The sequence below is a fragment of the Pezoporus wallicus genome, unplaced genomic scaffold (assembly GCF_028554395.1).
Source record: "Pezoporus wallicus isolate ANWC-B61680 ecotype Strahan unplaced genomic scaffold, APGP_CSIRO_Pwel_v1 contig_11493, whole genome shotgun sequence".
NCBI classification, from domain to species: Eukaryota; Metazoa; Chordata; class Aves; order Psittaciformes; family Psittacidae; genus Pezoporus; species Pezoporus wallicus.
In genome coordinates this window covers 117,400-239,932 of record NW_026635895.1, presented here as the reverse complement: position 1 = coordinate 239,932, position 122,533 = coordinate 117,400, and the positions used below count along the sequence as shown (strand labels likewise).

The 122,533-nt window shown below is 48.9% G+C and overlaps 4 protein-coding genes across 8 annotated transcripts; 1 reads left to right on the top strand and 3 right to left on the bottom strand.

Annotated features, from left to right (window-relative positions):
* The first annotated feature begins 1,387 nt into the window (after positions 1–1,387).
* On the top strand, positions 1,388–8,613 carry LOC130593395 (uncharacterized). The gene is made up of 7 exons (XM_057398474.1): positions 1,388–1,499; positions 1,957–2,028; positions 2,261–2,392; positions 4,636–4,688; positions 5,269–5,352; positions 5,588–5,680; positions 7,337–8,613. Exons 2-7 carry the CDS (start codon positions 1,959–1,961, stop codon positions 7,385–7,387), a joined length of 483 nt encoding a protein of 160 aa, XP_057254457.1. The 5' UTR covers positions 1,388–1,499; positions 1,957–1,958; the 3' UTR covers positions 7,388–8,613.
* Positions 8,614–17,555: 8,942 nt separating this feature from the next.
* RD3 (RD3 regulator of GUCY2D) lies at positions 17,556–71,293 on the bottom strand. 5 transcript variants are annotated; one of them, XM_057398470.1, is made up of 4 exons: positions 35,658–35,825; positions 26,300–26,609; positions 18,454–18,767; positions 17,556–17,810 (listed from the first exon to the last, which is right to left on the bottom strand). In XM_057398470.1, exons 2-3 carry the CDS (start codon positions 26,593–26,595, stop codon positions 18,470–18,472), a joined length of 594 nt encoding a protein of 197 aa, XP_057254453.1. In that variant the 5' UTR covers positions 26,596–26,609; positions 35,658–35,825; the 3' UTR covers positions 17,556–17,810; positions 18,454–18,469. The 5 variants fall into 5 exon arrangements, with proteins under 5 accessions (XP_057254453.1, XP_057254456.1, XP_057254454.1 ...); XM_057398473.1 differs by lacking the exons at positions 17,556–17,810; positions 35,658–35,825 and adding an exon at positions 71,228–71,293 and having other exon boundaries at positions 18,250–18,767; XM_057398471.1 differs by lacking the exons at positions 17,556–17,810; positions 35,658–35,825 and adding an exon at positions 36,209–36,231 and having other exon boundaries at positions 18,250–18,767.
* Positions 71,294–85,928: 14,635 nt separating this feature from the next.
* SLC30A1 (solute carrier family 30 member 1) lies at positions 85,929–92,803 on the bottom strand. The gene is made up of 2 exons (XM_057398468.1): positions 92,140–92,803; positions 85,929–88,644 (listed from the first exon to the last, which is right to left on the bottom strand). Exons 1-2 carry the CDS (start codon positions 92,768–92,770, stop codon positions 87,734–87,736), a joined length of 1,542 nt encoding a protein of 513 aa, XP_057254451.1. The 5' UTR covers positions 92,771–92,803; the 3' UTR covers positions 85,929–87,733.
* Positions 92,804–111,871: 19,068 nt separating this feature from the next.
* Positions 111,872–119,932, bottom strand: NEK2 (NIMA related kinase 2). The gene is made up of 9 exons (XM_057398467.1): positions 119,828–119,932; positions 119,507–119,724; positions 117,726–117,963; positions 117,081–117,163; positions 116,710–116,836; positions 115,711–115,930; positions 114,679–114,733; positions 114,525–114,595; positions 111,872–112,155 (listed from the first exon to the last, which is right to left on the bottom strand). The coding sequence occupies exons 1-9, from the start codon at positions 119,921–119,923 to the stop codon at positions 111,932–111,934; spliced, it is 1,332 nt and encodes a 443-aa protein (XP_057254450.1). The 5' UTR covers positions 119,924–119,932; the 3' UTR covers positions 111,872–111,931.
* Positions 119,933–122,533: the final 2,601 nt, after the last annotated feature.

Sequence of the window (122,533 nt, the reverse complement as noted above, 5' to 3'; positions counted from 1 at the left end):
GATACCACCTGCAGAAGCGTTAGAGCTATTTAAATGTTTATGAAGAGTTTGGAGCATGAAAAGAGCTATGTAGTATTATAGCTCTTTATTATAGAGTAGGGGATGGCATAGTGATGTGGGTAAGTGTTAAGTGTGTTCGTGGATAGGTTTTGGAAGCATGTTTAGTTTTAGCCGGTCCGTACCGCAATCCCTCCTCTACCCACTGCTGGGTTTAGAGGTTTTTGCCACGGATATTCCTTTTCCAGTTCTGAAGCACAAACTCTTCATCCCGGGTGATGGCAACAGCCCGGAACACTGCCTGTTTTATACAGAGTTAGCTGAGGAAACAGGCTTTTTTAAAGCCAGCCTTCTTCAAATTTGTTCTTTGTACTACAGCAATTGAGAGATTTATGTTAAAATTTTCAGTGGTTTTGGGTTTTTTTTTTACTACTTGTAAACCAAAGTTTAAGTTTCATCCCATTGCTAACAAGGAAACCAGTGTTGTGTGGCATGGATTGTCGGGAAAGGTTTTGATGTCGCATGAAAAACACCAACAAACTTCCCAATCCTATTGTACTGGGTGAGTGCCCAAGAGAGCGGCGGGTATTTCTGCATCACACACAGCATGTTTCTAATGTATTTATGGACACTTTGTGGTTGTTTGGTTCTCTTGCTACAATCCAGGCGTTTTTCTACCAAATGTCATCACTGTGCACATAAACTACCATGAGAATAAAGGATTTTACCATCCTGCTGGAGTGCTTGTGGCATATATTCCTTCTCATAGGAGAGAATCACAGGGTTGGCCTTTATCAAGTCCAACCTTTACCCCAGGACTCAACACAAACCTCATAAATGAAAAGCACCAAACAGATGAAGAATGCTATTGCTTAACTCAAACCAGACAACAGAAGGCGGTTAGTATGGACCAATATCACACTCTTGCCATCTCATGTCCCTTTTCCCCATGCTTTTGGAGGGATTTAAGCAGGCTTTTTAGAGGGATGTGGAATACTGGATATTTGTTTACAGTCAATGGACGCTGCTTTAGATTAGGAACCCATGCACTTCACAGAGATTTTCGTTTACACTTGAAAACACCATAAAGCAGCACGCAGACGTTCAGTGCATTCTAAGCTAAGCTAAGCTAGATCAGATCCATGAGGTCCGAGATTCCCCGGGATCAAAAGGAGATGTTATCTCCGTTGGGAGCAGGTCTGGGTTTGTGCCAGCGGCGGGGCGGGCCGGGCCGGGCAGGGCGGGCCCGCGTCAACCCCAACGCCCGCTCGGGCGCACTGCGCTCGGCCTCACACCCCGGGAGGAGGCCGGGCCGGCAGCGCTGTGCCGCAGCCCCCGGGGACCGGCCAGCGGGGCAAGGCCGCGGGCAGAGCCGCCGGGGAGCGCTGAGCCCGGGGCAGGAACCGGCCCGCAGGCCCCGGCCCACCGCCCGCACGGGCAGGAAGCGGCGCCGGGCCGCCACAGCGCTTCCGGGGCGGCAGGGGGGCCTGGGCCGGTCCTCGGTACGGGCGGCGAGAGCCGGCTCCGTCCCGGGGTGAATCGGGCACGGAGGCCCCGTGAGGCCCCGCTGGGCTCGGCCGCGGGGAGCAGGTGGGAGCCGGTGCGGCCCGGGTGCGGTGCGGCCCGGCCGGCGGGGCTGGCGTGGGGCGGGCGGGACGCGGGCCCCGGGCCCTCGGGCTTCCTCCTCCCTCGGTGGGACCCTGCGAGGCACCGGTAACGGCAAGCGCGGGTGCTGCGGTGTTGTACCTGCACCTGGGGCACGGTCACTGATGGCACTAACCTGGCGTGGCCGCCGGTCCCCGGGGGACAGGGCGAGAGCTCGGACGTGGCGCGGCCGCGGTGGGCGGTGGTGGTGGTGGGGCTGCCCTGAAGGGGCGCGCGGGTTTCCAGTGCGTGCCCCCTGCGCCGCCGCTCATACGGCGATGGCGATGGTGTTCGCTGTGCTGATGTCCGTCATAGGTATGGGTGACAGCGAGGATGAAAAGAGTAGAGCGCGCTGTGCAACGTCAGAAGAAGGGCTGAAAGGCCGAGGTAGGCGCTGCTGATCTGTTCCCGTGCTCTGCTGTTACGTGTGTTAGCCCGTGTATCAGTCACTCTGCTTGACCCCATACTGAACACTGTCACTTGCTGATAAGGGAATAGACCATGGCACGCTGGAAGAGGGGAACAAAACCCCCTGAAATAGGGGCTCATCCTGTTTAAGTTCTGTGAAGAGTCACATAGTTCCTGGGATGCTTGTCACTGTTGCTTCTGTTATCCTAAGGAAAAGAAAAAAGGAAACGAAAGCGCAGTAGAAGCAGATCATCGTCCATTTCATCCACATCGGCTTCTAGCACTACATCCGCTTCTTCCTCCTCATCACGCTCATCATCGAGGTCATCTTCAAGTAGCAGAGGTAAGCTACCTCCCTGCGTACACACCGTGTTCACCAGCGTTGACAGCGCTCCTGGAAACGTTTAAAAGCTTATTTCAAGTGTGGCTAAAGCACCACAAAACAACAATGTGGAATACCAGTGCTGCGTGTCCAGGGGGCTTCTCTCATAACCCTTTCCTATTGCTGTGTCCTAGGTCCTTCTTCACACACCCTCTGCCATGTTCCCGTGTTAACTTCAGAGTAGAAACTGTCATTCAGAGAACTGTTCCCTTGTAGCAGTGTGCCGTATAGGTTTAAAACGGTGTTTGTTACGCTTTCAAAACACGGATCTCTTTCTGCTTCACCCATGTTTCTGGGCCAGAGTTGGGGTTTTTGCTGCAGTCTTACTGTGGTCTTAACATTCCAAGTGTTTCACTTTGAGGACTCGTGTGAGCTTTGTTAATACCAGTGACCAAGTTCAGTGGGAACACACATGCAGGATTAAGATTTTCCATGGTAAGCTGCTGCTTGCATAGAGAACCTGGGGTAAACACTATCTGGGAGTAAGTGCAGGTTTTTTCTATGCCTATAACTTGGGACACGTTACTGACTGTATCAGGCCTGTGTTGCTTTGATGTTCTGTCTCAAGATACTTGGTATCACTGGAGGTAAAGTGTCCAAATTGCCATTTTTTAGTAAAATTTGTCAGGTTAAACACTGAAAAGTATTTTATCCTTTTTCCTGTGAGCAGGAAGAGCTCTGTATGAGCTAGAGTTCTCCTGATGGACAGGCTAACATCAAGTTGGCAGGACCTCATATTTGTGATGTATGTGTTTAACAAAGACTTAGTTCTGCTTCTCTTGAAGCAGATTTACATCTGCATGGAAATAGTACTTGTTCTCCTACTTCAGGGGCTTGGTTCAGTGTGTCTGACATAAAGAAATCCTGAAAATATTCAAATCTATGAGCTTGCACATTGGAGGGAGGTGTTCTCTTCTGGAATGATTTTTATCCCATGTGATACCCTCTAAAACTTGTAAACATGATGACAGTGTCCTATCAGCCGCTGGCTGAACGTGCTTGCCGTGCTCCCTGCTTCAGTTTGTGGAGAGATGTCAAGGCACGTGTATCTAAGGCGAAAAAGTCAGTCAGAATTAGGCTCCAGTTGTCAGTGCACGTGCTCAGAGGTTTGCTAAAACTGCAGCTAAAAATTGCCTCTGTGTTGCCATTCACAGGGGAGAGCAGATGATCTAGGAAAAAAAGGCCCTACAAGGGCGTGTTTAAACAATTCTGTTTACTCCATCTAGACAGAAAAAGACGTGAGGTAACTGAGCTAAGACAGGTGGGTGGAGGTAGTTGCCACTACCCCTCAGACAGGAGACATGCAGGTAAATCACTGCTAAAACTGGGGAGGTAGGGTGGACCCAGTATGGAAGAAGATGGAGCTGTTGGAGAGGCTGGATGGGGAGGGATGGCAACTGAAAATGAGTGAACAGGGGGAAGAGACGGCTTTGCTTAGCCTAAGAAGTCAACAGGTCAGTGCAGAAGTCTAGTGTTTGTGGTCATGAGAACCGTGGCCAGGATGGTGGGTGATAAAAACTGACTCTGGAGGAGATGTGGGCAAAGGGGTAAAACTTGGGCAAGTGTCTGTTCACTACAGTGCACTGATTTTCGGAGCCTGGAAGGAAACCCAGTGTTCTTGAGCCCCTTTCTTGATGTTGGCAAACATCTGTAAAAGCCCTCTGGCCAGGTATACCATCCATCCCATGGAGGCACGTTGTCCAGTCCGTTGTTACCAAGAGACTGAACATGGAGATAGAATTACTTTAATAATTGTTTCTTCTGATATACTTGTGCTGCATTTATTATTAGAAGGCCAGAAGAAGATTGCTTGGGCAGCCTTACGTGATTTTTGAGTCTGGCTGTGCTCTGGGGTATTCCTATAACGTTCTCTTCTGTTTGGTATTCGTTGTAAAGAAGCTGCAGAGCTGACAGCACGGAGGCAGTCTGTTGGGAGACTAGGAAGCTGTTTCACACTCTCTGTAGATCAAGTAATCACAGAGTAGATCAGGTGTTTTCAGTTTCCATGTTAGACCAGTAAGTGGCAGTAAGTTGATGTCTTGCTTTTCCCAGGGTTAGTTTCAGGCAGTGTTAATATATATATGTATATAGCTGAATAAGAGCATTTCCTTCTCGGCTTTTGCATTTCTGTATGCTTTAGCTGTAAAACCAAATGCCTTTTTCAGAATGCTAAACTTACAGGGGTTTCTTTTGTTTAATTTTAGATTCTCCTAAGTCTAAATCAAAGAAAAAGAAAAAAGAAAAACACAACAAAAAGGTAAATGCTGTCAGAGAGAAGTAAGTCATTAACCAACAGAAAATAGTTCCTTTTTTGATAACAGGTGGCTATGGAAATCTGAGTCATCCTTTTAGGGTTACAGGAGGTAAACTGATAGGTTCACATGTAGTTGGCTGTGTACTAAGGGAGATATAATATAAAGGTTCTTTTGCCAATCATTGCTGGTCCAGCTAGAGTTTAGAGAGTCTCTGAAGAAAAGAGGAGTGGGGAATCTTAATGACATTACAGAATTTGTCAGAAGAAACAAGTTATAGTCAGTGAGAGAGTAGTAGATTCTTGCTGATGTAGTTTTTCATTTTATTAGGGCCTTCTGTTCAGTGATTTTGTGTATTTGGGTTAAATTGAAGGAGACAGAACATGGGATCAGACTCTCAAGATCCTGATGGCTGCTAACACTGCTGCATTACTTTCTGTGTACTTCAGCTAGTAGCTGTTTAGCAGTGGAAAGGGCAAGCAGTAGTGGCTGTCTTGCTGGGGTGTTGAGAGCTACTTGTGGATATCCTTTCTTTATTGCCCTTCTAAGTCTGTCAGCGTAAGAGTATATGTCTCATACTTGTAGAAAAGGAAAAAAGATAGCAAAATGAAGAAAAAGAAAGAAAAGAAGAAGAAGAAAGAGAAAACAGGACCTGTCCAGCTTTCCAAGGTATGCTCCTATGAGTCTGAAGTCCCATTATATTTCTCATCTAAACACTTAATCTGTCCTGTCATAAAAATCTTTATAACACCACCAGTCTTGCCACTGACAGATAGAAACCTCCCTCTATTGTCTGGGACAGTGAGGAAGTATAAAAGAATCTTGTCCGTAATTTTGTTTGAGATTTGCAACATTACAGAATAAAGCAAAGCTGAGGTCTTTTTGATGTGTGATCTCATTGTAGTTCTTTAAAAACAAAAAGAAGAATGAAAACTACAGCATGATAACTGGAAAGAAAATTAAGATGAGAATAAAGAAGACTAAGAAGGATCTAGAGGTAAGAGCTAAAATAGTCTATAAATCCCTAAGGGAAAATACTGTATCTTTTAATACTAGCTTTCTAATACTAGTCTTTTGTTGAAGCGTCGCTCTTAGCTAGGAGTTGTAAATTGTGTGTAACTCTTAATGTGGCTACGATGCCATCTGAGGAATTCTAATTGTTCTTTTGGCAGGTTTTGTGTTATGAGTGGGCTTGGAATACTGAGGCATGAGTAGATAAACCGAAGGATGCTTGTGCAGGTTCTTAGAATTGCAGTCTGTAATGGTTAGCTGATTCGTGGCTCTCTCTGTTGATTTAATTTACTCCAGTTTTCATTTTCCTCATCTTCATCCAGTCCTTTGTGGTGGTAATTGCTGCTTTACTGTTTTTTTCTAATATATGGGAGATTAGCCATTATTCAGAGAAGAATTGGACAACAGTAGTGTTAGGACCACGTGCTCCTGTGTTGTCTCGGAGCAATCAGATGATTTTGCTGAAGTACTCTGGAAAATAGATATCATGAATATAATTCTGTGCTATTGAGGTGTTTGGACTCAGCACTTACATAATGTGCTTGCTCTTTTCATCAGTTTCCACACCTTAGTGCGATCTGCAGTGAGGTTCAGGTACTAGTCAGTATGTGTGAAAAGTGTTATTTTGCTGAGATACCTGTTTTGGCAGGTTCTGATTCATAGTATCCCAAACTGGTTTGGGTTGGAAAGGCCCTTGAGATCACCCAGTTCCAAACCCCTGCCACGGGCAGGGACCCCTTCCACTAGAGCAGCTTGCTCCAAGCCCCTGTGTCCAACCTGGCCTTGAACACTGCCAGGGATGGAGCATTTTCTATAGCTGTCAAAGCAGACCTGAGTATTCCCAGTTAAATTTGATCAAAAAGACACTCTCTTCCTTCTGTGGCACTGAAGTTTGTGTTAAATGATGCTGAGTGCTTGCCAGCTTTATCCTAGTAACCTGCTTCTTATGGTATTTGATATCAAATATTTGTTGTTGGTCCTTTTTTGTTTGGTGCCCGTGGCCATGAACATGCTGAACTGAATGACATCCATTCTTCACTGTGTTTTGAGATTCAGTAGTTGTTTTGTAAATTGTGCCTAAATCCGCTGGAAACAAGTGTTTTCACTGTTTGGGCCATCTGTTATATAAAGAAAGATCCTAAATTCGTGGTTCCATTTCTGTTATGCTGCAAGCTGCTGTTTATGCATAGGAAACAAGAAGTGCTTCCCAAAGCACAAGACCTGCTGTGTGTACAGTGAACATTGCCGCAGACACCAGAGAATTGCATCGGTTCTGCTGGCAAGCTCCCTCCTGAGCAAGCTCTGAGCTACATGATGACAACCCAGTGAGGCCTCCAGAGGGAGACAGTTAGAAAATGTATCATGAAATAGTGACAGTGACAGCTTGTCTCCTGTAGCATCTCTCTTGAGCACCCACTGCTTTGCACTTCTCCAGGCACACGCAGCAATGTGGTAGCTACTCATCCCCAGCTCTATGAATGTGGTAGTGTCTGCTGTGCAGTATGCTGAGAGGTGAAAGCCCCATAGAAAGCAGGGTTGAGCTGCCTGAGACGTGAAAGCCCCACAGCAAGCAGCATTATGCTGCCTTGCTCCACTGGGTACAGGTCTGTTAAACCACTGCCTCTGCCTTTCTGCTCTACAGAGGGACCGGAACCGTGCACAGCTCCTTGAATTCCTGAACTCTGCCTTGTAATGGGAAGAGTGCTGAGCCAGGACTTGTAACTATACCAAGCCAACGATCTTCATGCCTAGCGAAACACTAAAGGGAAACTCAGGGAAAAGGACATCAAGTTTGACAAGAGTGGACTCTCCTGCTGAGAAGACAATCGGGATGTCCTTTGTTTAGTGGTGAAAAGTAACTGATGACTTGCTAATGAAGATCGATGTCCTCCTTTTGAGATCCTAAGGTAATAGCTAGGCTGTGGTGTTTTAGAAGAGCCTAAGAGTGCGGCGTTGATGATAGATGACACACTGATATCTAGTGATGTAATTTCTATCCAAAGTGCATGCAGAACATACTCTTAATTTCAAGTATCTTCATGTTTCTAGTAGTTTAAGCAAAGCAGTGTATTAGCAAATGTCTGAAAGCCGAGGCATTTCTGTATGTTTGTGTTTTCCAGTGGTGCTTTTACTTGTCCTGAAGAGCAAACTGACCTTTGTAAATAGAACATGTTTCTACATAAATGAGTTTTTGGCAGTTCATTCACTGATAGATTATTTTCTTTCAGAATCTGAGCTAGGATCTTTCTCTGGACGGGTTCTTGCTCTCTCTCACTAGAAAGTGTAACGGTAAAATAGAGCAATAATGATAGCTGAATGATTTTTACTGTGAAATAGAAGCAGGAAAGGCCTCTGATTTTGTCTTATCTGGATCAGCTCCTCAAAGGCAGCTCGCAGTAGTTAGTTTACCCCCCACATCTGGAGCTGCATTTCCTAGACTTAAAACCTCTGGAATTCCGGCCTTCTTTTCTGATCCCAGGGGCTGTGTATCACATCTTCCTCCGTGTGAAGTGCAGCAGGACACACATCCACATGTCTTAGCCTAATGGGAAGAGAAAGAGCTGTAGGAATGATGCCAAGGCAGGCGGTGACAGTGACCCTCCTGGTATATGCTGGGAGATAAGCCAGGTCTGGATGTGCAGCTGGACCCCAGCATAACCTCTGTGTGTGTGTGTGTGTGTGATTGTTTGCTCAGTGCTTGCTCACTTCCAGGCTCTTGGCTTGTGATCACGCAGCAGGCCCCTGTGTACATAACCCTGAGGTGGGAATTCCACTTGAATCCCTTGGGTAGCAAGTGCTCCTTGGGAACCACAATTTAGGAATGCCTGATAAAAGGAGCTGGGGTGCTTGACTTCGACAGGAGCATCGGGTGTACAGTGGTCACTGTGGGAGTTCATTAAAGAGCAAACCAATGCAAAACTGTGTGTCTGCCCTGGTGTTTTAAGTAAATCTTGAAGATCTGCACCATTCCTCAAGGGATCATTTTAGGACTGTTTTGGTGTGTGAAACCTGAGGCTGCTGGAATCCTGTCTTCTCCCTGGGTTGCGTTTGGTTGTTTAGGGGTACTTTTGTGCAATTGTTGCAGAGATACAGCTCTTTAGGGACTAAGGCCCTGATCCAGAAAGGCAAGTTTTATCAACATAAACCGTGAAAACAAGGTAAGAATTAGACTTTCCTTGACCTGTAACCTGGTGCTGGAAGCTGTTTTGGAAGCACTGTTCTGAAATGTCAGTAGGGTCAAAAAACAAAGAAAAAACCAATCCTCTTCCTTTTTTTTTTTCCTGGGGATTAAGCTTTGATTTACGCTGCTTTGGTATCTTCTAGCTGGGAATGCCAAAGCATCTTGCCCTGATAAGCAGCTTTTATCTCTGGGTTTCTCTTTATAAGGTTAATCCTGAACGCACTCTTACAAAACACTAGCATCCTTGCCATTCCTTAGGCTGTACTTTGTGTAAAGATAGTATCCTTTCCTGAAAATAAGGGGGGGGGGGGGGGGGGGGGGGGGTGGGGGGTAGACGTTTGAAAGGTGGAAAATAAACAGGAATGGGAAACTCAGAGATTGCACTTGTAAAGGATGGCGTTGCCTGGAAGGTCCGCACTTAATTGAAGTAATCTGGTTCTTGCTGTCTTATTTGAGATGAGTTAAGGTGGTCAAAACTCACTCACTGTTCCATTCTAGTATGGAAAAGGTGAAGGACCTTGAGTAATGCAATGTGGCCTGTTCCTCTTGTAGGGTTTCGGTAGTTGTGAACTCTGGACAAAGATGAGTCAGACCACTTTTTCTTTAAAGAGGCAAACAGAAAGCTTTTTTTCTGTTTCAGGGGACACTAATCTTTTCCTGTTCACTTTTGACATGTTGGATGTGCTTTGATGCTTTAACGTATTTCTGTGCATTTACTTCTGAGCTACCATTGCTTTTAGAAAGCCAAGCTGCTTAAGCTCTGTGGCAGTGATTAGGTTTTATTCTCTCCTGCCCAGTCAGTTCCAAGTGCTGTCAGGAACTTCTCTGCCTTTATAAACCTCCTTTTCTTCCCTACCCATCTCCACGTAGATTCTCAGGTTGCTGAAGAGCTCATGTTGCATCCTTCGCTCCCCATCTTTCCCAAGCACTGAGATCACGTGCATCTTCTTGGGACTGAGTATCTTTGAGGCTGCTGTTTGGAGGTGGCCAACAGATTCCAGCCTCCCTATAGTGAGCATGGGCCCATAGAGCCAGAATAAGTGTCCGTGCCAGAAGGAAGGTCATTTTGTTCACCTTTTTGCTAAGGCATAGCTTCCTAATACTTCTTCAGATTACTGCTGTGGCAGCTGAACCAAAGACTGAACCAGACGTGAAGGTTGTGACAGTAAGGGGAGAGGTGGAGAGGAACGTGATGAAATAAAGATGGGGAGACTTGCATGAGGGAGCTGCGAAGCGGCGTGGGATGTCAGCCTGATGTGCAAATGGCTGATGGAGAACCTTGCTCTCAGGTCTCTGAATAGTGCATATTGTGGGGGAAGATGAAGGCTGGAATGATAGAGTAATAGAAAAGGTTGAGGTAGGGATGGAGGGAGTCTGCTGCTGTTCTGACATGGAGTGGGGCAAAGGGCAGGTGATAAGGAAGAGGCTGCAGAAGCCTACCTGGCTGGACAAGTTGAGATTCTTGCTAAAATGCTCATGAGTAGAAGTCTTTCAGGTGTCAAAGACTTCCTTGTGTGTGTGTGACAGGCTCCCCTATCACACCCACTTCCTGTGTCCCTGCACCATTTTGGGAATCGTACAGAACTCAACTGAACTTCTTTTAACAACAGAAATTCCAGAAACAGGAGTCCCTGGGGTGGGAAGGAGGGGAGGGATACGTTCCCTGAGCTGCTGCTCCCATGGCCATCATCCATGGCACCATTCGTCCCAAGTATTCCACCCCATTTGTGTGACAAACAGCAGAGTGGGTAAGACACGATCCCTTGGGGTTTGTGCCAGCTGCTCTTTAGGCTCTTGCTACCATGCTAGTCCTGCCTCCCACTTGTGTGCTGTAGTTAGGCAGGCAGAAATCTAGCATAAAGGACTCTGTGGTTTTCACTGGTCCCATGATAGGGATTGCTTATTTGGACCTCCTGGATCTAGTAAGTGTCATGAAGCAGGAAGGGAACTTTCTCTGCAATTGATCCAAGTGGTACCTGAAAGTTACCAGAAGAGGATGGAGCACAGTTAGAGAACTTTCTTTTCTTATGCAGGGAAAACGGGCAAAAATCCCAAAGGTGAAGGGATGGTTGATGCAAGTAATGACGTGATTCAGCCAGTTCTCATGGGCAGTTCTTTATTACTCATTTCCTTTACGATTCGCCTGAGCTTGACTCCTTTGCCGGTGCAGAGATGTGCAAGAGATCAAGATGGGAAAATAAGCATAGATGCTTTGGAAGTACTTGCCTCTGCTGAGCCAAGATGCTGGACCCGCAGTGCTGAGCAGGGCCTGCGATTCTGATCCCCGTTCAAGAGCGTTCTGCTGTTGCGCATTTGATGCCCTTGGATGTTTCACGCTGCAGGGATATGTGAGCTTCCCAGTCCTCCTCTGCTTCGGGGAGAACCGAGCGAGCTCTTGGTTCAGGGGGAAAGCAGGGCTCAGGGAGCCTGGAGGAACTTGCCCTGGGTTTCACCTGCTGAGCCTGTCCTGTTGAGGTGCGGGTGGGGGCCTTGACCGCTGGATGGAGCTCTGATCCGCTTTGTAGGACGCGTTAAATGCGCGGCTTACGCCTGGTCTGTGCTGCGCGTGTTTAGGAACAGGTTTCCAACGTTCTTCTTGCTCAGCTCTCAAGGGTGGGAGCTCCAGTGTCCAGGGTTTGGGCACTCTATGAAATGGCTGGGTTGAAGTGGTGGTGGGTTCTTCTGAAGGTCCGGGGCGTATTGGACAGTCCTCCAGTCTGCATCTTGGTTGTATTTGACGCTATAAGGTGATTAGCTTTCAAGGAGCTGCTGCTTAAAATCATTGGCAGTAGGCATTGGCAGCCTTCTAGTTCCATCTCTGGACAAATCGGATCACCACAATCACTAGCCAGTGTGGAGATGATGGTTTATTTGGCTGGTGACAACAGGTATTTTTTGTCCTGCCTGTTAACTTTCAGTCTTACATTGTGATTCATGAGGAGTGTGGAACAGGCAGTGTTTTCTGAGGGAAGGAGGCGTGTTTTGAGCCTTTCCAAGCAGTGTGAAGAACACCATTAATATCCAGACCACTGACCACAGAGGCACAGCGTTTAAGTTGTGTTCGCTTGGCTCTCCCCACGGGAGCTGTTCCCTGGGTGACAGTGGTGTGGGAGAAAGGGAGCATGAGTGAGGAATATGTGCTTGTTAGAAAGCTGCTGCGAGGCTCCTGACTAATGGGTGCTGGGAATGCTGCCGGCAGGAGGCATTGCTGTCCAGCTGGAGCAGCTTGGAAATGGAGTTCTTTTTAACCTGTGGACACTGGCTTTGCACTTTCTTATTTAGAAACCTATAATTGGCCTGCAAAGATCTAATTATGTGTTTTTTATGGGGGACATTTATTAGTGCTGCCCTTTGAATTTAATCCAGGCTTTGTTAATTCCTTGCTCTTGGCTGTGCTGTGGACAGACAATAGTCTCTCCTGTTGGTGCTTGTGTGCCAAAAGCAAAAGGAAGCCTTTAACCTCTAAGCAGTGGAATGCAACAGGAGCAAGTTGCTGAGAGCCAGCAGGACCTGGAAGGACCAGGGGTTCTTGCACCATCCCTCCCTGGGGCTGCTGAGTTCTTCAGAAGCTGCACCCTGCTCTTCTCCATCTCTTAAGCGCCAGTGCCAGAATATAGAAAAGATAACCATACCTGAGGAGTATTTCACTGTCACTGCTTCATACCATATCTGGTTATTTAAAGAAGTCTTCAGAGTAAACTTAAGAGCAATCTGTTGCCTTGGGCAACCTGACATTGCAGAGAATAGGGTTGGAAAAGGCACTGCACATGGACTGTGACCTGGTGAAGGCCTCCAAGAATACAGCATTGAGATCACTAACCATGTGTAACAGTAATTATGTTCTGAGAGCAGGTACTCTGATGTAGAAACCACCCATGCTCTCTCCCACGCTTCTGCAGTACCTGTACTGGGTCAGACTGGATTGCTTTGGTAGATACAAAATGTAATTGTCACTGAAATATGGAGGTGAGATGCTATAATCTGGTTATCTAGCCAAGATCCTGGGACTTTATGAAGTGTACAGTATACACAGATAACCCTAAGTCGCCACATAATCCACTGTGCTTCTTGTAGCCCTTTTCCTCATCTTTCCATCATGTTGAGTAAGATCTCATCCTGCTTTTCCCCTTAGTTTGAGTATCTTTGTGTAGCAACTGCACAGGAAATACGTGCTAGTCACTGGGAGACATGGGCTCGAGACGCAGCTCTCGGGGCCAGCACAGGGTCTTTCTGATGTGAGCCAGCTTGAAACGTGGCTTGCCTGGGGACAAGACACACAGGGAACAGGAGGTCCCTTGTGCTGACAGCCCACGGCACGGGCAGCAGTATCAGGGAAAGGCAGGCGCAAGGTCATGATGTCTGCCCTGCACAGGCCTAATAACCCTTCCTTTATTGCAGGGTGCAACCGAAAAGGTTTGACTCATGCACTCCAGTGCTTGTCAGGATGCTTTTTAGGCTAAACTAAAATGCAGTGTTCCTTTATCAGGGAGGGGCAGCAGGACTATCAGAATAGCCATCGAGTCAAGCCTTAGCCGTCTGTGGTTTTCCTCCTAGGACAGGCCTGCAGCAAAGTTTTGGGAAGGAGTGTAAGCAACAACACAGAGATTTGGTTGTCCACAGCTTCTGCCAAGGAGTGGCTTAAGTCCTGTGCTGTAGGTTGCATCCTGACCACTGTGTTTACTAACCCTCTGAACTCAGAGTCCTCTTCCCAAACCTCTCGTCTGTCTGACCTGCACACTGTGCTGAGCAATGCAATCCATTACTCCAGCAATACTTTGTGTGGGGAAAAAAATACTTCCTTTCGTTTAACATGTGCGTGCTTTGCATGCTGGATGCTTAGCAGGGAGCCACCTGGGGCCATTGCTAGTATTAAGGTGTTCTAATACCCAGCATCAGGTAAAGAATCAACAGGAGTGACTCGAAAGTCACTTAGAGCTTCTCATTTCATGGGAATAGTAAGGTGTGCTTGGAAGCATGGTGGTGAAGACCGATGCAAGGTTGTATCTGTGAGCAGCTTAGCTTCAGAGAATTTCAGACCTTTGCAGTTGTTTAATCCTGATCATTTCTCACCTTAAATCTTGGCATCTGTTGGCAGAGGCAGCAAGGCAGAAGGTAAGTGGCTGCATCTATGGCCTGTAGAGAGAGGATGCAGCTTTTTGTTTAGTTCAAGTGCCTTTACTGTCCTTGCTTTCCTCCTTTGCTATGTGCACAGTGCACAACAGCAGGGCAGTGGAACAGCAGCGTTGGGCTAGATGTGGACAGATTGTATTTCAAATTCTCAATTAAAAACAAGTCCAAAACCATGGGTTCTGGTCCACAGCTTTGCTTTAATTCTCCGAGGGTCCATGATGGAATGTATAAACAGTGCAATCTCAGCAGACCGGTACTGCCCGTGGCACTCCAGTTCTCCATGGCGTCACAGCTCTCTGAACTACATGGGATACAGGTGAGGAGCCTCACCTCACCTTTGGTATCACACCAGTGGCTTGCAAATATATATCCACATATGTATGTATGTCACAGCTCTCTGAACTACATGGGATACGGGTGAGGAGCCTCACCTCCTGCACACCTCTGTCACAGCCTCTGGGTCAGGCTTGTCCATAGAAGCCACAGAAGCAGGGGTGCAGTCTCTCTCAGGTGAGTAGTGACTCCGAGGAGCCTTAGCCCCTTGAAGCTGAGCACTGCAGCCGAGCTGCTCTGGACTTGTTGCCATTACTTGTTAGAATGTGTAGTAAGCCTAGGATGGCTTTTTTCCTGGGTCTAACAATGTCCTTTGGATAGTGGAATGCTTCAGCAGTTGGGCTGATACTGAAATCCTTACTCAGTTTTGAGAGAACGGCTGAGGATGTAGAATCATAGAATAGTTAGGGTGGGAAAGGACCTTAAGATCGTCTCGTTCCAACAGTCATTCTTGTTACCAATGTTGTGCTGCTATTTCACTTCTTATTCTTTTTAAAGAATTAAGGTGCTGGACTCGCGCTCAGGAGGGGCTCAGAACTGATCAGAGAGGCTCATCAGAGCTGTGTAGAAATGTTTTGGGCTTTAGGTTTCTTTTCCTGCACTAGCAAGTAGTGCCGCCCAGGAGGAGCTGGACAGTTGTCAGTGCGGACACTACACGTTTCATGAGGGTTTCTTTCAGGCCAGCATTAGTCCAGCTGTGTGGCTTGTGAGTCAGCTGCAGTGGATCATCTGGGTTAGCTTCATCCAAAAGCAACCTTGTTTTCCTGCTGTGCCTGCTCACTGCCGTGGACCGTAGCACAGTAGGTGGGGACAGGCAGGAGATGCATGCTCCTGTTTGAACTAAAATGCTAATTTAGCCACACAAAGGCAAGGCAAACAAGAGTTGAGAGCTGTTGCTGACTGCTGTGACCAAAGGATCATCTATGGTTCAGTCTACAGCATTTCTAAGAAGAAGGAGCACCACAAGCCCACTGCAGTAGTCGTGCATCCTAACCCCCTCCCCGGCTCTGCTTCACACCTCCTGGTGCACATGCAGCGCGGGTCACTCGGTCTCCAAGCAGTGAGCTTACAGGCAAACATGGCACTACTTCTATACCTTTAAGAGTACTAGATAGCACTTAGTGAGAACAGAAACCTCATAGTTTGGTATCTGAATATCCCTTTATCATCAGATGTTACCGTGAGCCCAGTGTAACTTGCAGAAGAGAGGTACAGGGAGAATGATGCTGTTTAGAAGCTTGGATTACATTTTATTGAGGAAATAGGAATGATAGGTAAGTTGAGGCAGAACAGCTGTGGCAGGCACTGCTGCAGCCTGGCCTCTCACATCCACGGCTTTGACCAAAGGTCAGAGTTGTCTCCCTTTGCTGGCTGTTAAAGGACAATGGTACCTGCTAGCTGGAGGTGGTTAATGAAGGACACAGTATGATCTCAGGCTGCTATGACAGTGTGAACACGCTTCAGGTGATTTCCCTTGGCTTTGTACATTGGTGAAGGGAAGTCAGTTACTCCTGATTCTCCTTAAGAAAGAGTGAGTACGTTACAGACACTGTTCTGTAACAAAGAGCTCGGTGTCAGTGTGTCAGAATGTCCTGTTTCTCCCAGCAGTCCATCAAATATTGCATCAATACTGAAGGTGTCAAAAGCGAGTGCAAATAAAATTACCACAGAGCTGTAGCCTGAAATTCATTAACTCACCTCAGCCTTTGGTATCACACCAGTGGCTTGCAAATATATATCCACATATGTATGTATGTATGTATATATATAAAAATTACTAACCTTTTCTCAAACAAGAATTCTTCTGCAAATTCTGGCAATCTCTTGCTAGAGATCCCCCATCTTTTAGACAACTAAGGCTATGCTATGTCAGGGCTTTGTTTTAACTTCATACACACAACCACATTACTTCACAAGGACATACAGTTGAAAACCACTAAGCTGATTGTCGGAAGGCCATAAACTCTCCCTCACCGACCTAGAGGTGTAATAGCCCATCGCAAACTGGATGCTGTATTTGGAAGCCCTGAGGTTTTGATTTAAAGTGAGCTTCTGCTTTCTGTCCCCAGGAGGGTTGCTGACAGCAGTGTTTCACCAAGCGACTAGAAACTACAGCCTGGTGCTGGTAAGAAATCCTTGTCTTCAATTTTAGATACCCCAGAGGGGAGAGAGGAAGAGCCAGAATCCCACAGTCCTAGAGATCGCTTAAGGGTTTGATCTTGATCTTGGTTTTTATGCTGCCCTCCCCATCTCTGGAGGAACGTGCACATTTCTAGTACTGGAATTCTTCCCAGAGTTGGCAGAGCTTCAGAGGCTTTTATCTTGGCTGTAGTACCCACACGTTTCTGCAGAGATCCCCGGGGAAAAGAGTTGGAAACAGACAAAAGAACAAGAAAGCTCCAAGGTCCTCCAGGAGGCTCTACCCCACTGGCATGATTCTCCAAAAGCCACTCATACAGGGAAACCCCTATCTTCCTTCCCCATCTCCCGCCGGTCACCATGAAGCGTCCCAGCCCTTGGCTTCTCCATAGGACCCATGGCTTTCACTGTGTGCTATTCTCTTTCCTTTGCTGGTGAGAGCTCTCCCTACGCATGCTGAGTTAGGGCCCTAGAAACTTGTCCTCAGCTGCATTTTGCTGTTTCTGCAGGGTCCCAGCAGAACCACGCTGCCCTACAGGCTACTCCCTTCGCACTAAAGGTTCCCAGACTGGTTGGTGTTGGAAGGGCCCTCTGGAGCTCCTGCAGTCCAACCCCTGCCAAGGCAGGGCCACCCAGAGCAGGGCACACAGGAACGTGTCCAGGCGGGGTTGGGATGGCTCCAGAGAGGGAGACTCCCTCGGGCACAACCCCCCCCGGCAGCCTGTGCCAGTGCTCTGCCACCCTCACGTAAAGAAGCTCTTCCTCGTGTTGAGGTGACTCTTGTTGTGGTTCAGTTTATGGCCATTGCTCCTCGTCCTGTCGCTGGGCACCATTGAAAAGAGTCTGCCACCGTGCTCCTGGCACCACCTTTGAGATGCTGACCTGCATTGATGGGATCCTCTCTTTTCTAGGTTCTTTTGTTATAGGATCAACCCTCTGGCCACCGGCCTGTGATACCGAAAAGCTCTCCTCTGAGCCCCCATGAGGGAAGACAGAGAACAAACCTTCATCTACCAGAGCCCTTCAGTCACTCACAGCAGGAAGTTGTTAAAATGATCTCAACCATTTCAGCTGATCTCAACTATTTCAGCTGTACAAAGAGCCTCTGTGCGTGGATGCTACACTTTAGTACTCTTTTAGGCTTAGCCATAAACATTAATTTCAGCCCACTGCCTTATTACTGGGATGTGGCGTGGAGCACTTACCTCAGCAACACAGAACACTGAGGACCAAGAGCAGCATTTGACACAGCTGATGTATCCGCCTGTATATCTACACAGCAGGTTGTTACCTTTCTATCTACTCTGCAGGCGCGAGGTTCAGGGGGTTCTGCCTGCACAAAAGAGAAAATACCCAAGAAACCTGAGCATGCATAAACTCGTTGCTGTGCAGTAATATTGGTCTTTCATCTCAAAAAGCTTGGGGTCTGTTTCTACCCAGGTTGGATTGTGAGTTGTCAGCAAAAAGCTGATCAAGAGCAGTGCTGAGGTTACCTGTGAAGTTTCCCGTAGCACTGGGGAAGGCTATTAGTCGGAAAAGGAAGTTCAGTTCCAAATCAGATAGTAGCTTTAACTGACAGGCCTGATCCTGCAAGCCTTACTCATGTAAGTGGCTGTCTTGCTTTCAGCAAGATTGGTCCAGCCAGCAGCTCTCACTAGCTCGTGCCAAAAGCTTTTCTAGATAACTACATCCAGGCTGGGGGGGGGAGGGAGAAGGCAGACATCGCAAAATAATTCATTTTCCACAAGAAAGCAGCCATAAAAAGAGGACAGTCAGTGAGCCTTGCCCGTAAGGTTACTGATTAGCTACTAAATTAAAGGAAAGGCTAGCATGTTTGGTCATGAATTGTGTCACACACCGCGGGCATGAGCAGCAGTTACTATGGACACAGCTTCCAAGAGAAGAGACAGGCAGGGAGAAGGAACAAACAGTAGAGCTAGAAAAGAGTTAACTGGGATTGTGAAAGATCTAAAAACCTTATTCAACATCGAGTCAGTAATCCTTGGCATTCCGAAACTCTGGCATGCTCCAAACCCTCCTGGTGGGCTGGGTGCCCCGTTCCACATCCTCAGAGATGGTCTTGATGTCACTGATGAACGGGGAAATCCTGGACCGGGATTTGAATGTTGTTAAGGAGAGGCTGGTTTTGTTCTTTGTGTTCCATTGCCTGGCAAGCTTCTTGGCCTCTTCCTCTTCTTTGATCTTCTCAGCAGCTTCCTGCAGGGCAGAGCGGAAGAGCCGGGATACTTCCTGCACTTCTGGTTCATATTCAGCAATGAGTTGCCGGAATCTGCAAGCACAGTCAAGGCACAGCTTTGATTAAAACCATCAAATGACACATCGCTGCCAAGTCACTGTGCTAGGCTGGGAACTTGGCGCTCCTGCAGAATGGGACTCCCTGGAACTAGAGGGAACAACAACAGGGAGGGGCCATGAAGATCTGCTCAAGGTTTCTAGAATCACAGAGAATGTAAGGAAGCAATGATTCACTGTTTCTCATAAGGACAAGAAATAATAGGGAGCAGCAAACAAAGCTAGAAGGTGGCAAGTTCGAAACAGAAGGAAGTGCTCTTTTCACACACCACCTATTAAATCAGAACTCGGTGCTATCAATAGCTTAAGAAACAAAATGATTAAGCAAGTTTGTGGAAAATGTCCCCATTACTGCTGATTAAACGTGATTATCCAAATGCAAATCCTTGCTCAAGTCACCCCTGAACTGCTGCTTACCAGAAGCTGGGATAAACCAGGGAAAGTCGCACTAGACTTCCCTCGTTTCCAATTCTCATTCCCCAGTGGCCGTGAGACAAACAAAATTCCTGTAAATCTCTTCTTTGTTATATGTTTGGTTGTCTCCCAGTATTCAGTGAAGTGACATTTCATCTTCCTATGGATTTCTGCAAGGGAATGGACCAGCTCAGCTTGACTGGCAGCATGATGCTGTATCTAAGTGGACAAGTGTGAATTACTCCAGTGCTTTCTCAGGAAAGAGCTCAAAATGATTGTTGTTTAGTAAGCTAGCTTAATGCCAGGGAAGTGAAGAATTGCCCCTGTTTATTTTGCAGGTGAGGAAGGGGAGATGCAGAGCAGGATAGTGTTCTTGAAGTCACTGAGTGGGCTGCTGGCTGGGCCAGGAGGAGAACGTACCATTCCTGACACCTTGTTGGGTAATGAGGTCCTCAGCCTGGAGAGTGTGGGATCCACTCCCTAGCACTCACACACTGGGCATATAGATATTCTAGTTGTTCCATAGTAGCATGCATGTATGACAGATGGTAATATGGCTACTCCTGTAATAATCAGTTCTTAACATTAAAATTGTATCTCCAGGTAGACACAGAGCTGAAATAATACTTTGCTAAAATACAGTTATTTGTACTTAATGGAAGCTAAATGGCCTGTAAGCGTTTTGATATCTTTTCTCCAACAGAACTGAATGAGGATGGAGAACAGTAGGATTGCATTTAAATAAGCCTAATATAGCAGAAGCTCATAGAACAAGATCTTGCCTATTGGTTTCTTTAAAAGCCTTAGGAACATAACAAGGAGTTTAGTGCATTATGGAACTGCACTGCTTAATGGTGTATCAAAGGGAACCCACGATAATAAGGACAAAAGAAAACCAGAGATAAACCAAAAAGCCTCTTTGTACATTTATGCCTTTTGACTCTCCCTGTGGAGGCCTGGTATTGGACATACATCTTAACAGCATGCTGTATCCCAGGTGTTTCAGTGTGCTTCTCTCACAGCACGTGTTGGCAGCTACGTGTACAGCAGTGGGGACACCGCTACTGCATGCTGGTGGAAATCTGTTCCAGCAGAAGCTGCAGGCCCTTGCAGGGTCAAGCTAGAGGCGTTTGATGCAAATCCCACCAGTCACCAAGATGTCCCTTAACCATTTCAGTTGCTGAATTCCTAACCCACCCCCTCCAAAAAAACCCAACCCTAAATGTGGACCACTGGGATGCAAACAGCCTCTGAGGCACCGTAGTTCACACTGGTATGGAAGCCCGTGCACAATACTGCCAAAGTGAGTTGTGCAGAGCCACTAAGTGCAAGAGACTTGGTCTTGCTGAGTGTTACAACACTAAGAGGGATTTGCTGCACGTGGCAAACATCCTTTCTGCTTTCTGGGGAGGCGCTGCAGTTGTGATTTCAAAGAGACAAAAATACAGTTTCCACAATAAATATACTTCTCCCTTTACTCTGTAGAGAAGCACAGACAGATGAGTCTATTGAAACCCAGGTCTTCACAACATTATAATTCTACCGAGAAAAGCACCTTCAAAGGGTTTTTACTGCAGAGGTGAACTGAATGAGTCATTCCATTATTTTATCTGCATGCGTATTTTAAAGAGAGCTGCTGTCACGTTGTGTCTATAGCTATCAGTACATCTTTTGTATTGGCAATTGTTGCACCCAAGAGGCCTCATCGCTGCCTCCAGTTTTAGAGGCTGGGTGGCATGCTGCTGGCCTGTGGCCCCAGAGCAGGTAGCACCATGTGTCAGGCTATAACTGGACCACTGAGTGCCTCTGGGAACAAGAGGGAAAACGGGTGGTATGATGACAAATTTATCCCCTGAGCACAGAACTCTAATACTAATGCCCTGTGTTGCTAATAATACTCCCAATCAAACTAGCTGAAATAGTTCTCTAAAATCAGCTTTCCGCCTTTGTAGCTCTCTGCCTGTTTGCATTCTCCTTAGCTAGGGCAGCAAGAATTGGTTTTGCTGTTAAGATTTACCTCTGGCTTTTCAGGACCAACACAAGAACTACTTCAGATGGATCTGAGCAGGTCTAAGAGACAAAGAGAAGGTGAACCAACAGACTGTCTGCCAGTCACCCAAAGAAAAGCCACACTCATTCAGATGGAGAAGGGAAAAGGGGCCCTTTCCTCCCACCCAACAGGATGAACTAGCTTCACCCCTTTATTAATGCCCACCTAACTTCAGTACCAGCATGTTTGTGTAAGGAGCAGCCCCTGCATGAAGTCCAATAGGTGTGCATGCCACAGTTATTTCTCAGCAGAAAAGATGGACAGGTTCTGAGGGGGTGAGGTCTAGCTAAACCAGTCTGTGTGTCAGGAAATAGCTAGCTCGCTGTAGCCACCTACGCAGCATTGAAGCCATCCTTCCCAGTTACCAATGAAAACCAGTTGATGTACTGGATGATCAAGCAATCTGCTCTCTGCACAAAACACGCAAGGGATAAAAACGGTACAAACCACTGGAATCAAGGAATATGGGCTTGTATCCTGGGAAACAAACTCCATGCAAAGCTGCTCAATGGAATTCAGCAGAAAAAAATTGCACAAGGCTCACCTACCTTCTAGCACAGGTTAACACCCTTACACTTTTGCATGGAATAGTTCCAGGCTAAGCAACTGCACATCCATATCCAGAAATCCCTCGACATGGTTTCCTTATTCATCAGAAAAGTGTACCTATGTTATCCCTGAAACAAGTGATCACACTACTGGTAGCCAATCTCTAACATTATGCAAGTCTCACAGTCTTAGAAGTGACCATCAACAAAACTCACCTTGAACCAGCAAAGCAGCCTGGAGAGCATGTATACACACACACACACACACACACGAGGGATGAGCACATTCCCTGCTCCAGGCTGTGTTCCATTCACAGCTCAGACAAATTTGTTCTTTACACTGTGAGCCTTCCATCTCCTTGTACAGCCAGTAGAACTGAGGAATCGGACAGCACTTGGCTCTTGCTGGCACTGCTTTGTAAAGCACTGTCACCTGCCCATGTTACTCTGTAGGTCCCCAGTTCAGTAGGTTTCCTAAGTACAGCCTGAACTTTAAAGACCTCTTAAATCCAATGGAAGTCCGTGGACTTAAACAGTGTGCTCATAGTTCAGCGTACTCCCGAGTGCCTGTCTGAACTGGGAGCTCTAAGTAGATTTAGTCACTCAAAGAAAACATGGGCTGCTTAGTGCTAATAATTAGCTGCTGACTCCTGAATCTATATTTTGAGCAGGGATTCTGGCTATATTGTAAAGCAATGCGGAGCTTTGCTAGGGAAGGCTGCTTGACCCCCACAGGACCATGGCATTCACTAACTCGTATCACCTCAAACTTAAGCTCATGATAGTGAATCAGCCCGTGTCTGGTTTTAGGCATTTGTCTTACATTCAAGCATGGGAAGTCCACTTCAGCTATACACAGTCCTTAGGATATTACAGTCCTTGGCCTGCAGTATTAATAACATCTAGGATCACCAAAATGCAGGTTTGCATTTCCATATTAGGCTTTTATTGTTTCACTTTTGCTGAAACTGAAAGAAATGAAACCGCTCTGATGGGAGCTTAAGCTGAGTAAGGATGGTGAAACCCTAGTGTTCTGTATCAGCCAGCTACTAGTTACTTGCTCAGTTTAACCATGGCAGGTAGCAAGGGCCTCACCAAAAATCACCGACACTTCCTTCAAATGGCTCCAGGATTCCATTTGAAATCTAGTCTGTGATCTCCAACCCAGTGACCTACAGCTAAGTTACACCTGAATGCAACAGCTTCATTTGTATGGGGTGAATCAGAGTCTCCAGGTAGCTGATGGTACCCTTCCAGAATTTCAGGTGACTCACAGAGAAGTTTCTATTGGCCTGAAATACAAACCCAGGCAAACTGCATCTGAAGGAAAATCCCTCCCGTTTCAGAAGTGCTCCTTTCCAGCCTTGTCCACATCTAAAAGAGCACACTTGGAGAAACTCTGCTTCTCAGCAGATGTGACTGCCGCCACAGAAAAGGACAGTTTGGATGAGCATTTGGAAGAGCTTTGGAGAATGAAGTCACATCTCTGACAACTCAGACCCAAGTGTTTTGTTCTGGTTTTGACTCTGAGCTCCGAATCTCCCAGAGAAGGAGACTTCGTGTGACACAAACGAAACAAACACTGCAGCCTTACAAGGTGCATGCCGTTTGTGTGATTCAAGTATTACACACATGTCGAGTACATCAGAAAGGACTTCACCTCTGAAGGTGTCCAAGCTGGAAGGGAAAGGATCCAGCTTAGTGTTTCAGCCAGAACCAAGGGCTTCGGTAAGGTACACGCTCTGCATTTGAACTTCCAAATGCAAGCTCATAGATCTTTTCAGTGGGAGATTTTCTTACAGTGGCTACGTATTAGAAAGTCACAGAGGATTCAAGAGGAAACACCAGCAGTGCAGCAATCTGGTGGTTAAAGTACTACCCTGCAAATGTGGCCATTTCAGCTGAATTCCTGTTATACTGCTCTTGGGCAGTTGGGGGGAAATTACTAAAATCTCCATGTTATCTCACTGCCTGAGAGGAAATTTAGCGAGTTCTGGCTGTCTTTTAGTTACACTGTGTGCTCCCTCTTTCTGCTGTGCATTTTCAGCCCCTAGCATGGCAAGCCTCATCCTTTTTAATTGGTTCCATAACAGTAATGAAGATTTCTGAACCACAGGGCTCTGGGCAAGAAGGTAGAAAAGAAGAAGGGTCAACTGCTCACATTTCCAACACAAGACAAAGGGATTGTCAAATACAACTAGTCCATACTAGTTTAAGACAAGCAAAATACAGTTTTCTCCAGAAGAGCTGTAGTTCAGGTGTGGAACTCTGCCTCGGGGTGCCACAAATGCTAACCTTTACATGTGTTCAGAACCAAGAAAAGCAAACCCCACGACTTAGGCAAACTACTGAAAGAAAAAGCCACAGAGGGCAATTATGGACAGAAGGGCCACTTCTGGCTCCAAAAGTCTCCAAGGCCCAGTAAGCTGGAGGCGAAATACAAGATACTGTGATTGGCCACACTGTTGTATTTGCTTGCCCTGTTCTTTTCTCTTGTCCTTACGCTGATGCTACTGGCACTATCTCGCAAACAGACAGCACATCAGATCAAACAGACCTTTGACCCAATCCAGTTCTGCTCTTACTGTGGCTATGGCATGCCCTTCTCAATCAGGGAACTGAACCAACAAACGTTATGCAAGTCTCATTTATTTAATGTGGCTCTGCTAACCATAGTATGGAACAAAAAAACCATGCCACTTCTTGACTCATACTGTAATACAATTCATGATAGCCTATAATAGCAATTTCTAAGAGGATTTTAGGAGGATGGTTTTATCCTTCTTCAATCATGCCCACGTAGAGCTCACCAATGTTGCACCGGGTATGTTTCTCTACCGCCAGCAGCACGCCGAATCCTGAGCAAGCACTAGAAGCAGCACTGAAAACACACATCTTTGCATGAACAAAGCAGGAGCAAGCTGTAGATGGCTCAGCTTAATCCTCTTTTCTGAAGGAGCTGACAAAGCCTCCCAGCTCCAGCGGCTGAAGCCTGCTCTCATGGAAATAACCTGTTTTCCAGACAGCCCTTGCTCCGTGGCCCTGGGGAGGGTGAAAATAACTCTGAACCCCAAGGGCTTTGAAGTGGCTTGTTTACAGCATAGCTTGGAGTTAGACAAATGTAAGGCAGGTGCTGTTTCCAGCAAACTTCCACTGGGAAGAACCTGGCCACTGAATGAGCCCAGATTTCCGATTCTGCCACAATGACAGCCTCTGCAAGAGCCAAAGCCCTGTGCCAGCTTGCCTCCAAGGTTCAGCCCCAGAGCAGATGAGGGCTAGAGAGGTAAGACAAAGCACCAGCTCCTTCCAGCCCTCTGCCAGTTGTAATTCAGGAGCTGTAGATTCATTTGTTCGAGAGAAAAACGGGTGCCATCACATGCAGTGAGTGACTGACTGCAGGGTGTTGGGAATCCCTTTGTATATGGCCTGCCAGGACTGTTTTATTTCTAATCCCAGCTGAAGAATATGTTGGAAGAGGGGAAGTGGATTATACAGCCCCATTTCACATCTTGGCTTTGGCTAAGGTGCACTGCACTGTGCTCAGCGAGAAGATTTAACTTGGAACACCTCTCCCAGAGGAAGAGAGTCACCTCTTTTCCCCCAGCTTGGGTGCTGGAGCAGGCTTAGAGCTATTTCTGAAGACATTTTCACTGAAGGTTACTCAGCTGGCCAGCAGCAAACCTAGATCCAGCACTTGACAGGCTCAACAGCAAGTCCAACAGGCTGTTATCTGTCTGTACAGTGCAGGAGGCAGAAGTACCATGTAGCTGTTCCAGCCAACAGCATGCCCCACCTGCCTCCTGCTCCACACGAAGGGTGTGGAGGGAGGGAGAAGCATGCAATCCCTACTTTCTGTGGGAGTACCCGGCTCACAGGCTAACAACCACAATAGCACCTTTTGGCTAGTCTGGACACTGGGGACAAATGCCTCAATAGACCTGCTGGACAGCTTAAACCAAGGAAGGAAGGTTCCAGTGAGAGTACATAAACACCAAAGCAGGTTGTTCGGAGGCTGCGGAATCTCCACCCTCAGAGATATTCAACAACAGACAGCACAAGGCCCTGAGTAACCTGATCTAACTCTGAAGCTGGCCCTACTTTGAGTAGGAAGTTGAAGTGTGTATCTCCAGAAGTCCCTTTAAACCTCAGTTATTCTGTGGATTCTAAAGACTGAAGCAGAAGCCATCACAATACTGGAATGGTAACTGTTCATCCGGCAAGACAAAGCTTCTCTGGCTGCTCAGGAGCATAAAGTACTCAAGCCAATCTCAGAGGGAAATGGCATTCAGTAACTTTATGGAGGGAATGGTACCACATTAAACTACCTTAAAACATTAGGTTTCTCTTCTTCCACAGAGACCCTGTCCCAGCATGACTTAAAATACAAGATGCCAAGGTTTGGTTCTGTTGATTCAAACCACTCTTCCTCCCCGCTCACATATCAGGAAGAGCAGATGGGGGAAGGAAAGGTCTGTATGAGCACATCTTTTACTGTACCTGAGTATGACAGGCCCACAGTAGGACGGGTGGATTTTGGTACACATATCCTCCAGCTGCAGGCGCTCTCCTGGGCTGATATCATAGCTCTGCTTTGGATAGCTGACCAGCCAGCCGTAGTCCACCCCGGTCTTGATCTTGCGATACTCATTCTCCCGCTCTCGCTGCTGCTTCTCTGCCTGCTTGGTCTGCCAGCTCAGCTCCATCATGAGCGTCTCCACCACCATCTCCGTGGGGCTCCTCTGGGAAATGCGGCTTGGGGGCTCGTTCCACCGGAACCAGGAGGCCAGTGACATAGTGCTCTGCGTGTCTTCATGCAGAGGGGGTTGAGGGCAGGCAAAGAGAGAAAAAGAACAGTACCATCATCACCAACCTCAGCCAAGAACCCTCTCCCCTGCATGTCCCCCTGAGTCCGTTGTTTGCCTAACACTGCTACTGGGTTAGCCAGTTAGGACTAACAGGTGCTGAGCACCTTGAGAGATCTCTCCTGCCGTGGCCAACCTGTGCAGAGGGTGATGCAAAGCGGGGAGAGACAGTTCCCTTGAACTGCCCATCACCGCATCATTGAAGTGACAGCCACAGTTCTATGTCTGGAGTTAAGGAATAAGGATACCTTGCTCCCTCCAGGTCAGGATGGGAAGCATTCTCCTGCCCACGTGGAAGAGCTAGAGCTAAGGTTTGCCTGTCTGAATCCTCATGGGAGAGCATGACCTTGCAGCAGCTCTATATGAAAACCTCAACACATGGAGTCCAACTGTTGCTGGGAGCCACATTCTAGCCAGCAGGAGATCCTTAGGGACAAGGGCAGGAGAGGTGACCTGGTGTGGTGGGTTGGCCCTGGCTGGACCAACCAGAGCACCAAAGCTGCTCTGTCACTGCCCTCCTCAGCCAAACGGGGGAGAGCAAATACACCAGAAGGCTCGTGGGTCGAGACAAGGACAGGGAGAGACACTCACCAGTTACCAGCACAGGCAGAACAGACCCCACTGGGGGACATTGAATTGTTACCAATCAAACCACAGCAGGGTGATGAGAAATGAATCAAATCTTACAACACCTTCCCCCCCTCCAGCCTGAGTCCCCCGCAGGGTCACAGCTCCTGCAGCAAACCTGCTCCAGTGTGGGCTTCCCATGGGGTCACAGCTTCCTGTGGGCATCCCCCTGCTCTGGCATAAGGTCTTTCATGGGCTTCAGGTAGAAACCTGCTCCCTCATTAACCTCCATGGGCTGTGGGGCACAGCTGCCTCCCCATAGGCTGCACCATGGGCTGCAATGGAGTCTCTGCTCTGGAGCATCTCCTGCCTCCTTCTTCTCCGACTCTGGTGCCTGCAGAGCTGTTTCCCTCCCATGTTCTCACTCCTCTCTCTGGCTGCAGCTTCTCCCAGGAGCCATCCCTGTAGCCTCCCCGCTACCACAACCTTGCCACACAAACCCAATCCACCGGGTAGGTTTGCTGCTGCTGTAATGTACGTGGTAAAGCTCACCTGTACTTCAGTAGTCCTGGCAGAAGCAATAGATACAGTAACTACAAGGCCAGGCAGAGCTTTACTCATTACTTAGCAAATGTGCTGTTGCAAGCAGGAAAGGCTGCAGCACCTTCTGGAAACCAAAGTTGAATTATTAGCCATGTGAGAAGAGCATTACCACCAGTGTCAAGGGAACTGAGGCTGGGCTGACAGGGAAGGAGCCACATATCAAGGTTCAAATTGTTATTACTTCTAAGTGAGAGGTTTCTGCTGCTGGGAACATGGAGAAGGCAAAACAAACTGCACCGATCAGCTCAGCAAAAGATGGATTTAACCCTCCACCTGGCCAGTCCCTTCTTGGAGTCATTTCAAGAGGACAATGCATGGAACAAAGTTATTAACTATTGTATTTGTATTTAAACACAATGGAATCCAAAGCAGGCACTAGGGACGTGAGCAGGAGCAAAACAGCATCTGTTTCTTCACACAGCACACTTACGTGCCTTGCTGCTCCCTTCCTTTAGCCCCCAGGGAGAAGGGGTGGCACAAATAAGCGTTGCAGCTGGGATTACCAGAAAGCTACTCTGGGCAGCAGCCCAAGCAGGACATGGAGTTAACATGAAGGTAATGACTGAAGAGCCTCGTTCTGCAGGGCCAGAGCAAATCCTCAGTGATGAGGCACAGACACAAAGAGAGACATGAAAGGGAGAAAAAGAGGCTTTTGATTTAAGCTGCTGTACTGGGGCCTAGAGCCTTTAGTGACAATGCAGATCACCAAAAGCTCATAACTACCCAGTACTCCCATTACTGCTGAGAGCCATAAGCTTCCAGACTCCCTAGAACAGCAGTGGTCCATAGGATTCTGCCTTCATTGCCTGGAAAACCATCACCATCTGCACGAGGTCTGAAGGACGCTTCAGTTGCTTTCATGCCTTTAGCACTTGCCATAACGTAGCCTTGTTCTCTTTCAAAAATGTTCATGTAATGTAAATATGTCACAGCATTTCAGTAGGGAAAATGCTCCAAACCCATGGCTAGTCTGTACAGTGCCCAGGTATGAAATTATCCCAGGATCTAATGCTTAATCTTTTCTAGAACCAACAAGTTTGCCAGACTGCACCAAAGGACTCTTGTCTCTAATCCTCTATCCTACGTCTCCCAGCAAGCAACACCAGTTTCTCCAGGAGCAACAGCTTCCAGAGGACACAGATCTAGCCAGCTAGGTGTGCAAGGCCACAGACACTCTTTTGAAACTGCACAAACAATAGCACCTTTGCTGCTTTATAGTGCTTACATGTGAGAGATTGCTGTAGTGACCGCTCTTGCCCTGGAGTATCACCTATGATTATCCTTATGATAGCAGCCACAGTCAGCAACTGCTGGAAGTAACCTTGCTCCTCTCTCATTTCTGTGCTCAGCAGGAGGAGGAGCAGCAGCTCCTTTCATTTGCTTTCATGGCCAGGGTGAGTCCAGCTAACATTGCTCTGCCTGCCTGCTGCTGCAATACCTGCCCAAGACACGTGAATGAGCTCAGGTTGGAACTGATGTGCTGAAAGCTTCAACTCCGTAATCCCACCATCCTCACATGTACCTGGATCCTGCTACATGGTAGCCTCCATTCACCATCACACACTATTTAGGATGAAGATCCTTAAAACTTAAGGCCCATTCCTTCATCCTACCACTTATGTATCACATAGGTAAGCCCTACTAGCAACATAACAGACCACGAGCGGTTGTAAATGATTTGAAAGTCTCCTGTTTCTTTTCAGCTTATGTGACAACAGCAATTTTTCATAAGTTTTACAGACACCTGACCAATTCATGTATCATTATTGTTCCCATTTGTGCCTTCATCCGATGAAGGTGAGCGTGCCCTTCTGTATTTCACCAGCGAAAGGTTAGCTTGCTCTGTGCTTATTCTGGCTATGACCTGATCTCACACTGGCGTAACTCTGCTGATCTCAGTGTGTCAGGGGGAAATCAGTGTAACTGTGAACCTGAGGAATGCCCTTCTAGCTAGTCCAAGCTCAGCAGCTCGTTTGTTCATTAGAAGAGGAGCAAGAGGGGAATTTAGTGGTCAGAACTGGGAAAGAGAGCAAGGAGACCTGGGCTCTAATTTGACCTGCCCTGGCTTTCACATGGTCCTCAGCTGTTCCTACTGCCTTTATGTTTTATGTCACAGGACTCTCCCAGAGGAAGTAGTTCTGCAGGAGGAGAAGCCTTTTACCTAGCACTGGTACTGCAGAGATTAATCAGCTAGGAAAGTGCTTTGGATAACTTTCTCTGAGCAAGGCTGCTGAATCTGAGCTCTGCTCTGTCCCAGAGCTTTCATAAAGCACTGGTAAAAGGCAGTTTTGCTTTTCATATGGGAACATGGACACCCCTGACTCTGAATGGGGCTTCCACTTGTCTCTCATACATCACTTGAAAAATCTGCTTCCCCGAGAGAAGAGTACAAAGTCAGAAAAGCACCTTACCTGCAGTGGAAATGGCCTGGTCTCAAATGAAGACAAATCCCATGCAAGCATTACATGCTCACTGGCAGCTTGTGCTGGCTGCTCCTAAGGGAGTCTTGTTTGTATGAGATTGTTTCCTTCCCCATCTCTCATCCATCATCTCCTCCTTTTGAGAGCTGGAAACTGGCCATCTCTATTTAGCAGGCTTGACAAGCCACCACTCTTCCCACTGCTGGTCTTTGCAGCCTGCAGAAGATCCTGTGGGCTCCATTAATTGTGGCTGCTGGTTTTAATTGAAAGCTCACATGCAAGCTAATCATTAAATGGCTCAGAACGGCTTTCCTAGTAGGAAAGGCTCAAAGGGCTGTTGGCAGGACGTGGGCAACTGGAGGAAGGCAAAAGTTTCAGCCTGGCATTTCTTCAGGGGAAAAGGCCAAATTCACACTCTGCAAGCATTCACTTTACAATTCTTGAAAGAAAGACATTGCCCCAGCTGAGTACAGACCTTTATGTTGCACAGTGAGCCCATTTTCTGGTTCCTTGGAAGAGGCTATCCTGGGAGCTGACAGAATCCAGCTGAGGAACTGCTCTGATGCCACCCAACCAAAACCTCAGAGTGGTTTACACACGTTCCGCTCCAGAAACTGATCTGGGTTTCAAGACTTCTTCCTCCCTCACCCTAGCCCTTTGCCCAGAAGATAAAGCTTCCCCTCCCTCCATTGACTGCAAGTGTGACCAGCCACCTCACAGTGCTTTAAGCACACATTTACCTCAGCTGTGTTGAAGTCTTGGAGTACCTTGCTTCCTCTCCCACAGCCTTGGAGGGCTTGCTTCAGTGCCTAGTGACTGCCAATAAGTCCCTCTAGAGTTTTGCATGTGAAAGGTTCCGGTTAGCTTTAGTTGTAAAGAAGCTTTTTGCCTTTCTTCAAATCTCATTTCTGTTCTCCATGTTGTCAGCAATTCCTCAGGTCTCCTCCTCACGTACTTTACAGCTCTTTCTGTTCTCTTCTCGTGGCAGGTTCTGTACAATATCACCTTGTCTCCTACTTTTTCACCTTCTCCCATATTTCCCCATATGATTTCCATTTCTTGCTCCAGAGAATGCACCAAAGAATCAGAATAAGTATGGGAGTTCACATGTCTTGGTTTTCACCTGCCTAGAACAGGATTTCAGCCTTTTCTAGCCCTTCTATTAACAAAGACAGTCTGTTTCTGTAGCCTGCTCTTTGGGTGTTCTTTGGCCATCTGCAGGCTGTTCATATAACCTGACAGACATCAGTCTTCTTCAGGCTCTTGCAGTGTGGATCACCACTTGCTAGACTTGCTGGAGCTGGGCTGCTTTCTGGTAAACCCTAAAGTCAAGCAGCAGGACCCTTTTGCTTTGTAAAGGATGAACATCTAATCCAAATGATGAACAGCCTAATCCAAAGTCCAGTGATGTCAATGGAAATGCTGTCACTCAGCTGGCTATGGACAGAGTCCCAGGAAATCCACTGTCATCCAGGCAAGGCATACCAACAAACCACTGGGCTGAGGAGCTGGGAAATGCCTTCCCTCCCTTCTTATGGGTGGTAGTTCCTTAGTGCCAGGGCTCAGAGAGACAGAACTACTTTTTCCACGCACACCAGATGAGAGAGTAACAAACAAGGAAGGCTATTTCTAAGGGAAGTGGGACAGGCTCCATCCCCAAACTGTGTTCATAACAGTACTCATTAAAAGAGACATGCAGTCACAGGGAAAACAGAGGCTATCAAATTGAAGAACATATTAAACATTTTTTCTTCTTCTTTTTCATCTCTCATTAACCAGAAAAGCTCAGCATCCTTTGGATAGCAAAGGATACCCAGTATCTCCCAAGACTGCACCTCATTGGTAGATTAGAGCCAGTTTGGCTACCCCCATCCCTGAATTGTGTGTGTGCTCACTGGTGCAGCATTTAACCAGCTTCTCCCGCAGACCGTAGCCATGGCTATGCTGCTTGCTGGGCCTGCACGGACTGGCACTGAGTGGCAACAACGTCACAGGTCAACCCCAATGTGATTTCTTCTGTAATAAAGACATTTTGATTCTGTTCCGAACAAAGAATCTTAGCAAATTCTAATTCAAGAAACTGCTGCCAACACTTTGTCAGTTTTATTAATATACGCCATCATAGCTTTGTAAAATGATCCCTGTTCTCTGTTCCCCACTGCTTTTTTGCAGAGTTCTTTATCTTCTCCATACAGAAGTTTTTACCTTACTAGGGTCCAAAGAACCCTACTTCCTATCTGTCTGGAATCTCTTATTTAGTGACATGGAAGGCCGTGGTGTTTACACATTGCCACACAACTGTAATCTTACTGGAAATTATTATAACCTCAGCCAGAGAACCCACATCTATCTCCCAAAGTTGCTACGAGGCAATTAATGCTGAAAAAGCAGTAGCTAAAGCTTTTCAATCAAGAAACTTAGAAGCAATGCATATAGAATGATGCTAATACAGCAGCATTCCTCATGCTGACCTGCAGAATACAGAGAGAGAACTGCTGGGGACACTCAGAGGTGTGCTTACGGACCACAGCAGGGAACCTGTGTTTTGCTTTATGAGTGTACCAATTGCCTTGCTGTGATGGACACAAGCTATTTCTGGACCAAAACAAAAAAAGTCACAGCTAAAGTGCATTGAAGGACATGGCCCTGTCACCAGCAGCAAGGAGTTCTGAATAACAGAAGCACAGGGGATCGAGCCAACGTTTTAAATGGGACATTATTTACTGTCAAGTCTTCCTGGCTGCAGGTGTTGAGGACAGCAAAAATAGCCTCACAGCAGTGTCTAGGGGTGAGCTGACGTGACAGGGCACTGTGGCACTCAGCAGGCCACAGCGTGCCAGGTAATGCCTGTCTGCCCCTGGCAGGGCAGGGCTCACGGTCTGAGCAGCCTGCTGCAGGCTGACAGCTCCTGCTGCTGCCTAAGTCTGCTTCTGAATGACAAGTGCTCTCAGAAACGTGTGAGAGCCATGCTGCCGTTCAGCATACAGTCTGATTTCTGCATTAGTGTTCTTTTTTTTCTCCAGCAGACTGCATTCTCTGTGTTATAGAAATGGGCTGGGGCATTGCCAAGGAGAGTTACAAGTCATTTAAGCCATTTGTGAATGTGCATGACTAAAAATCACTGTTAGCTAGCGTAACAGGACAGTCAGAGTGTACTACAAGGCGCTGCAACACAAAAGAGAAACAAAAGTGGTACCATTTCTACGAGAGAAAGCTTGAAAGCCCTTCTATGGTACACATGGGTATGTCACTTTTTCTACAGCTAGTACCCCTCAAAAGATTTTTTTGTAATGAAACTGTTTAAAATGGAGAACACACACAAAAATATTGCTCTCACCTCCCCAGCATCTGTTTAAATTGTAATACATCCCTAGAGCTTCAATCTTTTAGAGAACAGGTCTCTCTGCTGCATTTTACATCTGCCCTTTGATTGCAAGAGGGGTAAAGAAGCAAGAGTTCAGCATGAACTGGGCTCCAAACTCCTGTATGAATGAGAAAGGTATTTTTCAGTGGCTAGCCAAAATACGGGGAGAAAAGGTAGCTGATCTAACAGGTACCGCTTCACGATCTACCATAGAACTGCACTAATATAAACCCGATTTGCCTCACCAAAGTAAGTAAAAGAGCTGTGTTGATTAACTGCAGATGAAAATCCAGTCCACAGATCTTAAAGAAAAAGGGGTGGAAGAGCCTAGAGCTCTACTAGTGACTGGGGCTCTCTACAGAGGATAATCTTTGTGTTATCTGCAGAAGCAAAAGGGTGGGTGTTACTCAAATCTGCTTATGAAGCAGAGTAGCATCTTACAGTTTGTCTACTTAGGAGAGCAAATGAGTTCCATCTGCTGAGAAACAGGACTACGTTCATGCCAAATTCCCACTCATGCTCTAAACAGTATTTTCTAATAGCAACCATAAAAAGCACTCCATGAAATACAACCTGTACTGGACTGTTACCTACACCTGATGAAGGGAGGAAGTTGAAACGTGCTGATCTGCTCTGTTTGCCTGCCTTGTTAGTAAAACACCTACGTTTTGCTCAGCTCTTGCTGTGCTGGATCAAACACACCTTCAATTCTGTATCTTTCTTTGATCCCTGCAGACTACAAAGCCAGGTTTCCAGTCAGGACAGAGAGACCTAAAATATTCTTCACCATTCATTCAGCCATGGAGATGAGAGTTCAGAAGATAGCACAGATAAATAGGGTTCCTGTTACTAAAACGACTTAAACCATAGGAAAAACACATAAATAAATAAATAACCCCCTGTATTGCTGCATAAAGCAATAGCAACAATAGCATCCAACGGAAGGCTCCACAAAAGGCTTTCAGAATTAAAACTCAGATCCCCAGCTCCTTTCTCTTATTCTACTGTCACTGTAGCTATACAGTGTTATTAAAAGAGCAGTCATGTCACAAACTAGAGTTTCTAACACTGTCATTCACTGCAGATACTTACACCTACAGGATTACTTAAAGTAAGAGCTTGAAACTCAGACCCAAAAGCCTATTTCACCTGTTCTCAGGCCCACTGAAGTTTTGGGGGTTTTATTCACATGTAGTGGCATAGACCAGGCAAAGTGCTGTGAAAATGGGTGTGCATTCGCCACCCAGACTGAGGACTGATTCTTCTGTGAGAGCAGGAGTAACTCACAGCATCATAAGGTGAGAATGCATTTTAATGGATGCCTGTACATTCCTATTCAGTACTGAAGCTTGGTTACGGTATCTATCAGAAAGAATGTTGACCGGAGATCCCCAAACTCTCACTGCGTCTCAATTCACTGCGCAGCTATTAGCGTGAGCTCCCCCTTACTGGAGAACACTAAGACCAGTGTTAAAGTCTGGTGACAGGAGTTACTTAAAAATACACATGGCTTTAAAATTAGCACCCAAAAGAATGCCAAGGTAACAGCTCGAAAACTTGAGCCTCTCTTCATAGGGATCACACACAGCACAGGGAGCAACCGGCAGAGCTCTGGGAAAGCTCACCCTTTTCTTGTCTGAGCCACCTACGGCCCATCCACAGAGAAGCACAAGCAATGAAGAGCGCTCTCGTGGAACAGATTTTAACTAGTGTGTTAGCAGCAAGTGATGTACAGGGTGTAGCGGGCTCTCAGTTACACTGCCGTCACTCCGCAGCTATCTGACTGGCCTTAGCGGCTGGGGTTACTAAACATCGGGGTTCCACACAGAAGACACGTAGTAGGGCAGCTGTTTAATCTGAGAGATCTCAAACACGAGCGGGATAAGTTTAAAGCAGCATAAACCACGCTTTCCTCCCCGGCTGCCCACTCTTTCTGTACCCGGTGCTCAGCCATGCAGGCAGCCGTGCCCGAGCCCAGCCTGGGACTGGAGCTGGGGCACCCCAGCCCCTTCCCTGCCCACCCACCCACCCCGCCTCACCTCGGGCAGCGGTGCTCCTGTGCGGGCAGAGGGAGCCGGGCTCGGCCAAGAAAGGAGGACAGGGCTTGAAGTGAAGCCCTCTAGAGTGGCCCCGCCAGCTTAAATCCACACTGGGGTAGGGATTAGCCCCGGTGACGAGGGATAACAGCTGTGTTTACAGCAGTGCTTTGGAGCTATTAGGGCTTGGTGCGCTACCTCTACAAGGCACCCGTCAAAAGCAACGCGCTTCGGGACCCGGGCAGAGCTCGGTGCCGGTTTAAAAAGTCCCTCCAAACCCTGAGAACTTTGTGGGGTTTCTATGGGCAGCTCAGCCGCTTCTGTGAAGAACCGGGCGGAATTCACACAGAAAACCGCACTTCAGGAAGCGGCCCCGGCTCGGTCCCTCAGCCGCCCCATCCCAGCGCCTCACGGCTCCGGGCCGCGCCGGAGCCGCTCTGCTCGGGCAGCGACACCCGCAAACGCGGGCCCTCCGCGCCCCGCTCGGCACCACCTCCGTCCCGCCGGGCTCCCGTCCCGCCCTCCCGCCGCCGGCAGCCTCCCCTCCTCCTTACCGCGCTCACCCGCTCCCGTCCCTCCGCCGGAGTTGAGCGGAGCCGCCGCCGGCTCCCGGCGGGCTGAGGCGCGGCCGCGCTCCCCCGCCGGCGGTTGCTGTTGCCATGGCGACTACGCTGAGGCGGTTTGACCCAGGGGCGGCGCGCGCCCGGCCCCGGCGGGGGCCTGCTCTGCGCGTTAAATGTGCAGTGATGAATAACGGAGCGGGGGAACGGCGGGGTCGTTGGGGAGCCGCTGGGGATGGAAGGGACCTTGAAGCGCATCCAGCTCCAGCCCCTGCCACGGGCAGGGACACCTCACACCGGAGCAGCTTGCTCCAAGCCCCTGTGTCCAGCCTGGCCCTGAACGCTGCCAGGGATGGGGCAGCCACAGCTTCTCTGGGCACCCTGTGCCAGCGCCTCAGCACCCTCACAGGGAAGAGCTTCTGCCTTATCTCCAACCTGAACTTGCCCTGTTTCAGTCTGAACCCATCACCCCCTGTCCTATGGCTGCAGTCCCTGATGAAGAGTCCCTCTCCAGCATCCTTGTAGCCCCCTTCAGACACTGGAAGCTGCTCTGAGGTCTCCACGCAGCTTCTCTTCTCCAGGCTGGACAGCCCCAACTTTCCCAGCCTGTCTCCTTACGGGAGGCGCTGCAGCCCCTGAGCATCCTCATGGCCTCCTCTGCACCTGCTCCAACAGCTCCGTGTCCTTCCTATGGTCAGGACACCAGCACTGTGCACAGCGCTGCAAGTGGGCTCTCAGCAGAGCAGAGCAGAGCAGAGCAGAGGGGCAGGATCACCTCCTTTGACCTGCTGGTCTCTGTGCCGGTGAAGCAGCCCAGCACACGGGTGGTTTCCGGGCTGCGAGTGCACGCTGGCTCATCTTCAGATTGTCATCAACCGGTCGCTCTCATTTATTCATCACCACGTCTTCCAGCAGCAGCTAGAGCAGTCCAAAGGGCTTCCATCATGGGTCACAGGTTTCATTGGGTTTAGAGGGATGAGGAATGAGGAGGGGTTGGCGTGGGAGCTAGAAGGGAATGAGGGAGGTGTAGAGGAGAAGGCTAAGGATGGGGTTTTGTGTCGTTGGGAAGGCGAAGGACGTGCAGTGTCAGAGGGAACAGCTCCATCTGTGAAACAAGCACGTTACAAGAACAGTCCTGTGCACTGGGATCTGAAAGAGATGTGTGTGGATCTGGAAAACCATGAGGAGTGGCTGTGCTCATGAAAAGGTCGGTGAGGAGAGCTGTATGTAGTGAGAGGTCAGTGAGGTGAAAAAGAGTGAAAACTGGCCTGGAGACCATGCAGGTCTGTACAGTACATGTATAAATCAGAACAGAGCAGCTCCAACATTGCGGGCTAAAAGATTCCCAGCGCAGTCTAAATTAAAATGTATGAGGACTTCTTTTCCTTTTGTCTAGTTTATTATTAGATCAAATAACAAAACCAGACTAACAAAGAGATTAGAAGCATTTTCTGCTCTAATTATCTGTGGAGGATTACGTGTCTGTCCCCAGCTCCAGCCCAGCCCAGCCCTGCACGCCACCCAGTCTGCAGAGGTTTATAACATTCTGGCTGTGCTCTGCTCAACACGGGATGGTTGAGTTTTAATTAAAAGCCATCTTAAATGGCTAAAGACCTTTACATTTTCACCCATTAAAACTTCTTTCAACAGTCATCAACTCTGACTAATGCAGAACAAACCCCATCTTGAAAATACATAGGGACCAGGCGGATCAGGTGTTGTATTTTCAGTGTGGTGAATGCATGGGAAACTCCTGCCATGAATTCGAGAGAGTGGTGACTGGGGAATATCTTCAGGAGCATTTCTTTGCAGATATATAAGCCTCACAATGAAAAAAGTCATTTATCTCTCCTATACCTTATTAAGCATTGAAACCAAGGATTCTCCTGCTGTTGTACTGATAGGACTTACCTGATCAGCCAGCGTTCAAACCAACAGTTGCTTAGTGCTCTGGTAAGGCAGACAGGGTAAAGCTTTATTCCATGTTATGTTTTCCAGGACAATTCCATAATTATCGAGTTTCACCATTATCATTTGTAGTGCTGTCCGTTCGGGACCGCTGTTTTGTGTGATTTATCGGATGCTGCCCTCACTCACCTGGAGCACCCCAAGCTGCAGGCCCCTGTGATGGGAGCTGTACAGCCTTCACGTTTCCATCACTGATAAAAGTCAAGCATAATGTGGTAGGGTTATATCTGGCCTGCTGGGTTTTGGCTAAGTTGGTGAAGCATACCAATGAATATAATGGGGCTCACAGAGGGAACATTGCCTTTTTCATAGGCTTAAAACCCAGCTTAGAAAAGTGCCACTTTCAGAGCTATTTGTCATATTTTTGCAGTGCTTGTTTTCGCTCAGCAAAGCAGTTTATCACTGACTGGGGAGGTCTTCTTCCTGCTGTTGACTTCCAATCCAGTCAGCCCACCCACACAGGAGTGCACTATAAGCAGAAAAGAGAAAGTTCATTCAGCCTCTAGCAGCAGTCCCAGCCTTTTTGTGGCTGAGGCTCCTTTGGGAAAACTGGCAGTGTTACCCAGGCTTTCCTAGTGAATGTCTCTTTCTTTTCCTCCTCACTGTGGGGCTGCCCCTTTCTCCCTCCACTCGGTTGCGGGCATGGGGGTGTGCCCAGCAAGGCTTGGGTTTGATACTTCAGCTGCTGTAGGGTGTCCCCTCACCCCAGAGGTATCAGACTGCCATCAGGGACCACAATCCAGAAGGGCAAAAAAATCAACTCAGAAAACAGTATCCTGGGTCAGTAAAAGAGGCAGACACTTGGATACTGTGTCCCAGGGCACAGCTGGATGAAGAACACGCTATACAGGTCTTGCTCAGGAAAACCTCTTGGATAGGACTATTGCAGACAGAGTTGTATTTCATCAAGGACTTTTGTCTTAGATAAACATACCATAATGTCATTGCAAAGATAGTTCTTGCTATAGTGAAAAGCATTTCTCCTGTACAAGCTCCTGAGTGAGAGGCCCGCTGCTGTATCTGAGTAGGCTCTGATGTTCGCTTTTTGCTCTTCTCTCATTTAGGAGGAGATGACAGTTGCTATGGTTGACTAAAGCCTAGAGATACTGAAGCCATTGAAAACAGAATCACAGCGTGCTGCACCGCCAGGAGTGGAAAAAGGTCACTTAAAATTAGTATTAACTAAAGGAAGACATTTAAGGCAAGAAAATCAAGCAGAAGCAATCACTTCAGACAATAGATTTGCATAATGGACAAGTATTTATTGTGAATGAGCCCCCAAGCTAAACATTTCAAAGGACACCAGCAAAGCAATAGGAAACGTTTGCTTCACTGTAGGGAGGTGGAATGAGATACTGTTAGGAGCACTATGCCCCTAACCTCGATGGCACTAGGAAGTGACAACCAACACATTTCGTCTTTGCTGCATGCATTGCCCACTCAGTGCAGCCAGCTTTAACTGCTTATTCCATCTGATGTACTGTGATCAGCGAAGAGAGACTGGATCTACACTGCTCCTTGTGTACTACAGAACCCTGTTGCAGTGACTGTAGTTAGCTACAGCCCTCAAAACCACTGATAGTCGTTCACGGAGACTACCCAGAACACAATTACTGAATAACCTTCCAGCCATGATGCAGCCCCTTCTCCCTGAAACATCCTTTAAGCTGGGGATTCAGAGCTGACAGAACCACTGATGCTTTTGCCTCTGCGCATCTGAAGAAGGCAGCGCCAGAAAACCTAATACACAGGTGTTAAAAGGTTGTTCCTTCCTTCTTGCCTTTGTGCTCACCATCATAAAGAAGCGTATAGCAGAGGTGTGGTGGTCTGTTTAATTGTGGATTAACTTCAGTGAGCAACCCAACAAATATTAATTCTGTATTTTTAGCGCTGTGAGTGAAAATGATGAAGTGTCATGAAATATTCAGCCAAAAACCAGATGTAGAAAGGCAAGCTGAGCAGCAAAAATTACAACGCAGATGGTCGTGATAAATTAATTGAAGACACTTAGGCTGCAAGGGGGGAGATGCAAAAAAAAACCTGCCATAGAGCCTATAAGTAGACAGATGTCAAAAATATCTGTGATTATGCACTTAATTGCACTCTCTGTGATTGCTTGATTCCTAATGTGCACTATTAACACACAGTAATCTCCAAAGGGTATTGTCAAGGTCGTTGGCTTTTAAAATGACCACATCTCAAAGGCTGTCACAGTCCCTAATACCACCTTTTCACAGGGGTAGTATGTTTTTCAGCCAGAATTTTCATTATGTGACAAAAATTGCTTTAGTACTAGAGATGGAAATGCTTTCGCACCATATTTAAAGGGGTTTTGCCTCTGTCTTACCCGAATACGCGTTGTTAAACTGATGCGAATGGAACTGACAGCAATTCACAGATTTTCATTAGTCCCAGGACGCTTTGAATTGTTTGTTTTCTTGCATCCAAAAGTGAATTTTGCACTGTCCAAAATTCAGCGCAACAGGAATTTTGCCATTAAATTCAGCAGGAGCAAGACTTCGTCCATACACTGAGTTTGCTCCAGAATCCACAGGCGATTTGAGCTGATTTACAGGGGAATTAAAAACAAAAAGTGGTTGGGAGAAGGAAGATGATAGTGCTGTATTTCTTTTAATACAAACGTAGAACATAGAGGGAATCCAATTGTTGCTCCACGCAGTGTATAACCTAATTATATCACTGAAACTTTATGGGATGTCTTGTGCAAGAAATACTAGCTTTATCAGACACAACCCTTCAGGAGACATCAGCAGGAAGACAGAAGCCAAGTATACCTATGGAACTGCTTTGGGGATATGAGACTGGAGGACACAACAACAGGGAGGCAAGAACTGAAACCTCAGACAAGTCCCAGTGGGATCACACTGTTTGTGTAGTGCCTCCCAAAGAACGTTGTGCCAGCTCTTCCCACTCTGAGGCAGACAGAGCTCTGGAGCATGCCTGTATCCTCAATGGGTCTAACAGATGCTTCTTTTAAACGCAGGGTCCAAAATGTCCCTGTCACTACATCCTCAGGCCTGAAAGACTACGTGCTGCAGCTAGGGAAGTAGGATCACCCTTTTTCTATTGCTAACAACTGCTTAAGAATAAAGGTGTCTGAAATGATGGTGTTTCACAGGGAGGGCACCCTGTGGATGTTTGAATCAAGCGCACATTCCCTGGGGTATCACTTATAGCCACGGATCTTTCCTGGGTCAACCACATAGCACATGGAAAACACTAGTACCTAAGTAGGTTTCAACCCAGCGTTTGGGCTGCTCCTGACACTGCTCCACCAGCCTTCCAAGCACTCAAATACTGGCCATGAGCATCAAATGCCTTTTGGCACAGCTAGAAACAAAAGGTGGCATACCGCAACCCTCACACGGGCTTGGCCCTGGAGAAGTCTTTCTTTTCAGGGAGGCTGCTCCCTGCTTAGCCCATGCTTTCTACACTTAGAATCATAGAGTCATGGAACAGTTCGCATATAAAGCCAGAAGAGCCCAGAAGAGTGTTGCGGGGGCAAGGGGAGATTCTAGTTGCTGCTTGTGGGTCACAAGCAAGCCATTAAAGTAGGATCACAAGGGTGGGGAACTGAGGAATTCCGGCATGGGTTTGTTTTTTCAGTTCTTATAAAACTTGTTCTCTTTAAAATGTGGATTCTTCAGGTATATCTTAAATGCCTTGAACATAACTCCTTCAGTTAAACGCCCGTTTTCCAGCAGATATGTAGCATTACCCACCCACAGACCTGTATTTCTTTCAGCGTGGGAGATCAACATTTGAAACTCTAATCCCACAAATGCTGAGATTTATTCTAAATCTAGAGCCTGTGATTTATTTATTAATTTGAAGTTGCATTTAAATTCAACTCAACAATTGCTCTTTCCTTACAGCCAGCCCCAGGCCACCCCATTCATCCATTACCCAGCATTATGCTGAGACCATCAGCAACCGAAGACAGTACATGCCGCAGGGGGGCTTCACTGGGGAAGGTGTTGAATGCAGTGATTTAGCAACAGCACATGTTTTTAGTCTCTTAAGCAGACGATGATCTATGGAAGCAGATGCAACTAGTAAATTGTATTCACAACACGTAGAGAGTCAGCTCAATCGGTCCTGAGCCTCTGTGCCCACAGCTGAGTTGTAGTATCTCACTGCGGCACGGTCCTGCACAGCACTGGAAGGTAAAACTCCATACCTGCGGTGTGGAGCAGCAAATAAACGCAAGAGAACGTGCAGAGGGTGCTGGGCAGCAGCTATCAAGATGTATTTGAAATAACTCAGGCTCAGCCTAGCTGAGATCTTCTAATTTGATGCTTATCTGCCAGTCCACCCCGCAGGATGACAGAAATGCTCTGGAGCCTGCCAGTAAAATGTTCTACATCATAACTCAAAATACTAATTATTTGACAAGCTAGTGCTCATTTTCTTATCAGGTTTCTGTTGTGATTATAAATGGTTAAGCAAGCTGTATAGTAGGAGACGTAATCTGCTGTAATACTCCGTGGTCTGATGCACGCACCTAGATTGGAGTGTTACTTAAGCTTTAATCCCCCAGAAAACAGTGATTACCCACAGGGACAAATGGAGGGCTGTTTATAGTATAGTTGCCAGACAACAGTGCACCATTTAAAGTCTGTTTGTCCAAAGATTAAGGCATTTCCGAGGCTAACAACTTTTCCAACGACCTGCTTATGAAAAGTGGAATTTAAAACATGCAGATTTTCAAGAGGGAAGAGAGGAACATCATTATTTATTGGCAGTTTCGGTGACATGGGGAAACAGTGAGTGTGGGGCAGAATGGAGAGAAAGAGGCCTAGAGGGCTTAGTCTGCAGAGAAGCAACAAAGGAACAGCAAGGTGGGGACTGTGCACAGGTACTTGCCACCCCTCTGCACACCCAAGGTCTGCATTTCCTCAGCGTTTCTATAGTAGTGCCACTACTTTGATGCTCTAAAGCCGTTCATTGGCCCCCTCACAGAGAACAACCAAAAAGAGCAAAAAATGACAATGTGCACCATTAAATCCGTCTTTTCCCCCCTTTTCCTCTCCTGCGAGTGTTACAGTGACTACCCTTGCTCCTTTTGGCAAGGCAGGGTGTGTGAATGGTGCAGAGCTGGGCTGCATTTATCAAGATCTCTTTGGAAATGCTCAGCTACAAACTACATTGCTAATGCCTAACTGGTGCTTCCTTACACACTGCAATGCTGTCACACATAGTTCTGCCTCTTCTCAGAGCTTTTTGTTGTCTCTTTGACCGCCTTGTCTTTTCCTTCTTCCCAATACAGACAATGAAGCAGGGAAGGAAGATGGGTGGGAAGGGGAGAGGGTCCTGGGTATGAAAGAAGCAGGAGGACAAGAAAGGCAGTGGGCTCAGAGAAGCGAGATTCTCCTGACCTGTCCTTTAGATCCCGTTCTCTGGTTTGCAAGAAGCAAGTGTCTGGATGACATAGCCTTTACAATAGATGGCCTCCGGGTTGCTTGGCAACTTTCTGAAACAGTCTTGGGGCTCTGCAGAGAAGGAGCCGTTTGAAGTGTGTATGAGTGCTTCACAACCCAATCCTCTGAAATGATCATCTCCAAGCTCTTCTTAATACATGGCAACAGCACTGTCCCTTTTCATGTTGCAAAGTCCATGGAGGACCTTACAGACGCTTGGTGGCTGAAATGCCCTCCTATGACCTCTTCCTCTACATGGAGAAATTCAGCGAGTTTGGGCAACTGTGCCACACCTTGCGCAGAATCAAAATCCTGTCCTTCCAGGCCTTATTTTTGCTGCCCCACGGACATTCAGGGACTGTTTGTGTGGTGAAAATGCATTCCCCCAAACAAGGATTTAAGGATAATGTCCACTTTGCTGCCAAATAAAGGTAGAGGCAGCTCCAGTCAGTCCTTCATGATAAGAAGGTCATTGCAAAATGATACGTTCTCCAGTCAGTCTCATTGGACACTAATAAAAATACCCAGCGGAGCCAGGCTCATAGCACATCGCTGTGAGACCTTATCTGAAATTACCTCTTACACTGAGATAGAGGAAGCAGAGAGAGCTCTGAGAGTGGTTTTTCAACCAGCACTTCTTTGTTACTGTGGTACTTCATCTACACCACAGCATCCCTAGTGCGTCATTAACTTCTAAATGGTGGCACAGAAAATCAGTGCAGCTGAGAGCAGGATTTGGCCTGCATATTACTAAGATTTGCTGTTCTGGTCCGTGCTCTTTCAACAGCCATCAAGTTGAGGACTATCTATTCTCAGCTTGAGGAATGGCATTAATGCACAGCATCGTGAGGAAAGCAGAGATACATGGCCCCCAAAGCACTGCCTTCTTGTGAGACAAAGGCAGTCAGGGCCAGCTGGAACTCCCAGGCCACCCATTTAGACGCATAGACACAAAACCTCCGAAGTACATCACACACGTCCTCCCAGGCTGAAGCTATCAACTGCAAAGTCAGAGGACGATTTGATCCTGGATTATCTGCATGAACTTGAAGGGACAAATGGGAGCCAATACAGACTTTGTGAACGATTTCCTCCCCATAGACGAGCCAGGCAGGTTGCAGTCACTGTACCAGGGCATTTTGCTCCTCTCCTATGATTAGCGTCCCAGGAAGAAAGTTCAGAACATGCAGGCTCTGGTTTTGCAAGGCACTGAGCTCCCTGTGTCCCTTCCCTACCAGGAAAACCCAGAACGTGGGGGATTTCCACCAGTTTCATAGGTAGGGTCATCCGTTGAAATAAAGGGACTGGAGCTGCGGAAAAGCTGAGGACTGGGTGGTCAGGCAGCTCTGCAAGCAAGAGCCGAGGCAGTTCTTCCCGTATGCAAAAGCTGTCCACCCCTTTATATCAAGAGAAGACAGCCATTCATTCCCTCATGGAAGTCTGCAAGAAACCCCTGAAGGTCTCCATTCAACTTTGCCCTCAATGCATTCTCTGACCCACTGTAGTCCCTTGGGCTCTCCACAGAGGAAAAGGCTGTTTGAAGTGCAGCAGTGGGCACCGTTCCTGGTCCAGCCTCTGAGCGGCTCACTCTCTGCAGCCCCCATTTCCAGTGCTCGTGGTCACCACATGGAGATGGGTACGGAGCCTGAGCTGTGCCCCTGGGCTGGGGCCCGGCCCCTGGGAGGGGATGGAACCCTTCTTAGCAGTGGGCACACGAACCCACAACAGCTCTGCCTGCTTGGAGGTGGATGCTGCAGCTCCGCTTACCGAGGGCTGATGGTCTGCAAGTGGTGCTGGCGCTAAATTCACACCAGGTACCTCCCCAGCTCATTGCCTGCCTGGAAAGGAATGGTTTAAAAGCAAAAGCCTCCCTTCTTTCCAGAGTGAAATGGGACTGTGGAATGGTAGGCTCCTCACGGCTTGCCTACCAGGAGGAAGAGACAGCTTCATTTGAGAACAGCTGCTGCAAGGGCAGTGATTCTGCTCCCAATTCTCCCAGATAAGATACTCCACAATATTCAATGCTGCCTTTCCTTTGCTTCATACAGACAAGCCTCAAGTGCCAGCAAAGACGAACTAGCAACTGCAATGACCAGGCTACTCCCTTGAAGAGGGGAGGCTGGGTGCTGCTCTGCCTGAGGAGCTGTTTTAGCAGCAGGTAGCAGAACCAGAGAGATTCCCCTGGAAAATTACTGACAAAAAGTAAAGTGCGAACCAAACACCCCATCCGTTTCCAGCTGCTTATTGCTGAAGTGAAATCACTGTCAGCAAGGAGGGCAGAAACACAGAGCATGCTGTCCGTGCCTGACAGCCCGCATCGCCTTCGTTTTGCCAGCAGAGTCCAGCACGGCTTCCTGCAGGCAGCGGCCAGCTTGCTTTGACAGCGAGGGCTTCTAACGGGGAAGAGCACACACAGCCAGGATGCCGAGGAGAAATGTCACTTCTGGAGTGAGATTTTAGTGGCAGCCAAGCTGCAGCGTTCAAAGCAGAGTCCGACTGCTGTCTCAGCTTCCCCTCCTGTCGTACCAGAAAGCAAAGTGTCCTGGAGGTGCTGGTCTCTAAGGGAGCTGCTGGAATAGGGGTTGCTGGATCTGAGGAGTGGTTTCAGCAGCAGCAGCTTGACTCCTTGGGTTGTGGTGCCCAGCAGCAGCTCTCCTCCTTGCCAAGTGGTATGTCTTCACACAGCCCCTGAGTGCGCAGATGATACAGCTCGTGGCACTGGCCTTCCTCTGCTGCCCAAGGCTGTAAGAGCATCGCCTTCCCCAGGGTCTCAGCAGGGCCCTGGATCACTGGGGCAGCGGAGCCAGAGAAATGAGCCTTGGCACTGCCTACTTTGCCTTGGTGTTCTGATGTGCTTGTGAAAATGTTGCTGTGACAACGTAAGAGTCTTGATATAGGGATATACCAGCCCCAGCCTCTTCAGTGCCTGTGTGGGGACACTGCTCCTCAGTTGCTCTGTCTTCCTCTGTCTTGGTCTTTCATAACTCCCAGTAACCTGGAAACAGACCAGGGCAACCTTGGGATCTGCGCTGAGTTACAATGGTTCTGGCTGGTTCTGGCTCCTCCTACATCCTAATATGAGACATGGTGGAGAGAAGCTCTGGGGCTAGACCCTGGTGCCCACACTGATCATCCGCCTCACAGGACCGAGGAAGCTTCTTGTCCTGCACAGCTGGAAAGCTGCTCCATTTCACAAAGGGCTTCCTAACATCTTGTTGCTGATCTAGTGATTATGGAGGAGCAGACAGGCGAAAATAAACAGTGCAGCAGCACTTAGCACTCTATCATGAAAGAGAGCGTGTGTGTGTGTGTGTGTGTGTGAGAGACTGAGCCCCATTTTAGAAGCCCAAAGAGCAGAGCGTAGCAAGCTTAATGCTTCAGGGCTTTTTCCTTTCGATGAGGTACATTTCATATGGCTGCAGCTCAGTGACTGTTGATGTGAATGACTTGATGATATTTGCACTAATAGTTAAGGTGTACAACTACAGTTGTGCTGACTTCACCGTGTTCACACCAGCATGGGCTCTAACCCATGCACACATCAGAGCAGTCTCTGGCTTGGGGTGCCTTTGCCCTCTATTTACTCTCATTTCAGCCCTGCTCTGAGCAAGTTCTCTGCGCCTGTCACACACTGAAGATTTAGACTGGAGATGAGCTCCAAGCAGGAGGTCAGATTTTAACCCAGCTCAGCCCCAGAGAATTGAGGTCTCTTCTTTTTGCTGTAAATATTTATCCAGCACATTCCTGATGCTTTGGGAGATAATGATAGAAGATTAGAATGATTATCATCGCTGCAAGGAGTGGCTTGCTGTGATTCATGAAGCACAGCTCGGCCAGAAAGAACCTAGTCCTGTACCAGCAGCTGAAATGCAAGGAAGCTGAAAGGGGCAAACACTGATGTGTTCTCAGTGACAGGGCTACAGGAGGATTAGTTCTGTGATGTCTGAGTCTAGTGTTCCAGAAACTGCCTGGCCTCTGCACAATACTTCATTAACTCTACTGAAAGGCTTTGAAAAGGGCCACAAGAGAGTGGCCAAAGAAATCACACTGACTCATGGGGCCCAGTGCTTGGCACTGAACTGGTGTTCAGTTTATGCTAGCAAGAGAAAGCTGGAAGATGGAGGTGGGCACCCATGGGCACTATGACACTTTACGAAGTAGCAGGGCCAGCACCCAGAATGGCTGAGGCAGCAGCACAAGGGAAAGAAGAAAGACTGAGTTGCAGTAAGCTGAAGTGTTCGCTGAGCTTGTACTATAGTGCTGTTTTCCTCCCTTTCCCCCGCAGCCCATCATGCCATAGTGGTGCAGGACAAAGACAGATAAATGCAGTTCTGAGTTATTAGACCAACTGCAATGAAACCGTAACACCAGTGAGGAATGCTGTTTTCAGCAGAAACACATCGGTCACCTCTCACAGGCGCTTCAGCATCCTGATTCAGATGGCTCTGTGACAGGATTTACCTGCACATTTATCCTTTAAGGTGTTTCCTGGCTATTAGAGCTACTATTTCGCTCAGTGGGTGGTTTATTTATTCTTTATGGAAGCTGTAACTGTCCGAGAGCTGGTCTTCTTTCCAGTGACCTAACAGGTGCCATATGGAGAGCTTCTCGCCTGCCATCTGCTCCAGCCTGCCTGCGGAGGCAGCAGTCATTCAGTTCCCACTGACACTTAGTCCTTGAGGTGTGTGCTGACGGCCCATACCAGTTCAATAAGTCTTACTTGTGATGTGCACAACTATCCGATAAGCAGAGGATTAACGCCATCTGTCTCATTAATGACCCTTATTCCTAAATGGGGAGGATGCCCTGCCAGTGCAGGCAGCTCCTCCGAGGTTAGCACAATGCAAACAGTTTATGGCAGCCAAGGATCCGGCCAACATTCTGAGCCTGCGCTTCACACATGCAGTGCTGTGGTCTTCTGCTTGGCTTTACACTGCCAAGCGTGGTGTGACTGCTGGGATAATGTTTCGGCAGTGTGCAGTGAATGATGTGCGATGTGAGGGATGGCAGCCTGGGCACAGCATGTTGCTTACCTCAGACCTGGGAAGCATGGGGTCCTGGAATCTGTAATGAGCGGGATGACCACGAGCGTGTGCACTCTTAGCGTGTGTTGGGGTGATTTAATGACAGACCTGTCTAAGAAAGGGGGAAGATGCATAAGCATTCCGTGCACAATGTACACACGCTAAGCTGTCCTCTCAATTGGGCACTACGGGAGTCAGGAGTTGTGCTGCAGGAGCTGAATGACAGCAAGGCACAGAGGCGGGGATCAGTATTTCAGGTCAGCAGAACAAGAAAGGAATTGAAAGGACAAAGATAAAGTGCAATCTATCACTGCAGATTGCTCTGCAGGACTCTGGAGCACCTTGGTTTAGAAGTGTCTGAAAGCAATAGAAAGAGCAGAAACTCCTGCTGTCCTCTGCGACCAGGTCTCACCCCCCCTTGCCCTGCCACACGCTAACCCGCAGACCAGGGGGTTTTAAACACCTTTTAGCAGCCACTTTGAAGGGGACAAAATTTAAGGGTCATAGAATCTGGTTTTAATACGTATGCAATAAGGAAACTTAAAAAGAGGAAGCTCCTGGCACTGAAGTAAAAGATGCTCAGCTATAAGATGGCTCAATACCTTTAAACAAAAACTGTGCCAGGTTTACTAGCAGGTTTCACATTAGGCACCTATTCAGGCGTTGCCCCAGGTGAGTGCATGGGTCATTTCAGAGCAATGGTTGTGAAAAGCCAAGCCACTTTTCACTCTGCACGCTGGCTGCACGGAGGTTACACCAGGCGCTGGTGCTGAGAGGAGACCTCATCTCTGGTACAGACAGCTGAATCTCCACTGGAGCCAGCCAGCACTGCTGCCCTGCTCCCTATTAAGAGCTTGGCTTGGTCTAAAGAAGTCAGCTGGGTAGAAAGCAGCTCCACTGCACTGCTGCATCTGCTGCCCAGCAGCAGCTCAGTGCGAGGGGACCTCTGAAACACCAGGAGTTACCTGCATCCCTCCTACAAGGATCCCCGTAGGACCACGCTGTCAGGTGAGCCCTGGTCCCATCAGCACATGAGTTACTGCGGAGCTGTCATGTATCTCCCTGGCCTTTGGGAGGGAGCTGTCACCTGGAAGTTATAAAATCACAGAATCAACCAGGCTGGAAAAGCCCTTTAAGCTCACCCAGTCCAACTGCTCCCCAGCCCTGCCAAGGCCACCACTGACCCATGGCACTGAGGCCTCATCTCCATCGTGCATGAACACTTGCAGGGACGGTGACTGCAGCCCTGCCTCCACATTGCTTAACGTGATCGACAGTTTCTGCCTATAAAAAAAAAACAATAAGAGAAAAGCCCACCAAATATTACAGGTCAAAAGTGAGCCACTGCGCAGAGCTGGAGGAAGGGTTTGGCCCTGGCCAGCACTCGCTCTCAGCAGCACCGAAGGCACACAGCAGCGCTTAAATGAACAGGAATAGACACTGCATCACGAGAAGAAGGTCAGGTTTCCTGCAAGGTTAGGCACCCCTGCACCACTTTTGGCCATGGAGTGTTTCTATTGCTCATTGTGAATGTGGCAGGTTTAAGGACCCAGATTTCCCTTCCTCCCGCAGCCTGCCCCCCTTACTGGTAAAAACCCTGATTCACAGCTACCTTTGAGCCTGCATCCAGCTATTTAAGTGCTAGAAGCAACTCAGATTTCATCACTGCCTGCTGACTACAGAACACATCTGTGACTACTGGCATGTCTGCTCTGGAAGGAGGTGGTATGGTGGCAAATACTGATCAGCTTTGCCTTAGGTCTGTCCTTAGGAACAGTCACTGCTATCAAGGCTCGATTATGCCTGCTTCCATCTGGCATGAAAATTTGCATACAAGGACTGCTCGGAGACTGCACCGTGGCTGTAACTGGTTTCAGTCGGTATATCACATCTTTTAGCCCTAGTGATGTGATGTATAGACCTTTCAACCTGGGGAGGACAAGCAATGCCAAGCTTGGTCTAGAAACTACTGGTGAAATCCTAAACTTCACATTAAGCAGAGTGACTGCCTGAAAAATCGGAATGGTGGCTTGAGGACTGAGGACACAAAACTGAAAGCCCGAGATTTCTGTTGCGTGAACGCTTCAGATGGCTTTGGGCAGGGCCCGTGCATCGGCTGCGTGCCGATTACACCAAGTCCTCTAGCTACAACTAGGAACAAATTCACTTCTAGGCTCTCCTCAGGCTGTTCCATCCCAACAGCTCCAAGACAAAACTGGCAAGCTCAGGACAAGCAAACCACCGAAGGAGCAGAATCTCAGAGGGAGTTTAGCTGGCTTGCCTGGCTGATCCATCAAAGACACTCACTATCCAACAGATGGGAGCAGTGTGGGCCTCTTCGTGATGCAGCAGAAATAACCCGACCAAATGTGAATGTGTATTACTACCCAAATAGCGCTGCCTCCCATCCCTCAGATGAGACACAATTGTAACCTAAGATGTTCTGCGCAAACTGAGAGGACTCTGTGCCTGAGGCAGAAATCCCTGCTCTGTGTCACAGAATCCCAGGCTGGTTTGGGTTGGAAGGGACCTTGAGATCACCCAGCTCCAACCCCTGCCACGGGCAGGGGCACCTTCCACTAGAGCAGCTTGCTCCAAGCCCCTGTGTCCAACCTGGCCTTGAGCACTGCCAGGGATGGGGCAGCCACAGCTTCTCTGGGCACCCTGAGCCAGTGCCTCAGCACCCTCACAGGGAAGAGCTCCTGCCTTAGATCTGACCTGAACTCGCCCTGTTTCAGCCTGAACCCATCACCCCTTGTCCTGCGGCTGCAGCCCCTGATGAAGAGCCTCCAGAGGGACCCTCGCTAGCATCAAAGTGGTGCTGACCACGTGTCCTGCATCTCTCACTTTAACCAGAGAACTCTGGCTCCTTGCAGCAGTGCTGAGCCCATCAGCCCATTTGCCTTTCTCATTATGGCTCCCTAAGGCAGATGCCTGGGCCCTTGCCAGGGCTGCTCTTTGTGCCACCTGAGACAAGTCCAGCTTCATCCCAGCACAAGAGACTTGTGTGAAGGACAGGGGATTGCTCTTGCCCACACCTGGACTCCTCCGCTGGCTCGCTCCTGAGGACCGTGGCAGGTTCCCACTGCCCTCATAGAGCTCCCAGCCAAGCCCGTTTCCCACCCCTCATTTCCCGTACAGCCACTCAGCAGGGAAGGGCTGCACACCCCATGGAGCACAGCTGGGGCACACAGGCTGCGCTCCTGCCTGGATTTACAAGAGGGAGAAGCAGAGTTGCCCTTTGGGCGAGCAGTGAGCAGGACAGCCCGGACCGGGGGAGGTGGGTCAGTAGCTGCCGCTGCTGCGGCTGCTGCTGCTGCTGCAATTCCACGTGCCTGCCACAAGGCATCTTAATGGAAGCTAAAAGCTTTGCAGGACAACTTGACTCTCAAGTGAGTGACAGGAAGATGACAGGCTAATTTAATGCTTCATTTTTAGCAGCATTATGCTGAAGTGTAGGATAATGGTGGACTGATTTAACCAGGTTCTTACTTCTGAGAAGAAAAGCAGAACAAAGAGAACTACCTTTTTTTTCCCCCCCTTTCTTTTTGCAATTTGCCATTATAATCAAGCAGCAACATTCGTATCTGCGGCTCGATTGCTATATATAAACTTTTAATTGTCAATGAATGTGATCACAAGAATAGCTTTGCTTAAAAGCAATACGCAGCACCATAAGTGCGCTTTTAGTTAGGTTTGCGTAGTAACAAATAATACAGTCACCCTCCGACTGGCTGAACACAGCAGCGTGCAGCCCTTTGAGATGTGTACAAAGCAAGCCAAGGAGAGAGCAGCTCCAAGGACAATGCCCAGGGACGGATTCCCAGATTAGGCAGGCTGCCCTAGGGAGGGGGCATGGACCACGTTCATCAGCCAGGACGAGTGCATGAAGGTGGGACCTTTCCAGATGCCAAGACCATGCCCTGCACAGAGGGTAGCTGAGCATCGCGGTGTCAGTGGGCTCCAGCTTGAGGGACAGAGGTGCACTCCTGCTTTCTTTGGAATCCTCCCCAGGAGTCTCAGGGGCCAGCATCACTCCCCAGCACTAAACCAACTCGTGATCAAACGCACAAACGGAACTGCTAGTAGGGGTCGTGCCTACATTGCTCTGAGGACTAAGGTTAGGCTAATAACCAGCTGTGTATCTCTTACGGTGTGATTTACACCGGGAACAGGAATCTCCCAGGTAAAGCAGGGACACTTTGTCCTTAGCTCAGGTTCTAGCAAAGATGTAGTGCTTGGCAGAAAATCCCCTCTTTCTTCTCCAGCTGCCTCTTGGCACGGATGGGGTGGAAGCGGATGCAGAAGACAAGCGTGCACAGCCCTTTCACCCCTCCTTCCCTGGGAAAGCCTGAGAGAGCTCACTTGGTTCAAAGGTATTCCTCTCCCGTTATCCCTTCGTTAGACCCCATCAGGGTCTCTCAGCAGAAACACGTGCACTCACAGCACAGGCTTCACCGCTCTAATTCCCCTTTGCAGGGCTTGCCACTTAGCTCCCGCGGCTCTCTCTGCTTTGGCAGAAGGGACCAGCGTGTCGCATCCATCTCGGAGCATCCTCCGCCCTGCACCCCGCTGTGTGCCCAGCGGTGCTCCTGGGTCCTGCAGCCGCCCCTGGTGGCTTCCCATGCCTGCAGCCAGAATCTGTCAGCGCTCACAGCCACCAGGGTCCCAGCACGGGGGCTCAGATCAGCAGAACAGGCTGCGCTGCCCTGGATCCCGGGAGAAGGTGTCCCCCTGCCTTTCTCCACCCACCCAAAATACACTGACGGCTTTCCTAATAACACCTTAAAACTCTGAAAATCAATAATGTTTATGTGCTTCACCAGTTCCGCTTTCCTTTCCTCTCTCCATGGGTCTGGTCTCCCTCCTTAGAGAGGATGGTGTTTTCAGGATGCTGTTCAATAGCACTTACTCTTTTACAGTGGCAAGATGATTGTCAGTGGGGCAGTAAGTGATGATTATTGTCTTGCCTACCAAAGGGCTGAATGTTTGCATTCCTTTTCCTTCCTGATCCCCTATCCCTGCGTGCTGACCCAAACCAGACCTTTGTTAGCAACGTGACCACACCGATGTTGTGTACACTAAGCTGGGCATCATCTGCTCAATCACATGAGGTGGGGAGCGTCAGACTCTGAGGTGAGCAATGGCAGGTATAAGCCTCTTACACTCAGATTCCCTCGGAGTTCAGGAGAATCCAGAGTCTGGCGTATGGCACAGTCAGGACACCGGTGCTTTAGGGTGCCATGTCCCCCAGGCAGCCCTCTCTAGCTGCTGTCCTTCCTTTCTCCACCTTTTCTGTTTGGTCTGAGATACATCCTTGCTGGCAAATGCTTTGTTGTGCACCATTTCTGCTCCACAACAGCACTGCCCTTCTAAGTGCCACGGGAGCATAAGCAGTAACAGCATACCCGTGGAAAAGAAGAAACCACTGAGGTGCATCTGCTGCTCAAACAACCTCCAAGCAGCAACTTCCTTCTTTTCCCAAGTTCTCCCTCACGCCAAGCAGAAGCAGAGCATCTCCTGCTGCTCCTGCGAGCACATACATCCCCTTAGCTGCTACACCACCTCAGTAGCTCTGGGGTTGGGTACAGCCTCACAAGGCAAAACTGATTCAGAAAATCCACACAGGCAAAGAGAAAAAGTGCTCATACAATAGCCACCCGTTCTTTAAACTGCGTTTTTTGATTGCCAAGCCTGCTTTTGGTCTCCAAAGGCAGGGCTCTTGAGGTAAAGGGCACTGAGCTCCCTCCCAGCAGCAGACTGAAATGCCTCTCCCGTGCACAGCATGGGCAGTAGAAAACACACCCAGCATTCCTCCGTCCTCTGAGCTCCTGTAATCCAGCCCGCTAGCGTCCTGCAGTGATTTCCTCCATGCCCACTGTCCAGAGCGTGCCCTCGCTGCCCTGGGCCTGCTTAACCCGGCTCTACCTTCATTTGCACTAGAAGCAGCGTTACATAAATTACTCACTCGCTAACGGTGCCTCTCGTAAGCAAGCAAAGGGGTTGACATCACCCACGAGCAAGACACCAGCTGCTGGGGAGGGACGGAGGCAGGGAAGGGGTGAGCACGCGTCTGCGGGCACAGGGACTGTTTGAGCCGTGGCTGCATGGCTAGCCTCGTCCTTCCAGGAGTGAAGGCAGCATCCAGGGATGGCTCAGGCTGGAAGGGACCTCAGAGGAGCTCAGCCCAGCCTCCTGCTCACAGCAATGAGGCCACACCAGGTTGCCCAGGGCTTTATACAGCTGAGTCTGGAAGGCTTCTGAGGACACAGGCTCACAGCCTGGGCAACCTGCTCCAGCACTGAACTGCCCTCCCAGGGCAAAAGCACTTCCTTGTATCCAGCCTGACCTCTTTTTGCAACTTTGCCAATTGTAAAGCTGGTTTAAAATACCCCTATAGACAAAAATACGATGCAGATGCATTCAAATCAACCTACACCTCTGCCCACATCTTTGTTCAGAGCAGCCCAAGCCTTCTCCAGCCTTTAATAAACCTGTTATACAATATTTGTGGTACACAGCATCATTTAATTTCTCTGTGGGAGTGCAGGAATTTGTTCATCTCCTAAATACCTCAAGCAAGCAAGACCGTATGCACTAACACAGCCAAAATGACTGCACAGCTTATGTTTCCTCCAGATGCTGTGTTACTCCCTTCATGCTACAGGGCCTTACCATTCAGGAACTACTCGCTGCTCCCCTCCAGGCAGGATGAGCCTTATTCCAGACAACCTCTTCCTGCCCAGCTCAGCCTTCCCCATGGGGTTAGATGCTCCTTCATGGGCCCGAGCTGGCTGGTGCAGAGGCATGCCCCTCACCAGAGGCCAAACACAGTCTCCTGAGTGCCGAGTGTCTGATGCACCAATAAGCTGTGCTGTGGGAAGGCAGAGCCCCACCTCCTGAAGCCATTGCTGCTCCACAGGACTCCAGCACCCACCTTCACACCTCCCAGAAGGGCAGTAAGTAGGGTCTGGTGTGAGCTGCTGCAATGGGCACGAGAGGAAACTGCATCCACCTGCCCCATTGAGAACTCATCCAGCACACTGACAGCTGGTGGGGAGGAGGGAGAGAGGAAAGCACTGGCGTGTGTGGGGACAAGTGGTGCTTGCTCCTTCCCACCTGTGGGAAGGGAGCTTGGCATGGCATGGTTTGGCAGCATCATGCAGGGCAGTGCCAGCCTGCACTTCTGGGCCCAGATGTCCCTCAAAGCAATTGAGATGAGAGCGGTCCTGCCAAGTCTCAGCAGCATCATTTACAGTTGTACGCACAGACCAGCTCCGCGTTGACGTGTGGTGGAAGCAAACATTTCCACCTGCACTGAACCAGTGATTTCAACTCCAAAAGCAGGAATGAATCCAAATCCACTCATCCCCACCCCTGCACATAAAATGTGGTTTCACCATAGCCGGCTTTAACACAGAAGTGATCGCAGGATACTTTCTCTTCTGGTTTTCAGCCTCTTGGGTGTGCTCCAGTTATGTTGTGAAGCCTCTTTCTAGAAAGATGAGTGCCAGAACTGTTTGGTTTTTAAACCTAAAGCAAAACTGTCACAGCGTCCCATAATTGCGTGGTGGCACTCAGGAAGAACAACAAACTGTGGGACCTTGCACAGCAGCCTGATTGCTGCAGCCCATACCGCTCGCACTGAGACTTACCTGTACCTCGGGGAAGCCCTTTAAGCTGAGGAGCCTCCCTAAAAGGTAAAAGACAGTGAAGGAGCAGGGAATTGCCAGGGAATTGAGAGGTCTCCCTTCTCCCTGTGGTTCGATTCCCAAACACAGCTCCCCAGATCTACAGCCTGCAAAACACCGTTCTTGAAAGTAAAACACAGGGGGAAGTGTGCTCAGCCTGAGGGCTGCAGAGCTCAGCCTCTGCCTGCCCAGAAGAGAGGATCCAACTAGCACTGACTGCCCCAAGCTCCTAGGAGTGCAAAAGCCCCGTCTGTACCCAGAAACTGGTGTGAAGTAGTCCCCAGCAGGCGACCCCAGGAATGCTGGATGTGTGTCCACACAGAGCACTGCGGGGCCTGAGCAGTGGGGAGGCAGCAGCAGCTGTAGGTGCTTTTGTGGGAGCTGCAGACCAGCCAGATGGAAGCTGGTCTGAAACCTGGGCTGAGACAGAAGTGGAAATGAGTAACGCAATGAACAAATCAAAGAGCACTGATCTGCATTTGGCCCAGCTTCACCTCAAACGTGGATTCATAGAATCCCAGAATGGTTTGGGTTGGAAAGGACCTCAGAGCTCACCCAGCTCCAACCCCTGCCACGGGCAGGGACACCTTCCACTAGAGCAGCTTGCTCCAAGCCCCTGCGTCCAACCTGGCCTTGAGCACTGCCAGGGATGGGGCAGCCACAGCTTCTCTGGGCACCCTGTGCCAGCGCCTCAGCACCCTCACAGGGAAGAGCTTCTGCCTTAGATCTAACCTGAACTTGCCCTGTTTCAGTTTGAACCCATCACCCCTTGTCCTATGGCTGCAGTCCCTGATGAAGGGTCCCTCCCCAGCATCCCTGTAGCCCCTTTCAGGCACTGGAAGCTGCTCTGAGGTCTCCACGCAGCTTCTCTTCTCCAGGCCGAACAGCCCCCACGTTCTCACTGCTCACTCCCGGCTGCTCTCCTCGGGCTGTGCAGCGAGCGGAGCCGCCGGGGCTTCTCACGGCCAGCACCGATGGCGGCTCCTCCAGCCGGCCCCCGGCGGGGACAGCGGCAGCTCCCGCCCATCACTTCCCGCTCCATCCGTCACCCGCCTGCTCCAACCCCCGGGGTGCCCCTTCCCGGCGCATCCCCGTCCCGCGGGGTGAGCAGGGCTGCGGGGCTCAGCCGGCTCCCCCGGCGCTGCCACCCGCACCTCCCGCCCCGCACAGCTCCGCTGCGCCGCCGGGCCCGCAGTGACACCGCGCGGCGGGCACCGGCACCGGCACCGCCGCACCCGTTCGTCCCCCTGCCCCGGGGCTCTGCCGCGGTGGCGGGCCCGGTGCGCCCGGGTCCCCCATCAGCCCTGGGAAAGGAGCCTTCTCCCTCCTCCCCTTCTGGGCATGCATACAGCGGCGTGGGCAGCAGGTCAGGGAGGTGATGCTGCCCCTCTGCCCTGCTCTGGTTGGAGCTGGATGGTCATAAGGTCCTTTCCAACCCAAACTATTCTGGGATTCTATGATTACATACATATATATATTCTTACACGTACACACAGAGACCCGAGTATATAGCTGCAACCCTTCTCCCTCCTCCTCTACCCATCATGTCTCACCCCTGGCCTGTTGCCATCAGCCCACATGCTGACTTGGCACGGCAAAGGTACCACCAAGCCCCCCCATGGCTCAGCAGCGGGAGCCTCTGGGAAGCAGCCTTATCTGTAATCATACTCCTGCACTTTTTCCCAACCTCAATCCCTGACACCATCCCCATCTGGCTCGCCCTCCTGGGATGTTTAAAATGAGATTCTAATTTCTTCAGGCCAGGGGTGATCTTTTATCATGTCTCGTACAACCCTCGCCATGCTGGGGCCCAGGCAGCATGGGACCCGCAGGCATAATTACAGTCCCGATGATAAATACCAGTCATACTGTTTGCCTCCCCGTTCGGGCTGCGCTGTAATCACACTTGCTGATTGGGTTTACAAGGCAGGTGTGCACTCGGAGCCTGATGCAAGGCTGCCCTACATTCTGCTCTGGGTCACGTCGAGCTCTCTGGATTCAACGCTGAAGAGCAGTGGTGCTCCTCCAGCCCATGTGCGGCAGGGCTGTGGCTCATCACCTTTCCCAGAAGCCCCAGGTCGCTTGCACAGCACGGCACGTCAGCACAGTGTGTGGGTACGATGCTCTCGCAGAGCGTGCACCCATCTGTTTGTCTGCTGGGAAGGAGGAGGGAGCTGATTCAGACTTCTCATTTAATGCTGTGCATGCGGCCGCTGGTCAAGGGAAGTGATTCTCCCCCTCTACTGACCCTGGTGAGGCCACATCTGGAGCACTGTGCCCAGCGCTGGCCTCCTCGGCACAAGACAGACAAGGAGCTGCTGGAGAGGGTCCAGCGGAGGCCACAAGGATGCTCAGGGGTCTGGAGCATCTCTCTTATGAGCAGAGATTGCAGGAGCTGGGCCTGGTTAGTGCAGAGAAGAGCAGCCTGAGAGGGGATCCCATCAATGCAGGTCAGCATCTCAAAGGTGGTGCAAGGAGGACGGTGCCAGACTCTTTTCAGTGGTGCCCATCGACAGGACGAGGAGCAATGGCCATAAACTGAACCACAACAAGAGTCACCTCAACACGAGGAAGAGCTTCTTTACGTGAGGGTAAGAGGCAGAGCACTGGCAGAGGCTGCCCGGGGGGGGGCCCTTCCAGCACTAATGATGGATTCTGTGATGTGCTGGAGGGCTCCAGCCCTGCGGTGCCTGGCACACGCTGGGTACAGCTCTCCCAGCTTTCCCTTTAATAAGCATGTGGTAAGGGCTGGTGCCGGGTGGTGCTGTGCTGCCAGCACCACAGAATGCCATGAGGAGACATGGGAGGACAAGAAGGCTCCTTGCTGCCTCTCAGATTTGCACATGTCAAGTCAAGCAGGTCACTCCAGCTGTGCTGATCGGCACAGAAGAGATCTATCAGCACATCCCGAACTGCAGCTGTGGCCAGCCCATCCCATGGGAGCAACGCGCCAGGACTCCAGCATCCCTGATGTGCACACCCGTGCCTGCAGGTGCTGTTGGCACGTGATGCTGCTCTGGAGCTGCACCACAGGCACAGACTCCTGCAGAGATCGGGTCCCAGGTTCTCCCCTAAGTGACCCGGCTAAAGTGCAAGTCTTTAGCTGTGGAGGTAGGACCAGAAGTGTCACTGCTCATGTGCTGTGGGCAGAGCACGCAGGGAAGGCCCAGAGATGCCCTGAGCCTGCGAAGGACAGTCCTCCTTCCAGATGCTACTGCAAGCAGAGCAGAAATCCCTGTTGGAGCGCTGACAGGGCTGCACATCCTGCACTCAAGACCCCTTGGAATGCATCACCCCAACCCTGGATGCGAGTGAGTCATTGTCACCTGCGCAGAGAACTCAGGAACATGTCCCTTCCTTGTGCTCACTCTGCCCTTTGAGCACCTCAAGTCCCTGTGAGGTCCTCAGATGCTCATTCTCCAGCCCCCTCAAAAACATGGTTTGGAGAAACCCAAAGCACCTCCACACCTGGCATTGGGCATTGCTCCTCTGGATGCTGAAGAGCTCTGTGGACGAGTCTGTTCTCTGAGCATCACAGATCAGAGAGAGCCGGGCCTCCCATCTGCTGAGCAAACAAGAGTTGCATAAAGTGAAACTGCCTCGGGCTCGCTGGGGTAAACTCACACCCAAACTGTGCTGGAGTTGAGGGCTTGCAGAAGAAGAGAGCAGGAATCACCTTCTGGTGGGGCCAGCGCACTGCTCCTGCTGCCTCGGCTCTCCTCGGGCAGGGAGGCATCGCTGCTCACCTCACACCGTGCTCCCTCCATCGGGTTTGATTCACAAAGGCATTTCACAACACTTGCTCGCCTAAACGAAACAAAAGCCCTGGATCCTAAGGATCATAAAGGATCAGGCTAGATCCCTTGGAAGCAAACGACTGTTAAGTCACCATATTTTAAACAAGACGGTTTCCTGCCAAAATCCCTTGCTGAGGGAAAAGCCCACGTAAGTTCATGTAAGGGGGGTGGCTTTTGGGTCACTTAAACAGACAGGCTCCCATTCCGATTCTGTCAAATTAACCGCATGTCAGGCATGCAGGAAGCTTTAGCTGGCTCTTCAGGCCTCAGACGAACAGGAGGCCACCAAGGCTGAGGAGGGCATTCTGCCTCCTACACCTTCCCTTCTGGTCCTCTTTGCTTGGATTCCCAACTGATGTGTCCAGCGTGCACCCCAGGAACAAGAGCAAAAAGCCATCGCACGTGGAGCCGTGGTCAGCTCCCAATAACCTCTGCTGAGGCTGGCCCAGGAGGGAACATTGCCTGGACTCCCACAGCTCCACGCTGGGGTGACTGTCATACCGAAAATGCACTTTTTCCCCCTGTTTTCTCAGTAGCTATGGATAGGTGGGAATGAGCTGGCTCCTCGCTGAAAGCTAGCACGGATGGCTACTGCTGAATTCATGGTTTGCCTCTGTTTGCAATCATGTCTGCCCATGACAGCGGGTTGGAACTGGATGATCTTCAGGTCCTTTTCAACCCAAACAGTTCAGTGATTCCATGATTCCATGTTCAGCTCCACACCTCACAGCCTTACCTCTCCCTTTGCCCGTCCATGAAGCTCCGAGACACGGAGGAGTGGTGCCTCGGGACATGGGTTAGTGGTGGCCTTGGCAGCGCTGGGTTAACGGTTGGACTGGATGGTCTCAAAGGTCTTCTCCAACCTCAATGATTCTGCAGTACTGCAGATGCATGGGGCAGGCTGGCCTTGGCTCCAGCCCTTCCGGCAGCTTCATCCCAAAAGACCTCCGCTGTGGGGACATGTTCCGTTTCCTCTCCATGTGTCCTCCTCAAACCATTCCAGCAGAATAACCTCTACCAAATGTACCTTCACCAAAGCCTGTCCTGTGAAGCCCAACAGCAACGTGCTGTTACACTGCAGTGGAAGTGCTCTTGAGGAACGGGTCTAAAACGGGGGTACACTGAATTAATTATGGAAAAAGTTATCCAGGCAGACACACCACAGAATCATAGGACAACTAGATTGGAAAAGACCTGTGGGATCATCGGGATCATCAAGTCTCCTTCACTAGGATGGAGGTGCTTCAGTCTCACTGGAAAATGCTTGAAGGCAAAGCAAGAGCTGTTTCTCCTGAGAAGAGGAAAATGTGCAGGCTTGCATTTCACCATCCTCCCATGATGGACAGGGCAGCCTGGGTCCGCAGGAGAAGGTCATGGTTGAGGTGGACCTCTGAGAAGTGTGGAATCTGGCCTGAAGCTCAGCACTGCTCCCATCAGCCTTAGGTAGAGGGGTTTCACCCAGTCAGAGATGCAGCATGGGACTGTGCTGCAGCCCCTGTGCCCACACTCGGGCACAGTCCCTCGTGTCCTCCAGGGAAGCACAGCCCCCAGCTTACCGGGTCTGGAACATGAGGCAAGAGGAAACGCTTTTGGCCGCCCCAAAGCAAGGTGCTTTGCTCCTCCTTTTAACTGGAAATTGAAGCGAAGTTGAGCCCGTTGTGCAAAACGTTCCCGTGTGGATGAATCAGCTGCTTCCAGAAGGAAAAGCTGTGCCGCTTGGAAAGCCGTAGCCCGTTACACGTAACGAGCCCTCCCCCAGAGACCTTGCAATGAAGGCCTGCGACAAGCTGAAGCAGGCAAGGCAAATAAACCCAGGTTTGGAGGAACCGATTATGCAAGCAGAGCAGAAATCTGAGTTTACCGCTGACCTGACCATGCCAGAGGGGAAGAGTTTGGTGGGAAATGTCAAAACTTAAAGGAAATGTCAAGACTTAAAAGGAGAAGAGCTGGTGAATCAAGCAGCCTCTCTAGGCTGAGAGATGATGAAGCAGCCCTTCGCCTGTTCCTGCCTTCCCCTTGCGTGCATATGTCATAAATAATTAACTGGCTCTTTGTCTTAAGCCCTTGGTGAATTCTGGGGTGTAATAACAGGAGTAGTCGATGGTATCTCGACTGTTCCCTCTTCAGACAACAGCGGGCTCTCCGTGTAATCCTGCAGCGGCACGGAGCAGGTTCTCCTTATCCTCCCGATCAGGTTTCCATCCTGGAGGAGTGTGTCCTCCTCCTGTGCACATAATTATCCTCTGGAGACACGCTCATGGAAACAATAGGCACATACACTGCTCGGCAGCACCGCGCCGGCTGGCAGACCTGCTAAGGCTGGGCTGTAATTATACAGGTAAAGGCCTTCAGCAGCACTCACCGGCCCTGGACAATAACAGCAAGCAGGTAACACCTTGCAGGGCAGCTTCCCCTTAGGTGTTTTTATTCTGCCTGTGGTCATGAGTCATATGGGAGTACCCAGCAGGTGACATGTCACACAGGGGTGTTGGGCCCGCAGACCAACAGAGCCGACGAAAACATCCTTTCTTTGGCTGCAATCTGGGCCACCCTCAAGAGACAAGGCAGGTTCTCGCCCCTGTGGCAGTCACCCTGGCGTCCAGGCAGGCTGGGAGCTGGTAGCACCCCTACCAGCGTCACGTCACAGACGAGATGGCCACATCTTTCTGTATCACAAGGCAGTATTTTGGGAGAGAAAAGTGATTTCCTGTGATTTTGCTGAAGAAAGCTACAGCTCAGGACATTGTGGACAGAGCCGGAAGCCTTCCTGGTCCACACGAGGGACATCACCATCTTCCTGCTAACTTCCCATTGCCATCCCCATCCTCTGTCCTGAGAGATACTACCCCTGGGAAATTCCTTGGGATTCTCTCTGCATTCCCCATCCCTGACCAGGAGTTAGAGAGCTGGCAAGGCAACCGCAGCACAAGACCATCACGGAGTGACGAGTTGGATCTACCACCGCTGCAGGCGAGCACAGTCGCTGCTGAGAACAGGCAACAGAATGGGACAGCATTTGGAAGCGTTGGTTATTTGGAAATAACACAGTTCCCACATGCTTCCCGTGTAAACTAGCACTGTTCCAAAGGAGACCGTGCGGGCCTCCAGCGAAGGCCTGGAATACAAGGGTGCCTTAGTCCTTCTTTCCATTTGCTTGGATACATACCCCGCAAACACTCAAGGAAGGCAGGGTAAGACAGGCGAGTTTCTGCACTGAGATCTCGGGGGCTGATCCAAAGGGTGAAGCCCAAAGGAGGCCTGAAGAGCTGCACGAGCGCTCGCAGCGAAGCACCGCAGAACAGGAACCGCCTGTCTGTGCCTCCCTCCTTCTCACCCACACCCCTCGTCCTGCCCCACTGCTGGCTCCACAGCACTTGTGTCTCCACGCTCCCTCTGGGAAAGGAGGGCTCCCACCCTTCTGCTCTGCCTTGGGCCCGCGCCTCCTGCCCACCTCTCCCTGCTCTGACTTCCCCACCCTGCTCCATCCCCAGGGACACATGAGCCTTTTTGCCTTACACGCTTGCCTTTCCCCCCCGGCCGTTTCCTGCTTCCCCACCAAGGCATTTCCCTTTCACGTCCCCACCACTGCCTTCGCAGCTGGGTAGGCACCCCTGGGTGCTCTCCACCTCCATGCTCCCATGGAGCACGCTGCCATGGTCCCATGGGCCTCAGGAGGCCTGTGAATGGATTCCCATCTGGCAACACAAAGGGGCGAGGGGCACCGAAAGTCTCCTGCAGGCAGCAAGGAAGGAGCTGTGGAACCCCAGTGGTGCATTTTCCCCCTCCTCCCCTCGAGCATTACGAACCTTTTGTGAAGGCAGAGAAGGAAGAGCTACACGAATGAAATACAACGAGCAGAGACATGACCTCAGCCCGGCCGCTCGGAGCACAAGGCAGTGGCTGGACCCAACTGTTACTGCACCTAGGGCACAGCCCGACGGGAGGCATTTTGCAGGGCAGTTGGAGGAAAGGCAGAGTCCATGCTGCATGTTATTAGTGATTTTTGGCGAAACAGAAACACTAGACCCCCTATTTTCCAGCTTTCTTATGGGACCTGTAAGGGTTTGACTGGGAAGGGCTCACGTAGCCACCGGAGCCGAGTGTGAAATGTCCCTGTTGCACCCAGTAAGCTCCTCTTTCTTGTTTTCCTTCCAGAACAGACAAAACCACAGTGGGATCAAAAGCTGCTCTTTCCTATGGCAGAGGCAAACTCCTCGCTTTGACCGGTCCCAGCTCAACTCAAGGTCTCCCTCTGTGTCCTCCCAGGGAGACACAGAAACGACGCGAGGAGCCGTGCAAAGCCCTCATCTCTCTGCCAACAGCAAGGACTTCTTGCAGGTGGAAGCAGGCACGGGAAGGGTGAGCTCAGCTCTGGGTGTGCTCACAGCAAGCACCCAAGCTTTGCCCCAAGCAGGAGTCCCAGAGACCAATGGTTGGGACAAACCCTCCCGTGCGGGGTGGCAGCAAGCACAGGGAGGGGATTCCTGCAGGCTAGGGAGTGCATCCACCTCGGAACGGCTCCTGTCTGCAGAGGTATGATGCAACATGTCACCACTGCAGACAGACGTGTGCACAGCGATGTCTAATTCAGATCGCTGCTAATTACCCTGGCGAGTGTTTGAGCTGCCTTAGAAAGCCAGCACCCGCTGAAGAGGCATGATGCGTCCTGGGGTGATGCTCTGCCACTAATTGCAGCTCGAGTGCTTCAGCTTGTGCTGACCTTTCTCCCTGAGAAGGGGGTTACAACTTCTTTTGACCCTGAGCACCCACGAGGAGTGTGGGTGCTCTGTCATCAACTTCGTAATGAAAACCCTAAAAGCAAGCAGATTTGACACAGTTCCGTACCAAGCTATGCACAGAACTGCTTTTGGGGTGTGGGCTTTCACCCAGTTGTGCTATTGCCTGGTAGTGAGTTCATTCGGAAGCTGAAGGGAAAGTATGATGTGAGCCATGGCCTAGGCAAGGAAGAGGGAGGATGCTAGCTCTGCCCCTCTGACCATGCAGAGGGGCTCCAAACAAGACAAAGACAAAGAGTAAGACAAGAAGCAATGATGGATGTGCAAGGGAAGAGGGAAATACAGCTAAATACCTTCCCCAACAGGCCACCGTGCCACCTCCAACCCATCGTGGCCTCTAGCTGGCAGCAGGGACCTGAGGGATGTGAGGGCCACTCTGAGGCAGAGCTGGCTGGGTGTCCCCAGAGCACTGTTCCTCCTGCCCAGCTGCCTCTGTATTCCAGCCACTGTGAATGGAGAACGGCCAGGAACGCCAGCTCTCCTGGACCCTCCTGCAGGGACCCAGCCCCCCTGCAGCACAGGCAGCCTCCAAAAGGGCCGGTGCCCTGGGGCATCGCTACTGAAGCGTATTTGCAAGTAGGTTTTAAAGGTTGGAGCAGCCCGGGCAAAGAGCTCAGGAAAGGGCTGTGCAATGACCCCACTGCTGTTCTAATCGGCATCTTCTTAGCATCGCAGCGCCGTTCCTCAGCGCGTGGATTGGCGACGGCAGAAGGTTCAAGGCAAGGCACTGCCTCGCACAAGAGCGAGGTGGCTGGAAGCACACACACTGTTATCACTGCAGCCACCTGGCCCCAGCACACGCCTGTGCTGCACAAGACACCGACCCCAGCGTGATAGGGGATGAAGTGCCGGAGGCTGCAGTGCGCTTCTCCCCGCTTGACCATCAGCCTCTTTGACAGCTCTCGGTTTCTCCTTTACTTCACCCTGTCCTGGTGTGAGGCTCCCCCTTACCAGCCTCCCGTGAGCAGGCACCTGCGGCAGCGCCAGCTGCTTTTCCTGCTCCAGCGCCGGATTCCTCACACACCGGTGGCACTGCTGCTGTCGCTGCTGCTCTTCCGCCCCAAACCTGCCTGCTCCTGTGCTCCTGCTGCTGTCAGTCCCCGGCCAGCTGCAGGGTGGGGTGTACAAAGAGCAGGAGTCAGCTGTGGAAATAACCCCTGGTTTTGGCTAAGAGACGATTGGCAGCGGTTCAGACTGATGAAAGCGCTTGGCATTTCAGCTGCGTTCCTACCCCACACGAAGGCTGTGCTCTCTCGCATTGCTCATGCGTTTGTTTCCATGTTTTTCTTCCCCAAAAGTAACACGGAATTCGTTTCCCCCCTCAGGTTTTCTTTCTGTTTTCGTTGTTGGTTTTGGTTTGGGTGTAGAGCATCTCAGCGTTACCTGTGGGAAAAGGGATTGCATTTTGGGCCTTGGAAAGTGGACCGGCGCAAGAAGGCGTGGATGAAAGGATACCCTCGTTCAAACACCACGTAACACAGGGAAGCCAGTCGGAATATTTTTATGACCATTGTGGTAAAGACTTTGGAAATAAAACAAAGGTCTTTGCTCCCGGTGCTGGGACTTGGATCTGTGTCCATGTGGCAGGAAATGCTAAGTCCCAGCACTGGGGGCAAAGACCTTTGTTTCTTTGCTCATATAGAAAAGGAAAGTGCACATGCGAAGAGCATGGAGGGAGGGCCAGGTCCGGCTGCCCACCCAGATCCCCTCTGGGAAAATGGCAGGACGATGCTCTAACAGAAACGGCTGAGCGGATGCCTGCAGGTGGACTTCAGAGCCATGACAAGGTCAGGAAAGCCACCGGCTGGACTTGGAGAAAGAAGGAGCCCTTGCCTGCAGCTGAAGAAATGCTTCTTGGCCATTAACAGAGCTGTCCCTCAAAGCTGCCCCATGATCTGGCTGTTTTCCTAGAGAAAAAGATGCTGAAAAGGTGTGCTGAAAGCTGGGAAATGGAGGTTGGGAACAGGATGGTTCCTTCGTGACAGATGATGGTGACACCCTCCTCCGCACTGAAACCAGGAAGTTTCTCTTCTCAAGTGCACCAAGGTCTCGAGGAGGAAATGATTGCAAAAACATCTACTGAGCCTATTGCTGATAATGACATCTGTTTTTCCACTGAGGTAATCTCCCTCTCTTCTGTAGTTCAGCTGGGGTGATGGCTTTTAACACTCCCATCATCAGCATAAAAAGGAGTGTCCAAAGTCCTGTGGATACTTGGAGAGGCAAGCGTAGGGCATCGGCTCTGCCTCCAGCCCAGGAGCATCGACGGTGCCCCGCAGGTGCTATCAGCATCCAGGGATATAAAACCAGCAGGTTTCCTACTCATGAATCTGCTGACTTGTCAAGTAGTTTTCTGTTTGAAATAGAAATGCTTGTGTGGATTGGAGCTGAGCAGAACAACGAGGCTGCCGATGGAGGCTGCCCTTGCAGGGTGAAGAGGGAAACACCATCCCATCATTGCTGCTGTTTAGAATCACAGAATCAACCAGGCTGGAAAAGCCCTTTAAGCTCACCCAGTCCAACCGTTCCCCAGCCCTGCCAAGGCCACCACTGCCCCATGGCACTGAGGCCTCATCTCCACGCTGTGTGAACACTTGCAGGGACGGTGACTGCAGCCCTGTCCTGGGCAGCCTGTTCCAATGCCTGAGCACCCTCTGGGACAGGAATTGTTCCTCAGTTCCATCTAAACCTGCCCTGGGGCAGCTTGAGGCCGTTTCCTCTTGTCCCATCCCTTGTTCCCTGGGAGCAGAGCCCAGCCCCTCCTGGCTCCATCCTCCTGTCAGGCACTTGTAGGGAGCCATCAGGTCCCCCCTGAGCCTTCTCTTCTCCAGACTGAACCCCCCAGGTCCCTCAGCCCTTCCCCATCACATTTGTGCTCCAGGCCCTGCACCAGCTCCGCTGCCCTTCTCTGGCCCCCCTCCAGCCCCTCAATGTCTCTCTTGCAGTGAGGGGCCCAGAGCTGAGCACAGGGGGAACCCAGCAGGACTTGTCCCTGGAGCGGGTCCGAAGGCAGGGGACGATGGGCCCAGGCACCCCAAGGAGTGAGGGATCCCCAGTGCGGGAGCGCAGGAGTTCACCCTGTGCTGCTGCTTGAGCTCCCTGTGCTCTCACGGCCAGGTCAGTGCAGAGCCAGGTCAGTGCAGGTATTCAGGTGCCTGCAGATGCAAATCAGGCACAAGGGGATGTTTCCCAAAGCATCTGCGTCTCGGACACCCACATGCTCTTAAAGCTCTGCCCTTCCGCCTCTGCATGCAGCACTTTCTTCATTTCTAAGCTGGATGTGGTAATTGCCCGCCTCGCTGGCAGCAGGAGGAGAGGAGAGACCTGGTGTGCTGCCGTTAGCACCGGTCCCCTCCTCATCCCGTGTGCCAGGCCGTGCCGGGCAGCCCATCAGCACCTGCGGCTGCATCTGGCTTCGGAAGAGGGGAAAACCGCCAGCCCTGAGCCTGGCTCTGGTTAAGATGGTTTTCTGGGATGGAGCTTCCTGACCGCTTCCTCAATCACGGAATCACAGAACGGTTTGGGTTGGAAGGGACCTGCAAGGCTCATCCAGTTCCAACCCCCTGCAATGAGCAGGGACATCTTCAGCTGGATCGGGTTGCCCAGAACCACATCCCGCCTGGCCTGCAATGTCTCCAGGGATGGGGCATCCAGCACCTTCCTGGGCAGCCTGTGCCAGTGTTTCACCATCCTCATTGAGAAGATATTTTTTCCTCACATCCAGCCTGAATCTCCCTCTTTAAGTTTAAACTCCTCACCCCTCGTCCTGTCACAGCAGGCCCTGCTCAGAAGCCTCTCCCCACCTTCCTTATAAGCCCCCTTTAAGAACTGAAAGGTGCAACAAGGTCTCCCCTTAAGGAGCCTTCTCTTCTCCAGGCTGAACAAGCCCAGCTCTCGTAGTGCGCCTCCATAGGAGAGCGGCAGGTCCGCGCCCTAGGACAGCTCCAGGCTGCCCGTGGTGCCGGCCCATCCGTGTTTCACACAGGCAGCTGCAGGCTCGTGACAGGGATTTGCCAGGAACACCGTGGGGTCACGCACGCACATGGCAGGGAAACAAAGCCTTAAAGGGGAGAGAGGGAGCCTGCCTCCGAGCGCCGCAGCACCGCGCAGCCTGGGGCAATCAGCCCGACAAGCAGCCGGCGCTTGCAGAACGCCTCCTGGATTGTACTTCCCCTTAGAGCTGAGCCGTGGCTGCACCTCTTCTTGGCAGCCCCAGCGCTCGCTGTAAGAAAGCTAAGAAGAACGGAGGTGTATTCTTGCCCATCGCCTGAAAGCAGCCCCACATGAAACTGACCTGCCACACAGTGCTTTATAGCCTACTCAAACGCGAAATCCTCTTCTTTCCATAGGAAAGCAGGGAACACAGGGGCAAAGGGGTTTTAACTTCAGGAGCAGGGGAAACAAAGAGAGTTCCACAAAACAGCTTGCAGGCTGAGCTCAGCAATTAAAGCATTAGGACACAAGGAGGAAACGGTCCGCCCAGAGAGACACTTGAGCTGATCACCCAGCTACTTCAGGCAGGCAATCCATCAAGTTTGGCCACTGTGGCACTCCTGGAAACCTGTGCGGATACAAGCAACAAGCAGCACAGCCAGTTAGTCCTGCAGGAAGGTGCACAGGCTGGGGCACAGCTACGTAGCTGACCTAGAGGCACACGGGCCAAGGAGGGAGCTGTGGAGACCGGGGTCATGGGGCATCACCTACAGCGGGGCCACGGTACAAGAGCTCCAGTGCTCCGGTGCTTCTCTGAATCTCGGACCCGACATCGGGGGCACCATGAAAGCAGCAGCGCACCAAGCGAAAGGATGCAGCTCCCCTTGGCCGCGGGAGCTGCAGCTGATTCCCAGGGATGTGCTGAGTGCTGGCATGCTGAAGCAGCAGGAATGCTGCAGCTCTCCCATTAGGTGCGCTGCCGGGCTCGCAGGGACCCAGCAGAAACACTGCTCAGATCTGTTTGCTCACTCATTCCAGCTCTTCCTTCTCATCCACATCCGGCAGCGCATGGTGACGGCGCAGTGCTCCTGTGTTTCTCCCTTTCCAGCAAGCGTATCACGGGGCAGCGCTGCCGTGCTCACTCAGCCCATGGTGCTGCTGCCCAGGAGCCTGCTACCAGCGCACTCGGAAACGTGTCTGGTTGTCTGAACACACCAAGATACACAAAACCTGGGAAGATACTGGCAGTGGGGAGCTGAGCTTGTGGTGATTAACACGATGACACCATCATTAGGGAATACAGCAGAGAACCTGAGTCACTGGCTGCTGTGACACCTTGCGACACCTCCGCTGGCTCAGCCACCTCGCCTGCGTGGAGGTTTCACTGCATCCCATGAGAGTTATGCTCCAAACTGAGCTGGAGAGATGGAAAAATGCCCAAAGCACTGTTTCTGGAACAGCACACTGGGCTGTGCAGTGGGCATAGAATCACAGAATAGTCAGGGTTGGAAAGGACCTTAAGATCATCCAGTTCCAACCCCCCTGCCGTGGGCAGGGACACCTCACACTAAACCATCTCACCCAAGGCTCTGTCCAACCTGGCCTTGAGCACTGCCAGGGATGGAGCATTCGCAGCTTCCCTGGGCAGCCCATTCCAGTGCCTCACCACCCTCACAGTAAAGCACTTCTTCCTTATACCCAATTTATAATCTTATATCATCTTGTCTTTTACAATAATCCTATATCCAACCCGTGCATGTCACAGACTGCAGCATGCCCATGAGTATCAGGGTACCCACATACAGGAAAAGAAAGCCACAAGTGCCCTGGTCATTAGAGGATCTCAGGGCTTACCCCCTGAGCAGGGTGTTTCTTCTATTTGCACAGGGTCAGAGGGATCCCATGTTCCTAAATCTCTGTGGGTTTTGTCACCTAGGGACTATCACGCTCGGTCCCACGGGTCTGCAGACCCCTCTGCAGCAAACCCCACTCTACTTTAGCAGGGGTTGTCAGCCACGGAAGCAGAGCTGGGCCACGGAGGCCAGCAGTGAAATCCCTGCTCATTTCCATGACAAGCTGCAAGCCAAGCCCTGATCCTACAGAACAAATGTTCCCCCCCCCCCCGCCCGGAGGCCAGTGCAGATTTTACCAGAGCCGGGTCCTGCTGCAGTGATGGACACAAAGCATCCCTCTGGCCTCCCCTCGCATCCAGAGAGAAAGGGTGAGCAAAGGCTTTGGTAACTGTGCAGCCTGGTCCTATTGCTGCTCCCTTCTCTGACAACTGCAAGCACGGCGGCGGCGGGCTAAGACAGAGCCAAAGCCCTGCGATAGGTCTGGATCAGCAAATGCTGCCTAAGACTTACCTTGAGCAAGGGCTCAGCCTTCCTCGGCACGCATCCCTCTGCAGCGTTAGCTCCTGGTTTGCTCACGGGTGCAGCTGCGGAGAGCCCTTTGCCGGTACACAGGCTTTGCAGGGGGTGTTATTGGCTTGTTGAAAGGAGATGGCTGTTTACACGAAAAGCTTTGGTACAAAACCAGGACAGCGTGACCTGGAACTGGGAGGACTTCATTTTGCTGATGGCAAACATCAAGGTCCATCATGCATTGCCCACGTGCCCATGCAAGCCCATGCAAGAGGATTATTGCACTGCTAAAATGGGAGCAGCATCCCCCCAGAGAGGAAGTGGGAGAGAGGAGGACCCTGCACAGGGATCCTTGTCGCTGGGGGATGAGCAAGTGGGCTCCCTTATGTTGGTCAATGACGTGAGGCATCCACTTGCTCTGAGCTGCCTATGTTTTACCATGCCAAGGTGTCCAACGCCTTTGCCCTCTGTCTTCCACAGTCGCCTTAATCCTGCAAAGCAACAGCTCTTGTTGTAGCAGAAACTGGGGAACAAAGTCAAACATTTCCTGAGCTATCCCATAGAGTTTTTGTGCTGCAGGGTTCAAGCGGTAGTGCTGAAATGGGAGAAACAGCAGCAGTCGCTCCAGGATCCCTCTGCCACCTCAGAAAAACACCATAGGAAACACAGAGAATGTATCTGTCCTGTAATGACTGATTTGCACCAAATCATCCAACTACACTTCCCCAGTGCTGGGTTCAGCTGATCTGCTCTCCCAAGGCAGCTGATGCTCAACCATGTGTATCTCCCCAGTGGATTCCTCAGCACAAGAAGGACACAGAGCTGCTGGAGCAGGTCCGGAGGAGGCCACGAGGATGAGCAGGGGCTGCAGCGCCTCCCATATGCAGACAGGCTGAGAACGTTGGGGCTGTTCAGCCTGGAGAAGAGAAGCTGCGGGTAGACCTCAGAGCAGCTTCCAGGGTCTGAAGGGGGCTACAAGGATGCTGGGGAGGGACTCTTCATCAGGGACTGCAGCCATAGGACAAGGGGTGATGGGTTCAGACTGAAACAGGGCAAGTTCAGGTTAGATCTAAGGCAGAAGCTCTTCCCTGTGAGGGTGCTGAGGCGCTGGCACAGGGTGCCCAGAGAAGCTGTGGCTGCCCCATCCCTGGCAGTGCTCAAGGCCAGGTTGGACGCAGGGGCTTGGAGCAAGCTGCTCTAGTGGAAGGTGTCCCTGTCCGTGGCAGGGGTTGGAACTGGGTGATCTTAAGGTCCCTTCCAACACAAACCAGCCTGGGATTCTATGATACAACCTGAGGAGCTGCTCACAGAGCTCACCCCAATTTCTGCTCATCTCAATGAAAGAGGAGGGGACAGTGACAGAGTGGGTGGAAGCCAGACCTGAGGGGTTTCTCCCTGTTCAGATCTGCCCCCAGTGGAGAGCCCGGTTCAGGAATCTCTCTCCGAGTTTCCCTTTAGAAGCACAGAATTACTCTGAGCACAAGAGGACAGCAATTGCGCACTTAATTTGCTTCACCCTGGAATCCATCACCATTTAGGAGCCCGGGTTATTTATTGGTGGCAAAGAGGTATCGATTGCCTGGCCGCAGGCAGAGTAAAAATCATTGCGGGGAAAGACAAAAAGCCCCAAGCAACAAAACAAGCCAGAAGAATGGCTCCGGTGCCTCCTGCCGTGCAACGCGCCGCTCCGGTCCTCTGCTCCCCAGCATCCCTCAGCCCGCGCAGGCTTCCAAGGCACGAGAAGTGGCCTTTCCCTTTGAATTCATGGGTGAATGGTTTTCAGCAGCTCGCAGGCGCTTTATCACCTTCCTGCAGAGCAACATAAAACAGGGCCCTGGCCTCAGCCTGCGTGCTAGGAACAAATACATAAGGGCAGCTTCCTGCAGCTCGTCCACGTGCGGGAGCCGCTGCATTGTGCGAGGAGCTCAAGCTGTGAGCCCAGAGCTAACGCTGCCCTCAGCTCCCTGCTGGCCCTGCGTGTTTGGAGCCAGTTATTTCCTTCTTCAGCTCTGCCCAACAGGAAAGCTGCTTCCCACCCCTGAAGCCCGGTTGAAAGCCAGTGGCTCACTGTGGCTCTTGTTGAAGATGGATTTCCCTGCTAACGGCAGCCGCCCGCTTTCCTGCCGTGACGGATGAATCCAGCGCTGCCTGGACCCTGCACCATGGGCCCGGGGCAGTTTCACGTTGGCAAATCACATTTGGTGGCACGAGGGTGGTCGCTGATGCAAGCCTTGTGGTTCCATTTGCCACAAACCCCCTTGTGCCCGGGGCTGGTGTCCTCTGGGGCAGTTGCGGGGTGATGCCCTGGTCAGTCGGTGGCAAGGGGTCACACTGCTGATGGCCAGGGCCTGCTCAAGGCCAAGCACAGCGGTCCCTGAGCGGCTGCCCCAGGCAGGGTGGTGCCGGGCTGCTTTGACAGATAAGTGTGGGGCTGCCCCTCTGCAGCCCAGCCTCTAATCACCCCCTGCACCAGCCCAGGGCACCCGCACAGCTCTGCATGAGAGCTAAGGACTAAAGTCCTGCAAGGACTGCAGCCATCCACAGGGATTGCAGCCATCCACAGGGATTGCAGCCATCCACAGGGATTGCAGCCATCCACAGGGATTGCAGACATCCACAGGAATTGCAGCCGTCTACAGGGATTGTAGCTGTGCATGGGGATTGCAGCCATTCACAAGGACTGCAGCCGTGCATGGGGATTGCAGCCATCCACAAGGACTGCAGCCGTGCCTGGGGATTGCATCTATCCATGAAATCCATGCTGTGATGCTCCAGAATGGCAGCAGAGCAGCCCCTCTGGAAGCCACTGGCTCCCTCACACCAGTGACAGCAGCAAGGCTGCACTCACCCACGCTGGTATGAGATGGAGAGCAGCATCCCTACCCAGCCGGGCTGTGCGGTTCCCAGCACCCTCTTTGATGGGGCGAGAGGGCAGCTCCATAGGGTTTGCAACCAGCCTTCAGCAGCTGCAGGCATTCCTCCAGGGTTCCACTACTAAGTTTTGCCTCACTTTGAAGGGAAAAAGCAAAGCAGAAGGTGCCACCTGTGTTCCAAAGAGAGGACATGTGGCTCAGCCTCGCAGTTCGCTTACAGGGAGCAATTCCTGGTGTTTCCAGCAAGCTGGACTTCGATTTGCGTTCTGCAAAGGGAAAGCATTGCATTTTGCCAGCCAGGTATTACTGAGTATCCCTCCCCAGAAGCTTTAGATCGCTATTTGCCTCAGCATTTATCATTTAAAGCATAAGTCATGTGCTAGCACACACAACCCAACGGCGCAGGTTAATTGCAACGTCTCAGCTCTGCCGTTGAACTGCGTTGCTGGGATTCATTTCTCTCGTTCTTCTAGGGGTTCTAATCAGCCCTGTGCAAAGAACTGGTTCTCTGGATGTTTGCAGCTCTGCAAGTCTTTAGCAAAAGCTACTGGCATCCAAATGTTTAGTTCTCCTCAATTCTGAGCTCGTCATTTCATTAAGAAAGGGCAAAGTATTTCAAAATGGAAGTGGTTGGGGGGGGGTAACTATTGCAGGAAGTTAAAGCATTTTACCTCCCCAAAGGTCATCGTTCCCCATGAGGCTGTCACTGCAGAGAAGCCACCACCAGCTACTGAGATGTGTGTGCTGGTAGCGTGTGGGGAGGATGGAGGACGGAGGATGCTCTGTTCCTGCTCTCATTTCAACGTAATTAAAAGCAGTAGAAGCAGACCAGCTGCTTATTAATGACCTGAGCAAGGGCTTCGGGTGCCCAGATCACCCCTGTGCCTTCCAGTCATAGCATCTCTTCCATACAGAAGAGCAGCATTCCCAGGACAATCTCAATCCTGTTTAAAGCAAACAAACATGCCTTAAGGAGCCTGAATGCTGTGAAAAACCACATGGAATGTACGCTCCTGCAGCACACAGGGGCTTGGGAGCACTTGGGAGTGCAAACTGATGCCTCTGGGCTTTGCAGAAGCATCTTCAGCAGCACGTGGACACGGTGGTTTGTCCGTACAGCCTAAGAGACTTGGTCCACAGAGGTGCTGGAGGTGATGCTTCCTCGCCCTGATGGAGGACAGCGGAGAGCTCTGCGATAGGGTGGCCATAGGTCCCTTGCTCGCACCCAATGCGCTACAGGCTTGTGAGCACCAAGACAACCTCCTTCTTTCAGCCTCTCTGCTCCTCCCTGTGTGAGAAGCCATGTGCCGGGGCAGCGACGCTTGCTATATCTTTGCAGCACTGGCTGCGTGCAGGTCGTGGAGGGCGCTCATTTCACCCCCTGACACATAAAAACCGGAGAAGTCAGAAGCGTTATGACCGTGGGGCGGGTTTGGAGGAGCTCTGTCTGGGATGACAACCGAACCAGGAGCATTTTCAGCATCGCAGGCATGTTCCTGCGCTTCCAGAAAGGAAAAATATGAGTCAACAGGCTAAAGAAATCACAGAAACAGGTGGCAAGAGACACTGCGGAGTGCAGCGTTTGTGCAGTTGTTCGGCTCCCTCCATAGGCCTGCTTTAAATGAACCAAAATACCACCCTGTGTTTGTGGCTGGTAGGCATTTACTTGCCTTGAAAGCAGTGGTCATCTACGGCAGCTCTGCTGCAGTGATGTTAATTGATTCAATAGGATGATCTCTTTAGTGTCCTTTAAGAGAATCAAAGTACGGCCAACTCAAAACTAAAACCCAACCAAGCCAACCAAAACTAACCAGCGTTGTTTTGGATCTGGGGCTCGTTTCCTGGCTCTTCTGGGCAACCAAGAGAGCAAAATGAGGAAACCCCTTGAGCCAAACCGCTTCTGCATCCCTGCCCGCTGACCCCCACAAGAGCCTGTCTCAAGATCCCTTGCAGGCTGCTTTAGCTAAACAGCCTCAGGATACAAGGGGTTAAAGCATCCTGCCGTGCAGGAGGCTTTTACTTGCGAGCTCTGACAGCTTTTCCCTTCATCTGCAGAGTGGAGCTGCGATCCCACAACAGCTAAAGTCGTGAGCTTGTTCATGCTACAATGACAGCTGTTGTAACAACAGGGTATTTATTAGGTTTCCCATTACCCTGCTGTGCTCTCAGACCCCAGCTCCTTTCCAAGACTTCTCTTTGGTTCTTTAATAACCGGGAGCTAGGAGAAGGCTGTTTCCAACCTTCTAACAGAAAGTCGTGCAAGCACGGCGGGGAAACAACGGGACAGAAAGCATTTCTAACCTCTCCTTCTCCGCCTCAGCTTGACCCCTATTAAAGAAGGAAGCAGCACCAATTCTGCCTTTCTGCCTCCCTGTTACAATATAGGCTTCTTTTAAAGTAAGTATATTATTAACCTTTCCCCTCAACTCTATACAGCAATACAGGAAAAGTCAGAGTCCGTGTGATTCCAAAGTCCTGGAGACTTGATTATGGATGTAGTGAAGTGCCGCAAACTCTCTCATGGTGGGTGTTTTCCCCATTACTGGAATAGGAAGCATGCAGCAGCCCTGCCTGGAGGATTCCTACCTGCAAGCTCAGTGCTATGCTAGGAGGGGACAAGCCCTGCCCAAGCAGTGCCTCGGAGTCATCATGGAAAAGCAGACAGCCTGGAAAAGCCACCTGCACAAGGGCAGAAGGAGCAGCCAGGTTTAGGCAGTCACTCCTGCATCCCTCCCTCCACACCTGCACCAGACGTGGCCTCCCTTTGGAGGCCTTCCCTATGCAGAGAGAGTGAGAGTTTTAACCATGGCAACCCAAGCTTCTCCCAGGAGGGATGCTGGTTTTCCATCCCTCAGGACAGGTCTGCTTGGGCTGCAGTCGGAGGAGGATGGCTTTTGTCCCTAGTGGTCCTGCTGGGTGCCCACAGGGTTTCTCCCATCCCTTAAGGCCACCCTTACACTGAAATTGTAGCTTCTGGGGGAAACCGAAGTCCATTTGGAGGCAAATGAGGCCATCCAGAGAACCACGGTTACCACACAGTAAGCAGTCACGCTCTCTAATCTCAGTACTTCATACTTCTTTAAACACCATCCAGTGATGTTTGAGGGATGAAAAGCAAGACAGAGGTCAGAGCCCTGTGTGCACTATGAACAGAGAGCCCTTTTCACCTCTGCTAGAGCTCCCAGCGCTGTACCAGGGCAGGTTCTTATATTCATAACCTACTCATCAGAGATGCTAGAAGGAAAACATGCTCTAAGGGGTTCTGCAGGACCCATTACCATCCTACCCGATTTCCTTAGCAGTAGCTTACACCTACCAAGAAGTGCCTCTGTGAAATCGCAGCTTTTCTTCCTCTAAATGGCAATGTTTGGGAACACTCACATTTACAGGGAAAACAGCCACAAGCCAGCAAAAAACTTTCTTAACAGAGGCTGAATGCGTTGAGAATTAACCTACCCCCATCTTCAACATCTCTTGTACTCTCCATCCAGTACGTGCCTCGGTTCAGAGTCTCATCATTCTGATTGAGGAGAGGAAAACACAGCGTCCACTTGAAGGCACTGATGTGCAAGGCACTCTGGAGCCAAACTGGTGAAGACGTTCTCCTTCCAACAGAAGCTGTCAGGCAAGCAGGATGGTTTGGATAAAACCCTGAGTACACTTTCACATTACGGGGAAGACTGAAGTGCGTGTACTCCAAGGAGTAGCCAAGTGATGTTCAGTCCAAAAAGGCAGCTATCACGCTGTCCGTGCCTCCCGACCACACATTCGCTGCTTGGATAAACCATTGCATAGGATGGGCTCTAATTGGTCTTTCTGGAATAAAGCCATCAACGTATAACCGCTATCCCAAAGGGTTGGGTTTGCAGGGTGCTGTGTATAACACAAGCAGAACTGCAGCACAGGGCAGATACCTTCTCTTTCATGCACCACTGAAGCAGTTTCTTCTTTGTGAAGCTCAAGCAAAGTTTTTTCCACCCTATTTTGTGGTGGTGGTCCCTGTTTTCACCCGTTCTACAGCCCCTCAGAGCTCTGCACAGCACTGAAGTGACGAGTGGTTGTAGCTGGCTCCCATTTGATGACTGAAAACGCCTTGATTTTTAGCTGATATTGCAAATACGCCATGCCCACAAAAACTGGACAGGCTCTTGAAAGCGAAGTTTATGTCTGTGTCCTGCGAACTACCAAGATTAGAAGCAAGGCTATGGAACTACCAGTGTCCTTGTTCATTATGAAGCACTTTCTCAGGAGAACTAATCATTCCGTTTGAAACCACTCTGAGTGCTATCAAACCCACTCGCGTTTGAACCTTAAAAGCCCAGAATGTTTCTGCTACCTTGGGGAACTTTCAAACCTCCATCAGCATAATGAATAAAATCCATTCAAGTGAGGCCGGTTTCGGGAGCTGCAGTCTCACCGCACTGCGTTAAGCTCAGGTTAAGGTTTAGAGACAAAGGGGAAGAGGGTGGCACCCCAGCCCTCTTTGTTTGTTTAAGCAATCGCTGTCCTAGCCCACACCAGTGACTTTTTCTCTCCAAAGCACCGTTTCAAAAGGGGAACTCCACGTTGCGCAAGGGCTCTCTGCGTTCGACTTTACCTCCAGTCACTTGGAGAAACACTGCTCTGTCGGGATTTTAACCACTGCCAGCAGCAAAGCCTCCAAGCAAGGACATCATAAGCTGCTGGCTCTGAATGCAAGCGTCCTTCTCGCAGGCTCAGGTGTGAAACAAAACCACTGTTGCCTGATTTTCTACACCAGTTTTGAGCGGTGTTGCTAAGCTCGGTGCTTCACCCCGTCCTGTCCTGACGGACAGCGGAGCTGTGCCGGCTGCCTTCTGTCTCGGAAGGACGAAGGTCTCCGTTTCAGCTGTGATCCGCTCAAGCGTTTTCTTCCGTGTCTCTCACTAGCTTTGATTTGCACAGACATCAGGTGTAGCCCTCGCAGTTACAAGCTGTTAGGCACTGCAGAGCTACAGAGGAAGACCAAAGACCACCAGAACATTTGCAGGGGGGAAATGATGACTAATCCAAAAGCAAACCCCATACGCCTCCCGTTGCTCATCCTTCCCCATTGATGCTATCAGTTCATTTGCTCTCTGCTAAGCAGTGTGAGCACCGTGGGAGAAGCGATCTGCTGTCACGATGCTCCCAGAGCGGAAAGGTTTGGCAGAAATCATGCAGACCAGACTTCCCATGCTCAGAAGACCTGAAGGACTCCGGTGCCTGCCCCCTTCTTTGCCCAGGTCACATTCACTGCTGCAAAACTCCCAAACACTCAGTTACAGCCAAGATAGCTGTCCAGGCAGAGCCAGCCATTCAGAGGACCACAGGCGCTGGTCTTGCCGTGAAGCTGTGGTCAGAGGCAGCCTCTTGCTGACAGAAGGCTATTGCAGAAGCTGCAGGCTTTAGAACCCAAACAGCTTTCAGCAGAGCAACATCACCCTGACATTACCTCATTTTCGTAGGTACTTTTAGAAAGGGCACACAAGGGCAGCGGCACTGGAGCTCCGGGTTCAGTGGCACACACTGTTGCAACACGGGTGAATTGCACACCACGGTCTAAGGCCTTCCAGCTCCTCTTCTTAATTGGCAGTGACATTATCACAGAATCCCAGCCTGGTTTGGGTTGGAAGGGACCTTAAAGCTCGCCCAGTTCCAACCCCTGCCACGGGCAGGGACACCTCCCACTGGAGCAGCTTGCTCCAAGCCCCTGTGTCCAACCTGGCCTTGAACACTGCCAGGGATGGGGCAGCGACGGCTTCCCTGGGCACCCTGTGCCAGCGCCTCAGCACCCTCCCAGGGAAGAGCTTCTGCCTAAGAGCTCATCTCAGTCTCCCCTCGGGCAGGTTAAAGCCATTCCCCTTGTCCTGTCCCTACAGGCCCTTGTCCAAAGCCCCTCTCCAGCTTTCCTGCAGCCCCTTCAGGCACTGGAGCTGCTCTGAGGTCTCCTCTTCAGGAGCCTTCTCTTCTCCAGGCTGACCCAGCCCAGCTCTCTCAGCCTGGCTCCAGAGCAGAGCTGCTCCATGGCCCAACTCTGGAGACGTTAAGGAACAAACCCCAGACATGCAAGTTTTCAGCACATGCGGCTGAGGATTGAAGCACACAGCCCGGTGGATGCTCTGAGCTCTTCACATACAGCTGATGTCACTCTGCATAGCTTGCTGGCTGACCCACCAGTGCCTCTGCTGTGCACCTGCGTTACGCAGGCAGGTTTGCAGCCAGGCTGGCAGCACAGCTCCCAAGGCTGGCTGCTAATTCTGGTGATAATCAAACCCAAACCTTCCCTCCGTTTGTTCTGAACAGCAATGGGAGAAGAGCCAATCCCTTCAAAACAGCCCCACATGGAAGCCTGAGACCTCTGCCGCTGCGGGTGTGATGACGGACAACAGAAGATGAGCCGCTCGCGCCTAGATTTGACCTAGATTTTCACCCACCCCTCCTCACGCTCAGTTGGAAGCAGACAGGCTCAACCCCAGCCACCGGTGTCAGAAGCTTCCCCCGTGGCCACAGGATTACAGGTGAACCTCATCCCCCAAATTCTGCTCACTCACATAATCCCATTCCCAAGGGAAAATGAGCTCAGCTGCAACTGGCTCAGGGAGCGTCCTACAGCCCCCCAGCACAAGAATGACGGGCTGCACGTCCCGCCGATGCTGCCCGATGCACAGATCTCGCGGGTATTGCAGGAAGTGCCACATTTCTCCCTGGGAGTTTTGTTCACTCCTAAACTGGAGCGTGAGCCCCGAGATCAGGTGAGCACCAACGGCCTGGTTACCTGCTGAGCCTCCCTGTGCTAGAAGGACAACACGGTCCCATCAAAGCAAGCAGCCAAGCTGAGCCCAGGTCTGCAGCCCTCAGCCAACTCTGCAGCAGGCGCTGAAGCAAGGAAGAACCAGCAGCAAGCGAGTATCCCAGCCTAGACTGCAGAGCGCAGCTGAAACAAGCACAGGCCAACCCGCAGCAAGCCTCAGCTAAGGCGTGAGATGTAAGGAGTTCACCTCGGGAGTCCAGCAGGGAAGATGAAGGAGGAGAGGCTGAGCCCAGGCCAGCAACACAAGCACAAACGCAGGAAACCCAGCAGGTTGCACGTCCTGTCCCACAGCGTGGCCGTGGCTATTCTTAGCCGGTGTGAAGAGGAGCGCTGGGATGCCGACCAGCACTGCGACCAGGAACGGAGCTTGGGTGGCTGGAGGGGGATTAGAGCCGGGCCCGAGCGCTGCTCTAAGGTTCCTGTTGAGAACACAAACCACAGGTGGATACAGAAACGCTAACCAGGTTTGGAGGCACGGGTTTCACGCTGGGTTTGGGATGCTCGCGGGGGTCAGGCTGAGGAGGAGGCTCCTGCTGAAGCTGCTTGCCGGAACACAGTCAGACACAGCTTCAGTCCCGTCCTGCCCTCCCCTGGGGAACCAGCTCCTCCAATGCAAAAGCAGCAGGAATTGTTGCAGGAGCTGGATGTGGCATTGCAGGTGGTCAGGCAACCATCGTGGGGGGGGAGGTCTAGGAAGAGCACGGCTGAAAGTGAAGCTAAAGCAGACTATAGCCCTGAGCTTCCCTTCCCACCCTGTTGTTTAAAACTGCCCCCGCCTGCAATTCTCCTAAAGGGTGCTCACATTCAGTTTAAATCACGCCTTTCCGTGACAAAGTAACAGCAGCTTTGGCAAAAGGCAGGACCGAAGCTCACAGGCAGTGCTCACAGTACAACCAAACGCACCCCCCTGCGTACACAACCAACAATCCGGGTTCCCTTTCCCCCTAGGAGCAGGAGCAAGCAGCTGCTGAAGCTGCCCAGGCAAAAGGCTCCAAGGGAACTCCTCAGTGCAAGCTGGTGAGCAGCTCAAGGCAGGCACTAGGAACAGCCCTGCCCTCCTCAGCAGTACTTTCCTCTGCAGTTGGTTAGTCCTTTCCTCCCAGCAAACTCTACCAACTGCAGTGTTTCTGAACCGGAACGAAGGAAGCTGCAAACTCCAAACACCTTCTGCTCTAAAGCAGCTGTCTTCCAAAGACATTCAATCCACCAGTACCAACTTCTGTTAGGAAGCCTTCCTTACGTTCCTTAGGGGGAAGAAACGCATCTTGCATAATTAACTCTTCACATGACACCAGACCTGAGCAACTATGGTTTAATTGCACCTGGAATGAAGGGAGTTGGATGCCATCACTGTGCAACCCGTTTATTAACCTCCTTTTCTACCTGTGCTCCCTGTACCTGCTTCCGAGGTGGGAGGTGGTGGAAGTGCATTTCTACTGGTGAAATGTCCTCCTAGGAAACGACCTGAGAAAGAAATCCCTACTAAAGGTATTTGATATTCAAGAGCTCCATTTAGTTTCTCAGGACTTCGGTACTTAATACCAAAAACCACCCTAAAATTAACGAAGGAAAGGAGAAACCTCCTGGATGAACCCCAACATCGCTCAGAAGCGGGAGCCAGGACATACAAGAGATTATAAAGCAGCAGCCAAACGAATCCCATGGGCTTTCTGGAGCCATGTAGATGGAAGCTACTTTTCAGTATCCTGGTTTTGCTCTTCAACTACTTAGATAACACAGTGCATGCAGAAACACAGACACGTGAGCGTGCCAAAACACGGTGCTGCGGCGCACAGGCTGCAAACCACACAGAGCAAAGGTCATAAGGAATAAGCAGACCTCCTGTTATCAGCAGAGCTACGTTTGATTTGAGAAGTGTCCAGACTGGCTTTAGCTCAGGCGAGCAGAGCATCCACCTCTTGCTGTCCAGCAGAGAAAGGAAAAACCAGAGTGACTGCAGAGCTGAACAGCTTCAGTGCATACCTAGAAAGGGTGTAACTGGTGCGGTGCTATGAAACCAAAATAGAGCACATTTAAATATAGTTAGCAGCATTTCCCATTCCCTCCGTGTGGAACCCGGAATATCGAGCCACAGAATTCACCCCCTCTGTCGTTGTTCCCCCCCCCCCCCAGTCTCTCCATAGCTGAAGAGATTAGAAAGTGCAGTCAAAGCAGGGGGCAGGGGAAGGAGAATGGCTGGAATCTTTATCCCTGCTCCCCAGACTGCACTAGGCAGTGTTCAATACATTCAAGCAACAAGCAGCGCTGCCAGTTTAGCTGAGCGTGTTCGCAAGTCCTGGGACACTCAGCGGGCTTTCGCTCCTTCCTTCTTGGAGAACAGGGAAAAAGAAAAAATCCTGGAATTCCAACAGAGCGACAGTGCTTCTGCAGCGAGGGCAGAACCACCACGGTATTCCTGGCTTTAATACATCCACAAAACCTGACTCCTCTCAGGAGTTCTTCAAAAGCCAGGCTGTGCTGGCAGAAGCGTTGGACTCGCTCCCACAAGTAATTCCTGGCATGCAAGTAACTGCTTGTCAGCCCCATGGAACTATCCATGAATACAGAAATCCGCAGCATCCAGCCCTTACCGTGACTTCTGGGGAGTCACAAGCTGGGGCTCGTTTGGCCTTTAACATACCTGCATGTATGCCCATACCGAACACCATGATGCAGCAATAACAGACATCACCAAAAGCCTGCAGTGGCTGTTGAAAGCCATCAAGCTGAAATGATAAGGGGTTCCACAGAAGCAATCTGCTTAAAATCAAAGCTTCATGGTACTGTGACACTGAGCATCTGAAGTATGTCTGCGCTGTACCTTAGGGGCAGATAAAGAATCATAGAACCCCAGACTGGTTTGGGTCAGAAGGGACCTTAAAGCTCACCCAGCTCCAACGCCCTGCCACGGGCAGGGACACCTCACACTCGAGCAGCTTGCTCCAAGCCCCTGTGTCCAACCTGGCCTTGAACACTGCCAGGGATGGGGCAGCCACAGCTTCCCTGGGCACCCTGTGCCAGCGCCTCAGCACCCTCACAGGGAACAGCTTCTGCCTTAGATCTAACCTGAACTTGCCCTGTTTCAGTCTGAACCCATCACCCCTTGTGCTATGGCTGCAGTCCCTGATGAGGATATAATCAAGAAGTGATTCTAAAGCAGCATGTTTCTGGATGAGACACGTACTAAGCCTACAGTATTTCACTCAATGACATTTGGTACATCTCTGACACGTTTAACCAGAGGCCTGCGCAATCTAGACACTGAAATACAAACTTATTTTTCCTCAAAAGTCAGTGTTCCATATTCTTTTATTTTAAAAATTCAGGAATGTGATACACAATACAATGAGCTCCCCACCACTGCAGCGCTCACTTACAGGAGATTCACCAGTTTCATGGTTTGTGGGGGGAACAGAAAGAGGGAGAAAAAGACTGTGCAGTGTTTTCAAATGCTCCCAGTATTCCGGACCTGTGATCTTCAGAACAAACCAAGTCTGTGAAACCACACAAAGATAAGGTTAAAGACAAAAACCAAAACTATTGCAAGCTAGCAGGGTACAGTCGGGTCTCACGCAGCTGGAACAAACACGACGCTTGCGTTTCTGCTGCCATACGGCCACCAACCTGACCTGCCTATGTGCTCTCAGGGAATTTACCTGTGTGTTCGAGGGCTAAAGAGACTAAAGGGCCCCGTTAACACCAGCTGGTGCTGCACAGGCAATGTGGCACAGGACAGAGAGGCCATGCAAGTCCCCTTCTGCCCCCACCATCATCATCATCGTCACCATCACCATCATCACATCTGTAACCTGTCCTTATAATAAACATCATGGGGGGTAGGAGGAGAGCTTTTTGTCTTTTAAGCTAGCCATTGCCTGCAATGGACACAGAATAGAAAAATATGACTTCTGGCACCAAAAAAAGATTAAATAGTTACAATGGAAGGAGCGAGTACAACTCCACCTATTCAGATGCATTGACTTACTGCTAACAAGTGGTGGCAACTCTCAACACTCAGTAACTGCTCGTTTCTTGTAAGAGCAACAGGAGAGAAGGAAGTCAGGCTTCTCAGTGCTACTAGGGTTTGTCTTGGTGCTTGGGGTTTTAATACACTAAAGAGCAGTAGTTCTAGGGTGCATCAGTGATACCCAGCCAGGGCCTCAAGAATTCATGATAATGACTGTGAGCAATATTAAACTAGTGAGCAAAATAATAGTGAAAATTTACCATAAAAAGCAAAGATACACATTTAAAAAAAAAAAAAAAGAAGGTATTTGTTAATTTCAAAATTTACTTGGTTAATACTTTGTAGCATACTCGCACTTGTAGCATATTCTGCAAACGTAGCCTTACACGAGATCTCATTTAACAGTCAACTCTAGATCATATACAGGTAACAGAAGAAAGAAGGTAATTCAGACCAAACAAAAACATACATAAATACTATATTAACACATTTAAGTTAGTTTGTGAGACTACACAATAAGCATAAACACAGAAAAAGGCGAGGGATGCTGAAGGCTGCGATGCACTAACATCCCCAGGCTAGCACAAAGCTGAACCGACCCCTCCACACACCGCAGCTTCCTGTGGCTGCATCTGAGCAGCCAAGAGGCACAATAACTGCACCCAAGCTAACAAACCCTGCGAGAGGGAACTTGTGTGAAACTGGACTGAGCTCCTCTACTTTTCCAGTGCTTTGGCACCTAGCATTTGGCCAACGCACTGGCATGGGATACAGAGCTAGTCTGGCCTTGTAGCCCGCACAGTTAACGTACAACACTGGTAATCCACCCATGGATAATCGAGAGTTGACTGCAACGCTCTGCTGAGAAGTTGGGTAAGACCACTGACATGACCTGGGCCAATCCAGGTCGGAGGAGCAGCAGACTATTTTTGAACTACTTAGGAGCAATTACCATAGGAGACACGTATTAGAAATGCCAACTAGAAGGCGTCCCGTATTCGGAGGCAAAGCCACATTCCCTTCACTAACAAAACATTCTTTTCTTTAAAAAAAAAAAATCTACATTTAAATACTGTTAAAAACCTGAAAACCACAGCATCAAAGAATTTCATAAGGCCAAAACGATCCTCAGTTCCCTCTGTTGTGCCTAGGTATTGCAACACATGAGTAGAAGTAGTAAATACCATGTAATTTAATATCTTACTCTCCTTCCAGTGCCTTCCAGAAACACATCTCAGACCTCTTCGCACAAGAGTTAAGCCTCACAACACCCCTGTGAGGTAGGTATCATCCCCATTTTAAGACGGGGAAACTGAGGCAGAGCGTTTACCATGTCCAGGGTCATAGAGCAACCAATGGAAGATCCAAGATGTTTTCCAGTTTCGAGCATAGGAGCAGTCAATTAAATCACAAGATATTATATCCCATACATAACTCGAGGGTGGATCGAAAGGGTCAGGGTTTTACTTAGATCTCTCACACGTTTTCTCTTCAACTCTCAGTCTCTGCCAAATTCACAGAGTCCATCGACCAGCTTCTCCTTTGTGAAGGTGTAAGTTGGCAGCATACTGTAACAGCTTCTTTAGAGCCAGTTGTCAGTTGACAGAGTTAACATTCTAAACCATAGATTCGGCTACTTGAGCGGAATTACATGGTACATAAATATCCCAAAGTCTGAAATACAGCAATGAAATCCTGCTCCCGGCCCCACTTCCTCAAAGCCTGCGGAAGGCTCCCAAGGACACAGGGGAGGGACCAGGACTGCCGTCACCGCAGGTGCTTACAGACACGCTCGGCTACAAGCAAAATGCATCACTGAATCGGCTGTTAGGGAGGCGACTGTCTATCCTCAAAAGCACAAATCAAGACTGTCGGTGATTGGCAGACATTCCCCAACAGAGCACTTCTTGACATAACCAATTCTCTTACCTTAGTGAACTGAGCATCAAGTGAAAATGAAGCTCCAGCTCTTCATTCATGGCACTGTGAGTCAAGGATTCATTAAACTTTGAAGACTTTTATGACCACACGCAACTTGGAAATAAGGAAAAACACCAGAAAACCCCATCAAATATGAAAGGATGCATTACTTTATGGGTCAGTCTCATGTCCTGATCACAGAGCAGTATACAGTAGCTTGAACTTCCATGCTGACTGAAAAACACCCCTTTCACATCTGATCTTTTCACTAGCAGTTGCTTTTAATCACCTCACTACCTTACCAGAAAAGGTGGGGACAGCTTCTAACAATCACACGATGTTCTCTTTAAAATACGCTATACGATAAATCCATTAGAAAAAGCCTTCACATTTATTATTATATAGGTTTAAGAAAAATATGTGAAACTGCAAAGTGGTTTCCAGTTTTAAGTAGTTATCTCTTTAAAAACACTCTATGAACTTTGGTTTTCCGTAGGGCTTCTAAATAAACAATATATTAAAATATCTACAAATCAAATATTAAAGGAAAGAGTAGGTCCAAGAAATCCGTAACACAAACTGAGTTCCTACGTGCTTATCCCTCAAATACCTTTTCACTGGGAAAAAAGGAAATATTTCAGTTCGAAGCACAGCAAAAAGCGTCTCTGCTGAAATGTCGAAACTGGTTTTCTCAACTTGTTACAGCATTGGTGCACTTCCTGTCTGTCCCAGTACAAAGTCAACACAACCACATTGTATCATGACAGTGACGTTATGTTCTTTAAAACAAGCATTCTAGATTTAGCAGTATGACAAGAACAAGGACTTCAGCAATTACACTACTTGGCAATGTTGCATCTCAAACTTCTGTCCCTTCCTCCTGCAACAGAGCTGTTGTCAAAGTCCCCAGACCTCAGGTAGCACCACGCAGGGAGTTACAAAGATGATTCAAACTGCTCGTTTTGGTCGGTGTTTGCCTCTAGCTTAACTGAAGGGATGCTCTCCGGCTTAGTCCTCCTAGTTTTTGGAAATTCAATGACAACTTCTGAACAAGAAATACTAAGTGACGAAGATTTTTCTGTCTTCTTTGCAGTAATATCTTCCCCTGTTCCGCAACACTGCTTCAAAGCACACTGAGTCCTGCAAGGAAACTCGCATTTCCCTCTCCCTGATTCAGAGCCAACACTGGCAAACTCAGGCTGAATGGTAGTTGCATGAATCCCTTCGTCATGGAAGATCTCCTTTATGCGCTTTGCCACCATCATGTACGTGGAAGGGTCAGGACACTTGATGTGAGCAGTGCCAATGATCCTACTGCCTGCCAGCTGCCAAATGTGTAATTCATGGACTGCTTCAACTCCTTCAAGGGTACGCAGTTTTGAGTTCAAAGAATGAACATCTATCTGTTTGGGAACAGTCTGTAGAAGTATAAGGGCTGACTCCCTAAGTAACGGGTAGGTTGTGTAAAGGAGTATACAAACCATTATCAAACAGAGGACGGGATCTAAATACAGCAACCAGCATGGACCAGCCACCGTAATGCTCTCTTGCTCGGACGTGTTTGCTCTGCCCAGCGTTTGGGATAAAGTAGCATTTTCCATGCAATGATTATTGACACATGGATTAAAGCAGGGCCCATCTTTGGGGCATGGATTCCACAACCCATAAAAGAGCAAGGCATTCACTACCACAATTACTGAACCTAGGGCGTCTCCAAAAACATGCAGAAAAACTCCACGCATGTTAAGCTGTGCACTGGAGTCTTCTTCAACCTCCTCTACATCCAGAGTGTAATGACCAGCGTTGCCATTCACCTGTAGGTCAGTCATGTCGTCTTTCATATCACCTGATGAGAAAACAGTAGAGTGATTAGGCATATGCTGTAATACTACGTGCTACTGTAATTCCATATAAAATTAGTAACCAACATTGAGCTCGCTTTCATTTGAGTGCAAAACTAAAAGCAAGCAACCCTACCCGTAACACTTGGCAACATTTTCTCTAGCTGAGAAACACTCGGTTGTCCCGAGAAGTGGTCAAAACATTCTAGAAGGATTGTTCCTACACAGAGCTGTAAAGCCAAGTACAGCTTCATACTACAGAGTGGCAAAGGATAAAGACGACTGCACTCAAATGTATCCTGCTGAAAACCTGTTTTCCCCTTTTCTAGCTGTTTAACCACTTGACTACTCACTGCTCACTTCCTAAACAAAATGCAGAATTACAGAGCATACAGCAAAAAGCTGGTTAAGGAGCTAGGCAACTTGGGGTTTCCCCCCCTTTTGAAAAGCCAGAAGGCTAATCACATTGCTAAAAATCTCTTCTGCACTGCTGTTTTATAGTCAAATTTATGAGGCCAAAAGCTGACAAGCTGCATGGGGTACTGCTTTACAGTAACTTCTTTTCAGGTTTAGGAGTTCATTTCCACAAGACTGCTGAATTCAAGGAAAAGGAAGTTTGCCCGAGATGGCGCATGGAGCCAGCAGAACTGTGAGATACAATGAGCTGAGCTTTTGGGTCTGAATTTACCGGCAGCCCTGACTCCAGGGCAGCGCAAGTTACCACTGAAGCTCTCAGAGGCTGTGAACTAGTGCTATTTAGATTTCACAACTTTGAAAAAAGTACTAAAAACACATTATTTTTTTATGCAAGTGACACAGAGCTGCTGAGTGACACAGAGCTATTGATGCCCAAAGCCGTGGCATGGACACTGCAAGGCACAGATCAACATTTTAGTGCCAAAACTGCCCGCCAGCCACCTAACTAGCTGCATAGCAATAAATGCACACGCATCGTTACAAAGAAAAACCTGCTCCAATGGTCAAACTTGAAAGCATTTTACGTGAGTAACCTCCCACTGTTCTTTGAAAGTTCTTCTTGGGCCAGAAAACTTCCAGTGTTAAAGAAACGGCCACTGGCCACTGGCCCAGCTGACTGAAACACAGAGCCCTTACTGCTTCCGTGGTCATTCAGTTCAAAGCTTTGTAAATATTAACATGTTCACAAGACCTGCAGCTTCTGCCACTCCTGTGATTCTGTAATCACAAAGCGTCCACAAGTCCTTTCCTCTCTGCAGAAGGGGGGGGCTCCTGCCCAGGCAGCTGTGTTCCAAGCCTCAGGCTCATCACCTCGTGTACCGCGCTTCTGTCCAAAAGCTCCAACTACATTTTCCACACAACCTTTAGGAGTTACGGATAATGGGACCCGTAACTTTGCATGGAAACCAATAAATTAGAGGAAAATAGCTCAGGTTACAGAGCTCAGACCTCGGGGTCCATGATAAGCGCAAGGAGAGAGGAACACTGCTGCACACCAAGTAGTTGGGGCAAAGGAGATCTGAAGAGTCAGTAAGACCTGTAACAGGAAACACTGTGCCAGAAAGCTCTTGAGACTAGTCTTTAATGGCAAACGGTTAAATCGTGTCCATTTGAAACACCCTCACCGAAATCTAGCTGTACGCTTAAAGCACAAAGCTACCTGCGCAGGACTAGCCCCTAAGGCTGCAGCTGGTTTTCCACTTTCACCTCAGGAAGTCAGGATCTACCCTTCTTTGTCATTTCCAAGGAAGGCACAGCACCACTCTCGGACACTTCCCTAGGCTTCACCTGCACATCCTACAGCCTCTCACAAGTCTCCAAGCACCTTTACCCGTAACACTTGCATGGGTGAACTATGAATAACTCCATCCATTACACAATCACGGCAGGGCACAGGAGGAAATACAAACTTATTTCAAAGTTTCACTGTGACCAAAATTATGCCCTATTACCACCTAAATACCCACAACAAATTATTTGTTATTGCCAGAAGGGAGCCCATGAGAAATTCCAGATGACTTAGCTCAGAACAGTGCAGGTTTTAACCCATGCTATAAGCTAACCTTTTAGTCTAGAACTAGTCCAAAACTTGGCTTTTCATCATGTTTGAGCAACCTGGCCTGGTAGAAGGTGTCCCTGCCCATGGCAGGGGGCTGGAACTGGATGAGCTTTAAGGTCCCCTCCAACCCAAACCAGTCAGGGATTCTGTGTTTCACCATGCAAGCACAATTCCCAAGCCAAGAAACCTATCAGATTAATGGTTAAGGAAACTGTACATTGTTTAAAAGTATTTATTAGGATACCTTTGTGGGAACCAATTCGACATTAAGAGCTTATTACGTGGTCAGGCCAATGGTCTGCTATATTCAGAACAACTTTTCTATCCTCTTGCAAAACCTGTGTTTTCCAAAGCAACACGGATGGAGGAGGAAAAGAGAAAGCTGCTTCTCAAATACTGGAACCTGTGACCACTGAAAATGAAACTGTAGCAAGGTTCACTCAGCTCAGTTAAAGCTCAGTTTCAGTGAAAGCAGCAGTCTCCTGATGGAACCCCAAAACCAAAAGAGAAACATGGGCTCTGAAGAGTGAAACCTCTTCCTCCTGGTTACACGGATGCCCTATGGCTAAAGCAGAGAAGCAGGCATTGCACACCTTTCACTCTGCTCGCATGCAGCACTTGGCTTTGCCCAAGTGACTTCCAAATAAACGATCCAGGCTTCTGGATCCATTCTAAACATAACCCAAGCAATTCCCTCCCACAAAACAGACACTTTAATCCTAATTGGGAAGGGGAGATTTTAAGTTTACCTCTATGTGCAAACGAGTGGGAAGGAGCGTACTTGAGAAAGCTAAAGAGAACTAATGCAAAGAGGCCACATGTGTACTTTGACACCAGTGAGCTCCATATTCAGCACCCACTTCCATGGCTCGTATTGGTAATTTCCAAGACTTCTCCGTATTAACACGGATGTCACGAAGAAGTACAACATTATTGCAATGGAATACACTCCAGCACGTTACTTTCAGGTTGAGACTAGCTTCTCAGGTAGCTAATAACTGACCCAAGGGACAGATCCGGCTGTCAGGACCAACCAAGGTGTTGAGCTGTCCTCTATCCGATGTGCAGCCAGTTCAGACGGCATTAGGGCATCGTCTTGTGACAGCTTGTGTCTCTAGGCAAAACACTCTCGTCATGTGCCTTCTCTATCACCAACAACTCTTCCCAACACAACCTGCTTTACCCCAAGACTCTTTCCCACTCCGACTTGTCTTCAAGAGAACTTAGGGCAGGCACTCCTTTTAGCACCCGAAGGAAAGGTGTGAGGTGGAGGTGCAACAGCCGTGGGCCAGAGAGCACTGCTAAGGAAGCTTCTTGCCTCTTCCCCACCAGAAAGGACAGGGGGTCCCCTTGAAGCCAGCCCGAGGTGGGAGACCGACACCCACTGCCCTACTCAGAGAAGGGTCCTCTCCCACCTTCCCGGCACTCCCACCCCGGGATGGGGCAGAGGACCCGCAGGGCTTACCTAGCTTGTCCTGGCTGACTCCGTTGGAGCTGCTGCAGTTCTCCACTAAGGTGCTGGTCTCCTCCCGGTGTAGCGCAGCCTCCCCATCCCCGGGCGGCTGCTCGGGCTTGGAGCCGCTGCGGGAGTGCTGCCTGCTGCCGTGCGAGTGCCCGTGGCCGTGGGAATGGCCGTGGCCCCCCACGCCGTGGTGGTTGAAGAGGCAGAGCCCCAGCAAGTTGATGATGAGCCCCGCCACCCCCACGCCGATGACCACCAGCGGCTGCTGGATCTCGTGGGGCTCGGTGAAGCGCTCGATGGCCTCCAGCAGGATGGTGAAGCAGAGGGCGGTGAGGAAGACGGCGTTGACGAGGGCACCCATCACCTCGGCCCGCACCCACCCGAAGGTGTTCTTCTTGGTGGCACGGGTGCACTGCGCGAAGCGCACGGCCACCAGCGCCACGACCAGAGCCATGACATCGGAGAGCATGTGGAAGGAGTCGGAGAGCATGGCCAGCGACGACGTGACCCGGCTCACCACCACCTCCACCACGAAGAAGAGGAAGGTGAGCGCCAGCATGCACAGCAGCCGCGCCCGCCGGTTCTGCCACCACCGCGGCCCGCCGGGACCCTTCGCCGCCATCCCCCCGCACATCGCGCCGGGGCAGAGGCTGCCGGCCCGGCCCGGCGGAGGCGCGAGGAGAACGCTCGGCGCTGCGAGCGGCCCGCGGCGGAGCCCCGAGCGCGATCGCGGCCCGTTCCCCGCGGGCGGCGGCCCGGACCCGCCGCTGCCTCCTCAGGCGCTGGGCGAGCAAAACGGGCGGAGCGGGGCGCGTTCGGTGCGGGGAGCCGGGGGTGCCGGTTTGTGTCGCCGGTGGGGTCAGACCTGAGGGAGCCGAGCCCCGGGAGCTGCCAGCGCCGCCACGGCCGGGGAGAGCGGGGAGGTCCGCGCCGGGACTCGAACCCCGGGAGTCGGGGCCCTTCCCCAGGCTCGGGCCGCCCCCTCCCCCCCCGCCGTTGTCCGCGCTCACGGTGCGGGGTGTGCGGTGTCCCGTGGGGTTACGGCACGGCCGGGAGCCACGCGGCCTCGCAGGCCCTGAGGCGCCAGAAACGGCCTTACTGTAGCATCGCGGGTGCTTCGGGTGGGAAGGGACCTTAAAGATCATCCGGTTCCACACCCCTGCCTCGAGCAGGCACACCTCCCACTAGAGCAGCTTGCTCCAAGCCCCTGTGTCCAACCTGCCCTTGAACACTGCCAGGGATGGGGCAGCCACAGCTTCTCTGGGCACCCTGTGCCAGCGCCTCAGCACCCTCACAGAGAAGAGCTTCTGCCTTATCTCCAACCTGAACCCGCCCTGTTTCAGCCTGAACCCATCACCCCTTGTCCTATCGCTGCAGTCCCTGATGAAGAGTCCCTCTCCAGCATCCTTGTAGCCCTCTTCAGACACTGGAAGCTGCTCTGAGGTCTCCACGCAGCTTCTCCAGGTTGAACAGCCCCAATGTTCTCAGCCTGTCTGCATACAGGAGGGGCTGCAGCCCCTGAGCATCCTCATGGTCCCTCTGTGCCTGTCTGGGGAGGGAAGGAACCAGCACCCAGCCCCAGCTGTTGGATCCATGGGCATGTGTTCCAGCTGCCGCAGTGCATCCCAGCAGCTTCTTCCTGCTGCCTTTCCTGCCCCCAGTTTGTTCAAGGTTTGGCCTTTTTGCAGGCCCAATGAAAGAAAGTCCCTGGATAGTAACTGTTTGACTAAACTTGTAGTTTAAAAGGGGAAAGGAAAGCAAGTATTTTGAGACCCGGAAAAATGACAAAAATGTGATCACAAAAAAGCCCAAACAAATCACAAAAGTTAGCAGAAGGCAGAGCTGACCTCTTGCTTTGCCTGCTCTGTTCCAGGGAGCCAACAAACATGGCCACAAGAGAGTGAGCATCCAAGAACATTCCGGGAGTAGAAAATGGAGGGGAACCAAACAGCCATAGCTATTTGTAGCTGTAGAGGTGCTGCTGTGTGTAAGAGTACAGAGAGGCAGTAAGGAAACTGGTGCCCTGGAAAGGAAGATCCAGCAGGAATGCACACGCCTGTTGCTACACTTGGAGATAACTCCTCTTCTCCTTGACCGAGAGCATTGGGGCTGATCGGCCTGGAGAAGAGAAGCTGCGTGGAGACCTCAGAGAAGCTTCCAGTGTCTGAAGGGGGCTACAAGGACGCTGGAGAGGGACTCTTCATCAGGGACTGCAGCGATAGGACAGGGGGTGACGGGTTTAAAGTCACAGTGATGTGGGAGCCGTACAGAGGTTCCTGACAGCTGGAGCTGGGTGGGGGCTCCCGTTCATTAGTAAATGAATCAGTGTAACAGAGGCCCGTGTGTCAGGACACGCTTCCCTGCACTCAGCAGAGTCCCTGTGAGCCCACGTGTGTCCATGCACCGCGCTGCTCTGCTCCATGGATGCCATCCCCTCTCCTCCCTGGCTCTGCAGCGCTGTGCTCTCTGCAGACGCAGCTTGGCCACCGCAGGTCCTGCTGTACTGACCTGCGACCCTGCTTTCCTGGGGTTGTTCACATGTCAGTATCGAGGTGTGCTGTGTTTTTAGCTTAGCGGTAGGAACCCATGTGGGACACTTTAATGACCACTGTAAGAGTCAGTAATTAGATTGCTGTAATGTTCTCCTCATCTCCTTGGCTTCCCGTGTGCTGTAACACCATTTAATAAGATGTTGTAAATAGCCAGGAAGCTGACCAGCAATCACACTGAAACAGAACATGCCCATGTCCTCTCCTCCTCACCCCCACACAGGGCCATTAGTTTATAAGGAAGAATGAACCAATTTTAAGATACTGGGTCAAAGAAACTGGTACAGCTCAAAGCTTTTTTAATTCCTGAAGGTGGGGCAGGTTATAAATTTACAGGGATTGGTGTCAATCCCATGGAATTTAGCTCGGAAGGAAGGGAGGATGAGGAGCTCGATGCCTCATTGGCTGGACTTCAGGAATTACTGAAGCTGAGCATTACTCTTTCGCCCTCATGACGTTTTTGTAGTTTGCTTGTAGTAAGAAAACTTCTTGTAAGACTGAGTGCTTGTAAATGGAATAAACAGGATATCAGTATCAGTACCACCCTTAGGGATAACGTTTCTTCACCACAAGACCTCTTACTTTGCTAAAGGATACCACACCACTGGTCAATCTGCTGCTGTCTTCTCCTTAAGGGGCATGTTCTTGATCCTGCCCTTGTTGTGAGATAGCTCTTCCTACTATACCAGACTGAATGCTGAACTCCTCCTGGGGCCAAAAGCCAGAAGACATGGGCCATATAGCTCAGGAGAGAGGGAGGGCACAGTTTCTTCCCAGGCAAGGGGTAATAATGGTTCCTCAGGCCTTCCACTGCTCCCTGGCGAATGGGACTGGGTTTATGGTTTTGTCCTGTGGGACCCAGCAGCCACTGTTGCCTTCATTGCCTGCCGATACAGGAGCTTTGAGGAACGATCCCTGTGGCAGCACAGTCCCGTTGCCAGCCAGGTCAGGCACAGACCGTGCAAGAGTTCACGTCGCTGCCTCTTCCCTGGACTCTTTCTCATGAACCAGTTTGCTCTGCACTGCTGTTCCCAGGCTTTTCTATTGTATTCCAACATCAGCATCCAGGAGGAACAGGGATAGTTCCTAAATTTAAGGCTGTCCATCTGGCAACATTATAAATGTTCAGATTAACAGGAAGGTGACTGACAAAGGTACCCAATGAAGCCATAAATGGTGTGTTGCAGGAGAACACGGTGTTCCTGCCTATGCTTTTGAGGAGAATGCTGTGTCTTCGGAGTAGGGAGGACTCCAGGTTTTTTGTCGTTGGGTATTTTTGAGGCTTCCAGGCATTGTTCTTGACTCACCCAGTTCTTTCTCAGCTCAGCTTCCGGACTGCACATGTGGAAGGACCCGTCTCCGAATCTGCCTGTGTACCATAAACTGCGTGCTGAGGGGAGGAGCGACTCTGACTCTGGCACCCAGCCTCGTGCCAGCCCTGCACTGGGTGACAAGGGAGTGCAAAGCTAGACAGAAAGCTGGGCTGGTTCTGCAGGGTGTTCTGCACCGGGTGCTGCTGAGTGCTCTGGAGGCAGCTGTGGGAAGGACTTTGGTTGGAGATTCGCTATTACTCAGCATGTTTGCTGGGTAAATAAAGTCACTGCTTTTTCCTCCGAGTTCCTGGGCAAGGTTGCATGGGGAGAGGTCTGTGCTGGGGGGACGATCTTCAGCACTGTGCCTTCCACCTGGAAAGGTGAAGCCCTGCCTCTAAACCGCTAATGCAATCACGTATTACAGAGCACGCTGCCTCCTTTAACACCTAACTTGTTCCCTTTCTGTGCAGTCATCAGAACTGCCTGCTTTTAATAAAGGCTTGTGGGACTCTGGCAAACATGACTCCATCTGTCTGCTCCACTTCAAGGCTGTCAGTGTTCATCTGGGGCTGCTTCTCTTGCAGGCAATGTCTCTCTCTCTGGTAGCTGTCCTTACAAGGCTTCTTCAAATGAAACCCAGTCAGCAACACGAAAGCCAACAGAAGCATTCCCTGTCCAGTTACCTCCATCAGCAAGGTTGTTCCTTGTAACGAAAAACGCTACAAATGGAAAGTGAGTATTACTGTTCACACAGCTCTATGTCAAATTCACTGTTACATCCCAATTCAGGAAAGCAGCTTTATCGAGGAAAGGATTTAAACATGTGTTTGCAGTTCATTAAAAGGCCTTCTTTGAACAGAGGCAAGTTAAGCATGTGCTTACATGCTTCTGTTTGTGACCTGTGAAGAAAAACTGCAGTTGTAATTGGCACTAAGATAGGAAATGAAGAATGCCTTGCTCTGTAAAGATGTTCCTTCTTCTACCTGCTTACCGTGGCTGTGAAATCTCAGCTCTTTGGAGTCAGTGTTAGGACTCCAGGCAAATGGAGAGGTCAATGTATCCTCCACTGTGCTTCAGAACCTTGCAAGGCAAGGTAGAAACTCCACTTCTTTCCCTTCCAAAATGTTTTCTCCCTAATAGAGAAACAACTGCTTCAAGAAGAGGCCTTTCTTATGTCCAGTGCTGACCTTTCTAGGTTAGTTATTTTGCTTTCTTGCTGTCAAGCCATTTGATCCAATGGCATTTGGCAGCCTGTAACTGCTTCCTAACTTCTGGCACAATTAACTGCACAGACAATCTATATAACTGTTTGTGATGAATGTGCTTTGTTGGTTGGGGTTTTATTTTCAGTGGACTTCAGAGCATTCCCTGGCTGCTTTGGTTACACTTTTCCTGCAAAATAGTTACTCTAATCAGCTGTGAAGCTAATGCTAATAACATATTAGAGCTGATGCTTGATTCAGCTCAAGTGGATCCTAAAAAAGTCACCACCATATTAATCATTAAAGGAAAGAAGTCAGACAAAAAGGTGGTGTTATTCACTTTTGCTCACGGTGCAGCTCCTCTCTGCTGGAAAGACAGTAACAATGATTCAGCAGGAGTGGGAAATTCTGTGAATAGGGAATTCATGGAGTGAACAAGTCCCTCTGCAGCTGATTGGTTGGTGGCATTTTTAGTTCTTGCTGAAATTGTCCTTCCTACAGCATTTTTAATAAATCATATTGTTAAGCTCTAGCTTCTATTATCTTAAGAAAGAGCAGAAGATTGCTCTGATCTAAGCCAGTTCTCTTGGACCTGTGGTGACAAGTATCAATGAATCAATGGGTATTTGCTGAGGACAGCCACTGAGAGAGATGTATGCTACTCACTGCGGTGCCTGCTCCACCTACCTGCAGCATCAGGCCCTGTCAGAGAACGTACAATACTTTCTGGCATCAAAGTTGGATATTTGTGGGCAGGGATTTCCTTTGTCACTGTAGGGTGCTGGATTTCATTGGCGTAGGGTTTCTAATGGTCTCTTGCTGGAAGAAGGTCGCTCGGGTCCTTTGAGGTAAGTCAGGTCCCTGCAAGAACAGCTAATGCTGTAGGGAAAGGATAAACGTGCATGTTCTGGCATTTGGAAAGCCAGTTTGAAACTCGTTCAACAAGTGCAGCTTTGTGTTGTGTGAGGCTGCAGAGCACCTCTGTGCCAGAAATGTCCTGTGGTGGCACATCTGGCCTTGAGAAAAACAGGGCTATGCTCATACACCTCTGTGTGTCCTGGGGACTGAATGAGGCCACGTAAGAGCTTGGTGTGAGAGCAGTATTGGCTCAGAAGAGGAAGATCCCCAGGGAAACTGGAACGAAGCCATCACTGGCTGTGTACATCAGAGCACAGCACTGCCAGGGCACCGGCGCCCCTGTGCAACACACAGCCTCCCACTGACCCAGCACCAACAGGTCTGAGCTGGAGGGCAGCCTCAGGCTCATCCTCGGCAGGCAACCCAGGTACTCCTGGTGTTTCCAGCCAGCTCCTCTACCACACATCCCTCCTCCTCACCGCCACAACACACATCAGACAGAGACTGTTTCTGCCTCTCTTGATCACACAAAGTCCCTTTATGTAATGCCCTTCAAGGGGTTGAGCTCTTGCTGATGAGCTTCAAGGACAATAAGCTTCAAGGGCAGTGAGCTTGGCAAAGGACACGCTCATCATTCTACCATTTATATATTTGCTATTAACTCTATCAACTTGAGATGGATGAATTTCCCTTTATGACCCAAATTGATATCAGTATTTACTTTGCTGCTAGAAGTGCCTTTGTTAGATCCCGTTTAGGTCTGTAGGTGCTGTTAATACCTGTTCATCAGCCATTAGCCAAGCTCGTGTTCTGGTGTTCCCAACATAAGAAGAACACGGAGCTGTTGGAGCAAGTCCAGAGGAGGCCACGAGGATGCTCAGGGGCTGGAGCACCTCCCATATGCAGACAGGCTGAGAACACTGGGGCTGTTCAGCCTGGAGAAGAGAAGCTGCGTGGAGACCTCAGAGCAGCTTCCAGTGTCTGAAGAGAGCCTATAAGGGATGCTGGGGATGGACTCCTCATCAGGGACTGTAGCGATAGGACAAGGGGTGATGGGTTTAAACTGAAACAGGGCAAGTTCAGGTTAGATCTAAGGCAGAAGCTCTTCCCTGTGAGGGTGCTGAGGTGCTGGCACAGGGTGCCCAGAGAAGCTGGGGCTGCCCCATCCCTGGCAGTGTTTAAGGCCAGGTTGGATGGGGCTTGGGTGGCATGGTCTGGTGTGAGGAGAGCTGGAACTGGATGATGTTAAGGTCCTTTCCAAACCGTCTATGGTTCTGTGACAAACTGCCCTTTCTAAGCTGTAGCTAACTAGAAAGAAGCCGTTCTAGCAAATGATGCCATATAAGTAATGCCATCCACTGAAAGCAAGTCTGCACCCACTGTAACATTTTCTGCAGATTCTGAGACCTGTTTGAAAAGCATCTCTGCCCAGAGCAGAAGTAACATTTTCTTCAGTCCCAGTCATGGAACATTTCTTCTCCCCAGGGCTGATACTGTGATTTGGAACATGCTGTGATCCCAGCTCTGAGACCTGCTGACACTGCTCCTTTCCCCGGGCTTCAGTCGTGGCCTCCACAAAGGGGTGGAGACATGAAAGTCTGTTCTGTGTCTCATCACCTCTTTTCTTTTCAAGGATCAGTTGTATTTGATGTTTGTCAAATCACACTCCAAGACAGCAACCATAAACATGTTAACTTTACACTCTGCAAGTAAATCTGTTCATTTTCAGAACTGCCTTCCACAGAGGCTGTTTTGTGGTCAACTTAAGCTGGTCCAAGTAAAACCCAGTTCCGAAAAAGGGCAGTTCACTTTTCCTCTTCAGAAATGACATTCCGGTCCCCAAGCAGACCTTAGAGCTAGGAGTTAGGACATACGCTATGAGGGGCATCGGCTCTGCCTGGCAGTGCAAACAAAACCAAATTCTTCATTTTCAGCATTAGTTTTCAGCCAGTTCAGCAACTTATTCCTATTTACCAAGGCTGCAGGACTGCTGGAGCTGACGCATGGAGCCATGTGATTAGGGCAGGGAAAAGTGTGCGACAGAGAACTGGCAGCAACCCACAGCTGCTGATGCTGATCATGAAACCACAGCCTCAGCTCCACAATAAGGGAGGGATTGATGCCTGAGAATTGGTAGCTAACACACAAACGTCTTCAGATCACAAGCCTCCCTTTTAGGGCCAACAGAGATCTAATCAGCTTTGTCAGTGGAGCCTGCAGCGTGGTTTATCTCCTCCTGCAGTGCTATGGACTTGATTAGATGAACCCCATCCTTACAGTGCCTGTTTCTGTCACTGACTGTAAAGAAAACCTGGTGTGAATAGCTCAGGGATTAGGTCAAAAGTTAATGAGGCGACTTCTGCCCCCAAGTGTTAGTTCTGCCCATTATAAGACAAAGATTTTTTCTTACTCCTACATTAAAGCACTAGTTAAGTGAGTTTTTTAATGCCACAAACTGAACAATGTCAGAAGGAAGAGTAGAATCCAGTGGCCCATCTTGTTAATACCAGTGCTTACGCTAATACAGCAGCAATGTGCTGTTCAAAGCCGTGTCTCCAAGCTAAAATTAACGGGTGTAGAGGAGGTGTTTTGATTTAATCAGTCTTGGAAGCAAAGAGGAGTGGTGGCTGCTTTTAGAAAGCAGGTCGTTTATGGAGTGATGAAGCAAGGAGGAGCCCCACTGAAGGCATGAGTGTTCAGAAAACCTTAACCTAAATCTCAGAGACTTATACAGTTCATTATAAATGGCTTTTCTCATAGCAAAATAGCAACTGGGAACACTGCTTCTTGAAAGCTTTCTTTGCATTGACCTGCTTCTATTTAGCCAGATGTTTCTGTCTTAACATTTAGGAAAACAAAAGTTCACATCAGCACGGGATGATGAAATGGTGCCACAGTAGCTGCAGAGCCAATGGAACCCATTTGTACCACTGCCAAGATGACAAAGCAAATATGAAATACAGCAGCAGCCGTGGCTGGCCCGGGAAGGACTTGTCCATCAAGTTCCCAAGTAATCCGTTTGTGAAACATGTGCCCTTATTGACTGACAGTGTCTATTATCTGCTTAGTTAACAGTGGGGATAAAGGTATTTTTCCTGCTGTATTTCAAGCTCTTATGCAAAAAGCTGCAGTTAAACTGTGTATAACCTTAGGATGGTGAACAGTGCCAAGGTCTCGGAGGATGCTTATTCAGTTTTTTATTAGCCACATGACAGACAGACTTTGTGGGTTTGCTGATTAGAGAAACCAGCGCCTCTTTCTTGGAAATTTCCCTATAGGAAGAGATTCTTGTAAAAAAATGGAATAGGTACATAAGCAAAATGGGTGCTTATCTGATGAGCAGCACCACAGCACACCAATGTTGTTAATGCACTGGTATGTGCACTATATCATTGCAGGGATATAAAATCACTATAAGCACTATCAAAATACATACATAGATACTGTTAAAAATCAATGAGTTAGATCTTTTTCAAGCTGGCCTTCAGAGCTTCTCTGCTTGTTAGTAATGACAGCCAACGCCTCTATGTTTAATCCTAAGTGGGAAAAATGCTTCCCACATATTTCAGATTCATGGAGACTTGACTGCAGCCTGTACGTGCACAGAAAGACACCCAAGAGCGTCCATGTGTCCATGTTTCCCCGAGGAGTCAGGCTGGGCTGACAGTCCTCCATGGGAGGCTCCCACACCAGTGGATTCCCCTCTAGGACACTGTCTGTGTGGGAGCACAAGGAATTGGGTGTGCACACTGCTGAGATGCTGGGAATGGCAGCACGCAGGCAGCACGTGGGCTGGGAGGAGCTGCTCCATCTCTGTTGTTACTTCACATGTAATGGGTTCCTGGCACTGGCTCCAGCCTCATCTAGCACTTGGCAGTGCTGCACGGCCCAATGCTTCCTACAAGCATAACTGAGCCTCCTTGTTATTGAGATGATTCATCCTGCCCCCGCACACCAGTGTCCTCCTGACCTCCTTAGTCTCTCCTTGCTTGCTGTAATTGTGTCACACAGCCTGTTTGTGCTCCTCAGGATGGTAACACAGGTCCTTGCGCGTGGACTTCCTTCCCTGACAGCCAAAACGCGGCAATTCACATGCCACCTAATTCATGGGCAAAAGGAGGGTCTGTTGGTCCCTCATCACCTTTATCTTATGGAAAGCATCCTTAGGGTTGCCCAAAGGCAGGTCCACAGGCAGTGAAGCCTGCCCTGGTCTCCAGCCAGGCACTCAGCCTCCAGTGTGCCCTGCCCCAGTTACAGAGCTTGAGGAGTGACTGATGCACCCCATGTAAGCCAAACCTGGAGGCAGCTCAGTTTCATGTTCCTACATTATCTGCTCTGCCCAGCAAGGGAACTCTGCAGAGATCATCCCTCTGTGCTGGCAGGATAGCAGCAGTGCTCAGGGACCCTCCTGCCTGCAGCAAAGTGACAGGAGCAGCAGTAAGCAGCGCCTTGTGCTCACTCCTGATTATCTGTGAGATGGAGCCTTCGGAGGGGAATAGTTCAGCTTTTCCTTTCCAGGCAGCCTGAGCGTCATGATCTGCGGTCCACACACTGAAGCCTGCAGAAGCCACCGAGGTGGCAAAGCAGCTAATAATTAAACCTGGTTTTACTGCAGGAGAAATGCTTCCGTAGCCAAGCACTGAGGAGAACACAATACTCCTTCTACATCAAAAGAATATGCACATACCCAGGGTAAACTCTGGCCTGCACTTAGCATGCTGATTTCTGTGCTGCTATCTACTTGCCCTGACAGTTCCAGTGAGATCAGTGAGTTCTTCAACCCTCTTAGCAGCCCTCAGGGCTGTTAATCTCAAAGGGAAGAGGGGAAGTAGTTGCATTTCCAAGACGGACTCAGTCTGTGGAATTTCAAATGACCACAACTGTAGCATCAAACATGCACACAAATCTTGGCAATGACAGACGTGGTCATCTTCCCTCTGAGTGTTATTGTCAGTGTACTGTGCACATCATGTTCACACGCACACACACAGAGAGAGCAGATGCGGTTCAGAAGGCAGGTTAAGAGCAAAGATCCCTGCTTTCCGAAGCCCTGGGGAGATGCTGCTGGCTGGTGCTGAGGACTGGTGCAGTGATCAAACAAACAATGTAATATTCTGGGCTTTCTTTGTTCCAGTAAAAAACCCAAAACAACGAAAACCAGCGAGACTGAAAAACACAAAGGAAATGGAGCAGACAGACAAGATGGAGCAAACACAGCAGGAGGGGAGAAAAAGCAAAGGTGAATAATAGGCAGAGTTACTTCTATCAGTTCCAAAGTTCTTGCCTCCTGCTGCCAACCTCATGTACTCGTTGGGCAGTGGGGGCAGTTTCTGCAAGTTTCTCTTTAGCTAAGATCACTTCTTAATAGGCTGTGTTATTTGTAAAAAACATGAGGGTATCACTTTGTAAAAACATCCTTCTTCAGGAAGTGATGAAACACTCGCTCAGTTTATTAAAGTCTGTCCTCAAGTGTGTTTGCTGGATGGATGTTATCCTCACGTGGCTTTATTCCACTGAATCATCCCCAGGGAGAGTAGAAATGAGGGATGGCGGGGAAAGAGGTCTGGAAACAAATAACACTCTAAATCAAAAAGGCAGGACTTTGTACACAGCCTAGGCCACAGTAACAGCTCCCACAGGGCTGGATTCCTCCTGCGCTTACAGTCAAAGAGCAAAGCTTTACGTACATCAGCAACTTTCCTCTTAGTTCCTCAGTGCCTGACGTATGGCAGATGTGTCCCAGAGCTGCTAAGCACTCACACCATCATCCTGCTGATGGCACACATGCCTGAAACTTGGAAGACTCATCAGCAGAGGAGTGGGGGGAAAAGGCATTTATCTGGAGCTCTTACCAGGATAGATTTTGTCCAAAAGGACGGGTTCCATTGGGAATCCCCTGTCCTTCACAGGTGCTCTAAGGGAGATGAAAAGAAAAAAATCGCAGATGAGAATCTCAAGGACAAATTGAGTTGCTCAGAGGTTGATCATTAGGAGCTGTGGCATTGATGTAACTTCAACCCTGACTCAAGAGATTCTCACATCAAACACTCCTGCCTGAATTGCCTCCTGTTTTTCTGATACCCAGCCAGCAGGGACTGAAAGGTTTCAGGTCATGGGGAAGCTGTCTCATCCCTCAGTACCTCAGCCCTGCTCTGCTGGCCCCTGCCTGCCGCTGTGCTGGCAAGAGCAACCACAGTCACTCAGGTCCAGGTATTGGGAATGCTTCAGAAGTAGATAAATAAAACCTTAATGAGGATCAATAGGAAAGAAAATCCAGAAGGAACGTCCTGCAAAGAGGTGACCCAAACCCAACAGCTGAAAGGGGCAATGGACTCTTTCTTATGATATTTGGCCCAAAATTTGCACAAAGGTTTGTTTCCCCCGAACTCCCAGAGGAAGAAGTGATTGTGAAATGGGGACTAAAGGAGAATGCTCACTTTCAACTCCTGCCTTGCAAAGGCAATTACATGGAAATCCTGTGCTTCCAACAATGCTGCATCAGGGTTAATGTTTCCACTATCTCAGACAATGAAACCCCAAGGATCTGTCAATAAACTGCTGTTGTTTAAACAGCCTCTCTCATTCCCATGCTCAGACATGGTAAAACAAGAGGAAAAGATACCAAACACGATCATTTGATAAATCCTCAGTAATCTGCATAAGATCACCTAAAATTATCCTTCCTCTTTTCTGAAGAAGTAACCACTTCCTAAAACAAATAAGCAAGAATGACACTAATCTGAGCATTCTCCGTGAGGATGCAAAGCACCAAGCACATACAGAGACAGGCTCCTCCTGTTAATTCAGAGTGAACTCCCTCTCCTGTGGAGGAAGTAAGGCTGTCAGTCAGAGGCTGGTATTAACTGAAGTAATACCATTAGAAGGGTAGATGTTGCATGGAGCAGATTACTTAGTGGTCTGCATTGGTGTGTTGGAAAGGACCCAATAGCTGAGCAAAGACAAGATATGAGCATGGGTTTGTTTCTACTAGATCCATCCTTCAAAACCCTCACTGCCTGGTAATGCAAGTCCCAGAAATGAGTTTCCTTAGAATAACATCAAGGGTGGAAAATGTCTGATGTGCTTTTCATGCATTTGTTATTATTGATTATTGACCAAAGGCAGGAAAAGAATCAGGGGTCTTAAATGTCTTGCGTGTGGTTAGGGAGATGCAGTTCTGAGACTGGGTGCTCATCACCGATGAGGCTGAAATGGAACAGCAGGATTTACAAACATGACTTACAGCATGATAAGGAATTCTGCTGGCATTAAAGCAGTGAGCAGCTACTGTTCTTCCAACACAATGCTCTTACAATGAACCTCTAAATGGGGGAAGAGGCTGATTATTCTGTGTTTGGTTACTAGAAAGAAGAGTAGAAGATAGTTCTGTGTTTGCATATGCTGGAAGATGTCCTTACCATTGCAAAGACATGATTTTATTCACTGCTTTCCTCGTTGATGCTTCTGATTTTCTGTAAGAGAACTATTGGTGATTTTACTGTGAGATCACTACAAGATACTTGTTCACAGCCCGGTACTGGGCTAGGGCTAAAGCTCACAGCGTCTTATAGATAGTAACAAGAATAAATGCATACAAAACATACAGTGTCTCCAACTTTGTACCAGTGCTAATTAGTTACATACAGAATTATCTTTTAACATCCACTAACAACTCCAAAGTTAGGAGTTAAATAATATTATTCAGCATGTACAGATGTGAAAACGCTTCACCACACCACAGTAATTCCTTCAATCCCACTTTATAAAGATGTTTTGGGGGGTTCTGGGATGGGATACTTTTAGAAAGGTGGCTGTTTGCCCAAGCTGAGGATATGGAGACACAGTTTAGGAAGGGATGCAGGGGCAGGACCTGCATCGAGCCTTTGGGAGCAACTCCCATTCCTGACCGAGTTTTGTGTGCAGTCGAGGCAGTGCAGATATAACAGGCCACTTTGCAAACACTGCAAACCATCGCAATAATGCTGAACTTAGAACTAACCTCCAGCAAGTGCTATTTCACATCCAGAAAGTGGCTTTGAAGGTGGAATCTAAGCCGTAAAAAACAGGATTAAAAAACTAAGTGACCATTAGACATCTGCTCGTCTAAGCCAGGCTGTAGGATTCCATGTAAGAAGCTGTTGCAGTGTCAGGTTTGGAAACAAAACTTATGGTTTCTGTCTGGCACAACCCCAAGGCTGAGCTTTGCCATTCAGCTGAGCTCGTTCCCTGGAGCACAAGCAGAGGACCACGCGTCCAAGGCTGTGATCAGCTCTCTGCTCCTTGCCAATACTCATCTGTCTGCTTTCACCCACAGCCATGCCAGCAGCAAGTGCAAATTAGCAGCAGTGACAGGATGAGCCTGCCATGGAGCCGGAATGGGAGGCAGCAAAATGAACACGGGAGGTTAAAAACATGCACAAGCGAAGGCTGTGGCTGTTCATACACAAATCCCATTCTAAGCCTCTGAAATACTGCTTCCACGGCCCTGCCCAGAGAAATTCCCCTGGGCTCAAGCAACGCAGGGTTCAGATTTCAGTCCCTTACTTACGATCAGTGACTAGAAAGTACAGTTTGACGCCCTTTACCCTCTTGATAACACACAGAGCTACACTGACCGTGGCTTTGCCCGGAGGTGAGGTCACCCCTGTAGCTTCCAGTTTCATCTTGAGAGCTCAAGCACTGAGACCAGAATTTGGCCTTGAAAAACAGCGAAACAGCGGGAAACGTAGAGCAGGGAATTTGACTCACTGTATCTTACACAGGAATTCAGTGACACGTTCTTGGTTGCTCACCTTGCTCATCTGTGCCCATCACCTTGCTGAATTTGGCTGCATAAAGATCGATGACAAATGACCTTACACCTGATGAGAGCGAGTCCCTAGCCTGCCTTAAGGGTAGACCCATCCCTTTGCATCACACGGCAGCAGTTCTCTGATCACACTTGTCCCTTTAGGAGCTAGCACAACTGGGGAGGTTTTCCTAGTGTTCAGTTTACCTGGGAGAAAGATTAAAATGTGCCCTAAAAGCAAGTCTGTAATAATTCTCATAAAACTAGACTATCTTCCCAACTGAGTACTTCTTTGATGATATAATTTTCCTTAATGCTGATGCTTCCTTCTGCTTTTAGTTGCAATCACAAAATCCTTATAATCCAGTACAAGCTAATTACGTGGATCATTGCCATAGGAGGCATTTGCTTCACCTCCCAGGAAATCATTATCGGTCACGATCTGCCATTTGCTCTGATGGCTTTGTTTATGTTATCATCCAAGTGCCATAAAATCCATATTTATCTTTCCCTAGTGGCATCTACAGATTGATTAGTAGTAGCCAGCAGAGGCTTTACTTGGCAATTAGCACTCAGTGACTTTAACACTTGCATTTGTCAGGAAGGGTCTTCTGAACTTCCTGCATGACCTAAGTAGCCACTAGCTCTGGGGTCACTGGAGTGGTCCCTGCTGATCTAGGGAGAGCTGAGAGTTCAGGTAGATAATATTGCTGCTGTTTGCAATTGGATGATGAAATGCATTATGAGCAGAAAAAAAACCATGCATTTGCTGTTCCCTAATACCAGATACAAGTCCAGGGGGGTCTGACAGCTCCTGACTCAATTCTTGCCAAGGGAAGTCCGGTTTGGTGGAAGCCAAGATCAAGAGCTCTACCTGAAGTGGCCTGTCTTCACTTCTGCTGAGGAAGATGGATCGCTTGTTCCTGCCATGCCATTGGCAATGCCCTCCCTCCCCAAATAGCAAACAAATATTCATGAATGTCTGGTATGTCTGATGCTAATGAAGCTGAAGCCCAGCCAGGGCTTCACTGCATTTGAAGGAAAGCTTGTCATTGGCTTCACAGGGCTCCTGGTGTGTCCTTGGGGCTTTGAGCAACACAAACACGTGCAAAACTTTGTGTTGTGGATATGCCAGCTTTTGCTGACCTTGCAAGAGCAGGGCCTGCTAAAAGAGCTGGTTAAACAGTACAAAAGCATTTAGCAGCTGTCCTTGCAAGCAAAAGGTTTTCAAGTTAGGATGAATAATGGAAAAAAAACCCAAATCTCTAGTCAAATATTCAAGTACCTGCTAAGTACCTGCCAGGTTCCTCGTAAGATCTGTCTGCTTGTTGCATTCATTTTACCATTGAAAAACAACATATGAAAGGTGACAATGGAAGCTGTATTATTAGTTATTACTCACTGCATGTCGTGTCCAAGCCAGCATTTCAGTTGCCAAGGAAGTAGACATAATGCGCTGAGACCAAGAATGTATTCACAGTGAACAATGTGGTGTAAGCGGGCCTGTAAATTACCTCCGCTTGAACCAGGTAGCCCAGCAACAAGCATCCTGCATCAGTCAGAAATGAAACGAGTCACAAATAAAAGTTAATCAGCCAAAAGTCCCCAGAAATATGTTTCCTTACCCAGAAAGTGCCTACATTGAAAACTGAGGCTGGGTGGAGCTAATTTCAGGTGTCTCTGCAGCCTTTCTTTTCCCTTAATTTCAGGTGTCTCTGCAGCCTTTCTTTTCCCTTTATAGCACAAAACTCTGGCATGAGTCCATTTTACAGACTCAGAGGGGTTTTATCCCCAACAAAGCTTCATCCTTCCATGGCAGCTGAGCCTCAGAAGTGCACTTTGTCTCCAAAATAATGCCAGATAAAGGTGCTGTTGCCTCTAGTATGGTAACTTCTCAGCACTGCCGAGCTGGCTGAAAGCAAGATTGAACAGAAGAGCAGTATAACAGTATGTGGCGTTACGCTATCAGCCTGTGCAGCTTTTTAAAGTTGTAAAGATTAATATTTAACTTTCAGCTAACTTTTATGGTAAAGATATAAATAAAACACGCTTCTAATACCTGATGTGGATTATACTGTGCGTAGCCTTAATTAGGCCAAAGTCTTCCACAGTGTGAAACATGTATTGGGCAGGCTTCTACACTGATACAACAGCTTTTTAGCTACTAGGATTCCTCTGGCTTCACACAAATTACACAAGGGAAGAATAAGACAGACACAGCCCAAATGCTGTCACTGTCTTTTGGACTATCAGTGCTACAAACACTGCTTACTGGGAAACGGGCTTCATCTTTATCAGCACAGCAAGAGGTACACGTGTGTGAAGGTGACCAGCAGTGTGAGGAGCAGTCTCTCCCTTTCAGATGAAGACAAGAGCAATAGCAGGAGCTTGTCCTCTGCACTGTTTCTCATATCTGCAGGAAACTGCATGAGATTGAATCCTGCAGTGCCTGTGAACCAGCTTGTGCCATTAGTAGGATCAGATCACTTCCTCCTGGGTTACTTACTGACAGTAAAGGCAAAAATGCGAAATTCCTCCATTATTCCTCCACAATTTATAATTGTTCCAGAGGGATTTCTCTCTCCACCTGCTCAATGATGTAGTATGGATTAAACAGCCTATTGATATTTATGTTTAGGAAGCAACTTCATGGTACTCTAGATTTAAGTCTGATTTCCTCTAACCATTTTATCTGCCCAGCTGTCCAGCACTTTCACACTGTTTATGGAATGGCCTGGTCACCTGGCTGCAGAGGGGACACTGACCAGGCTTATCAGTTGAATGAGTTACTTTGGTAACTCACCATTGCTTTTCCAGTAAATTCCATTCCCTTGTTCATGCATATCTGCCCAAAGGAGGAGATCAAAGTGGCTGCACCCAAGTGCTGACCTGTGCAGAACCCCAGTGCTGTCTCTGAGCTCACTCTGTGATGAGCCTGTTACAGATGGGAACCCAAGGCCCGGGGTAGGGCCTTGGTCAAGGTCACACACAAAGGCTGAAAATCAGGGATTTGGTCCGTGCTTTTCAAGGATGATGCAGCTTCCCCTCCAGCCTATCCTTTAGCTAAATTACATTCTACACATATAAACCTCTGCAACTTCAGAGGTGACTTCCTTCTATCATTTCTGTACCCACAGCTACACATCATTAAAATTCCTGATACTTATATTAAACATTAATGAATTTATCTCACAGCATTCAACAGCGTACACCATTATTATCCTCCTGTAAGGCTTAAGCTGTAAAATTACATCTGCAACGTGCTCTGGGAAAAACAATTATGCTTTTGTAGGAAAACGCGAATTTCAGGATTCCACAGCAAAAGTCCTGAGAGAGAACAAAGACCATCTCCAGGATGCCTTCCCCTGTGTTTGACACATAGTGGTAGGAAGGTCTGGTTTCCAAAACCTTTCTTCCAATGAAGAAACATTGCATTTATCATGTTGGAGTGATAATACTTCAAGAAGACATTGCAAGGCAGCTAAAATAGCTACAGCTGTAACTTAAGCTGTTCCATCTATTCCTGCTATTGTGATTGATACAGTTTGCACTCAACTGTAGCGTTTCTTATTCATAGAAGTGTAACTGTTAACCAGGACTTTGATTCAACTATTTTTATGAAACATGGAAAACGTCAGATTGGAGAGAATTACACTGAATTAAGTACTAAAGCATCTGTAGCTCAAGAAAATCAGCATCTTACAGCAACACACTGATGATTTTTCTGAAACAAAGCAGGTAAAAAGATACTAAAATCAGTTCTTAAATGCTGTATGGATGTACCCATAGACCGTAGGAAATTCCCAACAATTACAGGGCAACAGTGCCATCTTGAGGTCACCAGAGAATTAAAGAGGAAAGCTGCAGGATTGCTCCGAGGCGTTTTACTTTTAAACACAGAAATTATTGTATATTCCAAGGTGGAAAAGCCCAAACCTCTCAAGCCATTTTCTTAACTTGGTCTTGTTAAAAGCAAAGCATCTGCAAACACCAGCCATGACACAACACTGCTTTTCCTGAGCCATTCATTAGTGATTTATGTTCTTGGTTGCTTGGTTTCCTCCTTTCACTCACTGGTACCTGCATTTTGAGGATGACAAAGCCCACAGTTAATTCTTTTATTCTACATATTTTTTGCAGATCAGTCTAAACCCACTGCACGCTGTAGCTTTGGATATTCCACAGATCCCCATGAAGGCCAGTAGAACTGCAGTGCAGATTTTCTGGTTGAGGCCTAGAAGGGAAAGATCTGAGTGTACAAACAGGGTGAGAAAGCAGGGATTCACCCTCCAAATACATTTGAGAGCTGCTTTGGCTCTGCATACACGCCAAACACTTCCACCGCACTTGAGCACTAGGTCATGGCCACTAGAACACTGGTAGTTTTACACTAGCAACCAAAATGGTCATATTCTAACTTCTAAGCAAAGGTTGTGGTGAAAAGAGTAACCACGAGGCAAGCAATTACGATAAGCTCTGCCGGGCAGTTAAGAATCTAATAGAGCAGAACTATTGCTTAGTGACACAAGAAAGGAGTATAAGCTCCTCAATAACACTAAGCTGACCCATACCACTCATTAGTCAGCATTAAACTACAAGTAGCCTACGTTGATAGGTCCCCACCTTAGTGGGAAGAGAGAACACAAAATCTCCTTTTGCTCTTTTGACAGTTAAAAAGCAAGTGCAGACAAAAAGCCACTGATTTTCTACATACGCAAAATATACTTACCAAGTACTGTACATTACATACAGCATCATTTTAACCTACAGATTGTGAATCTCTGTACATTTTTCATCTAAAAAGCTTCTCACATCAGTTTAAAAACATCTGATTTACTATATTTGTTTCTTTTTTTTTCAGAAGAATAAGATACGGTAAACAGGAGGACCAAATATTCTTTCTTAATACAATTCATAATCTCTTACGCTTTGATCATGAGCTACCTATTATAGACTAAGAGTTTGTACAACAGCTGTTAAAATAAACACTCGGTAGGCTCCAGCTTAAAAGAGGGAGGCACAAGCAGCTTCCAGCAAATTTAATCGACTTTCAAAAGTTAAATACTTTACACCTGTGTTATAGTTTCAACGCATGCCCAAGATTTGCCTGCTCTTCAGTTGATAGTTCTTTTCCAGTTCAGCCAGTGCTTGAGCCCGTAGGTTGGCAGCATACAGACGTTTTCTGAGATCAGAGCATTTCCCTTTAGAAAGGGGATGGTTTTCCAAATGAACAGAAGTCCCAGCATTCTCCTCACTTCCAAAGTGTACTTTCTTCTTGGTTGCAGGGAAGGGCAGCAGCAGTGGGTTATCTTAGAAGTCAAACAATAAAGACTGCATTAGTGCAGCTTTCAGCATTTGTTGCTTAGCTCATATTTTTTAAGCCTGCTACCCATTTTGCTATCTAGCTGTGGCTTTAAGTGATCTAATTAAATGCATTTCATAGCAACAAATCTTTTCCATTTTTCCTTTCCAACAGTAACATAATGCAGTTCCAATGGGAAATAGAGAATGGTGGTCCCAGCTACAAAGCACTTTGTCTTTCCTTCATAGCAGGGGCAGACCCAACCTGCCCCTCCTACATTACCCACATTATTACAGCTCTATCCTTGTATTAAGTCAATGGGATACAAACTAGGCTCTGCCTTCATGAATAGTGGGCTTTAGTGCATTTAAAATGATCAAGTTACTTTCCACTGCAGCCTCCAGCACAGGAATTTTCGTGTTATAGCTCTGCTTTAGCTGTATAGAATGGCCCCAGTGAAAAGGCAGTTAGCTTGGTTTGTTCTTAATGACTCAGGGCACAAAAACTACCACCAAAAGCTATTAAAGCAGCTGAGTTGCTTCTCATAAAAGCCAAGTTCACAAAGCTCATCTTAAGGTGCGGGGGTTTACTTTCATTTTTAATCAAAGGCCTAACTATCCTAATCTCAACACTGCTGAAGCCTTAATTGTCAGTTCATTAGGCCGGAACAAAGATGCAATAACCAAGTGAGAAGGGCCAGACTGAAGAGGCTAGTGAACATTTCAGCACTTTACAGTTTCATATTGGTAAACTATATCTGTTTTAACATTGAAGCCTTCCCTAAGAACCAGAAAACCCCTGCAAAAAATAGGGTAGTGTCTAGGACCTTTGTCTTAGAAACCAGGATTTTTGGTTTGCCATTTTACTGTGAAATGAACCACACACGGACTTTGAGGACAAATTAGGGGGTCTAAGCTGTGTGGTATGTTCAAAAAATACAGTACTATTTGAACAACTGAAGATAACAGAAGCAAGTGATGTCAGTAATGTACTGGAGAAACACTTAGCTCATTCATTTCAGAATAGGGAGACTTCTAGAAACAGTATTACAAGAGTGCTGTGGAACGAAGAGTAGCAAACACTGTGACAAGTGTTTAATCAAGTGATCTACAGCTATTGCAAGATCTGGTCAGCCTTTTAACAAATATGTTCACTTTTCCAAATTACCCTGCTCAGGGTAGTAACTGCTTGAAGTGGCTGAAAAATTAATAGCCCTGTTAAGGTCAAAATACCTTGTAAAGGGGGAGGAGACGCAGAAGAGAACTGAAGCAAATGCTGAAGCTTATTGAACTTCAGTCATCCAGCATTAGAGGCAACATCAGAAAAGCCCAAGGCAAGTTTGGCTTTTATATTCTTTCATGCATCAAAGTCAGACAATATGTTGAGAGGTGGAATTCTCAAAACTGACAGGGATGTTGGAAACAGCTCAAGTGCCACTAACATCTGGTGGCATTTAGCTTGTATTCTTGCATGCTGGGACAAGCACTTGAACTTCAGTTTTATTTGTATTTGAGGCTGTGAGATGCTTATCTTGCTTTATCTGACCAAAACTAAATGAAGAGGTTATTGCTGCGTGTTAAAGAGTGTTCATGTTTCTTTGTTCTAGAGCACTACTTAAGATCCAGCCATTTAATATTCTAACCACTATTTCAAAATGCATTGAGATACTGGAATTATTTTTACTATTACAAAATGGGTGCAATGAAGAGATGATACTACATCTTACGATAGCGAGGACTGAACAACTAAGAAGGCCAAAGTGGATGTCAGATACTGATGGCATAACAAATACTCCAAGAGAGATAGACTACAGGTAGTCAGGAAGTACTACAGCACATTTTTAAAGCCCCCCCTTCGGTGTGTTAAAAACTGGAGTATGCTCATAATAGTTAGTATTCTTTATATGCAAAGATCTTTAGATCTTGTATGATGCACCAATCACAGCCGGGTCACTTGCAACAAATATTATTTCCCACCAAATTTTTGGAAGCTGAAGAGATTAAAAATGTGAAATTTTATTAAAATTAACTTTATCAAAAGCCTGTGAAAAGACATCCATAAATAAAATAATTGCAGCTCTGAGTAAAGGCTGGGTTACAAGTCAGCACTCCTATCACCTTACAACAAGAGCTTAGTTTTCAAAACAGCACAAGACCACAGTGCTGACCAGTGGTAGCTCAGACTCATGGTTGAGCATCACCCACTAAGTCTTTTTGCAAAGTACAAAATCAAAAGTCTCTTCCCAACAGTGCAGAGATACTGGGGTTTGTATTGCTACAATGGGACTAAGTACAGCATATTGAGCGTCGGAGGCTTTCTTCTCATCATTCCAGCCTACATTTATCAGTGCCAGTGGCTTCCTGTGTATTTCCATACCTGGACCATCTGCACAAGATGTCATCTTCTGCTCTTTGTAGAGTTTGTAGCTCCTCATCAGGTTTTCAGCTCTGTTTTCAAAAGAGAAGTTTAAGTTTTTTGTCCTCAGATTGTAGAGTTTCTGCTAGAGGGCAGTTCTAGGTTAGTAAGATACCTGGTAAGTTTGTCCTCTGCCAGTCTCTCACGAACACAGAGTTCCCGTTCTCTTTCTGGAAGCGGAAATACAGTAGTATGCAGTGTTAACATGTAAACGTTGAAGTTAAGAGTGATTGTGCATGATGGACTTCGTTCCAGGAAAAGACAGTAGTTATAGGTGCATTTGACAGGCTGTATTTCCTGCATTTATGGCTCTAAACAAAAGTAGCTGCTGTGCAGATACACCTTTATCCATGCACTGATAAAGCACCAAGCAAGTACTCCAAAATGCCAGCAGGTCTTTTTTCCCCTTCCCTCAGAACTCTGCCATATCTGCAACAATGAAACTACAGCATCTTTTTGTTCTGCACATTAACTCATGGCACACAACAGCGGATCTAAATAGTTAGATACCAGATACTATGATTCAGTTATGACTAAACATCCCATTTGCAGCAGCAGCAGCTGTTACTCAGGCTTAGAAAACAATTTATACTGTTAAACTCTGTATTAGAGAGTCTACTGCATACACAAAGAGGTATTTCATGTGGGCAGGAAATTCCAGTGCCTGAGGACCAGTTATCTATAGTTTCACAGGTAAGTTACCTGTAGGGTGCAGCTTTTATAAAAGCAGTTTGCTTACTCTAATAAGTTTTGCTCCAACATCAGGATGACCTTAGGTTACGTGCAAGTACAGACAAGGTTAACTTACACAGTGGGTGAAAAGCAACTTACACCGCACAGTGCAGAATATGCCTAGACCCTTTTTTCTTGTATAATTTCCTAATTGCCACTCATGTTTTAATCTTCCCAAGTCAGACTTCTATATCCAAACTGCCAATTTTAGTAACTTGAAACAAGAACTAGTCTAGATAAACCCTGGCATTCTTGCTTTAGTCTTCAAACAGAAATCTAGTAGTGAATGTCAGACCACAATATCCTAGCGCATTAAAATGAGGGGTTTTAAAGCCCTCTAGCCTGCCTTCCTCCACACTTAGTCTTTTGAATCAGAATCCCACTGCCACCCCCTTCCCAAAGTGGAATAGCGTACGCTCCAAATGTTGCTCTCTGTCCTTAATGGCTTGCTCTCGCTCCTGTAGTTGCTGTTCCTTCCGTTTCAGCTCATTCACTGCAGCATCTGAATATTGCAGCCTTTCTGGCTCCCACGATCTCCAGCCTCGTTTATCTGGGTTTTGCCTTTGTTCTTCTGTCACCAAGTCTGCTATCAGTGGGTGCTGCAGAATATCTTCAACAGAAGGTCTGCAATAATCCTAAGGGGAAGACATTACCAACAGGTTCCATCTATAACCAAGAAATATTAGGGCCAGGGATCCCCAAGCAAGGCCCACTACAGATGGGAACCAGCTGAGGTGCTATACAGTGAAGGAGAAGTCGGAGAAAAATGGAATTAGGAAGGGGTAGCACAACCAGATGACAAAAGCCAAGGGAGGAGGCTGTTACCTAGCCCTCAGCTCCCGAGGCTGCAAGTCTGGCTCTCCTAGTCCAGGCTCTCACTCCTTTCAGGGACAGGATGAGGTGGTAAGCCTACAGGGGCAATCGTTGGCAAGTTCTATAGCAAGCACTCTGCATATATAGTCGTCACTTGATTCCTGAAGGATCCATTCCTGTTGGGAGACTTGGGTTCTTGTTACAGCTTTGCTGTAACATGCAGTGTTCTTCTCAACACCCCCATGCTAGCCATAGGGCACGAGCTATACGGTAGCCATATACAGCCACCCCCAAAATGAAGGCAAACTAACCCCTCCCACTTCCAAACACACTGGAACCTTTCTAACCCTAAAGATGTAAGGCCTTATGCACGCTGTCAGGAAATTCCATATAAGACAATATTGAGAGAGCCTTTCAGCATCCTGAACATACCTTTAATGGACTCAAAGCACAATTCCTCCTTCCCCTACAAGTGATGTTGCCAGTGACAAGGCAATAGCAACCAGTACTTCAGGTCAGTTTCTTTTGTAATTGAGAAAGAAAACAAGTATTTCAGTACCAGTTCAAGTTCTAGGTGGAAAAACGAGTAATTGATTCTTACCTTTACATTCAGCATCTCCTTGAGAAGTTCATTCAGCTGCTCTGAGTAACGATATGGTATTCGCCTGAATTTCCCTTCCTTTATCTTTTCTGCCAACTCCTTTTGGCTGCAAGCTCTAAATGGAGGCCTGAAAAAGAACATTTTCCTTGGTTTCTTTCACTAATTTTAGTGACTCATTTATATAAAAGAATCAGACTAAGAAAAAAAGCTGCAATCAAAGGCTTGTTTTGACTACCTAAGGTCAAGACCAGTACAGAAATACAAATCTAGGACTAGTTTCTGAAGCCTTTATGCTTTTATCTCTACAAATTTTAATTATACCCATGTTAACAGCTATATCTCTACATTCATTACCGCACTACTATACTTACGAGAGAGCACATAATTCATACAGGAGACATCCTAGAGACCAGATGTCAGATTTTTCATTGTATGACATGTAGTTCATCTGCTCCTAAAGAAAGGGAACAATCTTTGGGTTATTAACTAAGACACTGTTCTACTATTGCAGGATAATCAACTACTCTTCAAACCTGAATTAAGCCATTATTTACTGGGGTTACTTTTAAGATTCCACCTTAATCTCCACAGCTACTACTAGTAGCAGGATTTTAACAAGTTTGTAGCAGTGCTACACTGCAGAAGACTGAAGTGTTCCACCAATCTTCAGCTGATACAGCCCCATATTTCAGTCAATATTAATCTTTCCCACACATAATGCATTGTTTTGGGGAAAAAACTCCCTGTTCATTTCCACAAATTAAAATCCTATCATCAAAAGGTAGTTTAATACGCTTTTTACTTTAACACTATGAAACCAAAGCATTCAAGCTTCCCTGTTCCTTCTCAGAAACAATATACTCCAACATTCCAAGAGCATATCAAAACTTATACAGTGAAGAGCAACTAGTAACTCCATCAAAACCTCCTAAGCATTCATGGACTGAGACATACACTGCAGAAAACAGATCGTGGAGGCACAAAAGGGGAGATCAGGCACAGAAAGGTGGTCTTACTGGAGACATGTAATACGGAGTTCCAACAAATGTCTTGGCAAAGCTGGTGTCATGGTGCAATATTCTTGCCAGTCCAAAATCTCCAAGTTTTACATTCTGCTTGCCATCTAGGAAGACATTTGCTGGTTTTAGGTCACGATGCACAGTGACGCCACCATCACTCCGCCTGTGACACTCCTTCAAGGCCAGCGTCAGTTGAGTCAGTACTCTGAGAACAAAGCTTTCTTCCAAGTAATGCCTGAAAGATGATCACATTGTTTAATAAAGGTATTCTCTGAGCATACATCATTTTTAAGTAGTTGCTGCCAGTCTTAGTGTGGCAGCAATATTTTAATACTACCATTACAAAACATCACTGAACCACCCCAGCACCTTCACAGAAAACTGACAGCAACAGGCATCTAGACATGCTATTTTAAAAATGGAAATTAAAAAATAAAAAAAATCACTCCAAATACGTTGGAAGACATCTGGACTTCTGTTGCAGAGCCCCTGTGATACTTCCTTCCTCCCCCCAAAAAGCTTAACAAAGACATAGCGTTTCCACTGCTTACAGCACAAATATCAGCTTGACCAGGTTGGATGAAGCCTTGGGCGAGATGGTTTAGTGCGAGGTGTCCCTGCCCATGGCAGGGGGGTTGGAACTAGATGATCTAAAGGTCCTTTCCAACCCTAACCACTCAATGATTCTACACTTTTGTGATGAGATCTGTCCCTTTGATCACTTATGATAACAGTGTATTGCCAGCTGTTTATAATGAGCAACACAGAACAACAGAGCCAGGACAGGACTGGTTTTTAAGATAACCTTCCTCAAATGAAAACACTGATGTTTGGGGGCAGCTGCTGTATCATTTTAGACCATTCTCACAAAGTGAGATGTGGTCCTATATACTTGTTTAACTTGCTAATGTTAAAATTGATACTATACTTAACAAGTAGGCTGCTAAGCCTAAATCAGACCCAGGTGTAAGCCTTATCAACTTGGTGTCTTCACAAGGTTTACATAAAGGCACATAAAGCAGTCTTTAACGCTCTTCCCTTTCATGTGTCCTGGTGTTCTAACAAAAGAACAGGGTACAAGTAGTTTAATTGAGGGACAAGCCAGAAGAGCCAACAGACCAAGCTGCTTATCTGCAAGAGCTATGACTTGCTGGTTTCCGTTTTCAGCCATAGTAGCATTGCAGCCAGAAACCCTTCAACAGCTTCTGCCGCATAGGAGAACTCAGGTTTTTACCACCTCAGCATAAACATCTGATCAGTTGGTGCATTCCTGAGCACAAGTCCCACCAGTGTTATAAACTTGGACGAAACCTTTCACATTTCAGAGCTTTAGGTCCAAAGGATTAAACCTTTCCAGAAGTTACCAATGGACGCATTTCACTTTCCTTTAGATTGCCTGGTACATTTCATACGATCACAGAATGGTTTGAGTTGGAAAGGACCTTAAAGGTCATCCAGTTCCAACCCCCTGCCACGGGCAGGGACACCTTCCACTCGAGCAGCTTGCTCCAAGCCCCTGTGTCCAACCTGGCCTTGAGCGCTGCCAGGGATGGGGCAGCCACAGCTTCTTTGGGCACCCTGGGCCAGCGCCTCAGCACCCTCACAAGGAAGAGCTTCTGCCTTAGATCTAACCTGAACTTCGGTTTGAACCCAGCAGTTCAAACACCAACATTCAGTTGAACCTGCTTCGGTTTGAACCCGTCAACCCCTTGTCCCGTCACTACAGGTGGTATCTCAAGTTAGACACCGCGAAATTGCCACACACGGATTCCACATACCTCTCTTTCGTGCACTTTGCGATCAAGCTGGCCAGGTCACCGCCATCGCAGTACTCCATCACGATGTACAGCGTCGTGCTGCTTTTGTCGACGATCCGATCGTAATACCGGACGATATTGGGATGCCGCAGCTCGCGGAGCAGGTTCACCTCCGAAACAAGCATTTGCTTCTCTGCCTCCGACATTGTGCCGTAGTCGAGCTCCTTCCACACCAAGATCTAGGGAGGGGAAAACGACCCTTAGGGAAGGCCTTGCACGCAAGCCAGAGCTCCGCAGGGGGAATAGCGGCTCCCAACACCTTCGCCCAGACCCCCGCCTCACCTTGCCATCGGCCTTGCGGCGCACCTTGCGACACTTGCCGTAGGAGCCGGCGCCGATGGTGAGCAGCACCTCATAGTCCTCGGGCCGGCCGGGCATAGCGGCGGAATCTCAAATGACACTAAATAACACCACAGTATACTGAGTAACATCACAGACGTTGTAAGAACCATGTGGCATATTTTCTAGCATCATTTAGGCTAAGTCTGGGGCATCAGCAGTTCTGGGCTCAATCCAATCTCTTTCCACGTGGAAGTGGCTGTGCCTGAAACAAGAACTCCTGTTCCTCAGCAAGGAATGGTAACAGATTTGATAACGTCCAAATGAGGTGTGAAAGGGAGCGCTTGTGTTTGTGGAATCCAGCAATAGGAGTCTCACAGTGCATCCATCTCCACTTAATGGTCTCATTATCATTCCCCTATTTTATTCCAGGCTTCGAGAAAGGGTTGGGGGGTTAGGTGTCATGCTGTTACTGAGTGTTCATGAAGTATTCCTACATTAGTCTGCCAAAATCTAACCCTTCACCATCATCATCAGGAGGCACAAGAGCTCCTGTTACCCATTACCAAAATCCTATAGCTTTCTATCTGTAGGTAAGGTCTCCTCATCACATGAGCAAATGAATTATACAGCATAAAGAGATTTTAGCTTTCTTGTTGATCAGTAACATGGTGTTCTAAATGGTTCATTTTTAGCACTGATTTTAATTAACTTAAAAGAAAATCCTCACATACGCCATTAGCATACTAAATAAATGATGGCAATAGGTACTGCATGTATTATTCAGGCTGCAAGCTTCATTGCTGGTTTCAAATACCTCTGTTTCCAGCTTCTGTACCTTCAGTGAGCAGAAGGTCATCATGTCTTCCCCGTGTTATCAATGGGAGCCTTTATATTTCAATACTGTATTTTGTCCAGGGACTGTCCTGAGGGTTTCTTTAGAAATGCTGCTTTGAGTGAGGGAAATGTCAAAATGTCATGCTCCAAAACACCAGGAGCAGGCATTTTACTGCTGATCATACCTCCATTTAAGAGCTAAGTCTGAGAAAAATGCTTTTCTAAAAGCAGACATTAAATATTTCAGTAGGTGCTGCTTCCTTTCTGTCTGATTTTCATGCTGGCCATAGCAAAGAACCCAGAGTCCAGAAATACATCTCAGGTTTGAAATGGGGCCCCTTTTGTCAGGTACTGTATTTTCAACTCTGATCTCTAGGTCAGGCAGGAGCAACTTCTAGATTTCCAGTCTTGAAAAGACCTGTGCTGACTTTAGGTCTTTGCAAGCTACCAAATAGTTTTCAATTATTGCTTCTAGTATTTTATTCTGCTTGGTTTTGGGGGGTTAGAATCGAATTTCACTAATAATCCCCAAAAACTTAATACTGTGAGACTGAACCGAAATCAGGCTCCACCAATCCATTGTCTCAAAGACTGGCGTGAGAAGCTGAGGTGGGATTCCACCATCCATTGTCTCCGAGATGGGTGGGAGGAGCTGAGATCAGACTCTTCCATCCATTATCTTAAGTATTGGTGTGAGGAATTGCTGCCCATTATCCCAAGAATTGCTGCAGACCAGTGCAGTTGAAAAGCTGGCTGCAAGACCAGCAAAACTGGTCCACCATGAACCACTAAGAACAAAGGTATTTCCCCCCCCCCCCCATCTCATCATAAAAGGGGAAAAAGGTAATCCCCAGGGAGGACACCTCCATGAGGACACTGTCTACAGAGTTTTAAAACCAATTGCCAGCAGAGATGCAGGGCCACCCCATTCCTATTCTAAGCCTGAGTTTAGTCCTCATCAGTCCTACATTTTACTTCTTTAGTAGCAAATGGAGAAAACTTTAGTTATCTGTTACAAGCAGAACACCTGCATCAGGTATTTTTTTTTGTAGCAGACACCAAAGAAATCAGTTTGCATTCTCTGTTGATCTCAAGTGACAATGCCTCCTCTTATTTGGGCACTGCCCATAACACACAGTCAGATTTTGTCATGTTAAAGGTTACAAGCGCACTAGATAGATGGGTTAGAGACAGTATTTTCCATGGAGCAAGATCCATAAACAGTTGTAGTGCTGTTTTAACAGGAGGCACCTGTCACTGTTGGAACTCTTGACAGTGCGAGTACATGACATACTATAGCTCCCTGTAGAACCATGCAGAAACCTCCTAACAATCCTTTGCTTCAAGGAGATGAATAAGTTCCTGTGCCAAGAATATCAGTTACATCTGATGTCACTGACGGTTAAGAGAAAAAGGCCACGTGCTTGGAGCAAGAGGATAGGGAGACAGAAATTTTTTGGCAGAAGACAAATATTCTGGTACCATATGGTACAGAGCTCCTGGTGTCCCTAAGCTCAAATTAGAAGAAAGTGGCTGCCTGCTTTTCAACAGGAAAGATGTGAATGTTGGAGCTCTCTACCACTGTAACACCCATTGCCTTAGTGGGGATGCCGGTGCGTGGGTTTCCCAGTGACAATAACAAAAATAGATGTTGAAAACAAGACAGTTCAAAGGCAACCATCTGGAGTGGCATTTCCCACTGCGAAGGCTTAAAAGCCAGTGTTCACTTTGCACCAGGAGCTCCCTATCTCCCTTTTACTGGGGAGTCCAGAACTGGACACAGGACACCAGGTGAGGGCTGAGTAGGGAGGGAGGATCGCTTCCCTTGACCTGCAGTGCTCTTCCTAATGCAGCCCAGGATACCACTGGCTT

Excerpts from the sequence above, each read along its gene's own strand:
- LOC130593395 (XM_057398474.1), top strand. The coding sequence starts at position 1,959 with ATGGGTGACAGCGAGGATGAAAAGAGTAGAGCGCGCTGTGCAACGTCA. Across the intron at positions 2,029-2,260 it reads AGAAGGGCTGAAAGGCCGAG|GAAAAGAAAAAAGGAAACGA; the intron begins GTAGGCGCTGCT and ends TGTTATCCTAAG. Across the intron at positions 5,353-5,587 it reads GACCTGTCCAGCTTTCCAAG|TTCTTTAAAAACAAAAAGAA; the intron begins GTATGCTCCTAT and ends ATCTCATTGTAG.
- RD3 (XM_057398473.1), bottom strand. The coding sequence starts at position 26,595 with ATGTCACTGGCCTCCTGGTTCCGGTGGAACGAGCCCCCAAGCCGCATT. Across the intron at positions 18,768-26,299 it reads TGTGGGCCTGTCATACTCAG|ATTCCGGCAACTCATTGCTG; the intron begins GTACAGTAAAAG and ends CTGTGCTTGCAG.
- SLC30A1 (XM_057398468.1), bottom strand. The coding sequence starts at position 92,770 with ATGTGCGGGGGGATGGCGGCGAAGGGTCCCGGCGGGCCGCGGTGGTGG. Across the intron at positions 88,645-92,139 it reads AGTCAGCCAGGACAAGCTAG|GTGATATGAAAGACGACATG; the intron begins GTAAGCCCTGCG and ends TTTTCTCATCAG.
- NEK2 (XM_057398467.1), bottom strand. The coding sequence starts at position 119,923 with ATGCCCGGCCGGCCCGAGGACTATGAGGTGCTGCTCACCATCGGCGCC. Across the intron at positions 116,837-117,080 it reads TATGAATTATGTGCTCTCTC|GCCTCCATTTAGAGCTTGCA; the intron begins GTAAGTATAGTA and ends GTTCTTTTTCAG. Across the intron at positions 115,931-116,709 it reads AGGAGATGCTGAATGTAAAG|GATTATTGCAGACCTTCTGT; the intron begins GTAAGAATCAAT and ends TCTTCCCCTTAG.